At 39.2% G+C, this 143688-nt stretch overlaps 8 protein-coding genes and 4 pseudogenes across 13 annotated transcripts; 3 read left to right on the top strand and 9 right to left on the bottom strand.

The window, feature by feature from the left end:
• Positions 1-658: 658 nt before the first annotated feature.
• Positions 659-22964, bottom strand: LOC145493358 (uncharacterized). Its single transcript, XM_081472820.1, has 5 exons — positions 22918-22964; positions 9108-9417; positions 7997-8298; positions 7482-7596; positions 659-1706 (listed from the first exon to the last, which is right to left on the bottom strand). The coding sequence occupies exons 2-5, from the start codon at positions 9403-9405 to the stop codon at positions 1519-1521; spliced, it is 903 nt and encodes a 300-aa protein (XP_081328946.1). The 5' UTR covers positions 9406-9417; positions 22918-22964; the 3' UTR covers positions 659-1518.
• On the bottom strand, positions 16043-22954 carry LOC145493352 (uncharacterized). Its single transcript, XM_081472814.1, has 4 exons — positions 22559-22954; positions 21480-21751; positions 20620-20731; positions 16043-18799 (listed from the first exon to the last, which is right to left on the bottom strand). Exons 1-4 carry the CDS (start codon positions 22854-22856, stop codon positions 18474-18476), a joined length of 1008 nt encoding a protein of 335 aa, XP_081328940.1. The 5' UTR covers positions 22857-22954; the 3' UTR covers positions 16043-18473.
• Positions 22965-24097: 1133 nt separating the features above from the next.
• Positions 24098-28422, bottom strand: LOC145493344 (uncharacterized). Of its 2 annotated transcripts, none has more exons than XM_081472800.1 (4): positions 26847-28422; positions 25990-26288; positions 25443-25539; positions 24098-24911 (listed from the first exon to the last, which is right to left on the bottom strand). In XM_081472800.1, exons 1-4 carry the CDS (start codon positions 27139-27141, stop codon positions 24517-24519), a joined length of 1086 nt encoding a protein of 361 aa, XP_081328926.1. In that variant the 5' UTR covers positions 27142-28422; the 3' UTR covers positions 24098-24516. The 2 variants fall into 2 exon arrangements, with proteins under 2 accessions (XP_081328926.1, XP_081328925.1); XM_081472799.1 differs by having other exon boundaries at positions 24099-24932.
• A 3106-nt stretch (positions 28423-31528) lies between these two features.
• LOC145493343 (uncharacterized) lies at positions 31529-40561 on the bottom strand. 3 transcript variants are annotated; one of them, XM_081472798.1, is made up of 5 exons: positions 40455-40561; positions 39718-39871; positions 38419-38711; positions 35607-35727; positions 31529-34660 (listed from the first exon to the last, which is right to left on the bottom strand). In XM_081472798.1, the coding sequence occupies exons 1-5, from the start codon at positions 40467-40469 to the stop codon at positions 34239-34241; spliced, it is 1005 nt and encodes a 334-aa protein (XP_081328924.1). In that variant the 5' UTR covers positions 40470-40561; the 3' UTR covers positions 31529-34238. The 3 variants fall into 3 exon arrangements, with proteins under 3 accessions (XP_081328924.1, XP_081328922.1, XP_081328923.1); XM_081472796.1 differs by lacking the exon at positions 40455-40561 and having other exon boundaries at positions 39718-40436; XM_081472797.1 differs by lacking the exon at positions 40455-40561 and having other exon boundaries at positions 35646-35727; positions 39718-40436.
• On the bottom strand, positions 38718-39517 carry LOC145492608 (uncharacterized; annotated as a pseudogene).
• Positions 40562-47551: 6990 nt separating the features above from the next.
• On the bottom strand, positions 47552-50906 carry LOC145493372 (uncharacterized; annotated as a pseudogene).
• A 4478-nt stretch (positions 50907-55384) lies between these two features.
• LOC145493346 (uncharacterized) lies at positions 55385-65046 on the bottom strand. 3 transcript variants are annotated; one of them, XM_081472802.1, is made up of 4 exons: positions 64645-65046; positions 62493-62785; positions 59190-59250; positions 55385-58012 (listed from the first exon to the last, which is right to left on the bottom strand). In XM_081472802.1, exons 1-4 carry the CDS (start codon positions 64943-64945, stop codon positions 57591-57593), a joined length of 1077 nt encoding a protein of 358 aa, XP_081328928.1. In that variant the 5' UTR covers positions 64946-65046; the 3' UTR covers positions 55385-57590. The 3 variants fall into 3 exon arrangements, with proteins under 3 accessions (XP_081328928.1, XP_081328929.1, XP_081328930.1); XM_081472803.1 differs by having other exon boundaries at positions 55385-57976; XM_081472804.1 differs by having other exon boundaries at positions 55385-57973.
• A 1689-nt stretch (positions 65047-66735) lies between these two features.
• Positions 66736-76231, bottom strand: LOC145493356 (uncharacterized). The gene is made up of 3 exons (XM_081472817.1): positions 75775-76231; positions 69995-70231; positions 66736-69264 (listed from the first exon to the last, which is right to left on the bottom strand). Exons 1-3 carry the CDS (start codon positions 76109-76111, stop codon positions 68882-68884), a joined length of 957 nt encoding a protein of 318 aa, XP_081328943.1. The 5' UTR covers positions 76112-76231; the 3' UTR covers positions 66736-68881.
• Positions 76232-76513: 282 nt separating this feature from the next.
• On the top strand, positions 76514-93796 carry LOC145493558 (uncharacterized). Its single transcript, XM_081473056.1, has 5 exons — positions 76514-76880; positions 82018-82292; positions 82515-82704; positions 83575-83895; positions 93210-93796. The coding sequence occupies exons 1-5, from the start codon at positions 76529-76531 to the stop codon at positions 93794-93796; spliced, it is 1725 nt and encodes a 574-aa protein (XP_081329182.1). The 5' UTR covers positions 76514-76528.
• Positions 93797-99828: 6032 nt separating this feature from the next.
• LOC145493328 (uncharacterized) lies at positions 99829-105212 on the top strand (annotated as a pseudogene).
• Positions 105213-106509: 1297 nt separating this feature from the next.
• LOC145493369 (uncharacterized) lies at positions 106510-108990 on the top strand (annotated as a pseudogene).
• Positions 108991-122903: 13913 nt separating this feature from the next.
• Positions 122904-139870, bottom strand: LOC145493313 (uncharacterized). The gene is made up of 6 exons (XM_081472752.1): positions 139453-139870; positions 131238-132000; positions 130286-130752; positions 129774-130197; positions 126832-127068; positions 122904-126152 (listed from the first exon to the last, which is right to left on the bottom strand). Exons 2-6 carry the CDS (start codon positions 131953-131955, stop codon positions 125770-125772), a joined length of 2229 nt encoding a protein of 742 aa, XP_081328878.1. The 5' UTR covers positions 131956-132000; positions 139453-139870; the 3' UTR covers positions 122904-125769.
• Positions 139871-143688: the final 3818 nt, after the last annotated feature.

Raw genomic sequence — 143688 nt, 5'->3', positions numbered from 1 at the left:
TCTACATGTACCACTCTTAGCCTTGTACTAAGAGGCATTTTGAATTTCAGAGCTAATTTGTGGCCTTAAAAACGGAGTATCCGGATATTTTTGAATCCGCAACTTTATCTTTCCGGATACGCTTCCGTCCACACGCATCCGACGAATTCGGCAGCGAATCCGGATATTTTTTAATCCGCTCTCCAGAGTGGAAAAAAAATAAATCCGCAACGAATCCGATAACGTGTGGACGGTGAATCCGGATATTTTTTAATCCTATGACGTAGCAAAACCGTGTCCAGTCTCTTACCGAACAATAAACCAATATGGCGGCAAAACGTGTAGGCCTAGTTCCTCTAGAGTGAATCCGGATACCATCGGATGCGTGTGGACGGGCGAATGCGATTTGAATACGCTACGTGTGGACGGGGAAATTTTTGAATCCGGAAAGAAAAAGTTGCGGATTCAAAAATATCCGGATATGTGTTGACGGGGTCTTAGAGACGCTTGGAGCGAATCAATCAAAATCTCTCTCGCGCTAAACACTGTCCGCACGAATCTAAGATGGCGGCGATGGCGGAAAGATGTCCATGTAGCAGCAACATTAATGGCAGCAGTGACGAAACGCAGAGGAATTTTCTTTGTGTTCACAATCTCTCGGCATTATCTCCATCTTGCCCAAAAAAACATGGTACACGGACGTCACGCAGATGTACCGCTCACAAGAGACCAGAATGTAGTATCTAAATATCAAATGAATATCTAAAATTGTATTTATTCAGCCTGCAAACGTAACATATCAAGAATCGAAATCTAGTTTGATCCTGCTTCACAAATTGCCTGCTAGGAAGTTTCCAGCTCTTTATTAACTTCTCTTGAGAAATAACCGTTCAAAAAATTATCCATCGTGGCATATATTGTGAACTTTTTCTCGCCTATATCGCACAGCTTACGGTGACCGCTGACCGAAGACTTGCAGGCCCTGGCAAAGAGGTTGCTTTTTCAGATAAACGTTATTACATTATAAAGCAAACGGACGTCGATAGTGAGCTGATTAAAGTTTTCGATGTTGTTATGCCAACTTCGAACTATTTAAAAGGCTTTCCTTTACACCTAAAATTTGGACCATTTGGTTTGGAATAGATAAAAAAGTCGGGTTAGAACATTAACTTAAACTGCAAAGAAAGAAACCCCTTCAAGGTGGGTTTCTTGCCTTCTTTCTCCTCAGTGAGATGATAAAAGTCATGTAACTGGGTGTGTACAGTTTGATCGGAAAATGTCATACATACATTAATTTCCCACTCTATTACTCTAAATGAAAGGCGCTTTTCATGATTCCCTTGTGCACAACATCTTTGAAGATGTTATGACTCGAAACTGTCTCAGTTTTAGAAGACTACTTTGGCAGACTCTCAAAGAAATAAAGTTTCATAACGTAACATACATTAAAAAATACAATATTTAGAGAGGAAGCCACGTTACCCTTAGCTGGTTTTCATGCAGTTCGTTTAATTATCCTGGTTGCTCGCACTCACTAGTTTAGGCATGAAAAGCAACAATAACAACAATGACAACAACAACAACAACAACAGCAACAAAAATAGGCAACCAATGTCTTCGCCAACCAGGAGTGACGTCAGGAAATGCAACTTGGTGTGGTACTGCACCATCATAATTGTAGCTTTTGGTCATTGTATTTGCCTGGTAGTCAGCAACTGGATTTGTGGCTAAAAGTCAAAGCAGAAAACATGACAATGTAATTCACAATTCACTGAGAGAACCTCATTAGGATATGAAATTAAACGAGACACTTAGTACGGAAACCTGTAGAATAACTATGTTTTCGGTCAGGGTATTTTGCGATTGTTTGAATACATCAATAAGCTATTTTCGATATATTAGCATTCGAACTTGGCTACGAAGCTTGGGGAACAAACAAATCAATTATTCATCCCTCAACCTCCATACGATTTCTTTTGTTTTACTTCCCCAAGCCTCGGAGCCAAGTTAGAATTGCAAGATGTCGAGAATGGCCCATCAGTCCATAGCACTTTACACTGAAAACTGTTTAAATTTGCAAAAGGATACAGCTGAATTTTGAAGCGAGGCAATCTCGAGTTCTTTCATAACCTCATTTTAAACTGTATTTTTTTGTACAACCAGATTTACGCCACCATGTCCAGCTGCATTGTAATTGGAGGGGGGGGGGGGGGGAGAGGGGCTCTTCATGTCACTATCAGGGGTGCTCGCCGTACTTTTAAGGGTAAAAGATCGTAGCTTGTTACCGCTTAGGGGAGCATCTTAGTAGTTAGTTCACTGGTACTGGTATTATGTTACCACTGCAGGCTGTATTTCACTAATGCATAAGCCTAAGCACAAGCATAGCTATAAGCAAGCGAGGAAAGCACAGCATAAGCATAACAACCGCATACACAAGCGAAGGATCAACAGCATTCTCGATACCAGCTCATTCGCATCAAGTAAACGTGTGGCTCTAGGGACGAGAATGGACAACAGCCCTCCTCAATTGTCAAACAATATGGCAGAGTCCGCCATGTTGTTTACGATGCATTCGCAGAGGTCTGGGCAAAACTAAGTTATGATTGGCTGACTGTCTTGTACTTATGCTTTGTGCTTACGTCATCGCACAGCCGTTCGCACTGCGACATAATTACCGGCATAGACATAAGGAGAACGAAAAATGTTTGTTTTCCTTTTGCTTATACGTATGTTATATCTAGTTATTGACGAAAAACAATTAAGAGTACCTGCCCGTAAAAATCAGACAAATTCTTAACTTCGCGGCAAGGGTCGAAAATTCGATTTCGCTCATATTCTTATGGTAGATAGGCTAGGCCATGACAAAAACTACTGGATAGTTTTCTCGGCAAAATATCCTTTTATTTCAAAGAAATATGCAAATTACCAAACTCCGTTAAAATCGTCATTTGACGCACCATTTTATTAAGCAAGTTTGAGAGCCTCGCATGCAAACCCGCATCATTCTTCCGTCTTTAAAACACTCAAATACTTTTATGCAGTGTTTAAATGTGTACTGGGTTGGTTTTCGGGAATGTTGCGTTGTCTTTTTGGGTGCAAAATAATTAAATTTCGAAGACATGTATTTCATTCACTTAAAAGTACTACGTGTATATAATTAATTTTCACCATGTGTGAAACCTTCAAATGGATTAAGCTTCTGGTGGTTGAATCGCAGAAGGATGATCTACAGATTCCTGTAAAAATTTCTTTGGGCAAATGATTGTGAGCGACGCGAGAGCTTTTCGAAGTACGTCAAAAATGCACATATTTGACCATTCGTCGTCAAATTTCAATTTACGGGTTAGACGTATATTTTAGCATGCGCCACATGACTTGACCTATAATAAGTTGAAATAGACACAGAGCTGATAATTTCGAAATGTTCTAACCTTATTTGTTGCAAAAGGCAGGTCCAAAGCCGATTTGACGTGTTTCTAGTCGATCTCTCACCATTCGTCGCACACAAAGCAGAAGTTTGCTTTTGTTTACACAAGGTTAACGTCCGATGTACATCGCCAACTGTCAACCTATTATTGGTCGAATATCATGAATCTGTGACCATCTTTCTGCGCATATGAACATCACTGCATCTAAGTCAAAAATGGTTGAGTCATTTGTAGATAGTTGCTTGCTTTACACTGCGCCAAAATAATACGTTTGATCGATTGCTGACCATTGCTGATAGCGTGTCGGCGCAGCCGCAATCTTACAGCCGTTATTTATTCGTCACGCAATGCTGTCACGGCATATGCTACACATTTTGATCTATTTTGTATAGAGCACTCTCAGGATAAATGAAACAATTTAATCATTGTTCATCTGTTTATTCATATGTATAATAACATGTGTATATTTATATAATCGTATTCTATAGTGTACTTGGCCTAGGTCCAAATCACGTTTGTTGTACGTTTTGATGTTTCAGACAACAGCTGATAAAGCTAGTGCCTGTACTCACTAGAATTTTAAAAAAATCGCTATGAAACAAATTTTATATAATAATCCAAGTAATTCTCGCATTTTGATTGGTTCTCGCCCATGATCTATTAGAGGACAGACGCACGATTGACGTCATCATTTCAAAGTTTTTCCCTCTGTGTTTTGAAATGGCGGAAAGTTTTGAGAATTTAGATCATGTTTTACATGACTGGGCAAAAGATAAAGTACAAAAAAGTCTTGTCGAGGCATTGAAAAGGAACGAGAAGCAAAGTCTAGCAGGAAGGAGAAAGATAAAGCCGTTTCTTTTTTAGAAAATGACTCAGAAAAAATACTCGAGCAGTCTGAGTCGGCAGTCGAGCGAGACTAAACCAAACACAAAGTTAGTCTTGGTAAGCCGAGAACCATTGCTTTATCTCGAATTTAACAAACCCAATAAACAAAATGTTTATGAGATTAATTTATTTAAAACACTGAACTTTTCTCAGTCTCAAAATAATTGTTGACACAGTGATTGTCTGGAATAAAACATCAAAACCACTTCTTAAAATCAGTTAAAATAAAGACATAACCTTGCTTTCCGATGCGAACGTTCCAGTCCGTTTCAGGGCGCAACAGCGAGCAAAGTATAGCTCACTACAGCTCACGGCCAACTGTATCGCAGCTAAAAGCTGTCTCCGACACTATTTCAAACTGATTTGAGAATCACCAACCACAGAGGACACGAATTTCCACCATTACCAACGCTCCTTTCATTCAAAACTAGCATCGAATGGCCTCCAGGTTGACCGCAACCGCAAGTTTTCCGAGCGCAGTTTTTCAACTCCTGCAATATTCGAGGCAACATCCAAGCTTTTCGGATCACAGGGCTGCTCTGATGACAAAACCTGACTTGACTTATCCAGCATTTTCTTTAAGATTTGTGGATTTCGCGGATCAACTCTGCTTTTGCTGTAAGTTTTCATTCCACGAGAAGCGACGCTCGAGATCAAGTTTGACAGTGGCGTGATTTTCCTGGACCAATTACAATTCTTTCCTACGCATAGCAACCAATGTGATTGCTTCAATTTGTATAGACAACAGATTACGTCAAATGGCTTTTTTCGTGTTCGCCAAAGTGGGCAAAGGGCGGTTTTCGAGTTATGTTGAAAGATTTTGAAATAAGAAATAAGCTCTATCTGTAGTAGTTTGTTTCGTTACTATATAAAACAAATAGATTCCATGTTGCGGTGCGTCTGTTCAGTAATAGATCACAGAAGACGTCATCTGTGATCTATTACTGAACAGACGCACGGCAACATGGAATCTATTTGTTAAATAGATCAATGAAGCAAGAACTAGCTGAAATAAAAATAGAAAATCGCAACGTGTCTAATTCGTGAGAAAAACAGACTAAATTTAATTAGTAATTACCTGAGTAAATAGCCCTGGCCATGCCATTTTATTTGGCGTATTTTGTTTGCCTTGTGGCGAGGCACTGGTATGTTTGTAACAGGAACTAGAGGACTGTTGTTAATACAGTCCAAAATTATTGTCAGTAAAATATTGTAAATAAAACACCTCTTGACCGGTTACCTCCGCGGCCACCATTTACCCCTATTAAGCGGCCACCCAAAATTTAAAAACTTTGTTTTGGAAAAGGCGATGGCAGATAAGAGTCTGAAATTGAAGGTGCATGACGAGTGATAATTCAAATACACGTCGATCACGATTGTCTTGAATTGACTCCATGTTCACCAAGAAATTTATAACCCGATAGTGAAAAATTAAATGTTCAAGGTACACCAACCTCTATTTAAGCGGCTAGCCCCATTAAGCGGTCACCACCCATTTCCCCGGGGGTAGCCCACTGTATTACATGTAAACCAAAAATAATTGCACAGCGCGAAAAGACCTAGGTATGAGTTTAGCGTTACAGTATTACGCAGGGCATGTAGGTACCGGTGGTCGAGTGAAAGATAACAACAGGGGTAATGGTAAACTATTCATTCTTCTCATTTCTTGATTTAATCTCTTCGTACTCAACACGATTGTGTGCTCCCAGTGGTTCCCAGCCTTACGGAGCCTTATGTATTAGGATAGAAATAGTCCTACCCCTATCCCCTCAAATGGGATGACAGCATTGCGTGACGAACAAGGAACCGCTGCAAGCAAGTATTCAAGCCATCAAACCATGACGATCAAAACGTAATATTTTGGTGTAGTGAAAAGCAAGCAACTATCTACAAATGACTTAGCCGTTTTCGACTTAGATGCAGTGGTGATCATATGTGTCGAAAGAGGGTCACAGATTCATGGTATTCGACCATTAAATAAGTTGACAGTTGGCGATGTACATCGGACGTTGTGTAAACAAAAGCAAACTTCTGCTTTATGTGCGACGAATGGTGAGAGAAACACGTCAAATCGGCTTTGGACCTGCCTTTTACAGCACATGAGGTAAGAGCATTTCGAAATTATCAGCTCTGTGTCTATTTCAACTTAACATTGGTCAAGTCATGTGGCCCATGCTAAAATATTCGTCTAACCCGTAAATTGAAATTTGATGAGGGACTGGTCAAATATTTGCATTTTTTACGTACTTCGAAAAGCTCTCGCGTCGCTCACAATCATTTGCCCAAAGAAATTTCTACAAGAATCTGTAGATCATCCTTCTGCAATTCAACCACCAGAAGTTTAATCCATTTGAAGGTTTCGCACATGGTGAAAATTAATTATATACACGAAGTACTTTTAAGTGAATGAAATACATGTCTTCGAAATTTAATTATTTTGCACCCAAAAAGACAACGCAACATTCCCGAAAACCAACCCAATATACATTTAAACATTGCACAAAAATATTTGAGTGTTTTAAAGACGGAAGAGTGATGCGGTTTTCCATGCGGGGCTCTCAAACTTGTTTAATAAAATGGTTCGTCAAATGACGATTTTAACGGAATTTGGTAATTTGCATATTTCTTTGAAATGAAAGAATGTTTTGCCAAAAAAACTATCCAGTAGTTTTTGTCATGCCCTAGCCTATCTACCATGAAAATATGAGCGAAATCGAATTTTCGACCCTTGCCGAGTTATTTTCCATTTTTATGGACAGGGACTCTTAAGGTCTTTTTTTTCTCTGTCAAGGAAAGTACGGAAAGTCCCATTTGCAGAAATGTCTGAACACTTTTGTTCCTGATTGAGGCTGTCAAGAAAACATTTTTTAATTCACGGACAGTTTCGTTGCGATAAAAGAGACTACATTGGTGTAACTTTGGAGTGAAAATGAACTCGAAACTGGCACCACAAAAGATTTGTTTTTTAGAGGCGCTTATCAAAATTTCTGATCAGCTCTTGCATGTCGGTGTTCCCACGGAATTGCTTATGTGATATCTAGCAGCTGCTCTCTCTCCTTCCCTACAATTTAAAACGCAGTCGTGGTACTTAGCTACTTTCCGCGTCTATCCTTACAGTTCCGACTACATTCTTTAAAAAAATAATAACAAATAAATGACGCTTATTTGATTAAAGACAAAATCTGTTACCTCCATAACTAGGGTTCGTGTGACCCTCTTTCGGCTGCTCTCTGGCGAATCTTGACCGAGAGTCACTGTTATATTTCGGCCGTGAGTTTCCCGTGGCATCGACGTTCTTCACTGTCTACAAAGTAGATTAACCTTTGTTAGGATTCGCCTAATTCCTTCCGACCTACTCACTCCTTCCTCTCTTCTGTTCCCTCTAAATGTAAGTTCGATCATTGATGGTTTTTTTTTGTTGTAATAAAGGCAATTGGCAAAAGACAAAAAAACTTGCATATGCAATACCAGTTCAAAACCATGAAAAAGCCTGATTTTTCAGCAGACAAATCAAAAAACACTTTTTAGGCTAACTTGGAAAAATTTAGGTTCTTATTTGTAGGTGGTTGTGTACTGTAACCAAACATGATCTGTAAAAACAATTCAGTAATCAATTAAATAAAATAACATAAAAAATCGATTTAAAACAGACGCTCCGGCTAGAAAGTGAAGTAACTATTAGAAAATAGTCTGGTAGTGCTTACCTCTCGTGATGTGATGATAGGTTCTTCGGTTTTAGCCTGTGAGGGTACTGGTTTTGGTTTTGGCTGATATTCGAACTGCTGCCCTTTCCTGTTTGGATCAAAGTAATGCAGCAGCGCTTCTTCGTGGATCTTTCGGTGTTGTTTGTTCCAAGAAAAGATAAAACTTTTTCTTCCATCAAGGTATTCCTCACTGAACTGTGAAGCCACTTTCCTTCGAGCCCAACGCGAGATCACAGTACGTTCCTCTTCCTCTTTATCTCTGTAGTGATCGTCTCCACCAATCACTATTAACACCCTGCCATCTGGATAAGAAAAATAAGATGTAGATTCTGTAATTCATAACGAATGACGGTTTAAAAATGGTTTTTAAACATTCAAAGAAAAACTTCGCACGGCGAGGGAGGGAAAAAAAATACTGTATCTAATGCTACAAAAAGCGATATTATTTCTCAGAAAAGTAAATATTCATCAATCCCTCGACCTTGATATGATGTATCCTTTATGTTGTTGTCAGTTCTTAATTCTTGGTAACCCCTTGATCCTCGTACCCAAGAGATAGCTTAGGTATTGAAATCGTTTGTCAAATGCCATTCAAAGAATAAAAACCCCTTCTTGATCTGACAACGGTTCTTTGAAGCAGAATAGAAGAAGTGTTTTTCAAGCAAAGGAGTTCGTGTTGAATAACGATTTATGTACGTTTACATGCGCCATTATCTACTGCCAGCGCCCTTTCCCGTACATCACTTTGCAATGTAAATCAACAACGAGAAATTGTCTCACCACGTTCTGCATTTCACGATAAAGAAAGAACCAGCACACAGACCCTCACCAAAAAACACGAAAATAACTCAAACATTACCCCCGAAACAGCTTCCGCTTCGGACGAATAACAATCGATCCGCATTGTGATAAATTTCGAAAGCGAAAGTCTTCGACTCGGTCTTACAGTTCCGTTTTAATTCGTCTCTTTCGGTCTTTTCTTGAAGGAATACCAAAAAAAATCTCTAACTTGAAACGCTTTGCCACATTTTGTCAATTCCCGAGTGCTGAGTAGTTCTCGTTTGGGGAAGATTTCGACTTCTTATACTTCCCAAACTTCCGCTCCGCTCACCTGTAGCCTGCAACAATGCTCTGTAGATCTTTGTGTAACCAATACCAGCGTTGTCTTCGTTGATTGAGAGACGGGATTCCTCCGCATGGACGACAAAAATTGCAAAATCCATCCCTACCTGAGGAAGAATGGTTTCGCAAAACTTTGGCATTTCATTCACACCAAAATAGCGCTTGTCTGTTGAGAACGCAAAGCCATGTTTCTCTTGCACTCCTATTAAAAATCTTTCCACCGCATCCAGCTTATAAGTGCCATCACAATTAAAAAGGCCAACTCTCTGACTCAACTGATTCGCCATGTTATGCGATTGCTGTGAAATTTTTCTTAAACGGCTCAAAAATGCCCTATTGCTTCGAAGCGCTTTCCGAGAAACCTCGATTCGTGACGTTGTTTACAACAAAATTAGTCACGCAACGTTAACCCATATACCATGGATCTTTTAACGGTGATAAAATTCTGCATCAAGATTAGCCATCTTAATGGGAAGACAAAGAGTGTCAGAAGCTAAGCTATTTTTATGGGAGTCCGATGGTAAGTAAGTTTCTTAAAAATTGAATTCTGAAGAATTTATGAATCGGCGTCGACAAAATCGGGATCGGACCGGACTGGATCACGGATCGGATCACGGATTGGATCACAGAAACAAACAAACAAACAAACAAACAAACAAACAAACAAACAAACAAACAAACAAACAAACAAAAAACAAAAAACAAAAAACAAAAAACAAAAAACAAAAAACAAAAAAACATAAAAACAAAACAACAACAACAAAAAAAGCAAAGTTTTAAAGAAAAAACAATCCAAAACAAAAATCAAATCGTTTTCAAGATAATAATAAATAAAAAATAAAATTGGAAAACTAAAATATGTTAAATGAAAACAAGAAATGTTGCGTTACAAGCCAGTCTGCGAGACATAATGGATGGCGAGGGCCTCGAGCTGCCGATGGATCAAGGTCGTTTTCTGTCGCCAGTCAATCTGGAAAAAGGCCAAATTATGTCCTGATGGATGATGGTGGGAAAGTCGAATGCGAGTGTCCTCATTGGAAAGCAACTAAGACTGCTTTCATGCCCTGAACGTTGCCGAAAAGGAAGACGAGCTCGCTATCTACCTTACCTGGTATGGTAAGCTAAAGTTTGCCAAAAAGCGGAATTTGACCAGCGCTGCCAACTTAATTGTGAAGAAATCAACCCTCGGGAACAAAGGGAAGCGCCCAAAAAGGCAACGATCAGGTAAACCACTATCCACTACTCTCTCAGAAAACACCAACCCGCAAGTATAAACTTAAATGGCTAAAGGACACCAAGGCCTTTAAGTGCTACGGCTGCAACTCTGCCATTCGAGTCCTAGGCGGAATTCCCGATCTGCCAAATGATTTAATTGCGTCCTCTCATGAGTATAAGTCGTTCATTTCGGGCCCACGCATTACGCATTAAACTGTAATGAACAGGCAGATGTAGTTATATTTGAACGTTAGCTGGCTCGAAGCTTGCGTGAACCTCCCATGCTCGCTTTTGAAATTGTTGTTAATATCAGTAGCTAATTCTTGGCTACATTTACGTGTCATATGTGAGCGTTACAGTTGGCGTTACAATTAATGAGAAAACTTACGTACGAAAGTTCAAGGACATGACTTGCTTTAAAGGAGCTACGTCACGGTTCGCGCATCTTGAAAAAAATTAGCCTAGTTTTTTCAAGTTCGTCATTTGCACTCCTTGTTAATCTTTGCCATCCTTAACGATCGTCATTCCGTTTTGATTTGTTCTTTCCTGTTTAAGTGTTTTCTACACTAGAACACGGTCATTTCAAGGTTTTATTCTATTTAAAGCACGGGGTGGGGGGGGGGGTGGGGAGGGGGCACTGTCATTTATGGGCTATACAGGTATGTGCCGCTGTGAAGGGTATGGTTTTCAAGCAGTTTACTCTAGGATAGGATATATAAATCAGAGCGTTTGGGTCTAGAATAGGGTATAATATTTCACAAAACTGACTGGTTGGTTGAAGATTTTATCTAAACTAAGGAAACCAAGAATTGCCAGTCAAAATATAAAAAAAATCAAATCGGCAAGTTTAAATTTACGCAAATCAGCCTCAACAGTGACGATAGATGGGGGGATTTGGGAAGTTTACTCTAGTATAGGATAGCAAAATTCAACTGAACTAGCTCTGGTATAGGCTAAGGGTTCCAGGGTCCCAGCGGCACATCCCCACCCAGATTTTCCCAAAGTACCCCCCCCCCCGTGCAGGCTACTGCTTCTGGTGTTGCTGTTACTGCTGCTGCTGCTACTACTTCTACTACTACTACCACTGCCACCACTGCCACCGCTGCCACCGCTGCCACCGCTGCCACCGCTGCCACCGCTGCCACCGCTGCCACCGCTGCCACCGCTGCCACCGCTGCCACCACTGTTACTACTACTACTACTACTACTACTAGTACTACTACTAATACTACTGCTACTACTGCTACTACTACTGCTACTACTGCTACTACTACTGCTGCTACTGCTACTACTGCTGCTACTGCTGCTATTACATAGGCACGCAAGACGTGCAAGAGTTAGTTTTTGGTGTGAATTAAAAGCCCTACAACATAGGCACACAAAGCGTGCAAGAGTTATTTTTTGTGTGTGAATTAAAAGACCCTGGATGTAGTTCGATTTAAGTTCGATCGACCAACAAAATTGACTTTGTTCACGGAAAGCTTCAGTGCCCGTGCATTCCCATTTGCGCTAGAGTCACCAGCCTTTGAGGTCGTGTTGTAGAGTCTTGTGCAATATATGCAAATACTTCATGTGCCTTGCACACTTTTCAACTAGGATACGGTGGGGCACGATCGGTTAATGTAGCAGTGCTTCATTTAATTTGACAATGCCTATTGTCTGCATTGGAAATTTGCTTAATAGTAGACAGCGAAAGTCCTTATCTCATAATTATGCCATAGTTTTAACATCCGTATTGTACATAATTTTTAGAGGGCCACTGGTTTGTTAGTATTTTTATACTATTTCAGTGCTACCCTCTTTAAATAACGTCTTTACTTACTTACTTACTTACTTACTTATGTAGTGAAAGAAGAACGGAGTCTGACGATAAAAGTCTAGTCTGTTATTATTCGATCAAGGCTTTTCGGGATTATTTTGGATTCGGCCAGCGTAAACATTTTTGGATCTGTTTTGTGATTGAATTTAAACTACTGGACTTCTCCCGGCCTAAATTCTATAAGATGGTCTGGTTAATTTACAACTAGGACTTTCAGGAAACATCGTAAGTCAATTTTTCCTCAGAAGGATTTTATTATCTACATATTGCCATTCGCAATTTTCCATCCGCATTTTGTCATCCGCATTTTATCATCCGCATTTCATCATCCGCACAGACCGCATTTTATCATCCGCAATTTTCCATCCGCCATCCGCCACCATCCGGTCCTCGTTTTACAGAGACCCCAATGATTCGTCAGTTTTAATTGAAACTACTCGTGCGTGAAAAACAAAGGTGTCAAGTTACCATTTGAAACTAACAATTAAGAATATCTCGTTACATTATTTTACCAGCGACAAAAACAAATTTAAAAACTCCAGCAGAGAAAACTACTTCAAATGAGTATCTCAGTATTGATTCCAAGAAACGTTTTAACGAGAAGACAGTACTACTTCGTGAACAGCGCTACTTAGGGACCGTTCATTTTTTATGAGGGACGGGGGGCTGGTGGGATTTGGGAAGCACCATTTAAAAATCGCATGACCCCCCCTCAGCTTACCAATTTTTTCACATGGCCCCCCCTTATAGCGGTCATTTTTTGGGATGACCCCCCCCCCACAAAAAAAATTTGAACAAACAACATTTAGATTTCAACTTTTTTAACATTTCTTTATCATCCCCCTACTTCACGTTATTGTGCTCACTATGAAGACAACATTTACAATCCCTCTACTACAGGGAGCTGTTGTTTAAAAAACAAATCAAAAGAAAGAGAAGTCAATTTCGGATCTCCTAGTTATGGCTCGCCCTGAGCGTGTGGCATTTGGCCTCTCATTGGCATCTTTCTCATCTGAATTGATGAATGCAAGAATGACGTCACTTGAGTCATCTTCTCCCCCAGAGTCAATGGCATCACTGTCATACTCATCATTGTCACTTTCAGCCGTTTCACTGCTGTCAGCACTTGCCCTGTTGTTATTTTGTGTCAATGTCCTTGCATTTCTCAGTGTTGGTTGGCCAGCTCTGATAAGACTCTTCTGCTGCAAGCATGAATATCTTACAATTGCCTTTACTTTTTCACTCTTGCTGCTTTTCAAATGCTGCTTCAGCCCGTGGTGGTTCAAGTACTTGTTTAGTTCTGGAATACGTAGCTTTTTAAGCTTGGTTAGATCTTCGCACAACTCAGTCCAAGGATAATCCTCATATGATTTATCTTTTGCGTCCTTACTTAACTTTGCCTTTTCTTCTGCTCTCTTTTTCCGTTTAAATTCCAGCACTTCAAGATGCTGAAGATAATCCACCACAAACTTTGATTTGACAATAAACTTACCTGCAAATAGAGCAACGCTCTCTGGGTCAGATAAAAACCAGCCTGCCACTTCCATGCTCTTTCCTCGCTTGGACCGTTGGCTGCCAGTCATCTGGATCACGCCCTTCTTTTGGGGTCTTCTGGTAGGAGAGGTAGCGGTATTCCGGTAGGCAGGAATGGTCAGGAACTGGTTTAGGGTATCTTTCTACGGGTGGTCAGTCCATTCACAACAAAAAGAACAAATTTTTCCTACCTTTTCTTGACAGGACAACTTTAGAAACTCCCTGTAGTTCTCCCCCTCCTCATAGTGCTCATTCATAAACTTCTCAATCTTACGGAAGTAACAGTGGCCTGGAACAAAGTCTTTCCTTGCGCCTGCATTGTGATACTAAACCAAATACGAAGTGTTGTGAAAAAACTGGAAATCTGTTGATGTGTTGTGTGAAACACATTCTTACATTTAATTTACAGATGTCTTTATTTGGAAGGTTTTTACCTCTACTCTAGTGATAGGCATGTATAAATGTTGCCCTGTGCAGGTAAAACAGAAAGCTGTTGAAGTACAAGAAGATGAGCCGGTAAGTGTTAATTTCTTGTCAATGTTCCTATTTTTATCTGGACATTAAAAACGCATGTATGCTTCACTTTTATAATGAGAAACTTCTGTATTTTCCTATTGTAAAGATAGCACCTAAAACTGTTTGAACATTTTTAAAATAGTATGCGTCTTTTAATATATCGTTTGACTCAGGTCTACATTTCACTACACGAATACAACATTAAATGGTTACACGAACCATGATCATTCAATAATATCAGTTCAATATAATAAATTAAAAAAATCGTCTTTCCTTTTCTGGTAGGTCACTAGTTCCTCCTCTACTGATGATACAACCATACCTCAGGGTCTCCGGAAAACAAGCCTTGGCTATATTGTTGATCCAATCGGGAAAAGAGCGCATTACTACATGAGCATCATGAACGAGGCTCATTCCAAAATGCGCAATAATGACGAAAGCGACGAGTCGTTTAAGAAAAGGTTTGCAGCATAACGATCCAGGCAGTTTGACATCTTACAAGCGAAAGAAGCAATCTTTCTAAGTGTGGTTAGCTGTTCAGAAAGGGCGAGTGAGTTTTCCATGCCAGGGTACCAGTTGAAGCCCAGTGATGGAAGAAAACTGAACTTCTCCATCAAAGAGCACAGAGCAATGGTGGAAAAGTTGAATGTCATATTGAAAGATGTAAAGGAACACGATTCCACACTCTTTCAGTCCAATGGGCTTGCTTTAAAGCAGGGCGAAGAATTTGCCCACAGTTTTAATGTAAAACAGATCAAATGTATAGAAGCTAAGTTGACAAAGGTCACGCAGGACATGGAAGCACTAGAAAATAAGAAGAGCAATTATAACAGCATATTCAAGGGCATACTCAAACAGCAAATCAACAAAAGGAGAAGGAAAAAAGAAAACCGCAGAAAGTCAAATGAAAGAAAGAGGAAGCTGACTGAAAACAACGTCCAACGAGTTTATGGAATCTGTGTTGGAAATCCGCTAGGAAATGATCTTCCACAATGCCTTGTGTACCCTCCTAGAACGGCCGTCCCGGAAGAGTGTATTAAAGTTGAGGATGTTGCCACGTCGTTATTTAGAGGAGATGGGCCATACATCGCACAGCTCTTGGAAGGGAATTATTTCACCAATGCTGCAAGAAGCAGAATCACCACCAACCTTGAGCAGGAAGTCAGAGATTATGTTTACACCTTCATGTACCCTGAAGAGTACACTCTGACGGAAAGCATTGCTGCTTCTTGCAGCATTGGTGAAAGAGACTCCCATAGCAGCACAAGCGGCGACGAAGAACTCGACGACAGCGAAGATGAAGATGAGTGCCAGTGAAAGTTGCATTCGAAAATAACAGTGTTAAATACTTCTTTTCAATAGCTACAAATGCTTTTTGTCGCCAAACGTTTTTTTTAAAGCAGAAGGAAAGTTTGTAATAAATTTGTATCCTGCCTTCTATGTTTATTCTATAGCAATTTTTTTGATATTCAAACATTATCCCATTTTAAAGTTTTACTAAAATATTTCACGTGAACCCCCCTTTTTCCCTTATTTTTTTGGGATGGCCCCCCCTCGAAAGCCATTTTTTTTCGCATGGCCCCCTCCCCCCCAAATCCCACCAGTCCCCCCTACCTTATAAAAAATGAACGGTCCCTTAATTGAGACGCATTCACAAACTGAAACATTTTGCGCAAACATAAATGGTCTGGACTTAATTCTTTTTTCTTGAACTGCACGTAATGCAAATGATATCGATGGGAACTGACCTGGCGAATACCATCACTGACGAAAACCCCCTCAATTCTGTACTAAAAACAATTGTTCCTGTACTAGAAATCACTATGTTGTCGAGCGGCTAAAATTTCAAGTAATCTGAAAAGCAAAGCCTTGATGACATGTTAGTGTATACCAACGTCTATGATTCCTCGGCTGATTATAGAATTTTGAACTCTTTTGAAACCCATCTGCAAAGTCCAAAGCATCCAAATATCAAATGAATATTTTAAAAATCTTTATTCAGTCTTCAAACGTAACATGTCAAGAAAACTAGTTTGATCCTACTTCACAAATTGCCTGCTAGGAAGTTTCCAGCTCTTTCTTAACTTATCTTGAGAAATAACCTTCCAAAAATTATCCATCGTGGCATATATTGTGAACTTTTTCTCGCTTAGATCGCAGAGCTTTCGGTAACCGCTGACCAAAGAATTGAATGCAGGCCCCTGCAAAGAGGTTGTTTTTTCAGATAAACGTTATTAAATTATAAAGCAACCGGACAGTAGTGAGCTGATTAAAGGTTCCCATGTTGGTATGCCAACTTCGAACTAGATACTTAGGGACCTGTCCATTAGATCTCACATTTGAACCATTTGGTTTGGAATAGATGAAAAAGTCGGTTCAGACCACTAAATTAAACTACAAAGAAAGAAGCCCGGTTAGTTGCTCTCTTTCTCTTCAGAAAACTGATAAAAGTCGTGTTAAGTGGCCTTCTCACGGTAAAGCAAAGTTGGCAAACTCGTGTTGGCAAACTCAAGTTGGTGTGTGTAAACGGCACAAATACAGTCCGCAAACACGTAGGCAAACTCTTAGCGACAAATAGAACTTGCCTCTATTCTCGCCAACTTTTTCACCAACTTTTTCGTGCTGGTAAACTCGCATCTGACGTGTGAACGACTGGCAAACATGGCTCTATTCACGTGATTTATTTGCGTGACACTTCACAAAATGCCGGACGCAATTCAAGATGAACATGACGCCATTTTTAAATTTATCGAAGAGGCTCACAGTTGTCCGGCTGTGTGAAACGTTTCATCTGTAGTCTACAAAGATACTAAAAACAAACGAAAGAGAATGGAGGAGCTTGTGGACAAACTGAGTTTCGTCCAAACCTTTCTTTTTTTTCCACCGCTTTCTGTTTCTTCTCTTCTCTTCTGTTCACTATTCTACGTGAGTGCAACTGCACTAAGCCCGTGTTTTCACGAGAGATGTTTACTTTGATTTTGTTTTAACTTTATTGAAGTGAAATTTTTAATCGAGTAAACACAGTAGCAAACCTCGGTAAATGGCGGCAAAATCAAAAGTAAGGCAACCTAGGTTTGTCGACAGTTGAACGCCTCATCAGGCATGGTTTAGCTCAGTAACCGACGGTAACCGAGGAAAAGCAGACGTTGTCGTGTTATCTTGGCAGCAAGTGTTCGCGCGTGCAGCGTGTAAAAAGAGAAAAATAGATAAAGATTCCTCCTAATGTAGGTAGGTTTCAAGTCAACGGGCAAAAGCTAAATAAACTCAAGTTAGGCAAAGAAATCCCGGACTGCTGTTTCATCGTCCAGTGCCGTAAGCGTTTCCTTTCTGTGAGAAGCTCAGTAGCTTAGTAGCAGTGTACAGGCAGGCGCAACTAGAAGAAGACCTACCCGAAATAGAGAGAAAAAAAAATCATAATTGCGGTCTATGGAGAAGAAAAGCAAATGTTACAATTTAAAGCCACCCCTTAATAGGAAGAAGTAGCGGTAAACATTTACATAGCCCGGGCTCCGTGGCAGATGCCGTTTCAGGGCTTTTTCCGGGAAGAGGTTCAGCGAGATACCAAAATTTTCTTTCCACTATTCATCTATAAAGCTTTACATTTAAGGAGAGTTAGGCTCGACATCACCTCAAGCAAACTTACAACGATCTGCGTTCGGCATAGGGGTAAAGTCAAATTTTATAATTTTCCCATAGTTTCTGAGCAACATTGCAGCACTTGCGCATGCTTTCCGAGAAAACCTCAAACCGTCCGTTATATGCGGTCTACCGTTAGTTTATTAGTTTCGTGTAAACAGCTTCTCTAAAAACTGCGGTTTAGTTACGAAATCTCAGTGAGCAGTAACCGTAGTAAACCTCTCATGAAAACACGGCATAAGTCGGCCATGTTGCAAATTACCGTGTGTTGTGATTTGACGCGAGTTTGACGTGTGAAACGAGTTTGCCAACTTTTTGAAGTTTGCCAACACGAGTTGCCAACTTAATTTTGCCGTGTGAAGGCCGCTTTACTCGATTTGAACAATTTGCTCGGAAAATGTCGCGCTATTTTTAATTTCCCACTCCATTGTTCTTAATGAAAGGGACCCTCTATCTTGTGCGTAACATCTTTGAAGGTGTTATGATTCTGTTTTCTGATTCTGTTTTACAATACTATTTTGGCAGTCTCTCCAACGAATAAAGGTTCATGACGCTACATAAATAAAAAAATTACAGTATTTCGCCTGAATTGGTTTTCACGCGGGTCCTTTATCTTTATTGCTCTCACTCTGTAGTTTATTCAGACAGAACAACAGCAACAACAACAATGACAACGACCACGACAACAACAGCTACAACAATAGGCAACCGATTTGTACGCCAACAAGGAGTGACGTCAACGACATGCATTGTAATTTCGCCGTTTCCTTGACTGACAAAATGTACTTTAGCATCATATGCTGACCCATGGCGCTTCCTCAGATCTGATTTGTGTTTTTCAGAAGGCTGCCAGTGGTCCTCCCGCCACAAAACGTCCTTTGGTTCGTAAGAGATCTCGCCATAACGCATGCGCGTATCCAGCAGCATTGTATTTGCAGGGTAGTCGGCAACCGGATAGGTGGCTAAAAGTCAAAGCAGAAAACCTGATAATGTAATTCACAACTCCCTGGTAGAACCACATAAGAATATAAACTGAAACCTTAAGAATAACTTTGTTTTTAGTCAGAGTATTTTGCGATTGTTTGAATACATCAATAACCATTTTCGATATGTTAACATTCTAACTTGGCTACAAAGCTTGGGGAATAAAACAAAGGAAATTAAATCAATTATTCACCCCTCAACCTCGATACGATTTCTTTTGTTTTATTCCCCCAAGCCTCGAAGCTAAGTTACAATTGCAGTATATCAAAAATGGCCCATTCAATAGCACTTTCCACAGACAACTGTTCAAATTTGCCAAACGATACAGCTGAATTTTAAAGGAAGGGATTATCGGGTTCTTTCATAATTTCAATTTAACCTGTTTTAATGTATATCCAGATTTAAACGCGATTTAATAAACATTAGGAAAACAGCATGTTCACGCAGGCTAGGGACTGTCTTGCTTCCTGCATGTTCAGCTGCATTGTAATTGGGAGGGGAGAGGGCTCTTCATGGCACTATCAGAAGTGCTTGCCGTACTTTCAAGGGTAGAAGATCGTAACTTCGTTACTGCATATTATGGTACCTTAGCTTTGGAGGCTGGTGTGTTTTCATGCTCATGGTTATGCTTAGGTATGCTTAGGTATGCTTTAGTAAGAAAAAGGCCTCCTGGGAACGTTCTAGACTCAGCTGCCAATAAACAGAAACTAAAATCATGCACGAAAGTAGCTGAGACACTGCCGGAGAACAAACTTCCTCCCTTCAATTACAATACAGTACAATAAAAATTTTATTACCACTCCACATGGGGGCTTTTCAGTACTAATACATAGAGGATATTACACGGTGGCGAGAAGATATGAATTTTATGTTCGAGTGGCAAGAACATAAAATTCATATCTTCGAGCCAACGTGTACTGTTCTTTTTATTATATGGAGACTAAATATTGAAACCAATTCAACAAAAGCAAAAGGCGGGAATCGTGACGCCATTGAACGATACGACACTCACAAAGGTGACATACGGAAAATACGCCACTCCCGGATGAAGTGGCGTATGGAATCTACGAGTGGTTTAGTTCCCAGTAAAACACTCTTCTCCATATAATAATATTAAATAAGTTACATTAAAATTAAAATGAAATAAATCAACGTACCAAGGAATTATAAAAATGATATGAAATTAGGTAGAATTATGTGACAATATTGTATTATGAAGATAAAAATTCACGTAAGAGTTTACTTCGTAATCTTCGTTTAAAAATAGTCAGTAATTGTAATTTGTCCTATCTACACTCCTCATATTTTGCCCCGCTCTCTTCTTTCTAATGTTGTCATCACATGACAGACTGACAGAGTCGACGAAGCCTGTTTCAACATTGATTGGAGTTGGGGAGTGAGGGTTTGGGTGGCTATTTACGAAAAAGTTTCTTTCTAGCACGGAAAGTACGGAACGTCTCTTTTGCTGAAATGTCTCGACACTTTTGTCCCTGATTGAAGCGGTCAAGAAAACATTTTTCTTAATGGCCGGGCAGTGTTACTTATCACTCAGCGATTATATTGGTGTCACTTTCGAGTGAAAATGAACTCGAACCATGCCCCACAAAAATAGTTCTTATAGAGCTGCTTTTCAAAATTCCTGATCAGCATCTCCGCCACTTTCATATATACCGGAGTTTTAACCGGAATTGCTTTTGTGATTTAAAATTTAAAACGCGATCGCCTCACTTCGCTTCTTTCCGCTTATCACATTTCGACAACATTCTTCAAAACATTCATTAAAGACAAACTTTGTTACCTCCATAACCAAGTTTCCGTTCCTCTTTCGGCTGATCTCTGACGAATCTTGGCCGAGGGTCATTGTCAACTTTCGGCAGTAACTTCCCCGTGGCATTGACGTTCTTCACTGTCTACAAAGTGGATTAACCTTTGTTACGATACCTCTAATTCCTTCCGACCTACTCACTTCTCCCTCTCTTCCCTTCTCTGTAAATAATGTAAGCTCGATCACTGATGATTTTTTTTTTTGCTCTAATGAATGCAATTCTAACATGGCAATAGGCAAAAAGCTGTAGCTTTTGTTCTCTTTTCCAGCGCCTGTGTTTTTCTTTTGCAAAAGAGTAGTAAAGTTAGCACCCACCTTTAAGAACCTAGTAATTAAGAGACTGTAGGCTAACATTTTTGACATTTAAACTCGCATTTAAACCAGAACCCGTTGAGCCTAAAAATTGAAGTAGGTTGATATTTAGGAAATATGTTGAGGTCTATTGATGATAAAGAACCTGAATTAAATCACACGATCTAGAGCATAATGTATACAGTATTTCCTTAAAATGTACATACAGGTAGTCTCATATTCTAGGTGTAACTATAAGTTTCCTATCAATAAGGACGGGACCAAACCATTTGCATATGAAATACCAATTCAAGACCATAAAAAGCCTAATTACTCAGTAGATACATTAAAGGAGACTTTTTAGGTGTACTTGGAAAAATTTAGGTTCTTATTTGTAGGTGGGTGTCTACTGTAATCAAACATGATCTGTAGGTGGCATTAGGCAAAAAAAAAAATATAAGAAATTGACATAAAAACAGACACTCAAAAGGCTGGAATTTAAGTGAGTTAACTAGTAGAAAAATAGTTGTATATAGTTCTACCTCTCGCTGGATGTCTTTGACTGCTGGCTTTGGCTGATATTCGAACTTCTGCCCTTTTTTTCTTGGATCAAAGTAATGCAGCAGCGCTTCTTCGTGGATCTCTCGGTGTTGTTTGTTCCAGGAAAAAATGAAACTTTTTCTTCCATCAAGGTATTCCTCATCGAACTGTGAAGCCACTTTCCTTCGAGCCCAACGTGAGATCACAGTACGATCTCTTTCGTCTTCATCTGTGTAGTGCTCGTCTCCACCAATCACTATTAACACCCTGCCATCTGGGTAAGAAGAATAAGATGTAAATTTAGTAATTCATTACAAATGACGGTCTAAAAATGGCTTTTAAACATTCAAAGAAAAACTTCGCACGGCGACAGAGGGGAAAAAAATGCTGTATATATTGCCACAAAAAAGCGATATTATTTCTCAGAAAAGTAAATATTCATCAATCCCTCGACCTCGATATGATGTATCCTTTACGTTGTTGTCAGTTCTTAATTCTCGATAACTCCTTGATCGTCGTAGCCAAGATATAGCTAAGGTACTGAAATCGTTTGTCAACTGTTATTTAAAGAATAAAACCCCTTCTTTTTGATCTCATAACTATTCTTTCAAGCAGAAGGGAAGGACTGCTTTTCAAGCAAAGGAGTTCGTGTCGAATAACGATTTATGTAAGTTACATGCTCCATGTCAGCGCCCTTTCCTGTACATCACTTTGCAATGAAAACAACAACGAGAAATAGTCTCACCACGTTCTGCATTTCATGATAGAGAAAGAACCAGCACACAGATCCTTACCAAAACACACGACAATAACTCAAACATTACCCCCGAAACAGCTTCCGCTTCGGTCGAACAACAATCGATCCGCATTGTAATCAGTAAATTTCGAAAGCGAAAGTCTTCGACTCGGTCTTCAAGTTCCGTTTTAATTCGTCACTTTCAGTCTTTTCGCCAAGGAATACCAAATAATATTTCTATACTTGGAACGTTTTGCCACATTTTGTCAATTCTCGAGTGCTGTGTTGTTCTCGTCCGGGGAAGATTTCGACTTCTTACACTGCCCAAACTTCCGCTCCACTCACCTGTGGCCTGCAGCAATGCTCTATAGATCTTTGTGTAACCAATACCAGCGTTGTCTTCGTTGATTGAGAGACGGGATTCCTCTGCATGGACGACAAAAATGGCAAAATCCATCTCTAGTTGAGGAAGAGTGGTTTCGCAAAACTTTGGCATTTCATTCACATTAAAATAGCGTTTGTCAGTTGAGAACTTGAAGCCATGTTTCTTCTGCACTCCTAATAAAAGGCTCTCTACCGCATCCAGCTTATAAGTGCCATCACAATTAAAAAGACCAACTCTCTGAGTCAACTGATTCGCCATATTATGCGAATGCCGTGAAATTTTCTTAACCAAATCCTCTATTCTTCTTTTTCTTATAAACCGCTCGAAAATGCGCTTATGTTTCGACGCGCTTTCCGAGAAACCTCGATCACGTGACGTTGTTTACAGCGAGGTTAGTCACGCAACGTACCCATATACCAAGTACGACACAATAGACCTTTGAACGGTGATAAAATCCTGTATCAAGATTAGCCATCTTGATGGGAAGACAACAGTGTCAGAAGCTAAACTGTTTCAGTGTATGGGAGTCCAATGGTAAGTAAGTTTCTTAACAATTAAATTCTGAATAATTTATGAATAGCCAAGTTACGGTGCTGGACAAAGGAATTGCGTTAGACAAATCAATGCAAAGCTTTCCAAGGCCTTTTTTCCCAAGAAAGAACGGTGTGATGTCTTCTACACTCTTTTTTTTTTCTATCAGAATATATTTTTTAGAATATCGAGGCTGAAATTTTTTACGAAATTTTAAGAATATTTTAAGAATAAACCCGAGGATGAGATTTTGAAAAGAATGTAATTTTGCGATAAGTAAACAAAGATGGTAAATTGTAAGCTCCGTCGGTAATGAAATGTGAAAGGTGAATTGATCAACATGGCACGAGCGTGGAACAAAGAAAAGACTCTGACTCCCCGACAAGAATCCAACCCATGACCTCCCGACAGGGAGAGCAACGTCATTCAACTGAGAACCAAAAAGGAATGGGGTAGGGGTCTATGAATAGGTTGGCCTAATGATGTAGTCGTTATTATAGGTCTTTGAACACGACTGGGAGGCTATTGATGATTTCCAATACAAGCCGACTGTAGAAGGTTTAAACTCGATATCTATCAATATATGTATGCTATATGCTAATGTTGTTTGAGCTTGAGAAGTGTTTAGTGTTGTCTAGCTCTGTAAGTAGTAGAATATAACAATTGCCATCGTTAAATTACCCAAGTACTAGTACTGGCCATATGGAGTAGTGATGCTGTAAGTGTCACGAAGTTGCTGCAACAAAATCGTGCTCAAAAATATTACTAGCAGTTGCTGCATAAATCCTGCACCCCACACCAGAAACTAACAGAGCCACAGCTTGTAATTTAAAACTGCATCAGTCTGATAGACCGATACATACCATAAATATGAGAATGTTGGATAACCCAGTCTTCACTTATGAGCCTACGATATACATAAAAGTCTATCAAAATGGCGAGCAGTGAACATGAAAACAGTAATACTTTTAATTTATAACTGTCAGCTTTACATGACATTTTAACCACCCTACTGGCAGCTTTGAGCTAAATCATAAACGTAGCTGGAACTTACACTTCGCATAGCCATAAATAGTTATCGAAAACAAAACTGAGATGACACTTGACCGAAAGGGTCGAAAGTAATATAATTTCCCCAAGCTAATCTCGGGGATGACGTGGATTCTAGTTTAGCTTGGGGGAACTACTTGCCCTGTCTCTCTTCACATAGAGTAGTACTAAAGCTTCGCTCGCTTCGTCATTTACGTTATTTCTCTACTTTATGGTTGATTTGACTATTTGCAATTTCTAAATATTGTTTCTACTGTCCCTGGGGCGTGTCGTTGCTGGTGAAGACATCGTTAAAATTCCTCTTTCTTAACGCTTTGCCCCTGTTTTAAATCCAGTCTTAAACTCTACTCGGACCTGGCAACTTGACATCTGGTGCGCCCCCAGGCTGCTCCCAGGTCGACATCCGCCAGATACCAAAAATTATCATCCCCAGTATACAAGCCGTAGTGCAGATAGTTGTGCGTTTACAATTGACTATCATACTCTTCACCCACGAGAAAATCCCCTTATCAGGAGATTGCACCTCAAACACTTTACAGTAAACTCCACCAACAGCATTGGCCATAAACTGTACATTAGCAACAGGGACTGATTGCCACTTTCGTTCCAGATCCAGCACGGCTCTTTCAGATGGCTTCCATCCTCGCTCCCAGATCTTCACGTCCTCTACTTTGTAGGATATTTTTCCATAAAGGACGCGCGTGTCTAAGAGCACAGTGCCATCTGGGTAGTCTGAGGGTAAATATCCAGAGGCTAGGGTTTAAATATAAAATGTCACTCTAAAAGTATGAGCTTACAGGTTCCAAGTGATATGGAAACAGTACGAGGTTGGGAGGGGGCGGGGGCGTTCTACTATATATAGCATCTGCTGTACAATCAGCGTCTAAATTAATCTCTTGACTTTGAATAACCAGATGATTACTTTAGAACGGAGAACTAGTTCGACTGCAGTATCGAAACGATCATGAGACGGAATGTGTGGCGAAAGAAGAGGAACGTGGAATGTGTGATGTGGTAAGGGGGACGTCGGAGCACAGAACAATGGCGATATACCGCCAGAGCACGGTTGCCTTCCCTCCTTTCTCAAGTTGCCCCTTTTTCACTTACACTGGCTAGGTTCATCTTTCCAACTTTTTATCAGGCTTGTTTTTTTCCTATTCTGCATTCTCTCATTCAAGATTTAATAATATTACTGATGGTGACAATTGTGACGCAACATCACAGCTGAATGTAACTTATTGTCGTTTTCTGTTAGTATCTTACCTTCAAAACTGGGGGGTTCCACATCAATCGTTGTCTGCCCATCCAGGTCGTTTAGTCTTCGCTGACGGGTTCCGTTTTCATCCATCAAACCCGTTGGCTATGTAATGAATAAATAAACGAATAAAAATATGAGAGAATGGGTGAATCTGTAACGTAACAAACTGGCGAACGAAAAAAAAAAAAAAAAAAAACGATAAAAGAAACGAACAACTGTATAAGTACGTATGAATGCACGAATTAATGAAGGACGGAACGAGGGAAGGAAATTAAAAAAAGGATGGAAGGAAGGGAGAAAGAAGGAAGGAAGGAAGGAAGGAACGAACGAATTGCATAAATCAAAAGTAATTCAAAGCCAAAAATTTGATTAAAGTCATCCACGTAATATATTTTTAATGACCAGAAAGAGCAATTCAGGTGTTAAAATTATAATTTTAATGCTGACGTTTGAGTAGTTTGTTTTCTGGGGGGAAGGGGTGAGGGTATGTCTAAGGTTCTAAGAACCATACTTTTCTAACAAAATTACAAACAAATAACAACATACTAATACCTCTTTTGGAGTGTTTTTAGGTTCTTCAGGTTTTGACAAGGGTACTGGTTTTGGTTTTGGCTGATATTGAAACTTCTGTCCTTTCTTGCTTGGATCAAAGTAATGCAGCAGCGCTTCTTGGTGGATCTCTCGGTGTTGTTTGTTCCAAGAAAAGATGAAACTTTCACTTCCATCGAGGCACTCCTCATTGAACTGTGAAGCCACTTTCCTTCGAGCCCAACGCGAGATCACATTACGTTCTTCTTCGTCTTCATCTTTGTATTGATCGTCTCCACCAATAACTAGTAACACTTTACCCTCTGGAACAACAAGAATAAAATTAATCGAGAAATGTCAGCAACAGGAAAAATTCCCGAATCTTTCTCTGTGTTCGTTTATTTATTAATTTTGCTTCATAATAGGTTATATAAGTAACAAACGTGAGAAACCGAGGAAGAGTTTATAGTGGCAGAACGTGATAGGTCATGGCTGTTTAACAGATCTCGTTTACCAGAAGAAAATACCGTTTTTTATTGCAAGCCAGAAAAGGTAAGTTCCTTACTCAAGAGAAAACAAGTGTTACAAATGAGATTAAGGGAAGATTTGGGTCACGAAATTGATTACTAGTAAGTGGCTTTATATCGTGATGAAACGAAAGCGGAAGTAACTTCCGCTTTTCCTCAGTCCCTTTCTGACACGTGTTGCAATCGAAAGCGAAAGCTGTGTTTACTCTTTACAATTAGTCGACCAGTCCATCGCAAAACACCCTACTTAAACTTAAAATTTAAGTATTTCAGTTCAGCGTCTTCTGAATCAATGACCTCAGAAATGAAATTCAAAATTTATTGGCGCTATTTTATTAATCCTGATGAACTTACCCGCCGCTTGGAGTAATACTCTGTAGAGCCTCCCGTAACCAATTCCAGCGTTTTCTTCGTTGATAGAGAGACGAGATTCGTGAGCATGAACGGCAAAAATGGCAACATCCATCTGCAGTTTAGGAATGGTAGTTTCACACATCTCCGTCATCTGATGCAGGCGAAAATAATGCTTTTCAACTGCAATCTTTAACTTGAGTTTATCCTCCATTTCGAGCAGTAAAGCTTCAACTGAATTCAAGTTGTACGTATTATCACAGTTAAAAAGATGAAACCTCGTTAACTTCCTTTCCATCTTTATCCAGCTTTTACTTCCAAGGATTTTACAGATAAAACGTAAGAAGTTACTTCCTTGACGCAAAGCTCAGCTGCAGCCCGAAGGACACGTCGAACAGCAAACTTCTCAGAATTCAATTTCTTAGTAACGAAAAACTGTCACGCAACACACTTGTTGCGTGAAACACTATCCCGACCCAGATCCCCGGCGGTACCGATAAGAGAGTACCGTGATCACAATGAGAAGTTTATTTTCCTATTTTCTTTTTCCCCTAGCTTGCGGCGCGAATTGTCCACACACACTTTTTTTTTTTAATAAGAATACATTTTATAACAATATCGATGCTGAAACTTGCGAAATTTTAAGAATTTTTTCAGAATAAACCCGAGGCTGAGATTTTGAAAAGAATATCATTTTGCACGTTTGTTCGATGCTAATAACATTTCTAAGTCATGTGTACCATACCACGCTTTATTGCACGCCATCAAAGTCATGATAGGACCGGACAGACAATGTGACGTTGTGTAGACACAGCCCAAATGGTGATGTTTTTTTTTTCTTTTTTGACTCGCTGTTGGAATAAACAGTAATAGCCTAAAATCGTGAAAAAATACGAATATTCAGCCTGGGCTGAGTGTATGTTGCACAAATTTTAATTTTCCCATGGAGAACTTCAGAAACAAAAACCGACGCTAGTAGTCTATTTTCCCATTCCCCTCTATTACTAAACAAATAAACGAACAAACAAACAGAGGTGCAACAAGCAAAGAGGCAAAGAAGAAAAGAAAGACTCAAACAGTGAAACAAACATAAAAAGAAGCAAGCATGGAAACAAGCAAACAAGCTAACAAATGCAATAAAAAATATTTAATTTGGAGTTTGGGAGTCAAAATAAAACTTTTCCAGTCATAACTTTTATACGAGACCTTGTCAAATATTAGCAGAACTGGGAACTGGGAGTTTGAAGAGGTTCATGCGTGGTGAAACACTTAACACACAAGAAATAAGCGAGGGATAAAAGAGTAGGCGATCAGGGAGACGTGCCCTATGGGGCGATGGGAAGCGAAACACATTACACTGACGTGGGTAAGGTCAGTTGGGCTGAAATGGACTTATCTGCGATCACTTTTCCATGAATTTCAATCAGCTCTTCCCTGCTTTTCTTTCCCAGTGGAAGAACTCTCGGCATTAAGGCCACGGTAAGGGGTTTCCTCAATGGAAGCATTGCTAGGTTACGATGTGGTCCAATCTCGAACTCTCATAACCGTGACAAACTTGCGTCCTCCAGACTGAAACCCGACATGAGATCAAATCCGTCTTTTCATATTTTATTGCACCATTAGGTATCATTACCAACATTACATATATTTGTCTCTGTTATAGCCTAACTAGAACAACTAATGAAAATAGCCAAACTAGAGCAAATGGTAAATTCTCTGAAACACCAATTAAATTATGAGTATAGGCTGGTGTATAACAATATGAGAGAATTACAATATAGAATGGCTGCAGCCAGGATATATCATGATAAAATCTAAAAACGTTCTCAGGCTAAAAGTATAAACAGTATTCTCCGGCCAAAGTGTAATGAACAATACAAGCTTGATAGTTAATATATATATATATTAAGCTGAAGATATTAAGCCAAAAAAATTTCTTATATTTGTTATAGGAAAAGTAAACTTATTATATACTTAAATCAACTATTTTAATTTTGGTAAAATGGTTTGCGCGGAAAGGAAGTTTATTTCTCGAAACACAAAATTGTCAATGAAACATTCCGCGGGGGACATCTCTTGTGAAAAGGTGGAGGTGTAATTGCTAATTTTGCTATCAGTCATCATGTTATTCAGGATAGGATGCAGTGTCTCCACCAATCACGCTATCTGTTAGGCTTGCATTCAAAACCTGCGTAAAAGCGCCCGTCTTCAGTACTTAGATGATGGTTTCTATAGATCTGCACGGAATTTCCATCACTTCTTTTAAGATGAGAGCATTCAATGACAATGTCTTTATCATCGTAAGGGTCACTATGAGTACTTATTTGCGTCTTGATTTTGGAATGGCATCTTTTAAGGTTCAAACAACGCTTAGGCCACGCCCAAACTGATCGCCTCGAGAGGTTTTATTCAGTTTTTTTCGAAGAGCGTCTCCGTCCCTTTCATATGAGAGTTCGCCCGGGAAGAAATACATTTGAATGAGTTTATAAACGTACCTATGATGATTCTGTGGAGGTAAATTTGGCTTTTCTCCCTGTTTTTAACATTGTACAGATGGCAGGCATAAAATGGCTTTAAACTAATTCTTACTAAGGTATTTCTAACCTCGGATTTGACTGTTATTTGGCCATTCTTAACATACGGCTGGAAATAGACTTTTTGATTTTGTTCAGAACATCATCTAACTTTCTGCTTATCGCTTGTGCTGACACTTTTCTCGGAGCCACTCATAAATTTCCCAAATACAATGAAAAGTCGCGATTATACGTACCTTGACTTTATCATAGCGTAAATCCAATACAAAGGGACGAGAAAGTATGCTTTATCCAAAACCCACCTTTCACATCCCTGGTAAATACGGTAAAGAAACTCCTCCTTATGAGGTTTCACTTCAAATACCTTACAATAAACTTCATCAGTACCATCGGTGATAAACTGCGCTTTGGCAACAGGTATTGACTTCCAGTCTCGCCCCAGGTCCCGCATTACTTTTTCAGATGGCTGCCATCTTTGGTTCCCGTTCTCAACGTCCCACTCATCATAGCAGATCTGTCCATAACGCATGCACGTTTCTAGGAGCACCGTGCCCTCCGGGTAGTCTGCTGGTGCACTGCCAGCGCCTGACTTTACTTGAGGAACTGGAGATTAAAATTTTAAAGCACAAGTGTGTTTTAAATTTAACCATGAACGTCTTAGTAAAGAGACACAGTAGAACCGTAGTAACTTGAGGTGGCTCAAAACAGTTTCCTGTTTTTTTTTTTGAGACTTTTAGAACCAGGTGCGATTTTTCAGGCTTTGAACTGCGTTGTTTTGAATGGCTGTGCATTTTTTTTAAAGGTAACTCTCCATTGTACCTTGCGTTGTGTTTAAGTCATAAATTAAGGTTGCACTGTTCTGTTGCATAGTAACAAACTTGACCCACTTTTTCCCATCAATTGCATCTATCTTAAAAACTAAGCCAGTGACCCCATATCTGTTTTTTTATAAAAATATTTCTATTACACAAAGAAGAAGAAACAGGGAAAATTAGAAAAAATTCTGCGGAGTAGATTTTGCTTAAATTTTAAAAAATGGAATTTCAAGATTAGAAAAATTCCACTCCACAGTTTTTTTTTTAATTTCGCACATGCATTCCGCTTATGCTGTTGAATAATAAAATCTCGACTTTGCAAGATCGCACTTTGCGCACGCGTGAAGGCAGTCCACTGCTCAGTAAGGCCCGCAATTCCACGCGAATAAACGCGAATAGTGTTTTCTTTTTGCTGTTGTCGTTAACAGCATAAGCGGTAGACAAGAGTACCATAAATACCCGAAGGTGAATCTGGCCTAGCAAAAAGAACGAAGAAAACTTGAACAGTAGTTTTTTCCTGCTGTTTTTAGATTGATAGCCGGCGCGATCGATCGCAACATCAATCACAATTTTAGTTTACGCTCCAGTACAGCGGTTTAAAAGGATGTTTTTTTCTTTTGAAATTACCTGAAGGATGGACGTTTTCGAAGATAAAATAAGCGATATCGCAAACAGCTCACTAAAATAGGTGGGACAAAGTTTTACGAAGTAGGCCTAGCTCGCGCCGCCATGTTTGTTGTGAGTTTTGCAAACTTGAAATCTCGCGCCCTTTCTCGCGACCCCTCGGGTGATTGCATGATGCTTAGCGCTGAAGTTCCCGTTAGAGTCCAGGCTTCTCACGGAATTAGTACTTTTTTGAGCCATTTTAAATCTGGAATGATTTGTTTACTAAAAAAATAGTGAAATCCAAGATGGCGGATCCAAGATGGCGGGTTAGGGTACCCCCGGGATGAAAATCCTACTTGACTACTCTCCATTCTTTCTGTTGGCTTGCCGCCATCATTAGAGGCACTCACATGCAATATATTGCCACCAAAGCAAGCGAAACCATGTTGGTCATTTAAATGACATGGCAAGAAACATCAGTAACACTCTCGCCAAACGGCTCGTAAGTCACGTTTTTGTTCTTACCTCAATCATTATGTCATCTCTTATCTTTTAAACAATTAGATAATGAGCTCGAGAGCGAATAATCTAATTGTTTTAGTTTAAATCTACTAGTCGTTCAAAACTTTATTCAAAATTCTCTTCACAGACACCTCAAAAACGAAAAGACGCGGTCGTCATTTTGTTAACAAGCGCATACTGTTGCACTACTCACTATCTACAACAGAATAACTAGTGAGTAGCGTTGCCAATCAGAGAACGGCATTCATGATAGAACGCTAATAGATTTACACTAATACTGAACAGACGCAGGGCAACATGGAATCTTTTTGTTGAATAGATACACGGCTTGAAATAATAGAGCACGTATGTCCCGGATGTTACATTGTCTGCGCAATCAGCGCCCCTCTCATATGTAAACATTTTCGATTTTTCATGCTACAGGAGTTGGTGTTCCTTTGTTGTCTACGGAAAAAAAAATGTACTTTTGGGTATAATAAAACTGCTGAACGTACTCGCGTTCTATATTATTGTTTTAGAGTAACCAGAACACCATCACCTGCAGTAAATGAAGCAGGCTCTTGGCCTCTTGGCCATTTCCTTTGAAAATGTTATAAAATAATTGATTCATGCTTTAGCCTGCATCATCTGGTTGTGATGCTCGCTGGACGTTTTCAGAGGACTTAAGAAGCCAGAGCTGCTCTGGCCGATGCGGCTCGAGTGACTCTTCCCCTGTAATCATTATGTACCTCTTAATTTTCTGCAGTGTAGTAGCTCTGGTAAGCTTGCCATTCTATTTGTCGTCATTGCAGCAGCTGTTATTGTTTTGGGGCTAGGGGACATTGTTTCTGTTGTTTGTTCTATTTTCCTCTCATGCTCAAAGGGTCTCAAGCCATTCATGTGAGACCTTACGAGAGCTGTTACATGACCCTAATTTATGTTTTTTTTTTAAAATTTGTTTTTTACCTTTTTAGTTGTGCAAATAGTCAGTATTTCTACCACTGTAATTACAGTATATTATTTTTTTGTATAGAAATTTAGGCCTGAGAAGGAGTGTGAGAGAGACAATATAAGTCTATAATTTTAGAATTTCTTTCTTGTTATTATATTTTGAGGTGTCCTTGCTAAGTGGGGAAATGCTATTTTCCAAGCAAATATACTACTAAAGAAAATTAAAGATAATTCAGTGACTAGGAATCAGCCATGTTTTCATACGAATAACTTGTCAGCTTTTACGGGACCGGTGTTTGGAGAGACTCACGTGGGTGATTTTCTGCCATTTAAAAAATGCCAGAGGAAACATAAAAACATAATCAACTTGAAAAAAAAAAAAAATCAGAAGAGGTGATCGGTCTGCTTGTCACGCACACGTGTCTAACTGCGTTAATGGGGCGACGCGAAGCAAAACATATCAGGCTGGCAGGTGTAGGATGTAATATATCAAACACGAAAGACCGTGTTTGGCCACATTTCCAAACACCGAGAATAGAGTTGAAAATACGACGCACCGCGGAGTATTTTTGACGAACTTCGAGGTGTTTGGAAATGTGGTCAAACACTGTCTTGAGTGTTTGATATATCTTCTCAATCGAAACTAATACTAAGGAGAAAACGGAGAAATAAAATCGTAAAAATCTATGCTAATTAAAATCAGATATCCAAACATCGTCACTGTCATGATTTCCTTTGTTTAAACTTGATGAATTGTTAATGAGTTTGAGAAGAGCTGGGGCTAAAACGATCACATGTATTTCAATGAGCCTTTCCCTGCTTTTCACTCCCAATGGAAGAACCATCGACATTGACGCACCTGCAAGTTATTTCTTCAATGAAAGCGAAGCACGCTGCTCGCCTAGGAAATCAGAATTAAATTTGAAAATCTCTAAACAAACATGTGTTCCACAGACTAAAGCCACACATGAGAATATATGTATTGAACATCACAAACTACACATGCGGTCGTTTCACATTTTATTCCATACATCAGGTATCATTACAAAGTTACATATGTTTTTCTCCCTTCTAGTCAAACTCATGCAATTAAATAATGAAACTTGAACAGCCAAACTAGAAAATATGATAAATATCTGAAAAGGTACCTATTTCATACTTATTCCAGTCCGAGGCTTAAAACGCATCAGCTATTTTAGTTTTGTTAATAAAAAATTGTCGCTGTCTCACTTGGATAATGGAATATTCAACACTTGTTCACAGATGAAAGCATTCAATGGTAATGTGTTTTCATCATTAGGGTCACTGTTACTTCTTATTTGTGTTTTGATTTTAGAATGGCGTCATTTAGGGTTCAAACAAAACTTGAGCCACGTCCATATTGATCGCCTTGTTGGATTTAATTCATTTTTTCGATGAGCGCCCGCTTCCCTCTTATAAAGAATTCCCTCGGCAAAACACATCAGAAAAAGTTCATGAACTTTGCTATAGTGATATTGCAAAGAAAAGTTGGGCTTTGCCCCTGTTGTTGTTTCTTACATTATACATTATTGGTATCAAACGATTTTGAAACCAACAGATTAACAAAACAATACATATTTTCTATTTCGGGTTACACGGCTAATTAATTAGTCACTCTTACTATGCAACTGGAGCGAGGCTTTTTTACTTTGTTTAAAATTTTAGCTCAATATCGACGTTTGGCTTCCGTTGCTTATCGCCTGTTCTACCACATTTCGCGAAGCCACTCATAAAACCATATTAGCAACGCCCAAATAAGGTACAAACAGGTGATTACACATGCCTTAATTTTTATAGGTCATAGTTATTAAACGGTTTTTAAACCAAAAGACAAACAAAACCTTACGTATTTTCTATTTCGGGTTAGACGGCTAATCAATAAGCCACTCTTACCATGCAACTGGAGCTAGGCTTTTTTTGTTGTTGTTGAACATTTTAGTTAAACTTCATTATTTAGCTTCCGTTGCTTATCGCCTGTTCTGCCACTTTTCGCGAAGCCACTCATAAAACAATATTAGCATCGCCCAAATAAAGCACAAACATGCTATTACACATGCCTTAATTTTTTCAAAACACCACCCTAAGCATGAAATGAAAAGAGCACATAACCATGGACACCAACCCTCCTTACGAAGTTTCACCTCAACCACCTTAGCATAAACGCCGCCCACACCATTAGTGATAAACAACACTTTGGCAACAGGTACTGTCTTCCAGTCTTGTCCCAGGTCCCGCACAGTTTTTTCAGATGGGCGCCATCCTTGGTCCCAGCTTTGAAGGTCTTCCTCATCATAAGAGATTTCTCCATGATGCAGGTGGGTGTCTAGCAGCACCGTGCCCTCTGGGTAGTCTGCTGGTACAGTGCCAACGTCTGGTATTATTCGAGGAGCTGGAGATGGAGTTAAACAACATGTATGCTTATAAGTGAAGCCATGTACGGCTTAGTATAAACGGGGCGCAGTTAGTAGGACGTAGAGCGCGGAAAATGGAGCGAGGGACGTGGGAGGTGCACAACAAGGGAGGTGGTCTGTGGGGCGTAGGACGTCGAAATTGAAACAGAAGACCCACGTTTAACCAAAAAACCAACAACAACTAAAATTAGAAAAGGTAAATGAATAAGATCCAAGGTCTCATGTTCAATAAAATTTCAATGGTTTCATGTCAGGTATTGCCAAAACAGAGGAGCCTAGGTTGAAGTGTTCCCCTCTGAACTAGGCTTTCCCAGATATGCGCGCTGCAAGTTTGACGGAAACGTGGTAAAAACAGTATTCGGTATTTTAAGGTTTGGTTGATCCCAATGATTGGAAGAGCCTACTGTCGTCCGCGTACATGGCGGGATTTGGCGCATGAGTGATTTACTTTGGCCGAGCCGCGCTGGCAAGCAGGGCACCCGTGAGATGCAGATACTACTTAACTACTCTCTATTCTCCGGGCCGCCGTACGTGTGATGTCGCGCCATGAGCCAAGACGCTCATCTTGCTGGTTAATTAACCCTGGTTTGTAATTACGGTTGAATCCCATTGTCTGTAACTTTCAAGGAAACTAAAAAATAGCTCGCGGGGGCTTGAGATAGCTGATAGTAAGTTACTGAAAAAGCATACCCAGGGGAAAATGATTTGAGTTCAGATAGCGGGAAGTTTGAGATTTCGGACAACTGTAATTATAACCCCCACACCTCCCAATCTGGCCACAATCCGTCCGGGAGCTATTCTATTCCTGGGAAATATAGACTTTAAATCCTTACTCCAGTAGTAGAAACTGCAGCTATCCATCAAATATGTTTTGATAGCATAGCCAGACAGGAATTACCAAAAATTCCCCGAACGTAATTTTACCTCCATAACTGGGCTCGTCCAGGTCAACTGGGAACTCACTTTTTTTATCGTTTGGTCTTCGTGGACGGCTGCCAGTTTCAGAATGTGGTAGAAGAGGTTCTCTATCATCTGTGTGCAGAGGCTATGTCATAAACATGTAAAGAAATAAAGGTCAATAAACGTAATGAGTGAGGGGAGGGAGGAGGGAAGAGGGAAAACAGGAAGACAGGGAAGCTAAAGAGGAAGGGAGGGGGAGGAATGATGGACAAAATTACTAGAAAGACTTTATGAATGAATGGACGAAACAATCTACATTCATCTACATCTACATTTATTAAGTTGATAAAATCTTGGAAGACATCACATCAACTATACATAAGAACTAAAATAGAATATATATATATGCATAAGTAAGATAAAAGTAAATGTGTCAAAATAACACGATAAATAAATAGTAATTCCTAGTTACAATTTACTTTACTTATTTCACATACTTCCCTATATTTAACTTAAAATCAGATAATGACTTGCAATTTACTAAGTCGGCGGGCAGTGAGTTCCACTCTGTTATTGATCTAGAAAAAAAGGAAAACTTAAAAACGTTCTTAGATACTTTTGGCATCCTATATTTAAAAGCATGGCTGTTGCGTGTTCTTTTTTCACTGTTTGGTATTAAGTGTTCTTCTGTAGTTATGTCTACCAGGTTATGACTAAGTTTGTACACTAGAGCAAACAAATTAGGAACTAACGACTAAATGACTAACAGAGTAATCGACTGATTGACTAACTGACTGACTGACTGACTGACTGACTGACTGACTGACTGAATGAATGAATGAATGAACGAATAAATGAATGACTGACAGTTCGAAAGATCGACAGATCGACTGATCAACTGATTGACTGACTGACTGATCGACTGATCGACTCACTGACTGACGGAGTGCCTGAGTGAGAGGGTCCACAATAAGGTTCTCAGATCCCGCTTTCCCGCCCGTTTTTTCTTGTTAATCCCGCCATCCCGCCCTTTTTTGCTTGAAAATCCCGATCTCGCTCACTTTTCAAAGACGTGTCTGTGTTAATATTAAGTTGTTAAATTAATAATTAACAGAGAAACTTTTTATAAATTAATTGCGCATAAAAGGCTTACCTTTATTCAATGGGTAGCAGATAAGTTAGCACAAATGATTGTTAAGTTTCTTTTTTGCAAACGATGAACTGCTTTGTTACTTTTCTTTTGTCCACATATCGGTGAAACAATCCCATATTGAAGTCTTGGTCTTGAAAACTCAAATGTAGGCAAGGCGTTTTAAAAGAAGTAAACACACCTGACAGTTTCTTTCAAATCTTTCAGCGTCTTCATATTCCTTGAAATCTGGGCTCAGAACTTTTCTTTCCGAAGGAAGGCATTCCCGCTCACACACTTTCGTCATATATTGCGACGCAATTTATAATTCCGCATACTTCGTTCGGTAGAACGTTATCACCAACATCTGGTGCATGTTGCCATACTTGGCAAAAAAAGCCAAGCGCTCTGGAAAAGGTCGAAAGAATAACAAACTAGAAGGAATCGGGAGAACAGGATTACCGTGAGATGCAAGCATCGACTATGTCGAAAATAAACAGATTGGTCTCTTGACAGATGTCTTTGTTATCAGAGGCCAACACAAAAGATTACAATAGGACTCAAAGACCTCATACAGTCTGATATAGTCAAGTGATAATGAATATGCTTGACAGAACCTGACGGGGTACAAGGCCGTTGCTGTTCATTACTTGAAACCTGAAACAGAATTGAAATCCCGTATCCCGCTCTTTTCCCCTTGCAAATCTCGCATCCCAACCCCATAAAAACACAAAATCCTGCACCCGCTTGTAATTGAAATTCCCGCTTCCCGCCCCTGATTTCAGCTCAAAACCCAGATATCACCGAGAAAAAAAGCCAAATATTAATCCTGCATCTCACCAAACCTATTGTGGACCCTCGACTGACTGACTGACTATCTGACTGACTGAAGGACTGACTGATCGACTGAGTGACTGACTTACTGACTGACTGACTGACTGACTGACTGACTATCTGACTGACTGAAGGACTGACTGATCGACTGATCGACTAAGTGACTGACGTACCTACTGACTGACTGACTGACTATCTGACTGACTGAAGGACTGACTGATCGACTGATCGACTGATCGACTGATCGACTGATCGACTGAGTGACTGACTTACTGACTGACTGACTGACTGACTGAAGGAATGACTGATCGACTGACTGACTTACTGACTGACTGAAGTACTGATTGGCAAAGAAACTGAGTGATTGACCAACTGACTGACTGACTGACTAAAGGAGTGACTGACTGAAGGACTAACTGATCGATTGACTGACTGTTCGACTGACTGACTGAAGGACTGATTGGCAAAAAAACTGAGGGATTGACCAACAGACTGACTGACTGATCAATCTGACTGACTGACTGATCGACTAAGTGACTGACTTACTGACTGACTGACTGACTGACTGACTATCTGACTGACTGAAGGACTGACTGATCGACTGATCGACTGAGTGACTGACTTACTGACTGACTGACTGACTGACTGACTGAAGGACTGACTGATCGACTGATTGACTGACTGAAGTACTGATTGGCAAAGAAACTGAGTGATTGACCAACTGACTGACTGACTGACTGATTCTGAATATTTCTCTTTCTGCCAGCACATTTTTAGGCCCATCCCTTTAACGATTTTCCAGTTACTACCATTCTTTCATCAAAACAAAATTACCAATGATAGCGACAACAAGTTTAACTTAGGCTGTCATACCTCGTCATCGTTTTCCACGGCTGGTTCTGGCAAGGGCACTGGTTTTAGTTTTGGTTGATGTTCAAACTTCTGTCCTTTCTTGCTTGGATCAAAGTAATGCAGCAGCGCTTCTTCGTGGATCTCACGATGTTGTTTGTTCCATGAAAAGATGAAACTTCTTCTTCCATCAATGCACTCCTCATTGAACTGTGAAGCCACCTTCCTTCGAGCCCAACGCGAGATCACAGTACGTTCTTCCTCGTCTTCTCCTCTGTAATTATCGTCTCCACCAATCACTATCAAAACTCTGCCACCTTGAAAGAAATAATAATATTCTAATAAGTTCTATATTTAAGTTTAGCCAAGTGATCTACTTGCTTGCAATATTGCATTTTGCATCGTTCTTTGTAAACACAGGAATGACATATCAATGCATTTTTTTTAGCTTTAAATCATGCAATAATACGAGAATAAGCTTACGTAGTTCTTTACGTGTACGTCATTATTGACATATCTTGATGTAAACACACACATAAGTTTGAGAGAATGCGCAAACGGCTTCAGTGTAGACTCCCGAGTTTACATTTATCTCTCTAATTTTAAGCCTCGTAAACGTACTCTTGCTTTTCTAGCTCCTTAAACGCGTACAGTCGTACACCGCAACATTCTGAAAACACGAAGATCACGAAGGACAATTCTTCATTTTGACCTGACAGGTGGCGTAAGCGAAAGCGATGATGTTTACACTCCAAATTGGCCAAATTGGACTCTGATCGATCTCGGTCTGATCTTAAGCCTGATCGAGTTTCTATCATTGTTCTATGAACTTTATCCTTGCATGATGTTTGTCTTAACCGTTTAGAACCGCTAAAATTAAGAATGATGTCTTGTTTTGTTACAGTCGTTTTACTCCTGCTTCCGTTGTTTCAACCTGTTCCTTTATGGCCACTGTGTCGTTGTTGGGGCTCCCTGTCATTTGCCGTAGTGCGATACATACTGATAGAGCGCAAAAATTGCATGGGGGTTGTCTGTTGTGAATCGAAAGCAATGGCAGCCGTTTCTTCGTCTTCCTGTCGCCATACAGAACCAGAATATACAATTGAATGAAGAGGATGAATAGCTTTCAATTTTCATGTTTTAATATATTCCCTTCGAGATGTGGAATTTACACCATTCCATATTTAAGAAACTCCTGCCGAAAAACGTCAATGAACGCAACGTTTTCTATTTTCCCACGTAAACGATTTTACGAAGAAAACATTGATCAAAACAGTTATTTCAGTTTTTCTTATTCTTATTCATTATCTTACGAAGACTTACCTGTGGCCTGCAGCAATGCTCTGAAGAATCTCGCGTAACCAATTCCAGCGTTGTCCTCGTTGATGGACAGCCGAGACTCGTGTGCGTGAACGACAAAAATGGCGAAATCCATTTGCAGCTTGGGTATGGTGGCTTCACACATCTCTGAAATTTGCTGGAGGCGAAAATAACGCTTTTCAACCAAAATCTTGAAGTCATATTTGCTTTCCATATGACGTAGCAAATTTTCGACTGAATCTAACTTGTACGTATTATCACAGTTGAACAGATGAAATTTCATCAGCCTCGTAGAACTCTCCATTTCTCTAGGATTCGAACTCTGGGGCTTTACAGTAATAGAGCGAAGTTTTCGTAGTCTACGACGAATTACGACTGCACAAACATGTCCTTCCCGCCTGGTATAGAGTCTGCTCAAGATTCTCGGAAATCCAATCGGTCACGCAATGAGGAGACAGAGACTTCCGGCCTTTCTTCCCCTATTCTTTGGTTCTGAGCTCGTGACCAATTCTAAGAATTAATACCGTTACAAAAGCTAGCTTTAATACACGAAATTCAGAGAAAAACTATTGTTCCGGAAAAATTCATTATATTAACTAGAAAAGAAATGGAGATGCAGTCAGTGGGGTTTTATCTCTTCATCTGTGACAACACTTGTAAATTTAAAGCCGGTGGTGGCATTGCTGTTCGAAATGAAATATCTGTGAGACAACCATGCTCAAACTACAGATAGAGCTCACCGTTTTGTGGTCCATTGCGATAAATCCCGACTCTCAATCAACTAAGACAACGCTGGTATTGACTGATCTGCAGCGGAGCGTTACTGCAGGCTAATGACGAGTGGTTGAAAGCCGGAAGTGAAGATAGGCACATGACATGATATAGAACTCGTTTTAATTAATTATTTTAATTAATTAATATATATTTTTTAATTCGTTTGGATCAACATTACGTAAAGATACCAACACAGTCCCTTTCACAAGTGAACGATGTCACTCTTTCGTCGTGGGACCTAACGTACATAACAAAGGAATTGTTCACACTTTTGTTTTACTTCAGTATGGTACAGAGATTACTGGACGGTTCACCTCAAAGATTTTTTCGTGTTATTTTTGCAATTGCTGGGCCATATGTGTTTATCAACACACCCCCTGTTGACGAGAGCTTCCGAGCTTCGTCAATTAGTAATGTTTTTAATATTTGTGAGGAAAAGAGACTTTTCCTTTTAGAGAGGTAAAAAACAATCACTCCATTACAAATGACTTCATTGTAATTGGTCGTGAGCTGGCCAATTTATCTTTAATTTCTAATCTACAGAAAGGATTTACACTACCCGTGATATTTGAAAATTCCCTCAAATTGCACTCGCCTGAGACAATTTTCAAATATCACGAGTACTGCAAGTTCTCAATTAATATTGCACTTGCTTTCGTATACGATTACCTATAATTGCCATAATAAGGGTAAGTTTAAGTCTACATGCAAATTACATTTTTACAATGACTGTCTAATTTCCCGCACGCTGATTGGTCATTTAAAAGAAAACATTTGAGTGATAATAAACACAATAGCCTCCATTTGGCGCAAAGATATGCACAGATATTTGTCCTTGGACATCATCTCTTCCTCAAAGCTCACAGTTTTCCTCGAGCTACGCTCTCGGAAAACTGTTCGCTTCCAGGAACAAATTCTGTCCGCGGACAAATTTCCGTGCCTATTTCAGCGCAAAATGGAGGCTGTTGTTTACATATTCTTCGCTCCACTAATGGTAAAGGGGAACCTCGATATAACGAGGTTTCGCAGTATCGAGGCTCTTAAACATACATGTTATTGTTACTGGGGCGAAGAATATCGTTCGTTATATCGAGGACTTCGTCATATAGAGGTTTGTTTAATCGAAGTTCCACTGTACAATAATTGGAAAAGAACCTCGATACAACCATTTTATTACAACGAAACCTCGTTATAGCTAACAGACTTAGTCATTCCCCTGGGCCTTCGTAATATCGAGGTTCCACTGTAATCAGCAAATTACACCTGTCGCTTCTCGAAGCCAAGAAAAAACATGAAAAAATGTCTTTTCTATAACTCAGTAATTATCACTGACGTACCTCTTGGTGAATATGTCTGACTGGTGGTAGGGTGACGTCAGGTTCTTCACGCACTGCCTTTGGTTTCGGTTAATATGCAAATTTCTGCAGCAGCGCTTCTTCGTGGATCCCTCTGCGTTGTTTGTTCCAAGAGAAGATGAAACTTTTCCTTCCATCAAGATATTCCTCATTGAACTATAAATCCACTTTTCGTCGAGCCCAACGCGAGATGACAGTACGTTCTTTTTCATCTTTATCTCTGTAAAGATAGTCTCTCCGCCAATTATTCTTAACACTTTACCTTCTTGAATGAGACAAATACAGTTCACCAAGAAATGTCAATAGCAACAGTCGCAAATCCTACTTAATGCTCGTTTACTTATTATTTTTTTTACTAATGAAATGAAGCTAAATTATGTACTAATCTTTTACAATGAGCAGTGCAGAGAACGAACACACTCGGGCTGAACCACCTTCAAGAAGAATCCAATGTAAGCTAAATAACGAGCATTTCTGTAAGACTCTATAACGGTTCGCAGTAACGCATGCAATACAAATGTAAATACATGAACATTAGATAATTTAAATACTGAATTATGGTCGCTTTTTTAAAAGTTTTATTCAGTTCACAACTCGTACTATAACGGCTAACTTACTGCCACAAAACCACAGCTCCCTCTGGCACCATCCTTGTAGTGGACGGTGGATGAAGGAAGGCGTCAAAGACGGTAAAAGTCACTCAAAGGTTATGTTGGAAGATGCTCAATAAGGAGATTGATTAATCATCTGGCCCCAGTTGTTCGAAGGTTGGATAAAGCTACGGCCACCGGATAAATCTCTGCCTAATGAATAAGCGTTGACAAACAAACCATGCTATCGACTGGATAGTGATTATTTTATCCTGTGGATAGCGTTTCCACCTTTCGAACAACCCGGGCTTGAAGGTTTTATGAGTTACAAAATAAAGATACCTAGCAGAATCGTATCTTTAATTTTCCGGTTTTACAGACAAATGCATGAAACTTTAGTATCTCTCAAATTTAAAAATAAATATTAAATATAAATAATGAAGATTTTGGTCATGAAATGCACTGTTTCTGGATGACAGCTGATATGTGATGAAACAAACAGTGAAAGTAACTTTCGCTTTTCGAAAAAACAAAGTGCTTTTACTTTACAGTAACTCGACTGGTACAACATAAAACAACCTACCTTAAGTTAAAATAATTCAAGCGTTTTCAACGTCTTTTGAATCATGATCAGTTACCATAGAATTGAAATTAAAAAATTATTTGCCCAATTTTATAAACCTAGTTGACCTTACCTGTCGCTTGGAGTAACGCTCTGTAGAGCCTCGCGTAACCAGCTCCAGCGTTGTCTTCGTTGATCGATCGAGAGCCGAGATTCGTGAGCATGGCTACAAAAATGGCAACATCCATCTGTAGTTCAGGAATGGTGGTTTCACATACCTGTGACATCTGCTGCAGGCGAAAATAACGCTTTTGAACCAAAATCTTGAAGTCGTATTTTCTTTTCATTTTGTGTAGCAAATTTTCCACTGAATCTAAGCTGTACGTGTTATCACAGTTGAACAGAATCGCTGATGAAGCTTCATGAATCTCGTAGAAGTTTCCATTTTCTAGAGTTCGAACTTTTGGGGGGCTTCAGTGTGATAATGGGTGCTTGCGACAAACTTCGATTACAAAAATATGCACTTACTGCAACTAAGTGCAAAGTCTGTTCAAGATTCTCGGAAATCGAATCTGTAACTTGACACAATAAATTTAATGGAATTTAAGAATGAGGTTTTCACATGTGCGCATTAAACGCTTATCTGCAGCAAGGCTTCAACTGTGTTCACAGTATACGTATTATCACAGTTAAAAAATGAAACCTCTATAACCTCCTTGACCCTCCTTTCCATTTCTTTGGAGTTTTTTAACTTTCAAGGATTTTAAAAATAAAACTTAAGAAGTTATTTCCTTAGCACAATATTCAGTGTCGACGAACACGTCGACAACAAACCTCTCGAAATCCAATTTTCTGTGTAACGTAATGCTGTCACAAAACACACTTGTTACCACCAATACAAAATGTTTCTTTTCCTATTGCTCTCTCTGGCTCCCTTGTAGTAGTTGTCAAGTAAACAAGCAAGCAAACAGACAGTCACAGATGCACTTATGCTCGTTTGTAAGCAAAAAGCATAAAAAGAAGCAAAGACACAAAGGAACAACTCAAAGAAACATACAAAGAAGCAAGGAAACAAACCAAGATCGGTAATATATATATATAACTGAATAGTCATCGAGTCTTCGCCATTCAGTTTCACTAGAAGCCTTTAACAGGAACCTCAGAAAATGAGATACCTGGAACAACTGGCCAGAGCAAGGCTCAAAACTGTGTTTTATGTACTTATTAATTTGCTGTAGTGTAGCAGCTCTCGTAAGCTTGTCATTCTATTTGTCGTCATTGCAGCAGCTGTTATTGTTTTGGAGCTAGGGGGCATTGTTTCTGTTGTTTGTTCTATTGTCCTCTTAAAAGGGTTTCAAGCCATTCATGTGAGACCTTACGAGAGCTGCCTAATTTTAGGTATCTCAGTTTTACTTTTTACCTTTTTAATTCTGTAAATAGTCAGAAGGAGTGTAGGAGAGACAAATTTACGTTTATAATTTTGGCTTTTCTTTCTTGTTATTATATTTTGAGATGTCCTTGGTAAGTGGGGAAATGCCATTTTATCTGACACATATCTTTTATTAGTGTCAATATAACTTGGAACCACGCAAATATACTACTAAAATAAATTAACAAACCTAATTAGGTGACTAGGAATCAACCATAAATTTCATACGGATAGCTAGTCAGATTTTACTGGATCGGTGTTTGGAGGGATTTACGTAGGTGATTTTCTGACATTCAAAAATGCCAGAGGAAACAGAAAAACATAACCAACTCGAAAAAAAAAAAATCTGAAGAGGGGATAGGTCTGCTTGCCACGCATACGTGTCCAACTGTGTTAATGAGGCGACGCGAAGCAAAACATATCAGGCTGGCAGGTGTAGGATGAGCTGGGGCGAAAACGATCGCATGTATTTTAATGAGTCTTTCCCTGCTTTTCATTCCCAATGGAAGAACCATCGAATTTGACACACCAGCTAGGTATTTCTTCAATGGAAACACGCTGCTCGCCTAGGAAATCATAATTAAATTTGAAAATCTCTTAATTAAAACCAGACATGAGAATATATATGATATTGAACAGCACAAACGACACACGTGGTCTTTTCACATTTTATTCTACCATCAGGTATCATTACAAAGTTACACACATATTTTTTCCCCTTTTAGTCAAACTACAGTTAAATAATGAAACTTAAACAGGCAAACTACAAGATATGATAACTTTTCTGAACTGATTATCCGAAAATGCACTTATTTTATACTTATTCCAGTCAGAGGCTTAAATCACATTAGCTATATTTTAGTTTTGACAAAAAAAATTGCTGCTGTCTTACTCGGACAACGGAATTTTCAATACTTGTTCACAAATGAAAGCATGTCCTTTTCATCATTAGGGTCACTGTTACTTCTTATTTGTGTTTTGGTCTGGAATGGCATCCTTTAGGGCTCAAACAAGACTTGAGCCACGTCCATATTGATCTCCTTGAAGGGTTTAATTCACTTTTTTTCGACGAGCGCCCTCCCTCCCTCTTATAAAGAATTCTATAGGCAAAACACATCGGAATAAGTTTCTAAACTTAGCTATAGCGATTCTGTAAAGAAACGTTGGGCTTTGCCCCCCCGTTTTTGAAATATCATTATATATCATAGTTATTAAACGGTTTTTAAACCAAGAGGCAAACAAAACCTTACGAAAAAAAAACATCGCAGAAAACACCGCAGTCAGCAGAAAATGAAAAGAGCAGATAACCATGCACGCCAACCTTCCCTGCGAGGTTTTACCTCATTCACCTTACAACAAACATCGCCAACACCATTAGTGATAAACAACAGTTTGGCAACAGGTATTGACTTCCAGTCTCGTCCCAAGTCCCGCACAGTTTTTTCGGATGGGCGCCATTTTTGGTCCCAGCTTTGAACGTCTTTCTCATCATAAGACATTTTTCCATGATGCATGCGAGTGTCTAGCAGCACCATGCCCTCTTGGTAGTCTGCTGTTACAGTGCCAACGTCTATTATTACTCGAGGAGCTGGAGATGGAGTGGAACAACATATAAGTTTATAACTGAAGCGACTTTCGGCTTAGTATAAAACGGGCGCAGTTAGTAGGACGTAGAGCGCGGAAAATGGAGCGAGGGACGTGGGAGTTGAGGTGCAGAGCAAAGGAGGTGGTATGTGGGGCGTAGGACGTCCAAATTGAAACAAACGACCCACGTTTAACCAAACAACTAACAACAACTAAAATTAGAAAAGGTAAATGGATAAGATGCAAGGTCTAATGCTCAATAAAATTCAATGATTTCATGTCAGGTATTGCCTAAACAGAGCAGCCTAGGTTGAAGTGTTCCCCTCTGAACTAGGCTTTCCCAGATGTGCGCGCTGCAAGTTTGATTCGGTATTTAAAGCTTAGGTTGATCCCAAGGATTGGAGGAGCCTAGTGTCGTGGGCGTACATGGCGGAATTTGGCACATGAATGATTTACTTTGGCCGAGCGAGGGCACCCGCGAGATGAAGATAATACTTGACTTGACAACTCTCTACTCTACTCGCCGCCGTGCGCGTGTTATCGCGGCATGAGCCAATACGCTCATGTTGCTGTTAATTAACCCTGGTTTGTAATTACGGTTGAATCCCCCTGTCTGTAACTTTCAAGGGAAACAAAAAATAGTTCGCGGGGGCTTGAGATAGCTGATAGTAAATGACCTGAAAAAGTATATTCAAGGGAAAATGATTTGAGTTCAGATAGCGGGAAGTTTAAGATTTCGGACAACTGTAATTATAACCCTTAACCCGCTCCCTCTTCTCAATCTGGCCACAATCCTTCTAGAAGCTATTCCTGGGAAATAAAGACTTTAAATCCCTACTCCAGTAGTAGAAACTGCAGCCATGCATCAAATATGTTTTGGTAGCATAGCCAGAGAGGAATAACCCAAAATTTCTCGATCATAATTTTACCTTCATTACTGGGTTCGTCCAGGTCAACTGGGAACTCACTTTTCTTATCGTTTGGTCCTCGTGGACGGCTGCCATTTTCAGAATTTGGTACAAGAGGTACTCTGCCATCTGTGTCCAGACGCTGTCATAAACATGTAAAGAAATAAAGTTCAATAGGGAGGGGGAGGAATGAAGGACAAAATGACTAAAAAGACCTTATGAATGAATGAATGAATGGACGAAACAATAAGCAAACAAATTAGGAACTAACGACTACATGACTAAAAGAGTAATCGACTGACTGACTGACTAACTGACTGACCGACCGACTGACTGATAGAATGACTGACAGATCGACTCAAAAACTGATTGACTGACTGACTGATTGAATGAATATATGATTGACTGATGATCCGAAAGATCGACAGATCAACTGACCGACTGATCGACTGACGGACTGAAGGACTGACTGATCGACTGATTGACTGATCGACTTATCGACTGATCGACTGATCGACTGATAGACTGATCGACTGATCGACTGATCGACTGATCGACTGATCGACTGATCGACTGATCGACTGATCGACTGATCGACTGATCGACTGATCGACTGATCGACTGATTGACCGACTGACTGACTGAAGGACTAACTGATCGACCGATCGACTGATCAACTGACTGAGTGACTGAGTGACTGACTAACTCATCGACTGAGTGACTGACTTACTGGCCACTGACTGACTGACTGACTGAAGAACTGACTGACCGACTGACTGACTGACTGACTGACTGACTGATTGGCAAACAAACTGAATGATTGACAAACAGAGTGACTGATTCTCAATATTTCTCTTTCTACCAGCACATTTTTGCGCCCATCCCTTTTACGATTTTCCAGTTACTACCATTCTCTCGTCAAAACAAAATTACCAATGATAGCGACAACAAGTTTATCTTAGGCTGTCATACCTCTTCATCGTTTTCAACGGCTGGTGCCGGAATTATTTTAGGTACTGGCAAGTGTAATGGTTTTGGTTTTGGTTGATGTTCAAACTTCTGACCTTTCTTGCTTGGATCAAAGTAATGCAACAGCGCTTCTTCATGGATCTCTCGGTGTTGTTTGTTCCACGAAAAGATGAAACTTCTTCTTCCATCGAGGCACTCCTCATTGAACTGTAAAGCCACTTTCCTTCGAGCCCAACGCGAGATCACAGTACCTTCTTCTTCGTCCTCTCCTCAGTAATTATCGTCTCCATCAATCACTATCAAAACTCTGACACCTTGAAAGAAATAATAATAGTCTAAGATATAAGTCCTATATTTAAGCTTAGCCAACTGATCTTTATGCTTGCAATATTACATTTTGCATCGTTCTTTGTAAACACAGGAATGACATTTCATTGCATTGTTTGGGCTTTACATAATCAATAATACGAGAATCAGCTGTACGTGTACGTCATTGTTGACATATCTTAATGTAAACACACACAAAAGTTTGAGAGAATGCGAGAACGGCTTCAGTGCAGACTTCCGCTTTCGGCTCGGGTTTACATTTACCTCTCTAAATTTAACCCCCCCAAATAAACGTACTCTTGCTTTTCTAGCTGCTTAAACGCGTACAGCCGTGCACCGTGACATTCTGAAAACACGAAGATCATGAAGTATAACTCTTCATTTTGACCTGACATGTGGCGTAGGCGAAAGCGAAAGTGTTTACACTCCAAATCGATCTCGTTCTGTCATTGTTCTATGAACTTTATCCTTGCATGATGTTTGTCTTAACAGTTTATAACCGCTAAAATTAAGAATGATGTCAATTTTTGTTACAGTCGTTTTACTCTTGCTTCCGTTGTTTCAGACTCTTCCATAATGGCCGCTGTCTCGTTGTATAGGGGCTCCCTGTCATTTGTCTGTTGTGCGATACATACTGATAGGGCGCAGGAATTGCATGGGGGTTGTCTGCTGTGAATCGAACGCAATGGCAGTCGTTTTCACGTCTTTCCGCCGCCATACAGAACAAAAACATACAATTGAATGAAGAGGATGAATAGATTTTAATTTTCATGTTTTAATATATTCCTTTCGATATGTGGAATTTAGGGTAACCCTAAAATGCGGAAACCGGAAACCGGGATTCGGAATCCGGAGCCGGAAACCGGAAATTAGAAACCGGAAGTCGGAAACCAGAAACCGGAATCCGGAATCTACAAGTCAAAGAAAGCAACTTCTTCAAATACGCGAAAATTACTTTGCATAGCTTTTGCCTGTAAAAAATAAGAGGCCAAGTAAAAAAAGTCTTCAAACTTATCCCTGTCTGTTGAAATTCGTGCAACCGTTGTTTCTAGTGAGGGCTATGATTAAAAGTGCGTCGTAATATGATTCTAATCAACCTGAGAGCGGCTAAAATAAGCTTGCTGGTAATTGCTATTTTGTTTCATAAGTGATCTGCAATTTACCGGAGATGTAAATTTAGTCTTTATATCTAGTAGATACTGAACAAGGTAGAAAATGTCAGCACAGGGTCTCCGTCAGTGGCAGCCCCACGTACATTGACGATCACGTCCCCCACTTTCGATGACCAAAGGCTAACCTGGTTCGTCTCAGTAAATTTGTTTTTTTCCCAACAGATATGAGACTAATTCCAGATCAACACTATTTCCACACTGATACTCATACAAATCACCACTAGATATTCTCGCCGGCCATCGTATCAAAACAATTTATAGAAATGTTGCACACTTATTTCCGTGTGCTTCTCGCTTGCGAACGGATTGGACCACATGTTGGTAAAAGATGCTAAAAGACTGTCAGAAACTCTTCGCAATAGCTTGCTGCTAGTGTGCTACTCACCAGTCTTCTCAGAGCAATTTTGATCTATACAAGAACCGCGCTCTTACCAGGGCCAGGTTAAACAAAAGATGGGTAATTTGGCCTGCGTGCCAGCGAGCGGGCTCTCATGTTTGGGCCGCGGGCGGGAGTTGCGAAGCCGCGAGGAGGCACTCGCTCACATGCCAACGCAAATAGGACACTAGACGCTAGAGCATGCTCGGACACTAGAGACAGACAATCCAGACTGCTCGCAAGTTATGGGTAACTCTATCCACCCGAAAAATCACAAACCTTAACAGTGATAGTGATAGGATAGTGATTTACCCAATGGATAGCTTTATCCAGTTTACAATTTTAGGTTGAAGTACAGCAAAGAAAATAAGTAACAACAAAATAATTTTGCCCTATATTTATTTATTAGGCATTCATAATATCTATATTTCGGACTCCGGACTCCGGATTTCGGATTCCGGATTCCATGTTTTAAGGTTGCCCTGGAATTTGCATTATTCCATATTTAAGAAACTAAAGCCGAAAAACGTCAATAACGCAACGTTTTCCATTTTTCCACGAAGTGATTTTACGAAGAAAACATTGATCTAAACATTTATTTCAGTTTTTCCTTATTCTTATTCATTATCTTAAAAAGACTTACCTGTGGCCTGCAGCAATGATCTGTAGAATCTCGCGTAACCAATTCCAGCGTTATCGTCGTTGATGAACAGCCGAGATTCGTGAGCATGAACGACAAAAATGGCAACATCCATCAGTAGTTTAGGGATGGCAGTTTCACATATCTCCGTCATCTGATGCAGGTGAAAATAATGCTTTTCAACTGCAATCTTTAAATTGAGTTTATCCTCCATTTCGAGCAGTAAAGCTTCAACTGAATTCAAGTTGTACGTATTATCACAGTTAAAAAGATGAAACCTCGTTAACCTCCTTTCCATCTTTATCCCGCTTTTACTTTCAAGAAGTTTACATATAAAACGTAAGAAGTTACTTCCTTGATACAAAGCTCAGCTGCAGCCCGAAGGACACGTCGAACAGCAAACTTCTCGGAATTCAATTTCTTAGTAACGAAAAACTGTTACGCAACACACTTGTTGCGTGAAACACTCTCCCGATCCCAGATCCCCTGCGGTACTGAAAAGAGAGTACCGTGATCACAATGAGAAGTTTATTTTCCTATTTCCTTTTTTCCCTAGCTTGCGACGCGAATTGTCCACACACCCTTTTTTTTTTAAATAAAAATACATTTTAAAACAATATCGATGCTGAAACTGAATTTTTTCAGAATAAACCCGAGGCTGAAATTTTGAAAAGAATATCATTTTGCACGTTGAAAAATAAAATTAATTTGTAAATACAATGCAACTATATGTGTTTAACTAAACCGTGTAAAATTCTCCCTTTCTTTAAGCGGAAAAACTAACCAGAAAACAGCAATAACAGCACTAGCCGCATGTTCGATGCTAATAACATTTCTAAGTCATGTGTGCCATACCACGCTTTATTGCACGCCATCAAAGTCATGATAGGACCGGAGAGACAGTGTGACGTTGTGTCGACACAGCCCAAATGGTGATGTTTTTTTTTTCTTTTTTTGACTCTCTGTTGGAATAAACAGTAATAGCCTAAAATCGTGGGAAAAAAAATACGAATATTCAGCCTGGGCTGAGTGTATGTTGCCCAAATTTTAATTTTCCCATCACATGAGGAACTTCAGAAACAAAAACCGACGCTAGAAGTCTATTTTCCCATTCCCCTCTATTACTAAACAAACAAACGAACAAACAAACAGAGGTGCAACAAGCAAAGAGGCAAAGAAGAAAAGAAGGACTCGAACAATGAAACAAACACAAAAAGAAGCAAACATGGAAACAAACAAACAAGCTAACAAATGCAATAAAAAATATTTAATTTGGAGTTTGGGAGTCAAAATAAAACTTTTCCAGTCATAACTTTTATACGAGCCCTTGTCAGATATTAGCAGGACTAGGAACTAGGTGTTTGGAGAGGTTCATGCGTGGTGAAACACTTAACACACAAGAAATAAGCGAGGGATAAAAGAGTAGGCGATCAGGGAGACGTGCCCTATGGGGTGATGGGAAGCGAAATACATTACACTGACGTGGGTGAGGTCAGTTGAAATGGACTTATCTGAGATCACTTTTCCATGGTTTTCAATCAGCTCTTCCCTGCTTTTCTTTCCCAGTGAAAGAACTCTCGGCATTAAGGCCACGGTAAAGGGTTTCTTCAATGGAAGCATTGCTAGGTTACGATGTGGTCCAATCTTGAACTCTCATAACCGTGACAAACTTACGTCCTCCAGACCGAAACCTGACATGAGAATCGATATAACACAAACCGTAAATCCGTATTTTCATATTTTATTGCACCATTAGGTATCATTACAAACTTTACATATATTTGTCTCTGTTATAGCCGAACTAGAACAGCTAATGAAAATAGCCATACAAGAGCAAATGGTAAATTCTCTGAAACACTAATTAAATTATGAGTATAGGCTGGTGTATATAACAACATGAGAGAATTACAATATAGAAAGGCCGCAGCCAGGATATATTATGATAAAATCTAAAAACGTTCTCAGGCTAAAAGTATAAACAGTATTCTCCAGCCAAAGTGTAATAAACAATACAAGCTTGATAGATAATATATATATTAAGTTCGAAGATATTAAGCTAAAACAATTTCTTATATTTGTCATAGGAAAAGTAAACTTATTATATACTTAAATCAACTATTTTAATTTTGGTAAAATGGTGTGCGCGGAAAGGAAATTTATTTCTCGTAACACAAAATTGTCAATGAAACAACCCGTGGAGGACATCTCTTGTGAAAAGGTGGAGGTGTAACTGCTAATTTTGCTATCACTCATGTTGTTCAGGATAGGGTGCCAGTGTCTCCACCAATCACGCTATCAGTTAGGCTTGCATTCAAAACCTGCGTGAAAAACGTCCGTCTTCAGTACTTGGATGATGGATTCTATAGATCTGCATTTCCATTACTTCTTTTAAGGTGAGAGCATTCAATGACAATGTCTTTATCATCGTAAGGGTCACTATGAGTACTTATTTGCGTCTTGATTTTGGAATGGCATCTAACGCTTAGGCCACGCCCAAACTGATCGGCTCGAGGGGTTTTATTTAGTTTTTTCGAAGAGCGTCTCCGTCCCTTTCATATGAGAGTTCGCCCGGGCAGAAATATATTTGAATGAGTTTATAAACGTACCTATGATGATTCTGGGGAAGTAAAGTTGGCTTTCCCCCGTGTTTTTAACATTGTACAGTTGGCAGGTATAAAATGGCTTTAAACTAATCCTTACTAAGGTATTTCTAACCTCGGATTTCACTGTTATTTGGCCATTCTTAACATACGGCTGGAAATAGACTTTTTGATGCTGTTCAGAACATCATCTAACTATCTGCTTATCGCTTGTGCTGACACTTTTCTCGGAGCCACTCATAAATTTCCCAAATACAATGAAAACTCGCGATTATACATACCTTGATTTTATCGTAACGTAAATCCAATACAAAGGGACGAAAAAGTATGCTTTATCCAAAACCCAACTTTCACATCCCTGGTAAATACGGTAAAGAAACTCCTCCTTATGAGGTTTCACTTCAAATACCTTACAATAAACTTCATCAGTACCACTGGTGATAAACTGCGCTTTGGCAACAGGTATTGACTTCCAGTCTCGCCCCAGGTCCCGCATTACTTTTTCAGGTGACTGCCATCTTTGGTTACAGTTCTCAACGTCCCACTCATCATAGCAGATCTGTCCATAACGCATGCACGTTTCTAGAAGCACCGTGCCCTCCGGGTAGTCTTTTGGTGCACTGCCAGCGCCTGACTTTACTCGAGGAACTGGAGATTAAAATTTTAAAACACAAGTGTGTTTTAAATTTAACCATGAACGTCTTAGTAAAGAGACACAGTAGAACCGTACTAACTTAATGTGGCTCAAAACGGTTTCCTGTTCTGTTGCACAGTAACAAACTTGACCCACTTTTTGCCATCAATTGCATCTACCTTAAAAACTAGGCTGGTAAACCCATATTTTTTTTATAAAAATCTTTTTATTACACACAGAAGAAGAAACAGGAAAAATTAGATAAAAATTCTTCGGAGTAGATTTTGCTTAAATTTTTAAAAATGGAAATTTCAAGATTAGAAAAATTCCAGTCCACAGTTTTTTTTTTTTAATTTCGCACACGCATTCCGCTTTTGCTGTTGAATAATAAAATCTCGACTTTGCAAGATCGCACTTTGGGCAGACGTGAAGGCAGTCCGCTACTCGGTAAAGCCCGCAATTCCACGCGAATAAACGCGAATACCCGCGAATAGCGTATTCTTTTTGCTGTTGTCGTTAACAGCATAAGCCGTAGACCAAGAGTACCATAAATACCCGAAGGTGAATCTGGCCTAGTAAAAAGAACGAAGAAAATTTGAAGAGTAGTTTTTTCCTGCTGTTTTTAGATAGATAGCCGGCGCGATCGATCGCAACATCAATCACAATTTTAGTTTACGCTCCAGTACAGCGGTTTAAAATAATGTTTTTTCTTTTGAAATTGCCTGAAGGATGGACATTTTCGAAGATAAAAATAAGCGATATCGCGAACAGTTCACTAAAATAGGTTGAAACAAAGTTTTACGAAGTAGGCCTCGTGCCGCCATGTTTGTTGTGAGTTTGCAAACTTGAAATCTCGCGCGCTTTCTCGCGAACCCTCGGGTGATCGCATGATGCCTAGCGCTGAAGTGCCCGTTAGAGGCCAGGCTTCTCACGGAAATATTACTTTTTAGAGCCATTTTAAATCTGGAATGAGGGACTTCGAAGTTGAGGGTCTTGAGGTGCGGAACTAAGGATGTAGGCTGTGGGGCGTAGGAGGTAGGCATTGGAACAGAAGACCCAATTTCAACCTAACAACTACATTTCTGAGCCTAAATGAAATGAAGAAAATGTTAGAAGTAACTAAGAAGCACCTCAGTTAGATGCATAGGTTTTGAGTGAGATATTGCCTAAATCCAATATAAGCGTTGGCAGCCTGGCTTATCCCTTGGGTACCCCCGGGAAGAAAATCCTACTTGACTACTCTCCATTCTTTCTGTTGGATTGCCGCCATCATCAGAGGCACTCACATGCAATATATTTCCACCAAAGCAAGCGAAACCATGTTGGTCATTTAAATGACATGGCAAGAAACATCAGTAACACTCTCGCCAAACGGCTCGTAATTCACGTTTTTGTTCTTACCTCAATCATTATGTCATCTGTAATCTTTTCAACAATTAGATAATGAGCTCGAGAGCGAATAATCTAATTTTTTTAGTTTAAATCTACTAGTCGTTCAAAACTTTATTCAAAATTCTCTTCACAGACACCTCAAAAACGAAAAGACGCCGTCGTCATTTTATTAACAAGCGCATACTGTTGCACTACTCACTAAACAGAATAACTAGTGAGTAGCGTAGCCAATCAGAGAACGGCATTCATGATAGAACGCTAATAGATTTACACTAATACTGAACAGACGCAGGGCAACATGGAATCTTTTTGTTGAATAGATACACGGCTTAAAATAATAGAGCACGTATGTCCGGATGTTGCATTGTCAGCGCCCCTCTCATATGTAAACATTTTCGATTTTTCATGCTACAGAAGTTGGTGTTCCTTTGTTGTCTACGAAAAAAATGTACTTTTGGGTTTAATAAAACTGCTGAACGTACTCGCGTTCTATATTATTGTTTTAGAGTAACTAGAACATCATCCCCTGCGGTAAATGAAGCAGGCTCTTAGCCTCTTGGCCATTTCCTTTGAAAATGTTATAAAATAATTGATTCATGCTTTAGCCTGCATTATCTGGTTACGATGTACGCGGAACGTTTTTAGAGGACTCAAGAAGCTAGAGCTGCTCTGGCCGATGCGCCTCGAGTGACTCTTCCCCTGTAATCATTATGTACCTCTTAGTTTTCTGTAGTGTAGTAGCTCTCGTAAGCTTGCCATTCTATTTGTCGTCATTGCAGCAGCTGTTATTGTTTTGGGGCTAGGGGGCATTGTTTCTGTTGTTTGTTCTATTGTCCTCTCATGCTCAAAGGGTTTCAAGCCATTCATGTGAGACCTTACGAGAGCTGTTACATGACCCTAATTTATGTTTTTTTTTTTTTAAACTTGTTTTTTACCTTTTTAGTTGTGCAAATAGTCAGTATTTCTACCACTGTAATTACAGTATATTATTTTTTTGTATAGAAATTTAGGCCTGAGAAGGAGTGTGAGAGAGACAATATAAGTCTATAACTTTAGAATTTCTTTCTTGTTATTATATTTTGAGGTGTCCTTGCTAAGTGGGGAAATGCTATTTTCCAAGCAAATATACTACTAAAGAAAATTAAAGATAATTCAGTGACTAGGAATCAGCCATGTTTTCATACGAATAACTTGTCAGCTTTTACGGGACCGGTGTTTGGAGAGACTCACGTGGGTGATTTTCTGCCATTTAAAACATGCCAGAGGAAACATAAAAACATAATCAACTTGAAAAAAAAAAAAATCAGAAGAGGTGATCGGTCTGCTTGTCACGCACACGTGTCTAACTGCGTTAATGGGGCGACGCGAAGCAAAACATATCAGGCTGGCAGGTGTAGGATGTAATATATCAAACACGAAAGACCGTGTTTGGCCACATTTCCAAACACCGAGAATAGAGTTGAAAATAGGACGCGCCACGGAGTATTTTTGACGAACTTCGAGGTGTTTGGAAATGTGGTCAAACACTGTCTTGAGCGTTTGATATATCTTCTCAATCGAAACTAATACTAAGGAGAAAACGGAGAAATAAAATCGTAAAAATCTATGCTAATTAAAATTAGATATCCAAACACCGTCACTGTCATGATTTCCTTTGTTTAAACTTGATGAATTGTTAATGAGTTTGAGAAGAGCTGGGGCTAAAACGATGACATGTATTTCAATGAGCCTTTCCCTGCTTTTCACTCCCAATGGAAGAACTATAGACATTGACGCACCTGCAAGTTATTTCTTCAATGAAAGCGAAGCACGCTGCTCGCCTAGGAAATCACAATTAAATTTGAAAATTTCTAAAACAAACTTATGTCCCACAGACTAAAACCAGACATGAGAATATATGTATTGAACATCACAAACTACACATGCGGTCGTTTCACATTTTATTCCATACATCAGGTATCATTACAAAGTTACACACGTATTTTTCTCCCTTCTAGTCAAACTCATGCAATTAAATAATGAAACTTAAACAGCCAAACTAGAAAATATGATAAATATCTGAAAGGGTACCTATTTCATACTTAGTCCACTTGGATAATGGAATATTCAACAGATGAAAGCATTCAATGGTAATGTGTTTTCATCATTAGGGTCACTGTTACTTCTTATTTGTGTTTCGATTTTAGAATGGCATCATTTAGGGTTCAAACAAAACTTGAGCCACGTCCATATTGATCGCCTTGCTGGGTTTAATTCATTTTTTCGACGAGCGCCCGCTTCCCTCTTATAAAGAATTCCCTCGGCAAAACACATCAGAAAAAGTTCATGAACTTTGCTATAGTGATATTGCAAAGAAAAGTTGGACTTTGCCCCTGTTGTTGTTTCTTACATTATACATTATTGGTATCAAACGATTTTGAAACCAACAGATTAACAAAACAATACATATTTTCTATTTCGGGTTACACGGCTAATTAATTAGTCACTCTTACTATGCAACTGGAGCTAGGCTTTCTTATTTTGTTGAAAATTTTAGCTCAATATCAACGTTTGGCTTCCGTTGCTTATCGCCTGTTCTGCCACATTTCGCGAAGCCACCCATAAAACCATATTAGCATCGCCCAAATAAGGTACAAAGAGACGATTACAAATGCCGTAATTTTTTCAAAACACCACCAGAAGCATGAAATGAAACGATCACATAACCATGGACACCAACCCTCCTTACGAGGTTTCACCTCATTCACCTTACAATAAACACCGCCAACACCATTAGTGATCCACAACACTTTGGCAACAGGTACTGACTTCCAGTCTCGTCCCAGGTGCCCCACAGTTTTTTCAGATGGGCGCCATCTTTGGTCCCAGCTTTGAACGTCTTTCTCATCATAAGAGATTTCTCCATGATGCAGATGGGTGTCTAGCAGCACCGTGCCCTCTGGGTAGTCTGCTGGTACAGTGCCAACGTCTGGTGTTACTCGAGGAGCTAGAGAAGGAGTTAAACAACAAGTATGTTTATAAATGAAGCAATGTGCGGCTTACTATAAAAGGGGCGCAGCTAGTGACACTATTTATTCAATTTCACTGTGATTATATAACAAAAAAAAATCGTAAACGATATTACAAAATGATAATATTAATAATAATTGTAATAACGCATCAATAAAAAATAAATCTTAGTTCATAACAAGGCAGTGAGGAAGACTAGAAGGGAACTGACGAACCACACTTGCTAGTCAACCCATTACGAAAATAAAATGTAAAATGTAGTAGGACGTAGAGCGCGTGGAGCTAGGCACGTAGGAATTGAGGTGCACAACAAGGAAGGTGGTCTGTGGGCCGTGAGACGACGAAATTGAAACAGACGACCCACGTTTACCCAAACAACTAACAACAGCTAAAATTAGAAAAGGTGAATGGATAAGATGCAGGGTCTAAAGCTCAATAAAATTTCAACGGGTTTCATGTCAGGTATTGCCTAAACAGAGCAGCCTAGGTTGAAGTATTCCCCTCTGAACTGGGCTTTCCTAGATATGCGCGCTGCAAGTTTGATGGAAACGTTGCAAAATCAGTATTCGTTATTTAAAGGTTAGGTTGATCCCACTGATTGGAGGAGTCTAGTGTCGTCCGCGTACATGGCGGGATTTGGCGCATGAGTAATTTACTTTGGCTTAGCTGCGCTGTCAAGCAGGGCACCCGTGAGATGCAGATACTACTTGACTACTCTCTATTCTCCTCTCCGCCGCGCGCGTGATATCGCTCCGTGAGCCAAGACCTTCATCTTGCTGGTAATTAACGGTTGAATCCCACTGTCTGTAACTTGCAAGGGAAACAAAAAAATAGTTCGCGGGGGCTTGAGATAGCTGATAGTAAATGACTGAAAAATCATATCCAAGCGAAAATGATTTGAGTTCAGATAGCGGGAAGTTTGAGATTTCGGACAACTGTAATTATAACCTCCCTCCTCCGAATCTGAGCACAATCCGTCCGAAAGCTATTATATTCCTGGGAAATATAGACTTTAATTCCCTACTACAGTAGCAGAAACTGCAGCCATGCATCAAAAATGGTTTGATAGCATAGCCAGACAGGAATAACCCAAAATTTCCCGAGCCTAATTTCACCTCCATAACTGGGTTCGTCCAGGTCAACTGGGAACTCACTTTTTTTATCGTTTGGTCTTCGTTGACGGCTGCCGTTTTCTCTGTCATCTGAGTGCAGAGGCTATGTCATAAAAGTGTAAAGAAATAAAGGTCAGTAAACGTAATGAGTGAGGGGAGGGAGGAGGGGGGGAGGGAAAACAGGAAGACAGGGAAGCTGAAGAGGAAGGGAGGGGGAGGAATGAAGGACAAACTGACTAAAAAGACTTTATGAATGAATGAATGAATGAATGAATGAATGAATAAATGAATGGACGAAACAATAAGTAAACAAATTAGGAACTAACGACTGAATGACTAATAGAGGAATCGATTGACTGACTGACTAACTGACTGACTGACCGACTGACTGACTGAATGACTGACAGATCGACTGACAAACTGACTGAAAGAATAAATGAATGACTGACGATCCGAAAGATCGACTGACTGAATAAATGAATGACTGACTGACGGATCGACTGATCGACTGATCGACTGATCGACTGATCGACTGACTGGCTGAAGGACATAATAAATAAATAAAACACTTTAATAGCTAACACAATAACTGGTAACCCAGTAGTTTACATTGAGGGCTATATATATATATATATATATATATATATATATATATATATATATATATATATATATATGTATGTCTGGATTTATGAAAACGGTGTTAAAGACTGAATCAAGTGTTTTTTGATTTATTTGTTTTGTTTTGTTTTTTTTTTCTGCTTTCGCTATGACAGCAACTTGTAAATCTTACCTAGCATGAAATGTAGAAACTCCCTGCCGCATGTTTCATTTATTTAGGTATTTTTTTTTCATCATTTATCGACCACCACCCCCCCCCCTCCCACCCCCTTTTCAATTTGCGTGAATTTTAGCCCAGGCTACACTCGTCTGAATTCAGTCCGCGCGGTGACTCTAACAAGGAGCGACCGATTAGCGTTCTGTATTTGCTGTCTAAAGGAAGTCTGCCCGAGGACATCATTAAGTCCAATGAAGGCCCAAGTCTAACGATTTGCTAGTAAGCGTCGTCCATTATCGTACGTGAGGCGGGCCTGAGGAGATGTGTAAACTGTACGGGTCACATTTAGTCCCTTAACAGAAGGCCGTTTGCCCTGTGGCGATAATGTTGTGCTTGCTTTAGACAGCAAAACTCTTTAGCCACATCAATTTAGGGCTTAGACGTGCAATGGACTAGACATTTCTAGCTGCTGTTGGCGTCATTTGCTTTGAACTTTGATGTAGCTAAAGACTTAGAAAAAAAATCTGTTGAAATCTGGATGTGCCATTCCGCGCTCGACAAAATTGAAGTACATCCGGGACATTGCTATTTGCGAGCAAAACATGGCCACGAGGAGAGAGAAGAACATGAGTTCAAGCGCTGATCGTGAGTAGAATTTCCTTGTTTTATCAATTTTAGGCGTTCTCGGCTTAGCTAAGTATCAGAACTGTCTGTGATTCGCTAGCGCGGAAGAAATTTATTTGCGTGGCTTCCGGGCGATAATTGACGTAACGACAACACGTTGAGTGTTCGCTTACTGCTAACTATGGCCTAGTTTGTTTGAATTTCAATCGATTCTCGATGTAGGAAGCTCTTGTTCAGTCCATTTAGGACGATGCAGGCTTTTAGAAAGCAATAGATTGGCTCTCCGCCGCGGTTTTAATATCTGTACGTTCGTGTTGATTTAGACTCCAATTTCATGTTAAAAGCACTCTTAATTAAATTGTACAATTCATGATTCAACGAAAAGACGGTGAATTTAGTCTTCCTGGCCTCAAAAGGCATACAGGAGAGTTATTTGCTGCTATTTGAGCTACGATAAGCCTCGTGGAAAGCTAGCTCTGGGAGAGAATTGTAGCAAGATTATCAGTGACAAGTCAAATTCTATGGCTATGTTTTTGCGAATCCGGTCAGATATTGAGATGAAATGTCACGTAACGGCTACTTTTTGGCTGAAATATAGAGGTAAATAACCGATTCCACTGCTTACCATGCTCTTGTTAGCGTGACTGGCTAATTTAACCCACAGTAAAGACATAGTGAGGTCATTTAGGTGAAATCGCAGAGGTTAAGCCTGTCTAAATTAGTGCCGCGGCGAACCAAATGATCAATGTAAGCTCTAATTTAGCTTTGTTTGGCTCGTTCGATTCATTTGCAGCGACTTCAAAGGCTTGTATAGGCATGGTATGGACTCTGTTAAGAGTACACGAGGTAGATAGCACTCTCGGTATGACATGGCCATATTTATGTACATTTTCTAACCGATTTTCCAAAAACATGCCCGCTATTTTGGTGCAAAGTCTTTAACACGGTTTTCATAAATTCAGACATATACATGTATATATATATATATATATATATATATATATATATATATATATATATATATATATATAAGAATATTCAGTTAAAAAATGTTAAAATATTGAAGAAGTTAAAATATAATACAGCATGCACATAAAATGTATTCGAATATACTACAAGACATTTTCAAAACGTTCTAGAGACGGTAAAATGTTCACGGTCTGAATTACTTTGTAAACAGTTGTTCGCTAAAAGTTTCTTAAAGTTTCTTTCATGTGCGTTCGTTTTAAATTTGTCGTCTAGACAGTTCCACAGGTAAGTGGCACTTGCATGAAATGTTCGTAGGCCTGCGTTGGAGCGACATTTCGGCACCGCCAGATGATCATGAAAAGAAGCTCGAGTATTATAAGAATGGGTGTTTTTAACATAAGTTCTATAACGTGTAAAATAATGCGGACACTCCCCATTCACAAATTTAAACATCATGCACAATTTCTTCATGCGTATTACATCATCAATTGGCATCCACTGTAGTTTCTTGACTGACTGACTGATGGACTGTTTGACTGACTGACTGATCGACTGATCGACTGATCGACTGACTGACTGACTGACTGACTGAGTGACTGACTGACTGAGTGACTGACTGACTGAAGAACTGACTGATCGACTGATCGACTGATTGACTGCAAGACTGACTTATCGACTAATCGACTGAGTGGCTGACTTACTGACTGACTGACCGACTGAAGGACTGAAGGACTGATTGATCGACTGACTGACTGACTGACTGACTGACTGTTCGACTGACTGACTGATTGGCAAACAAACTGAATGATTGACAAACAGACTGACTGACTGACTGATTCTGAATATTTCTCTTTCTGCCAGCACATTTATTCCGCCCATCCCTTTTACAATTTTCCAGTTACTACCATTCTCTCTCTCTCAAAAAATTACCAATGATAGCGACAACAAGTTTAACTTATGGTGTCATTTCATACCTTGTCATCGTTTTCCACGGCTGGTTCTGGCAAGGGCACTGGTTTTGGTTTTGGTTGATGTTCAAACTTCTGTCCATTCTTGCTTGGATCAAAGTAATGCAGCAGCGCTTCTTCGTGGATCTCACGGTGTTGTTTGTTCCATGAAAAGATGAAACTTCTTCTTCCATCGAGGCACTCCTCATTGAACTGTGAAGCCACTTTCCCTCGAGCCCAACGCGAGATCACAGTACGTTCTTCTTCGTCTTCATCTTTGTATTGATCGTCTCCACCAATCACTATCAAAACTCTGCCACCTTGAAAGAAATAATAATAGTCTAATAAATCCTATATTAAAGTGTAGCCAACTGATCTACTTACTTGCAATGTTACATTTTGCATCGTTCTTTGTAAACACACGAATGACATATCATTGCATTTTTTGGGCTTTAAATCATGCAATAATACGAGAATCAGTTGTACGTGTACTTCATTGTTTACATATCTTGATGTAAACAAACACAAAAGTTTGAGATGCGCAAGCGGCTTCAGTGTAGACCCCCACTTTCGGCTCGGGTCTACATTTATCGATCTCTCTAATTTTAATCCTCCTAAACGTTCTCTTGCTTTGCTAGCTACCTAAACGTCTACAGCCGTGCACCGTAACATTCTGAAAACACGAGGATCATGAAGCATAACTCTTCATTTTGACTTGACACGTGGCGGAGGCGAAAGCGAAAGTGTTTACACTCCAAATTGGACTCTGATCGATCTCGGTCTGATCTTAAGCCTGATCGGGTTTCTATCATTGTTCGATGAACTTTATCCTTGCACGATGTTTGTCTTAACCGTTTAGAACCGCTAAAATTAAGAATGATGTCTTGTTTTGTTAGTCGTTTTACTCCTGCTTCCGTTGTTTCAACCTCTTCCATCATGGCCACTGTGTCGTTGTTGGGGCTCTCTGTCATTTGTCCGTAGTGCAATACATACTGATAAGGCACAAAAATTGCATGGGGGTTTTCTGTTGTGAATCGAAAGCAATGGCGGCCGTTTTTTCGTCTTTTCGCCGCCATACAGAACCAAAATATACAATTGAATGAAGAGGATGAATAGATTTTAATTTTCATGTTTTAATATATTCCCTTGGAGATGTGGAATTTACACCATTCCATATTTAAGAAACTCCAGCCGAAAAATCTCAATGAACGCAACGTTTTCTATTTTTCCACGAAAACGATTTTACGAAGAAAACATTGATCAAAACGGTTAATATTTCAAGCGAAAGTGTTTACACTCCAAACTGGACTCTGATCGATCTCTGTCTGATCTAAAACCGGATCGGGTTTCTATCATTGTTCGATGAACTTTATCCTTGCATGATGTTTGTCTTAACCGTTTAGAACCGCTAAAATTAAGAATGATGTCTTGTTTTCTTTCCAGTCGTTTCACTCCTGCTTCCGTTGCTTCAAACTCTTCCATCATGTCTCGTTGTAGGGTCGCTCCCTGTCATTTGTCCGTAGTGCGATACATACTGATAGGGCACAAAAATAGCATGGGGCTGTCTGCTGTGAATCGAAAGCAAAGACAGCCGTTTCCTCTTCATTCCGCCGCCATACAGAACCAAAATATACAATTGAATGAAGAGGAAGAATAGATTTTAATTTTCATGTTTTAGTATATTCCTTTCGATATGTGGAGTCTGCATTATTCCATATTTACAGATAAACCTAGTAAAGGGTACCCCTTAACATTACATTAATGAATTGATTATTTGGACATTGAAGCTGCTAATCGTTTCAAGAATGCAATAATGAATTGATTATTAGAATGTCGAGCCCATCAGTCGTTTCGGGAATCCATTAATGAATTGATTTTTCGAATACAGAACCCGTTAGCCGTATTCTTGGAACGGGCGAGAGAGTTCAATATTCGATTAATCAATTCATTATTGCATTCTTGAAACGACTCGCGGGTTCAAATTCAAATAATCAATTCATTAATGTAATCTTGAGGAGTACGCTTCACTCGGTTTGACTGGAAGAAACTCCAGCCGGAAAACGTCAATGAACGCAACGTTTTCCATTTTTCCAATGAAACGTTATTACAAAGAAAACATTGATCAAAACACTTATTTCATTTTTCTTTTATTCTTACTCATTATCTTACGAAGACTTACCTGTGGCCTGCAGCAATGCTCTGTAGAATCTCGCGTAACCAATTCCAGCGTTGTCCTCGTTGATGGACAGCCGAGATTCGTGTGCGTGAACGACAAAAATGGCGACATCCATTTGCAGCTTGGGTATGGTGGTTTCACACATCTCTGAAATTTGCTGGAGGCGAAAATAACGCTTTTCAACCAGAATCTTGAAGTCATATTCGCTTTCCATATTACGTAGCAAATTTTCGACTGAATCTAACTTGTACGTATTATCACAGTTGAACAGATGAAATTTCATTAGCCTCGTAGAACTGTCCATTTCTCTAGAATTCGAACTCTGGGGCTTTACAATGATAGAGCGAAGTTTTCGTAGTCTACGACGAATTACGACTGCACAAACATGTCCTTCCAACCTGGTATAAAGTCCGCTCAAGATTCTCGGAAATCCTATCGGTCACGCAATGACGAGAGAAAGACTTCCGGCCTTTCTTCCTCCATTCTCTGGTTCTGAGCTCGTGACCAGTTCCAAGAATTATTACCGTTACAAAAGCTAGCTTTATTACACAAAATTCAGAGAAAAACTATTGTTCCGGAAAAATAACTCATTATATTAATTAGTATAGAAATGGAGATGCAGTCAGTGAGGTTTTAGATTTGCAACTGTGACCGTAACACTTGTAAATAAGACAGTGGAGGCATTGCGGCTCGAAATGGAAGATCTGTGAGACAGCCATACCCAGACTACAGATAGAGTTCGCCATTTTGTGGTCCATGCAGATGAATCCCGACTCTCAATCACCTAAGACAACGCTGGCATTGACTGATCTGCCACGGAGCGTTACTGCAGGCTACTGACGAGTGTATAAAAGCCGGAAGTGTGAGACACCCGTCTATTTCGTGTACTTGTGTTACACAACAAGATAGGCACATGACATGATATAGGACTCGTTTTAATTTATTATTTTAATTAATTAATTATATATATACATACATATATATTTTAGATTAACGTGACTTATAGATACCAAACAGTCACGATGTCACTCTTTCGCCGTAGGACCTAACATGACAAAGCAATTGTTTACAGTTATGTCTTACTTTTTTATGGTACAGCCGGACTATTGGAGGGCTCGGCTCAAAGCTTTTTTCGAGTTATTTTTGCAACTGCTGGGCCATATTAGTTTATATTAACACATCCCTGTTGACGAGAGCTTCCGAGCTTCGTCAATCAGGTAGTGTCTTGAATATTTGTGAGGAAAGTAGACTTTTCACTTGAGAGGGATAAAAATATCACTCGAAGACAAATTACTTCATTGTGATTAGTCGAGAGCAGGCCAATTTATCTTTAATTTCTAATCCACAGTAAGGATTTACACTACTCGTGATATTTGAAATTCCTTCAAATTGCACCCACCTGAGACAATTTTCAAATATCACGATTACTGTAAGTTCTTAATTGCACTTGCATTCATACGATGATGACCTAAACTTACCATAATAAGGGTGAGGTAAAGTCTACATGCGAGCCAAGTAGCCCATAAGGCTGGCGCTTTTCTCAGGTTACTGTGAAGCATGCAGCGACTCAATTCAATTCAATTTAATTGTTTATTAAATCTATTTTGAAATCACTGGTTATCCTCGCAATCTGATTGGCTCTCAGCAATGCGATTTATTCACGAATCGCACTATTTTTTCTCTAAATCGCATCTTTTCCTAAGCCAATAAGAATGGGGCACTAAAACAAGATAACCAATCAGATTTTAAGGTTAGTTTAAAGTAACTAATAAAATTTTAGGAATATGAAAGACAAAAAGCCATTGTGTGGCGTATTTTGCAAGTATTATTGGCAAAACTTTGTTGTTGTTGGTGTTTTTTTTTTTTTTTTTTTTTTCAAAACAATTGACGAATTTAATTAATTACAGTTTCCGAATAACGATTATGAGCTCCTTCAGGCGGAAGACCTACTTTAAGGGAAGTTTCCAACTTTCAGTGTCCACTTTGACGAATATTTTGGCGATTTTACAGAGGTGTCAGAAAAAAAGTAGAATGCATATAAATATACACAAATTACATATAGAAGAGGATAAATAGCATTAGAAGTATTTCTACTCCCCCCCCCCCCCTGGAAGGGGTGCTAATCCATCGAAAGGTTACCCCTCAGCATTAAAATCTCCGATACCCATTTACTCACCTGGGTGTTGAGAGGAGGAGAGAGGCACTGTGAATGTAAAGTGTCTTTAATGCCTAATAACACAACACAGTGTACGGCAAGCGATCTAACATCCCGCGCCTCCAACACTTCTCATGATAAGGTAAACTTTAAATAACAAGGGTAAATATTGTTTCATACATCAACAGGAAACGGGTATCACAAGTTACGAAATTCCTGCTGCTTTCTTGGCCAGCTCACTCCGTTCCAGAATATAGCAGTTGTAATTCGGTTCACTGATTTAACCAGGGATTGCAGAGAGGGTCCTTTTGGTTATCAGTTTGATACAACAAAAAGGTAGAGTCGAAGTTTAGTTAGTTAATCTAATTTTGAGTTATGCTGACTACTTTTATTTTGACATTCTTGCGTTGCTCTCTATTGTTTCGTTTCGTATTCAGATCACGATATCCCAACGGGACAAATAATTTACATCTTTCGCGCGCGTTTTTTTACGAATTTAAGAGCTACGGATTCGTTATTTTAAACTAGCTTGCAAATCCGTTCTATCAAATTGTGCATCGCGTACGTATCCAGGATCTGTTCAGTTTCTACCTTATCACTCTGGTGGATTTTCTGTAAGTCGTGTTTGTTGTGGATTTCTTTATTATTTGCCTAGTTTCTTTCATTTATAATTGTTGTATTCATTTTCTATTTACTCGTCATTTTTTTCAAGTCAATATCGTATCCGTGTAAACAAAATAAAATCGTACGATGTTTGAAGTTCACACCCAGTTTGGTTTCCACTCGATTAATACTATGGCGAAACAGCGAGAACATTTATTATTTCACCTTACAAGTAACTTATTGTTGATACGAAATTATGTTAATTAGAAAGTGGTCTTACTACTAAAACAAACTTAAAAAACAGGCGCAAAGTTGGTTATTATCACATCTTACTTCCGAATTCTTAATTTTTTCCCGTGATTAATTTTCCCTCCTGAGGCTCAAAAATCGTTTTAATGCAACTCTACGTTACAGTTATTCTCAGATGTAATGAAACGAGCAATAAAGCTTTATTGAATGGATTAACATCTCTATCGTTAAAGGACACTTACATCAGCCAAACTCATTGAGTAACCCCGGATAACAACCTCGCACTCTGATTTGGCTACAAGCACACCCACTATTGTAGGTTACTATCTATCGATAGAAGGTCCTTTAATTTGACTCATAGCTTCGTCTCTCGGCAACTACATTATTTTTCACTGTTACCCTATTCGGTCAACAGAACGAGCAAAATATGAACCCGTATTGTACTGAAGGGCCGTATTTTGTTTTCGTCAGTTGGCACGCGCCTACGATTTTCGGATAATGCAGGATGTGTTTCAAAAACTAGAAGCCGAAATACTAGAAAATTACATAATGGTGGAATAATAAATCCCTTATTCGATGGCTCCAATCTAATAAACGCATGCGCACACATTTTGCTCATCGCTGGTATTTTTTCTCACCCCAGCCCTGAGCTTGGAAAATACTACGCAAAATATCGGCGCGTATTATATGCTAAACCATCGAATAGGGTGTATACCTCGAGTTTGCACTGTGAGTAATAAAGAATACACAGTATAGTACGCAGCTATCAGTATTTGTAGTTTCTAAAAAACATCAACAGGCATAGTTCAATGCTACAATTACAAGGGCCCAGATTAAAAAACAACCGTGAGTGCAAAACAAAGAGCAAAGATGTAAGTATTCAGCTAAAGATCGATAAGGATTGTAGCAAAGTTATGGCCGTCTCAGCTTAACTCTCGTCGTAAAGATAATATGATGTAACATCTGCTCCTTTCTCTTGAAATGAAAATGAAAACTTGTCAACGAGGATTGTCAAACGCTAAGGGAAAACTCGAGAGAGAAACAGAATTTTTCGCGAGAAGACTAGAGGCTCTATTCTCCTCACTATTCAGTTTTTTTGCCGAAACATCTTCTCCCTCGCGTTTTCCAATTCTCGCTAGCCTTCATTAGCGTTACGAAGGAAATGTACCTTCCGTGTTTATTCATTAGAATTAAATTTCCGTCTGTAACACAGGCTAGTTTTCAAGACTTCATTCAGTGAGGGAAGTCTGGTGGCAGTGCCCACCATTTTTTACCAGGATAGTCTGGTTCCTCGGTGTTTTCTACAGGGCACTTGACACCAGCATCAGAATCGGAATGCCGTGTCTGCTTCTTGGGGCTTTCTCTTGTAGTTTGTCGCATCCTTATGGATCGCTCTCCGCACTTAGCTGCTTGTTCCAGCATCTCCAGCACGCGTTTCTTGTAAACTGAATCATATTCTTGTCCGCGCACTGAGTTGGCGATCATAAACACGCCGTTTTTCTTGTCGCTTCCAGTGACTTCAATAGCTGCTTCCTTCAGCCTCTCTCTTTCTTCATCGGCATTCGGCTTTTTCGCGATTTCGTCATCAAATGTGATGACGGTGATGATCTTGATTGCTGTCATAACCAGAAAACAGAGCAACAGTTAAGTGTCTGCGGCTTCACTCACTGGGCCAGCACCCATGCAAATTTATCTGAACTAAAAAGTTTAGATAAGTTAAGAGTTCAACTCCTACAGGATTGGTTTAGGACACCAACATGGCCACCGTTTCATTGATTTGGAACACCAATATGGTTACCGTGACGGCATGTGAAAACGCTCTATAGCTGTGATGATTTTGATTGCTTCCAAAAACTGGGCGTACATGATGGTAGAGGAAAACAATATTCAGGACTATGATGCATCTGAAGTCTAATAGTACACATCTGTTAAGCTTTCCTGTAAAGTATAAATGAAATGAACTGTTTTGTCAGCACTTTTGGACTGTAGACAACCATTGCTATGGGCGTTGCTATGTGCGTTGCTATGTGCAAATTTCTTTATTTAAGTGTTAATCAAGGAGTGATTGGAGCAAAATCTTTTAAAAATACGTTTTGCAAATGCTCAGAGACGTTGAAAAATCACTCTTATCTCGGTGAAAATTAAATGAGGAACATCGTTAAAGCTATCCGTCTAGTGTGCAAGTGCAACGTAATGTAATGCAATGTGATGGGACGTGACATGATGTGGCGTGGCGTGGCGTGGCGTGCATGACATGATGTGAAGTAATGTCAAGCAGTATAGTGAAATGCAAGCTTACACTTCTAGGCTAAGCACAACCATCCGTTGGTTTAACTCACTACTCACTTGCTTTTCTCAGCTGGTATTGAACAAACTTGATGATTTCTCGGTATTTTCCCGTTTGAAATCTGATATCATTAGCTTTTATAACCCACAATATCACGTGCATCTGGTCAGCTATTGGCGGCTTCTCGAGTCTGTAAGCAGCAGCTCCAGCGGCTTCTGCCTTATTAGTGCTCGTGTAATCTCGGGTCAAATTGTCTCCTGGTCGCTCAATTCCATATAAAATGCGAAACAGCTCTCCTGTTTTAGGAAAGAGAACTTTGAATGAATGAATGAAAACTTTTTTTAACGTGCCAGTGTACTTAGCTATAGATTGGCTGATTGGGGACACCTAACTAAAGTCAATAGCTAATAACTAGTTTACAAAAAAAAAAACAAAAACAAAAACAAAACAAAACAAAACAACAAAACACAACGAAAAAACAACGGCAAAAAATAATAATAAATAAATGTTGAGGTTGATAAATATTTATTTACAGCATATCATAAACACTATTTAACAAATAGATCACAGATGACGTCAAAATGTGGTAAGAACAAAAAAAAGGCACACGAGGCATTAGCCGAGTGCGTCACTGATATTTTTAACACATTTTGACATCTTCTGTGATCTATTACTGAACAGACGCACGGCAATATGGAATCTATTTGTTTTATATAATAACGAAACAAGCTACTACAGATAAAGCTTGTTTATTTCAAAATCTTTCAACATAACTCGAAAGCAGGCCTTTGCCCACTTTGGCGAACACGACAAAAGCCATTTGACGTAATCTATTGCCTATACAAAATGAAGCAATCTCATTGGTTGCTATGCGTAGCAAAGAATTGTGATTGGTCCAGGAAAATCACACCACTGTCAAACTTGACTCGCGCGTCGCTTCTCGTGGAATGAAAACTTACAGCGAAAGCAGCATTGAGCTACGAAATCTACAAATCTTAAAGAAAATGCTGGAAAAGTCAAGTCGGTTTTTGTTATCAGAGCAGCCCTGTGAGCCGAAACGTTTGGACGTTGCCTTGAATATTGCAGGAGTTGAAAAATACGCTCGGAAAACTTGCGGTTGGGGTCAGTCTGGAGGCCATTCGATTCGAGTTTTGAATGGAAGGAGCGTTAGTGACGGTGGAAATTTCAGTCCTCTGTGGTTGGTGATTCTCAAATCAGTTTGAAATAGTGTCGGAGATATCTTTTTAGCTGCGATGCAGTTGGCCGTGAGCTGTAGTGAGCTATACTTTGCTCGCTGCTGTGCCCTGAAACGTACTAGAATATTCGCATCGGAAAGTAAGGTTATGTGTTTATTTCAACTGATTTTAAGAAGTGATGTTTTGATGTGTCATTCCTGACATTAATCAGTGTTTCAACAATTACTTTGAGACTGATAAAAGTTGAATTTTTTTTAATAAATTAATCTCATAAACATTTGGTTTCTTGGGTTTGTTAAATTCGAGATAAACGACAATGGTTCTCGGCTTACCAAGACCAATTTTGTGCTTGGGTTAGAGTCATTTTCTAAAATAAAAAACGGCTTTTTCTTTCTTCTTCCTGCTGCTCGTACCTGTTGAATGCCTCGACAAGACTTTTATGTACCTTATCATTTGCCCAGTCACGTAAAATATTATCTAAATTCTCAAAACTTTCCGCCATTTTAAAACACAGAAGGAAAAACTTGCGTCTGTCCTCTAATAGATCATAGGCGAGTACCAATCAAAATGGGAAAATAACTTGGGTTATTATATAAATAATAATATCGAATGATTCTGTTCATGATTTACATAGTTTGCAGCAACTGCTATTTTTTTCAATGAGGTCTGAAAGGTCAGTTTTTCTTATTCTTGTCATAAGTGTCGCGAGAGTTGGTGAAGTCCTTAATTCCTTGCTAAGTTTTGACCAGATATATTGACCCTGTTATCTTATTGTGTGTTTAACCTATAACCTATAATGTAAAAACGAGGTACCTTTCTCAGGGTATTCATTTTTAATATGTAATGTAATTTGTAATAGAACCGGATAATTCACGAAACCTTCTCAAGGAACCTCTGGGTAGCCTTAACTGTGCTCCCAAATTCTTGAGCGTTTATCAAGAAAACGAGCTTTCATAGTATAGTTATGTATGGGCAGTAAATCAAATGAAGACCAGGGTGTTGTAAATGAGAGAAGACGTTTGTCCGCAGAATATTAGGCTTTAAGAGCAGCTTCGCCTAAATATCAACTAGACTTGGAAATAGCGAAAAAATCGAATTTCTTCCAACTCGCCCAGAATGAAGCCCTACAGGCACTAGTCACAAAAATATCGTTTTAAGTTCGATAAATCAAAAATTATTTTTTTCCGCAATTTTTTCGTTTCGATGCCCCAAATCGGCCAAAATCCATCGAAAATGAGCGGCATATTCGGAGGCTCGTAAACTCAAAAGCAAGAATCTTCATTACAAACTGATTGCACGTCGTATTTGTACTTCCTTTCTTGTCTATTTAGAGCGAAATAGATCGTGATTTGATAAGCACTTAAATATTTGACGAATTTTTTAAGTTAACGACCCAAGACAGCTTTACAAGAGGTCTACATTTAGCCTATTTTCAAATGCTAAAAAGGCGTTCTGGTACACGGCTTTTCCCAAAACGACTAGTTTGGTCTGAAAGAGCATTGTTTCTTCTTCAAATTAGTGAAATAAAATTTTTGGGTAAATAAAATCGCGAGCGCTGAGATAGCGAACTAAATGCAGCACTTCGTCCTGAAAACGTGACCTTTGACCCGAGGGTAACGAAACCGATTACTGCAAGAAAACCCGGAAGAAAAGCAAACGCTTCGTTATTTTGAAACAATTTCTAGTGATATCTCTCCGAAACCATGATTGCAAGAAACTATTTCCAGATATGAAATCTTGCAGGGTCAAAGACGGAGCTAAAGGGCGCATTTTGACACAATAACTTTGTTTGCTGAGAATTGAAGTCAATGACCGTTAACGAATTCCAGTGAAATTTGCAAACTTGAAGTATGTTAGCCGATACTTACCTGAATATTTATATTTATAGAAGAGTCGTCTTCTAGGATTAACCTTCAAAAGAAGCTGGGCCCCGATTGGGAAACCTCTAAAAGAAGAAATGTGTAATATTCCGTGACTTACCCGATGCTATAGATTTCATGCACATGCCAACCGCATGTTTGTCGTAAAATCAACTGAACTCCACTGATAGTTTCCATGGGCAACCCCAAATAAACAATCCCCAAAAATGTAAAGTGAAATTGGCTGTCTTGATGAACAGTTAGAAGCTAGAGTCAAGTTCCATTACCTTTAAAAAGTGCTTGATTTTATTTGTTTGCCTCGACTTTGTTCACTACTCTCACGTTCGAATGCCGCGAATCGGTCACGCCAAAACGGTGCAGACCGTGCAGACTGCAGACACTTGTTTGGGCTTTTCATTGTGACTCCTTTTCTTAGGTCTAGTTACAAAATAGTGTTAAATATATCTGAAAGTTTGTCATTTATCCACAGGCTGCACAAGCGCAGTATTTGACTTTTGATTCAATAGACAAACGCGTACAAGACTTTGTATGGGAAACTTACTCAGTCTGTACGGTCTGCAGTGTTTTGGCATGACCGATACTACGAGGTATTCGAACGTGACAGTAACTACTGAGTGAACAAAGTAGAATCAAGCACTTTTAAAGGGTAATGGAACTTGACTCTAGCTTTTAACTGTTCATGAAGACAGCCAATTTCACTTTACATTTTTGGGGATTGTTTATTTTGGGGTTACCCATGGAAACTGTCAGTGGAGTTAAGTGAGTTTTACGACAAACATGCGGTCGGCGTGTGCATGGAATTTAAGCTAATTTATAGCAGCGGGCAGGTCACGGAACATTAAACATTTCTTCTTTTAGAGGTTTCCAAATCTGGATCCAGCTTCTTTTGAAGGTTAATCCAAGAAGACGACTCTTCTATTTATATAAATATTCAGATAAGTATCGGCTAACATGCGTCAAGTTTGTAAATTTCACTGGAATTGACTGCAATTCAATTTTCAGCAAACAAAGTTATTGTGTCAAAATGCGCCCTTTAGCTCCGTCTTTGACCCTGCAAGATTTCATATCTGGAAATAGTTTCTTGCAATCATGGTTTCGGAGAGATATCACTAGAAATTGTTTCAAAATAACGAAGCGTTTGCTTTTCTTCCGGGTTTTCTTGCAGTAATCGGTTTCGTTACCCTCGGGTCAAAGGTCACGTTTTCAGGACGAAGTGCTGCATTTAGTTCGCTATCTCAGCGCTCGCGATTTTATTTACCCAAAAATTTTATTTCACTAATTTGAAGAAGAAACAATGCTCTTTCAGACCAAACTAGTCGTTTTGGGAAAAGCCGTGTACCAGAACGCCTTTTTAGCATTTGAAAATAGGCTAAATGTAGACCTATTGTAAAGCTGTCTTGGGTCGTTAACTTAAAAAATTCGTCAAATATTTAAGTGCTACTCAAATCACGATCTATTTAGCTCTAAATAGACAAGAAAGGAAGTACAAATACGACGTGCAATCAGTTTGTAATGAGGATTTTTGCTTTTGAGTTTACGAGCCTCTGAATATGCCGCTCATTTTCGATGGATTTTGGCCGATTTGGGGCATCGAAACGAAAAAATTGCGGAAAAAAATAATTTTTGATTTATCGAACTTAAAACGATATTTTTGTAACTAGTGCCCGTAGGGCTTCATTCTGGGCGAGTTTGAAGAAATTCGATTTTTTCGCTATTTCCAAGTCTAGTTGATATTTAGGCGAAGCTCCTCTTAATTACCAAATCTCTTACTAACACAAAACATGGCGGCCAACTGCAACCACGAGGCAACCACAAGGATTGCAGGCTCATATAATAAAGTTAAACCACACTACATGTACGACACAGTGAATTATAATGTAACGCAACACTCGCAGTGTTCAAGTGTCTAGAGGGCCTTTAAGAGGGCCTTTTGCAATGTCATTTACACCACACAGGGTTCGATGGCAGCCCTCATTTCAAGGTGATCCAACGTGAATACGGGGCAGTCATGGGCTGAACAAGTAAAAATTGCCTGAAATTACCTCACATACATGCTAGATTAAATTGGAAAGCAAATGTTGAAAGTTAACCGTCAAATTAAAAGGGCTATTATAGCGATTATGTTTACCTTATATGCAGTTCTACATATACTGCTGACAGGAATCAAACAGATGGTTAACAGTGATAACATAGATCTCCAGTTGCTAGTTTGGACGGAAGGTTCAAACACAGACAATACCCGATCTTATTTCCATCCAGAAAAGAATTTATAGCACTAAAAACAAAACAAACCAAACCAAACCAAACCAAACCAAACCAAACCAAACCAAACCAAACCAAACCAAACAAAACCAAACAAAACAAAACAAAACAAAGCAAAAAAAAAACCAAACAATTCAAATCATATGTTGCCTTGCAGATACTGATCCCCGTTTGTTTCAGTAACCATAGCAACAGATTTCGTAACTCCCGCCCCAATCCCCACTCGATTTCCTCACTTCCGGCTTCGTTCACTTTTTGGCTCAGATTCTCATTGCAGTCTTTTTTGTGACAAAACTTAATTACGTGAATTTTCAATTTTCATTTTGTGTAATTTCATGGTCTGACCTTAGCTTGATCCTGATCTGTTGATCCGAGTATAAAGCTCTCTGAGCGACAAGGACAAACATGCCGAATACTTCATATATCTCTGTTTATGGCACTCGATTTCCTTTATATCATAAGGAGGCTCTTATTAGAAATTCTCAGAAGTAAAGAAGTTACCTTCTTCCGCCTTGTCTAACTCGAAGAATCCACGCGTGTCGTAAAGCGTGAATTGGGTTCCCGGAACAACATAACTGTCCAAAATCGTCGTACCTTCCTTTCCAGTGCTCTGAATTACAGCCGGCTCCAATTCAATGCCCAGTGAACTGAATATAGTGTTAATCAGAGCTGATTTTCCTGAGCCAGTCATGCCAAACAGTGCGGCATTCAGGCGACAACCTTCCATCTCGCCAACCAATGCATCATGGAACTCCTCGTAAGCCCCGATCTTGTATTCAAGTATTCGACCACAAAGCTGGGCGATTTCCTCATCTTCTATTTGTTTGTTGTAAGCCATGTTCGCTTTGTAAGAAATTATCACATACTAGTGGTATAAACTACTGTTTTGCTACGTTTCACAACGAAAAATCGGACGCGAAGTTCTATCTGCTTTCGGTTTAGCTCACTTTTGGGCTGAAGAGAGCGTTGTGACGTCACGAAAAGTTTTCCGAGAAAACCAACTTTTATAACTCCAATTTTCGGGCAGCTATTTTTTAAAATACGCTGAATGAATATTCCAAAAAACATTTATAAATCTTTTTTATGAAATTTAAGTAATTATTAATGGCAGTATTTGGCTCTTATATTCACAAAAAGATGCTAAACAAAGTTAGTGGTTTGCGTGACGCTGAATTGGGAGTCGATATATGCAAATTTGACGTGAAGCCGCTGAATTCGTGGAATCGGTTTGAAACAAAACAGTGTTAATATCAAGATGGAGGAAAACACTGACTCGAATATGGATGAGGAACAGCCGCTGCCAGAAAGAAAGGAAGGGAACAAGAAATGTTTCCATCTTTTTAACTGCGATAAAACCTACAAGCTAGATGTAGTGGAGAAGTTGTTAAACGCCATCAAAGACAAACTAAGCTTCGACATTTCGATCCCCACAAAGAAGTACTTTGCTCTCTCAGAAATGACGGAATTGTGCAAGACCAACCAATCTGAACCACCCATGGATTTCGCCGTTTTCGTCGTCCATGCTCACGAATCTCGGCTGTCAATTAACGAAGACAACGCTGGCATTGGTTACGCGAGATTCTACAGAGCGTTACTGGAGAAAACGGGTGAGTGATTTAGAGGGGAACTGTTCTACTTACAAATTCGTTTATGACAACATCGTAACCTTCATATTTTATCTTACACAAAGACCAATAGGAAAGCATTGATCCGGAAAACATCATATCAGAACCTTTTATGGAGTCTTCGCGAGAAAACCCAGCAATGAAATTCTTGTTGGCTCAGAAAAATTGTACAGTGCTGAAGGATCGAGTGATTCGGGTTTGTCACAATGATTGCATGACACTGAACACTACACTCATTTGAAACTGAAATTTGAAAGAAAATTGAAAGGCTTTACATTCTAATTTTAAAGCCACGAAAAGCAATTTTTATCTTTATTATCACCTTTCAAAGCAGTGAAAAGTGTCATTTTCAGAATTCAGAATTATTAAACTGAAATTTTCAGACAAATTTCAAGTTTCGACCATGCAGAATAGAGCGTTATTTTCACGTGACTTCCTCAAATTCTTAAATCCATAACTAAAGAGCCACCAAAGTTTTTATCCTCATCAGAAAAAGAGGTACTAAATTTATCTCTTTACAACTTCCCAGCTCAATAGCGTCCTTCGTTTGGAAACCAGCGCATTTTGAATTTCAGAGTTATGGTGGTGCGTGACATTAAGCTACAATCGCGTTTGTCGAAAAATATGTATTTATCTAGTGATTTTTAGCCATTTAAGACGTTTAAGTATTTGGAAAAGTGTTTATTTAAATGTTTGTTTGTTCAGTGCAGTTAATCAGTCGCCTAGATAGCCAAAGTAAGTTTCAGACGTTTACACTAATTTCCGGCCGCCATATTGGTGTACCACAGAGGGACACCAACATGGCGGCTCCATACTAGCTCTGTAAATTTGCGCGGAACATTTCGACGAATATCTCATCTTCGTGACAACGCACACACCTTAAGAGTGCCTGCCTGTAAAAATCAGACAAATTCTTAATTTCGCGGCAAGGGTCGAAAATTCGATTTCGCTCATATTCTTATGGTAGATAGGCTAGGGCATGACAAAAACTACTGGATAGTTTTTTTGGCAAAATGTCCTTTTATTTCAAAGAAATATGCAAATTACCAAATTCCGTTAAAATCGTCAATTGACGCACCATTTTATTACACAAGTTTGAGAGCCTCGCATGCAAAACCACATCATTCTTCCGTCTTTAAAACACTCAAATATTTTTGTGCAATGTTTAAATGTGTACTGGGTTGATTTTAGGGAATGTTGCGTTGTCTTTTTGGGTGCAAAATAATTAAATTTCGAAGACATGTATTTCATTCACTTAAAAGTACTTCGTGAATATAATTAATTTTCACCATGTGCGAAACCTTCAAATGGATCAAGCTTCAGGTGGTTGAATCGCAGAAGGATGGTCTACAGATTCCTGTAAAAATTTCTTTGGGCAAATGATTGTGAACGACGCGAGAGCTTTTCAAAGTACGTCAAAAATGCAAATATTTGACCATCCATCGTCAAATTTCAATTTACGGGTTAGACGTATATTTTAGCATGCGCCACACGACTTGACCTATAATAAGTTGAAATAGACACAGAGCTGATAATTTCGAAATGTTCTAACCTTATTTGTTGGTAAAGGCAGGTCCAAAGCCGATTTAACGTGTTTCTAGTCGATCTTTCACCATTCGTCGCACATAAAGCAGAAGTTTGCCATTGTTTACACAAGGTTAACGTCCGATGTACATCGCCTACTGTCAACCTATTATTGGTCGAACACTATGAATCTGTGACCATCTTTCTGCGCTTATGAACATCACTGCATCTAAGTCTAAAACGGCTAAGTCATTTGGAGATAGTTGCTTGCTTTACGCTTCGCCAAAATATTGCGTTTAATCGATTGCTGACCATTGCTGATAAGCGTGTGGGCGCAGCACAATCTTACAGCCGTTATTTGTTCTTCACGCAATGCTGTCACGGCATATGCTGCCCATTTTGATCTGTTTTGTATAGAGTACTCTCAGGATAAGTGAAACAACTTAATCATTGTTCATCTGTTTGTTCATATATATGTAATAGTATGTGTACATTTATATAATCGCGTTCTATAGTGTACGTGGCGTCGGTTCAAATCACGTTTGTTGTACGTTCTGACGTTTCAGACAACAGCTGATAAAGCTAGTGCCTGTACTCACTAGAATTTTAAGAAAATTGCCATAAACAAATTATAGATCAATGAAGCAAGAAGTAGCTGAAATAAAAATAGGAAATCACAACGTGTCTAATTCGTGAGAAAACAGACTAAATTTATTTAGTAATTACGTGAGTAAATAGCCCTGGCCATGCCGTTTTATTTGGCGTATTTTGTTTGCTTAGTGGCGAGGCATTGGTATGTAACAGAAAATGGTGGACTGTTGTAAATACAGTCCAAAATTATCGTCAATAAAATATTGTAAATAAAACACCTATTGACCGGTTACCTCCGCGGCCACCATTTGCTCATTCCGATAAGGGTTTCATTATTGTCTTTACCCCTATTAAGCGGCCACCCAAAATTTAAGAACTTTGTTTTGGAAAGGGCGATGGCAGATAAGAGTCTGAAATTGAAGGTGCATGACGAGTGATAATTCAAACACACGTCTATCATGATTGTCTTGAATTGACTCCATGTTCACCAAGAAATTTATAGCCCGACAGTGAAAAATTAAATATTCAAGGTACACCAACCTCTATTTAAGCGGCTAGCCCCATTAAGCGGTCACCACCCATTTCCCCGAGGGTAACCCACTGTATTACATGTAAACCAAAAATAATTGCATAGTGCGAAAAGACCTAGGTATGAGTTTAGCGGTACAGTATTACGCAGGGCATGTAGGTAGCGGTGGTCGAGGAAAAGATAACAACAGGGGCAATGGTAAACTATTCATTCTTTTCATTTCTTAATTCAATCTCTTCCTACTGAACACGATTGTGTGCTTCCAGTGATTCCAAGCCTTACGGAGCCTTACTTATTAGGATAGAAATTGTCCTACCCCTACCCGCTAAAATGGGATGACAGCATTGCGTGACGAACAAGGAACCGCTGCAAGCAAGGATTCAAGCCATCAAACCATGATGATCAAACGTAATAGTTTGGTGTAGTGCAAAGCAAGCAACTATCTACAAATGACTTAGCCGTTTTTGACTTAGATGCAGTGGTGATCATATGTGTCGAAAGAGGGTCACAGATTCATGGTATTCGACCGTTAAATAAGTTGACAGATGGCGATGTACATCGGACGTTATGTAAACAAAAGCAAACTTCTGCTTTATGAGCGACGAATGGTGAGAGATCGACTAGAAAAACGTCAAATCGACTTTGGACCTGCCTATTACAGCAAATAAGGTTAGAACATTTCGAATTATCAGCTCTGTGTCTATTTCAACTTAACATAGGTCAAGTCATGTGGCGCATGCTAAAATATACGTCTAATCCGTAAATTGAAATTTGACGACTGATGGTCAAATATTTGCATTTTTTGACGTACTTGGAAAAGCTCTCGCGTCGCTCACAATCATTTGCCCAAAGAAATTTTTACAGGAATCTGTAGACCATCCTTCTGCGATTCAACCACCAGAAGCTTGATCCATTTGAAGGTTTCGCACATGGTGAAAATTAATTATATTCACGAAGTACTTTTAAGTGAATGAAATACATGTCTTCGAAATTTAATTATTTTGCACCCAAAAAGACAACGCAACATTCCCTAAAATCAACCCAGTACACATTTAAACATTGCACAAAAATATTTGAGTGTTTTAAAGGCGGAAGAATGATGTGGTTTTGCATGCGAGGCTCTCAAACTTGTGTAATAAAATGGTGCGTTAAATGACGATTTTAACGAAATTTGGTAATTTGCATATTTCTTTGAAATAAAGGGATATTTTGCCAAAAAACTATCCAGTAGTTTTTGTCATGCCCTAGCCTATCTACCATGAAAATATGAGCGAAATCGAATTTTCGACCCTTGCCGAGTTATTTTCCATTTTTATGGACAGGGACTCTTAAACTTGGAGAACTATCTTCTTTATTTATCTTCTATAATATCATAATTTCTTGACTTTACCCACTGAATGGTTTTTGATTTTATTTTTTATTGCGTGACAGTGAAAACAAATTTAATTCTTTTTTTGTTTTTTCCGAGAATGGGCACAAAAGCAGCTAAAAAAATGAAATAATCGATGTCCGCATTTTTCAAACATAAAATCTTGTATATCTAAAAACTGCCTCTTCCGGGGATAAACATCTATTTAAACTCCAATCTAAGAATAAGAACACTGTCAAAAACTTACAATTTACAGTCTTCGGCTTAAGTTTTATCAAACGAATGAGAAACACTCAGTTTCCATTTTCCTTTTTCACTATGCTAGCAAAAATGTATGGCGCTATGAACACGCGTTGGATTATTACCGCATTTCCTGGATTATTATTAGGTGGTAGTGCAGCAGACGTAGCTAGGTTAAAAATGGGTTACTCCACCTTCAAGTACAGAGATGAAGGTAATCCTATTCTTTCACTAAGGACATTCCACAAGAGGGAGGTATCGATTTTAGACGGAAAATTACACGCAGATGATTTACGTTTATTTTGTGTCGCACAGTCCCGCTTTTCCGAAGAAACACGTTGCTTCGGTTTAAAGAAACGTAAGCTGCAAAATCTGTAGCACGCAGTAGCAGTAGCAGTAGCAAAAGTAGCAGCAGCAGTGGCAGGAGTAGCAGCAGTAGCAACAGTAGCTGTAGCAGTAGCAGTTGCAACAGTAGCAGTAGCAGTAGCAGTAGCAGTAGCAGTAGCAGTAGCAGTAGCAGTAGCAGTAGCAGTAGCAAGGATTACTTTGTCATCATGTATTGCATAAATATATTAGTTATACAGGATGACAATTTTCACGTTTCCATATGATGAGTAACATCTAATGGTGGCATTACGTTGACGTTACAATATTTTGCAACTGTTACAACTGCCACCTTTCAAATAACTAAGATAGCGGACATTTCTTAGTAAACGGCATCTGCAGAAAATAGCCATTTTTGGTAGATTATTTTACCGTGAAGTTGGAGCTTTTTTTTACGAGAAAACCAGTGTCCCTGAACGATAAATATTTATTCTCTACAACTGTTCTTGGCTTCGACTTGATTTGTGTTTTTGAACTGACAGGCAACAAAGTAATTGTAGTTATTGGTGGAGATGACAACTACAAAAATGCTGCTGAGGAAGAAAAAGCTGTCTTGTCACGGTGGGCTAAGAGACAGATTTCCTCTCAGTTCAAAGAGGAATTCATGGATGGACGCATAAGCTTTATCTTTTCTTGGGACAAAGAACACAGACCGATTCACAAGGAGGCAATGTTGCATTTCCTTGATCCTGGAAAGAAGGGGGAAAAGTTTGAGCCAAAACTTCAGCCTTCCAAACCTGCAGTTGACACGATTCAGGTAAGATGGTACAACAGGAACCAGGATAAAGAGTAAAATCGATTCTTTTTCACCTTGAGTGACACAGTTTAATTTGCCTTAACGTGAAACAACCAAAATACATTACCAGTTTACTGCCAACAGCCCAGCTAAGCTTCACAGTTGCAAAAAAAGGAACAAACAACAATAAATAAAAAAAAACAACAACAACATAAAAACATTAACTTCATTTTTGTGTCGCAGGAAGGTACTTCCAACGGAAGCCTAGCAGCCGATGTAAATACAAATGTAGAGCCAGTAAAGGACGAAAGCGTCGAAAGGCAGGAAGCTGAAACCGAACGTAGTCAGGAAAGTGTTCTCGTTAATCAATTACTTACCAGCGAGAAATCCAACATTGTTGAACCTGGACAAGTCACCTCTGCGAGCACAAGTGGTAAGTAAGTCCGTCGGTCAGTCGACAATGATTACTCTAATTTACACGTTAACTCGTAACCAAAATATTGCGCGCATATCAAACATTGTAACTATATTTATCTTGCTTACTGTTCCGCTTTGGACGTGAAAGGTAATATTTTAACGTAAGGTTCAAAGACAACCTTCTCCCCCGGATAGGGTGAGGTTTTATCAGAGTCGCACCACTCCACCACAGACACCGTAAAAGGGGCTGAAAGAAGTGTCTATTAACAAGTGTCCATTTTAATTGGCGAGTTGATTTAAGTTGATCACTTTCTTATTATTTCAAGTTCTATTAATAAATGTGATATAAATATTTTCATGTCACTGCCGCTGCCACTGCCACTGCCACTGCCACTGCCACTGCCACTGCCATAGAGTCCTGAAGTGATGACGTCACAAAAATAAAATTTCTGAAATTATGGGATATGATGTCATATTCTTATAGAGGATCCCAAACGATACCCTCATCCCAAAAATTAGCTCTGAATTGCAATTTCCGTTAGAGATATAAGGGATCAAAGTTTGATAGCATCCCATACAAACCCTTCAAAATTTGTTTCAGTTCCTTCAGTTTAGAACTGACTCAAAATTAGAGAGATTTATATGGGGCAATACCAAATTTTCATCCTTTATATTTCGGCTGGGAATTACAATTAAGAAGTAATTTTTGGCAAAGACCCTTTTTTAAGGACGCTCTATTCGAAAATGGCGCCAAATCCCATAATTTCTCAAATTTATTTTTTTGTGACGTCACACTTTAGGACTCTATTGTCACTGTTGCTGTGAACGGTCACTGTCACTGTCACTGTCACTGCTGATGTCACTGTCGTTATCATTATTGTTTTAGGTCATTGCGCCGGAGTTACACCCGAAAGTACTTGTATCAAACATTTGGAAGCCTTGGCCAAGGATACTCCATCACAGGGGAAAAAGACTGCGATCCTTTGTCGGGACCAGTCTGACATGACTATTATCAGTGACTTGTTTGGTGAAGAGGTGCTTAGCATTTTTCACATGTTCAGTGGTCCACCAGATGCTATACTCTCCATCGATTCAATGTGGTCTTGTTTTATTGTTGTCGACGCCAGACCCATGAGAGACGAGTTGTGTAACATATCAGCTGGAACCCTCTATAAAGACGTACTGAATACAGCCAGGGAAAAAGTGGGTAAGAATGTCTGTACTAAACCGAGACTTTTGAATGTTTGGGTAGTGGGGAATGAGTCACTAACTTAAGCAAAACTGTTATATTTCTTTCCATTCTATCAAAAATTCCGAAATTTTCGAGACAGGGACAAATCGTACGGAAATTTTTCCCGTGGAATTTTCTAGAAAATCCGCAAAGCGAACGATTGATTTGCAAAATTCGGAAATTTCCGGAAGAAAATCAAATGGAACAGAACCTCCCAATTAGAAATTTCCGAAAATCTGGGTATACCACGCGAAGGAATGCTTGTACCTTAGTGCAAACCGTTTTCCTACAATATGGGAAAACGAAATTCGAACTTCCAGTTTCGTTTTTCATTTACCCACGCCATCGGAAAAGGGAATTCGAACTTTTCTTTTTGCTTTTCGTTTTCCTACTACATTGAAAACGAAATTGGAATTTTTATTTTCCTTTCTCGTTTTCCCATGACTTCGTAAAACAGAATAGCAATTGTCATTTCCGTTTTTAATCTTCTATTTTCGTAAGACATTGAAAAACGGAATTTGAACTTCGATTTTCGTTTTTCGTTTTCGTGTTCTGTTATATTATCTCAAGACAGTAGCCTATTATATAAACACTGGAAAAGTTGAAAATTTACAGAGTATGTAAATAACATGTAATTAACATGTAAATAACCAAAAAAAGACTGTAAAGAAAAATTTACATGATTTTTCCCCTTTTACATGTTTTGGAGGTTTCATGTAAATAACATGTAAATATTTTAAGTGAAACATGTAAATGATGAAGAAAACACTGTAAATGTTTCAAAGCAAAGGGCTAAGATCATGTAAATAACATGTAAACTGTTCCTGCAAATACTGTAAATAGCCTGTGAATTTCTTGTGATTCAACCTGGAAACCCGTAAATAACATGTAAATTTAATACAGGGAGGGTGCCATAATACTGTAAAAAACATGAAAATGAAAAAGGGGAGGCTGTAAGCAACATGTAAATAAAAAAAGGGAGGCTGTAAATAACATGGAAAATGAAAACAGGAGCCTGTAAATAACATGTAAATCGAAGAAGGGAGCCTGTAAATAACATGTAATTCGAAAAAGGGAGCCTGTAAATAACGTGTAAATCGAAAAAGGGAGTCTGTAAATAACATGGAAATCAAAAAAGGAACCCATAAAGAACATGTAAATCGAAAAAGGGAGCCTGCAAATAACATGTAAATCAAAAAAGGGAGCCTGTAAATAACATGTAAATGGAAAAAGGGAGCCTGTAAATAACATGTAAATCGAAGATCGGAGCCTGTAAATAACATGTAAATCGAAAAAGGGAGCCTGTAAATAACATGTAAATGGAAAAGGGGAGCCTGTAAATAACATGTAAATGGAAAAAGGGAGCCTGTAAATAACATGTAAATGGAAAAAGGGAGCCTGTAAATAACATGGAAATCGAAAAAGGGAGCCTGTAAATAGCATGGAAATCGAAAAAGGGAACCTGTAAATAACATGTAAATTGAAAAATGGAGCCTGCAAATAACCTGTAAATTGAAAAAGGGAGCCTGTAAATAACCTGTAAATTGAAAAAAGGGAGCCTGTAAATAACATGGAAATCGAAAAAGGGAGGCAGAAACCCTGTACGATAAATGACTTGTAAATAATAACTTGAAGAAAAATGCATGGAATGTACTGTTTTATTGTAATCAAATCTGTTGACCTTAATTATAATAGTAGAAAATATGCAAATTTATACAGAATCAGAAATTTATTGCAATCAGAACAAACTCAGTAAAATTCAAATAGTTTTTATATGCCATGAATAAGGTTTACAATGTATACATTGCAACAAATAAAACATGTTTTCTTTTCTATCTATCCATAACAAGACGACTTAAATGTAATTTTGTGCATGGCCAAAATATTTTAAAATACCATGACTGAGCTCCTTTAACCAAATTCAAGCACTTTTCGAGAAGACTACTAAAATTCAAGACCTTTTCAAGATTGTGCGAAACCATGTCATATTGAGCCCTATTTAATTCATAAATAATAAAATGATTAAGAACTATACTGTTGTCAGCTACAACTAGTGAAAATTTTACAATTTAGGTGTATTACTAAATTAAAATTGTTTGCGAATGGATACCTGTCTCAAATATATACTAAATCCACAAAGTCAAATGCAACATAATGATAATACCTTTTTCTTAATGAGTAATTAATGTAGGATTTTAATCCTACATTTTAATCCAATTTAAAAATTGGCCTTAATAATGAGAAATGGGGAGGCATGATGGCCTTGTAGTTACATGTAGTGTGCTCAACTCCTGATCGAGCGATCCGGGTTCAAGCTCTAGGCAGGTATGTTCTGTTGTGTTGTTGAGCAACACACTTTACTCTCAGTGCCTCTCCACCCAGGTGTATAAGTGGGTACCAGCGAATTTAATGGTGGGGTAACCCTGCAATGGACTGGCATCTCATCCAGGGGGAGCAGAAATAGTCCTAGTCGCTTCCTGCTACAGAAAGCAGGATAAGCTCCAGCCTGTTGGGCCACGTGGCTCGTATGCAGACTTTACCTTTACCTTATTATGAAAATTACTGCAATGTAAGTGTGAAGTATTGATCAACTTTTTTCATAGAGTGAATTGTTCCTTTGAAATAACAGAAAATAGGGAGAAAAAACATTTACCACAAGATAGAGGTTGACATTTTAAATTCATCATAAAAACATTCATGCCAAAGGAATACTACATTGCATAACATAAAACAAGGCTTCTGACATCTTTTAGGCTATGTTTACAAAGTCACAGTTTCCTTCTTTTTCCAAAACTGTACTGAATCCAAACAGTACAAACATTTTGGACCCCTGACAAAACATTCACTGTAAACAATATTCAAAATTTTACTTTTTCTTTTTGTGATAAAAAAACTGTACTGTAAAAAAAAATTCATAGGGGCCTGTTGAAATTGAAAGGCCTATCTAGTACCATAGTTCCCATAACACATCATAAGTTAATAAATTATTGTTCTGGTACTACATGTATGTAAACATAGCCTTTTCTTTTTATGATGAAATCTTATAGCTGCTGTATTGAACAATAAGTTTCAACCTAGCAATCTGAGATATTTAAATTTGATGCTAATTCACTAACACAGGTACAGTGTAGGTGATACTTCAAAGCATTAAAAAATGTTTAAAGTGGTTGAATTTAAACCAGAAAGCTGCCAGAGCATATCAAAGTGTTGAAGGTCACCATGTTACACTGTAATGCACCTGGGGCCCATTTCTCAAAGGTTCCAAAACGTTTTCGCACCCAGAAAGCCATACCAAAATCTGAAATCTTATGCTTACAGAGCTGTTTTAATCGCTTATTCTCAATATGAACAGAGGTTTCCTTCACACAAGAAGTTTCAGGCATATACAGCTCTTAGTTTTTAGACACAGCTCAATTAAAGATGGCTTTGTGGGCCTGAAAAGTTTCCAGGGCCTTCAAGAAATGGGCCTTGGACCCCTTATAGAGTCATAAGTACTGTAGACTTCTCAGTGGCTGATTTTTTCCTGATCAAGCATCAATGCCAAGGAGTATGCATGTATTGACCACTCTCAATTTTACTTCATCCTGCAAGTAACATAAAACATTTTGTTAAATAAGATAAGTTATGTCTGAGTATGAATCAGCAAATTCTGTGTATGATATCAATCAGTGAATTTTACATTAGAGTTATTATTTTGTTTGTTATCATAATGATTCCAATTTATACTGTGACCTTTGAAATCGGACTGTAGCCGGTCATGTTGACTGGCCAAAGTAATTTTAGCTCTGTCACGTCTCGTTTCTGACCGGTCAGGATATTTATGCAAAAATCAAGTACATGTAATGTGAGCCAAATTAAACCCACAAATAGAGTTTGTTTGTTCCAGTCACTGCTAGACCATTTAAAAATTGGCTTAATATTTTTCTGAACGGATTTAACCCCAGTCACTCGAATGCTATTCCTATTGATCTTGAACGTATGACAAACAGCAAGCGAATGGTCTTTAGCCGTTCGAACAGATACATGTATGCATTGGTGTATGTTTTCATTAGAGGTCATAATAAAAAAGAGATTTAAAACTCTCAGATTTACAGTTGGGGATTTGATTGTTTATTCAAGAATGAACAACGTGACCGTCTCAACATGACATGACTGGTCAACATGACCGGCAAGTGAAGTTTTTGGCCAGTTAAGTCACCATTCTGGCCAGACATTGCCCGTTGACCGGCCATTATTTTGAGCCCTGAATATTCGTCAATCAAACAGATCTTACATCTACATCTGTAGCTACTGTGTGACAAAAACTTTGCATCTCTGATTGGAAGGCACTGAATGTCAGAGGATGTAGAAGAACTAAACTCAAAATGTGTGGCAGTAAATATTCAATGTTCACTATCTTCTACATCGTAATATTCATGCACAATAAATCAAACTCCTATCAAACAATGTTTAAATAATAAGTCAAGTTATTTGCAGGCACAATTTGATTGTTTCTTACACGCACTTATGCTCTATTGGTGGACAAAGGTACAGCTGATGTCATAAATGTTTGTTTTTGTTTCTTTGTTATGTATTACGAAGCAGATAGATTCTACGTTGTCGTGCATCTGTTCAGTAATAGATCACAGAAGACATCAAAATGTGGTAAGAACATCAGTAACACATGCCTGAAAAATTCACAGATTCTGTGACACACTCTGGTAATGGGTTATGTGAATATTTTTTGTTTTTACCACATTTTGGTGTTATCTGTGATCTACTCAGGGCAGGAAAAAACCAGGTCTGATTTCCTCAGCCAAGTAAATTTTGCTCTTGGGCAAGTGAAAATAGAAGTTCAGTGGCCCGGTGGGCAAGTGAAATTACCATGTAGCCTCAGTAGTCTTGTGAGTCTGACTAAAAATGCCAGCTTGATAAATGATAATTTCCAGTCATTCCATTTCAAAACTTAAGACCTAAAGATTAGTTAATTATTAGGTGGAAAGCAAGAATTAGTTAGGAATCCGAGCGTACTTCATTCGCATTTGTCCTCTGATTTCCTTACTGGCCATCACACTGGCAACCAATATTTAAATGGGGGCAAGTGAAAACTGAAATTGACTGGCCCAGTGGGCAAGTGACTTACAATTTTTTTTCCTGCCCTGCTACAGATGAATGAACAGATGCATGACACATGAAACCTGCATGTATTTGGTAAGAGCCCAATTTTGTACAAGTAAAATGTACAGCTGTAACAGGTCTCTAAAATGCTGTCTGGTCATCCCAGGGTAAGGCAATCGATTGAAATTGATCCATAAATTGATATAAATCAATAAATTGAAATTAATGTAAGTGTTATCAGTGCTATCAATCAATTGAAAGAAATTCGTACTCACATGCTAGAGAAGTTTCAAGTTATCAATTTGATTTTACCAAATTTATCAGTCATTAGAGAATCAATTGAAAGTTGGCCTCTCTTTGTTAGTTCACATAAACTGTAGAAAAATTGTGTCCCTCAACACAATGTTTGATTGTAACTTTTTTATGTAGATTTCAAAGGCACTACCAAAGACCCCCAAAACATAGTCCCCGATACATGTATGCCAGCAAAATATTCTGTTTACAAGATACAATGTTATGGTTTTATGCAATTGTATTCATGATTTCGTATTTCACTTTATATCTTTTGTTCATTTCTTCCTTATTAAATGTTGCTTAAAAGATAAGCTAGTATCAGCAAAATTGATAATGCTTATTGAAAATTTGATCACAATCGATTACTCCTGACGAATTCTTTTATTGATTTCTGATATCATTGACTAATTCCTATTGATTGTTATGAAATAATCGATTGACTATACTGTGTCGTCCAAGACAAGTAGATTTTCCTGCCTGGGCAAGTTACTCTTCCTTTTTTTTTTCAAGTCCTGTGTAGTTTTCATGACAGTTTGAGGTACATGTATACCTCTTTATAAAGTATCGTGGTGTTTTTTTTGTGAAAGAAAATTTCACAACATTTAGCTTACTATCAGCACCAGTGGGTGCAATGTCCATGTACAGTTGTGTAGCATATTGTAACTTGCATGTAGGTACAACTGTAGATACTTGAGTAACTTCAGAATACTTACACTAGCATAAGAGAAATTTCTCTGCTGAAGATGGCACATTACATTTTAGCTTAATAGCATTCACATCAGAGGGCAACATAACCTTACAAGAGAATGCATCAGCCAATAAGCCAATAACAAATGTCGCATGCTCATACTCGGTTATCGAGAACAGATAATAACAGATAATAAAGCCCTTTATGCACAGCAGGTAAACATCAACAAAGTCGATTCCACAAGCAATGTAACTTCTCCTTGATAATGACACATTCACAACCAAAGGCAAAACGAAATGTATACGTATCTTGACGTTACTTTACTCTACTCGTTCAAATTATGCAAAACTTGCTTACCTGTTGTTGTTGCCTGTGATCGCTATCTTCAGCTTCTGGGTAAGGGAAAACTTTGCCTTGAAACCGTGCACGATGACGAAGCGAAGGTAGAGTGGATTTTGGCCCGCTAAAACAGAGCTCGAGTTCGCTGCAGGTTCCAACGAACTGCCAAACGTGGCGGGAGAACCGAGAGGACGTGGTACCTAACATGAAGACCGCTGATTCCTGTTTGTTGGAGATCGGGCACTCACAAGACTGGTATGCTCTTCTAGGATAACAGTGACGGCAATGAAAGCACAGAACGGTAGAAATCACCAAAAAAACAAAACAAAACAAAACAAAAAAACAAAATGTCATTTTGGGTACCGAAAAAAGGTCAGCTATCATTTTCGGAAAGGCGATAAGTCCTAACGTTTTCGGGAAATGGACAAAAAAGCCCTAATAAGTACGAGATACACAAGCTCCTCTAGAATAACCGAACAGATAAATTTTTTTTTGCGCAACCTAAAATTAGCCTACAGAGCTTTGAAAGTACACCAGATAGCCTAAAACAGCGTTTCAAAGCATTCGAGAGAAAACGGTCGTTGGGCCGGCTGTGTCCCTTATGGTTCCCTGCCTAACCTAACTCGGGTCAGTTCAAACTCGGTCACCGGGGCTCTTTCCGTCTTGAGCTCACACAACACGTGACGCTTTCATGGTCCTTCATGAATAAATACGTACGTGTCCGAGAATTAATTTTTCTCTTTTCTAGAGACGAAAGCTTGGGACGCCTGCATGTGCAGTAACAATTCTAGTTTTATTTTGTCGCTGTGGATGCGCGGAAAGTTCACAAGAAGACAGCTTAGTGCGGTGTCGATCAATGCAGCGATTTAGTTTGGTGCATACCTTCTAACCCAACTTCAATTTAAAGCAAACTATAGCACACACTTGGATTTTAGAGAAGTTCAAATGCTTCAACGTAAAAGGCACCTTAATGGAGGCTTCACGGTAGGTTTACGGAGCTTTAGGGCGGTGTTACATTTTAACTTTACGCGCCTTTAAAAGGTCCCATTTATATGTTCTCGGTTACCCGAGACAACTCTTCCTCTCCCCCCGCCCCCTCCGTCCCCCCCCAAGTTTAACCTGGCCGGGGTAACTTTTCATTTATTTCTTTGCAAAATCCAACCAACCGTTTACAAGAGGATAGCGAACCTGTCGGTAACTTGGAATTTACATCATTTCAACAGTCTCCGTTGGTTGAACCGTTACACCAGAGTTATATTAAATAAGCCCACTTTTCCGTTACATGGTTTTTGCAGGGTTTAAGCAGGCCTTCTCTTAAATTTAGATCTTTTTGTTTTAAGAGTCTCCATTTTACACTAACGTGGTCTTAACAGTTTTTCGAAAAGCCCCCATTATCTCATTTAGATTGTTTTCACAGCCTTTGTAATGTCCCCCTTTTTAATTTACATGTTTTTAACAGGCTATTTACAGCCCCCCACTGCACCCGTGCAACTTCTAGGTTTTCCATTTACATGGTTTTTACATCTTTCTTACAGGCCCCCTTTTTTTCATTGACATGGTTTTTATATGTTTCTTACAGGCCCCCTTTTTTTTATTGACATGGTTTTTACATGTTTCTTACAGGCCCCCTTTTTTCATTTACATGGTTTTTAAATGTTTCTTACAGGCCCCCTTTTTTCATTTACATGGCTTTTACATGTTTCTTACAGGCCCCTTTTTTTCATTTACATGGTTTTTACATGTTTCTTACAGGCCCCCTTTTTTCATTTACATGGTTTTTACAGGGTTACAAACATAACATTTCCAGACTTTTTCCAGCATTCGCTTGAATTATTTACACGTTTCTTACATGGTTTAGCAAAGCAATTTACATGTTTTTTACAAAGGCAGATACTGTAAAAGTGCGTAAAATATTTTACAGGTTTTTACATGTTCTTCAAATGATCATTGTCGACAAAAACAATGTAAATCACTATTTACAGAACATTTACATGCTGTACTAAAAGCTGTAAATTTCCTGTAAATTTATTTTACAAAACCCTAACATGTAAATTGTAATTTACAAAGAATGTAAATCAATATTTACGTGCTGTAAATTAAAATTGACATGTCCATGTAAATTTTCAACTTTTCCAGTGAAATATATAAAGCAGACGCTAGCGCTTTTTTGGGCTTAGATGTATTGTTTCCTACCTTACGATCCTCAAAATAGACGTCATAGCTAACTGTACATGATGTCACTGACTGTACATACGGAGTTTTGATTCACAAATAGCATAAAAAAAACTGTGCAGCTGTATTTATAGAAGAATGATATTTAAGAATTTTTCAGCCCGCTACAAATCGCATCGAACGAGCTGACTGTTAATAAAAACTTCTGTTCAATAGGACTACCACGATATCGATATCAGCAAGGAAATGAAATTATGCGTATACTATCACAAATCACGGAATTAAGTGGTTATTTAGGTTCCGTTATAAGGTCAAAAAGTTTCAGTACAAAGGCTTGTCATGATCGATTTGGAACATATAGTCGAACATCCGATATGGCATCTTCTACTTCACTCATTTATGGAATTTTAGCAATGATATTCGATTTATTTGGATTATACTGTCTCGTGATCATAGATACCAGCAGGAATAAGGTTCATTTACAGTATAGATACTGGTTTCGCATCGGAGTCAATTAAGTTGGCTGTGTTTTCTTCATAACTAAAATCGCTGTGTGGGAATGAGGTCCTTATTGCACACCTCACTGTCTTGATCTCGACAAATACGATCATTTCGTCGAAAATAATTTCATTCTTATTTCATGGTGCATATTCTTGGAACAGAGTGATATGGATTTTGGGTCTTTTTGTTGGATTTTCAGAGAGAAAAGTTGCCATTATCATCTGCAGTGACAAGGGCAGGTTGTCACAGTCTGAAGAAGATGCCTTAACTAACGAAATAAGACTGCTTCTCGGTGCCAAGGGCGTTATTCTTTGGTGGAAGGGAAATAAAAATGTACCCCGTCAAACTCAAAACCCCAAGCCGCCTAAGCGGTCCCCTTTTCGATCACAATCTGTTCCTGATGATGGTGCAGGGAAAAGGTCTATGGCATGCAAGGCACCCCTGATCGCGATTGACCCTCGGGAATTCACTTTACTTTTGAAGACCCGGCTGCATCGTGGTAAGATATCATACCAAAAGAAGGATGTTGAACAGCAACTTGAAGGATGGACTACGCCAGAATACATAGCGAATGACTTGATGGAGAAAAAGCAATCTACGGTCGACGCCGATTTGCAGATTTATAAACAAAATAGCACAAATAAATATCACGTTGTTGTGAATGACCGTAAAGATTCCAATTCAGGTAATAAGATTGCTAACAGCGTCAGAGGTGCTATTGACACTCTTGGTGAGTGGTATTCTGCCCAGGCTGAGTTAGATAACGTTCTTTATTACCCATTTTAAGATAGACATGTCGTTCAGGTCAGTACAAATTCGAGGACATAGTTACGAAAACATAAATAACCATTTATCTTGTAAACACAAACACCTACAACGCCTGGTTTTGTAGTGTTGAATCCCTAACGGGGGTGACTTATGTGTATCGTGAGGATATCCTCACGAAAAAGCCGAATGACTATTGAGTTAAGACGATTCGTTATTATTAAGCCTTTTAAAATATTTAATTCAGCCGCTTTTAGTGTTACGTGCATAGGCGAGATCTTTCGACCATCTTTCGACTTGCCATGTAAACGGCTGAAACACCGTTTAACTGGCAATTTTTTTCCGATTACTAGCCCAAGAAATGACAAATAAATTATAATTACTGACCTCAAATGGCTGAAGAAGACTGTAGACTATGCTTGTTTCCCGATTTACGAGATAATTCAAACGATTTAAGTATAGTCGATAGTGACTTCTTGTAGAAATGGAGCGCAACGCTGTCGAGTGGTATACCATGGAATGTCCCTGACACTCCTTGTATTTTGGTATACACAGGAGCCTTTAGGTGTTCTACAGTATCTATCCCTTTTGTACTTTTAGGTAGGTTTTTTTATAGGAGAATCTTTGTTTACAATCTTTGCCTCATTACCATAAGCGATACAGTTTCTGATGGAGTTACAAAGAGATTAATACTAAATATTGAAAGGGTACAGCACGATTAACTGTTCCAAGGAATTTGAGCACGATGTATTGAATACTTTTTGTGCGACGAGGGTGTAAAAGCTCAAAAAAGAATGTATGAGCTCATTAGCGCTTTTGCCACATAGAAATTTTGATATTTTTGAAAGCCAATTTCTCCGCGAATATTACACCCAAAGAGCCAAAAATTTCACCACTTACTAAGTTTCACAAGCTCTTTGAGTTTTTCTAGTAAAATCGTGTCTAGCATGATCCCTTTTCTATGTGCAAAGTGGTATGTTAATGAGGAAAAATGTAAACAATGACGTCAGCAAAGATTCGCCTATACCATGGCAGTCGCCGACAAAATCTATGTGATGTGCGCTCGGCGCACGATGGGAAGGTTAGGTGTAATACCGTCGAGTGTGCAATGACTTTCCAATATTCTGATTGGTTCTATTTTCTATGGCATGGTAGAAAGGTCGATATAGTTTGTCCTCTTGCGCTCACTTCATCTCCGATGCGAGGGAGGTGTGAGTTTCCACCTGAGAATTGAACACTGATGACATAGCTCTAATGAAATCTGTGTATTGTTGGCAGTTTGGTCCACCGAATTCCAAACGTAGCAAAAACAAGCTGGCCGACCCTACATGGATCTCAGTAGTGGCCAAGCCACGTCAATAACATGTGATAGTGTATATATTTATGTTGAACTCGGAATTCGAAGTCTCTGAAGATAGAGAGAGAGAGGTTCTTTCCGTAAACTGGTCACTTATAACGATTTATTATTTACTAGGTTGACTACATTGTACGTCAAAAAGGAAGCTATAATATGCAAGCGAAGCTGTGAGAGTGTGCATGATACAGATGCCAAAAAATAGGAAACTTAATTAAGCTGTTTGCTGTATTGGATTGCTGTTTCATAGTAAATTCAAGCCTTATCATAAATCAAATAAAGCTTTTTCTAAAATCTAATTAGCAATTGTTTGTTTAAACTAAATAAACTTTACCAAAGGCCAGAGCAGCTATTGTTGATAAAAAGTGCCATTTTTTGTCACTGACTTGTATATTTTGGCAAGACGTTTCGGCTAATTCTGAAGCCTTCATCAATTGAAAAATGTTCGATGTTACGCGCGATATGAAAACTTCTTTTAAAAATGAAACGCTGCACGTGCTGTATGCGTGTGACTCGAGAGAATTTCAAGTGCCTGCCAGGCACTTGCAGACTTCTGGGATGCCCATGTGGCCATTCCCAGCGTTCGGGTCTTTTACAGACATCCAAGCTTATAGGAAAAGCCGCTGATGGTAATGTGCCTCATGTCCGACGACTTCAACGGTTTTAAAATCCATGTGATGATGATATTCGTGGACATGGCACGCAAGTTTGGAGTTAGGCTTAGTTTGGTTTGTTGCCAGCGCTCTTTCACATTTACTGATAAAGCAAGAGGGGTAGTTGTTCTCTCAAATCACTGCTTTTACTCGTCGCGTTCGTAAACACCCACATTCCATCCACAAGTAAAGGAAAACGAGAGGAAACGCGACGAGTAAAAGCAATGCTTCGAGAGAACAACTACCCCTCTTGCTTTATCAATGAATTTGAAAGAGCGTTGGCAACAAAACAAACTAAGCCTACCACAAATGGTTTTGTAGTTCTTCCTTACGTTCAGGGTGTCTTCGAAAGAATTGCTGGCTTACTAAAGCAACAAAGTTTACAAGTCTCTTACAAGCCACAGGGAACCATCAACAGTCTTTTTCCTCGACCAAAACAGCAGGATGAAACCGACCGTCCATCATCTGGAGTAGTCTACAGAATCAATTGCAGTCAGTGCGATTTTGTATACTATGGCCAGACCGAAAGATCACTGAAGACGCGCGTGTCCGAGCACAAAAAAGCTGTTTTGACGTTCGATCATAACTATATCATAGTTATGATCGAGTTAGCTCTTAGTTCCAGAAAATCCTGTGTCTGAGATTTTAACTTTAACTCACTTTATGTATCTTAAACACTGTTTACTCTAAACACTTTGCAGTGTTTGTATCTTGTGTACAAGTGAGAGTTAAAGTTAACATTTATATTCACTTTACTGAAGCATTCACTCATTCAGTAGTCAAAATTCGACAAATGCAATTCGCGTGACAGAGATTCCTGTGTTGAAGCAACCATTACGACTTTAATCCTTTAGATTTTAATAATCAAGTGGATATGCAGATCGAATGCATTCCTTCAAACCTTTACAGGAAAGCATTCTTATATTATTCTAAGCAAAACATCAAAATCCGCAAAGGTGCTTCCCAAGACAACTCTGAAACAACAGATTTTCGATCGTAACGTGCCGTACTCATAAAAAAAAACAGCCCACAATCCGGCAGTCGTTTGAAACTTTCATTTTTTTACTTGATCGAAAAATAATCGACGCCACTGGAAAGAGCTCCTGAAAATTAATGATTTGGCCAACTTTCAGAATGAAATCTTGGATAGATGTGAGCAACAACAGTGGATTGAAGAACATTCGATCTTCCTATATATCCCTTATCGACGTCGCTTTTTGCCAACCAAAAATTCCACACGACTCTGACATCTTCGCTAATACATGGTTTAGCCAAGCCTAAAAGCAGAGCTCCTGATTGCAATAATTAACCATGAAGGAAAAAGAAGATATGTTTTTCTTGGCTGATCAGAAATTCAGAAAATGATCAATTGTGAGCATGTTGATGTTCGTGGGCGTGTGGTTTCATTTTTTTTTCCAGTTACATTTTAACAAACTATACCCAATAAGCGTACCCAATTTTTCCAAGATTGTAGAAATTACGTACATAGTATATCAGGGACTTTCCAAGAGACGATTGTGCAGGGAATATGTCGGAAGAAAAGTCAACAACTCGCCAGGGGTTAATTTGCGCCCAAACTTTGCCTTTGCACGTATTTCCTCCTGCCCTCCAAGAGTAATACACCTGGCTTGAGCCTGCGATCCAATGGAAAATCGATACCTAGTCAGCGGTCAACTTTAAAGTCTGAATCTAAAAATCTGAATCTGAGCCCATGATATGGCCACGTGATACTGGTCAGCGGATACCTTGTTTTGACAGCTGTCAATTACCATACATGGATGTCCAATATCAAAGATGTGCCTATGGTAATGGTAATGTGCTCTCTTATTTTTCAAGATATGGAACTTGGCGTACGGACGGACGGACGGAGGTACGTACGGGCAGTCAAGTGGCAACCCAATTTTTTTAGATCGATGTGTCACCAAATTTTCTAAGGTATAGGGCTCTGCTTGCACGCCTTCGGCGAGCGGGAACTCCGCTATAACCACATGGACATCGTTGATTTGTAAATATAGGCGTAAACATAAAAAATCTCTTAAAAATCTCTTGCTCCTCAGAATTACTTTGGTTTATTGCAGAATGTATCCATTGTCCATCGCTTGTACGTGTGGTGGTTACTTCTCTTTGTGGGCAAGATTCGAGACTCCGAAGATGACTTCCGCTCAGGTTGTCGAACGTTAGTCACCAACAACAGTTCTTTTCAGAACTAATTCCTCTACCCAGATCATCACACGAAACGAATTAAAACATCCATTCTTAAAATTTATATAGGAAAAAATAAACGATCAATCCATCGTTTAAGCCCGTAGGAAAACGCAAATGACTATATGTAGGCGACGCGAAGGCCCACAATCACACCCCAGTCATTCCCTAATCCCACTCCCTCCCTTTGATCGTAAATTTCGTCTAAAATACCTTTCTTTGCTTTTTCAATTAAACTTTCAGTCAAGTCTACTTTGAGAAATGGGTGACATTGTCCTCAAAATTGACTGTTTTCGGTTTAACTCTTCAGTTCTTCCCAGCGAGACTCATAGCAACATTTACAATGGTAGGATTCTGCTTTGCTTGCTGCTTCCAAAATTGAATTCTAGTTGACAAACTTTCCCTGAAGCAGAGGGAAGGGGTTGGGTGAGCTATCCTTCGAGGGGCCAGTTGATCTTATTGGACTTCCGGCGGGTATCTTTGGAATTGTAATGGTAGGTACCAAGAGATATGCAGTGGATGAAAGGTGGGGTGCTTCAGACACTCTAAAATGCTCTATTGGCTAATTCTTTACAAGACCTTGGGTGGTCGAGTTAGTTGTCCCATAAACTCAGACACGATGTAAGTAAACAAAATGATGCAAGAATTATTTTACTTGTAGAAATTATTACAGTTAAAATAATAACTCGAGACTGTTGCGTAAACCTATGTTGAAAGAAAGAAAAAAGAAAGCATAAATAGAAAACACTTCATATTCTTAAATGTTGAATGATTTAAAGTTGATTTCCAGTCCGTACTGCGCATTCTCGTGAGTTTAAAGGAGTGAATTTTCCAATTTAAGCAATTGGAAAGAAGAAGCCCGAAAAAAATCAGGGCTTCAACGGTATTCGAACCCTGACCTCCGCGATACCGGTGCGATGCTCTACCAACTGAGCTATGAAGCCACACGTTGGGAGCGAGGTCAATTAATTGTGTTCATGTCTTCCCGTGAGGAGTGAAATGATGTGAAGTATATATGAAATAATTCATATTTGAACTGCGGTTGTAGATGAAAGTGAAGAATGACCATCGCAGTGAATTTTCCAATTTAAGCAATTGGAAAGAAGAAGCCCGAAAAAATCAGGGCTTCAACGGGATTCGAACCCGTGACCTCCGCGATACCGTTGATTTTTTTATTTTTTTATTTTTTTTATTATTATTATTATTATTATTATTATTATTATTATTATTTCGGGCTTCTTCTTTCCAATTGCTTAAATTGGAAAATTCATTGCGATGATCATTCTTCACTTTCATCTACAACCGCAGTTCATATATGAATTATTTCATATCTACTTCACATTCTCGTGAGTTTTTTTTACGTTTTTTGTTTTGTTTCGCATCTGCTTACATGATGTAAATTCAAAGGTTCATGTTAACCGCCATTATGGATGTGAAGCGGTCAAAGCTTTATGCTTCGTTCTTTTTCGCATCAATTGATGAAACAACTCCGCAGCTGTAAAAATCAATGAAGATGTTGGAATAAGAATTTGAAAGGCCTCAAAGATAAGGTGAGTGGTTCGTAACGGATAACATCGATTCGCATTCCATCGAGTGGGATTTACAATGTTTATAGACATTAGGGTGCTTAGACTGCGCAGCACGGACTGGAAATCATCTTTAATTTATTCATAACCTGTGATCGTGATAATTGCGTGACAATAGTGTCACTCACAATGCTGCTTTGCATTCCAGGAAAACTCGAAAGACTCTGTAACACAATTTCCGAGAAATTGTATTTTCGTCGACTCACAAAGAAAGCGATATCGGTTCAGGACTGTCGCTATTATTTCTTCACAGCAGTAATGGATAAGAAACGCGTGCATCTCTTCAACTGTGACAAAACTTACGATCTACTCGTGGTAGAAGCTCTGCTTCGTTCTGTCGGAGAAAAGCTCCCCTTCACCATTACGATATCCAAACATTATTTCAGTCTCAAAAACATGTCTGAAATATGCGAGAACACCCATCTTTAGACTTACAATAGATTTCGCGTTTTTTGTCGTCCATGCAAACGAGTCTCGGCTCTCAATCAACGAAAGCAACGTGGACATCGGATACACGAAGGTCTACAGAGCGTTACTAGAGGCCACTGGTAAGTTTAATATTTATTACGTTCGTACCTTGAGCCTTCTCAGAACGGAAGTGGAAAAGTACACTCTAGAATCCGTATCAAAAATATTCGGGTTGCAAGCTTTAATGTAGAGATATGAAACGATGTATTTCAATCACAAAATCTTTAAAATGGAGTTATGTAGCAGTACAGTACTAGATATGGCACAGAGAATTAATTCTTCCAATCAGTTTCGCTTTCGGGTAAACTTCACGTGACAAATTAAATAAGTTTCTCAGAAATTTGTTTCCATACATGGTTTAGAGGAAAAGCACTGTTTGAAATGTTCACCCAAGTATCCACTCAGCTCTGGAGAAAGTATACGAAGGTCTACAATGATCGGCGTAAATATTGTTTACGTCAGGTGAACAAGAGGCCAAAACGCATCAAAATAATTATTAAATATTCGTTCACTCACGAACGTATACGAGAGTGTATTCGTCAGTATAGACTTAGGAGCCAGACCAGCCATGTCATCGACTATATTAGTTATTGCCCTATGTTTCGTTTCCAAACCAGATCGAAAAAACAGAGGTAGGGGACTAAATGTGGATCACTTGAAGAGGGAAAAAGGAAACGCAAAATGGAGCGCAATCTCACCAAACCTAGATGTTACTGAGACAACAGGAGTGTCAAAAAGCTAACAATAAATGACGGAAACTGAAAGCATTCACTCGTGGCTTCGTTGTGCAAATGTTCAAGTCAATCAACCAGTTAAAAAAGCAACATTACGAGCAAAATAATTTAACACGTTGAGGCTTTTTTTTTTTTTTTCAAGAATTATGGATCAGTTACTCCACCATCCCCCTTTTCCCCGGGCTGGCTTCGTTTCCGGTGATTCATCGGCACTAGCAAAGCCATGTGACTATGTAGCTATGTAGCTTTCATCAGTTAGAATGGTTCTGTACCTTTGGTTTGTCACAAAACTTATACAGTTTTACTTAGTCCAGGGGAGAAAAGTTCGCATCTTTTTAACAGTCTTATTGTCAACTTCCTTGATAACCATTTGGCCATTTTTTTCTGTCTTGAAGGTGGGGACGCTGCTCAGTAGAATTCACTGAGTTCACTATTGCCCTGGACGTTTTATGAGCTCTCACTCTCTTTTTTGGGAATACAAATTAAGCGATAGTAAATATATATAGTTATTATATTATTAAGCTTGGTAAAATGACGAGAAAACCATTCGTGACAGTTAACTTTCCATTGTTGATGTTATTTAAGGTGGCAAAGTTGTCGTGGTTATTGGTGGAGACAGCAACTACAAGGACGACGCCGAAGAAAGGCAAAATGTCTTGTCACGCTGGGCACTGAGGGTAGTAAACCCACAGCTCAAAGAAGAGTTTCGTGACGGAAGAAAAAGCTTTGTGTTTTCTTGGAATGAAAAGCACAGATCAATCCACGAGGAAGCACTGCTGCATTTCTTTAATCTGAGCAAAGCAGGATCCAAATTTGTTCCTCAGTTGGGGATAGCAGCGAGACCAAAATCAGATACAGCTTCGGCGTCTGTTGACGAAGTATGTTTGTTTTGTAAGAATTAAATTACTAGCCGGGTAACGTGTCGAATATATTCAGTATTTAGGAGACAAAAATTGGAGCAATTTGTCGACCGAAACACCGTGTTACTGTATTTGTTGTTGTCTCTGGAATAATGTTGAGAGACCTGAACCGAGAATTTCTGGCGAAACTGAAACAACATGAATTACCTCAGTGCAGGTATGTTTACTGCCAAATCGCTCGGATCCATTAATGAAAATAATTCATTATTATTGAGAAAAGAGAGGAAAGCCATTCCAGTCCTGACGAGTACCATTGGATGATTGTATGATTGCTAATTTGATGTTATGAATAGAGACAAAAGATGCCTAACATTTAATAATTGTATCCAGTTTTTTGTTCAAGACATTTTTTTTTTTTCCTGATTCTAGGTTTATAAGTCAGGTTTCCTTACACGACTTGTGTTTATTCATCGCTATATTTAACCATGCATGTGTCAGGCTGCTTGTTCAGTGGGTCTCTCCGCGTTTTTTGGTGGGCTCTTTCCTCAATTGGTGAAACCACGATTTCGTGTGTTTTGTGTGTTTCTTGACTTGTTCTCATATAGTCTAACGGCGTCATAGTCGAATAATGAATACAAATATTGTAGGAGCACTCCTTAACCTGAGCCGGTCGATTCTTTTGTTAACACATGTTGTCATCGTTCTTTCTTTGCAGTCGTTTGCCGAACTAGAAATCGATGGACGTCGGAGACAAGAAGAAATCGCGAGCACAACGGCTGCGAAACCACGCGGTAAAGCAGTGTCTTTTATAAAATATTTAAGATAGTACGCGCGCTCTCATTAGTTGATTGGTGTGTTTGGATGAGAGCATGCAAAAACTGTTGTGACAAGAAATCTTTTATGAAAGCAACAGGAGCCTTTTTTCCGTGTTCACACAGCCTCATCTAACCCATAGTTAATAGTCTAAACACTCAGGTTTGCATAACTCTCTCGAATTCTCCCAGTCCCCCTCATGTTTACATGAGGCTGTGAAAACGCAGAAAAATCCTGTATTGCTTAAATGTGAAAGATAAATATGCTACAAAACTAAAAATATGGATTTAAAACAGCATATCATATTTATCAGTGAACAATTGATTTCTTCCCAGAGGAAAGTCATTTTATGGCTGTTTTTAGCTACTTGCATTTCTGCTCAGTGTATGCTTGAAAGCAACCTGAGTTACCATCTCTCACTCTCTCTGGGTTTTAAGTGACACTGATGGCGAAACTATTCAGATAAATAAGTAGTGTCTCGGATTGGACCTTACTTGTGCTCGAAAAACAGTCAATCATTAGCCGTAAACACTACATACTATATAATCCGACGTGAGAGTATGGAATCCATTGTCAAATCAAGAACTATTTGAACCGCAACTGTTTTAAAACTTTTAATTAAAAAAAAAACCTGTCTTAACCAGGGAGAAGAGTCGGCACACCAGCAGACAGGATAGGTTTACTTACACCACAGGCTAACATGATCACCGTTTCAGCTTGCATTTGTTTCCTTGTTTCTCAGGAACTGCAGATTTAATGATCCTCTGTAGTGACGAGGCTACCGCCACAGTTGTCAGCCACATGTACTCTCTACCGAGCATGCGTCCCCCTCCGGATGTGTGTATTGGAAGCCTAACAGAGCTGAAGCTGCATCTGCAAGTACAATCGGTAACAATGTGTGCTATTGGACTGTTGGCGAGTGATCTGAAAGAGGCTACCCTGAGAAACAACTGGGAGAGGTCAGCTATCGCAGATCTGTTGATGGAGGCTCAAAAAGTAGCAGGTAAGAAGCGCACTAAGGGCGTTAACTAAGGCTACCAAAACATGGATGGCTCTTTGAGGATATAAGTAAGTAATTAATTAAGTAAGAGACCTTATTTTATGAGGGTGACACGTAAAAGTAGCTAACACTACTGATGAACTCAGTGTGGCCCTCTAAAAAAATACAAAAATTCAAATAATAAAAACTACGCTCTCGAAGATTCTGGAAAGAATGTTAAAGGGGCTACAAAATAGGTTTGAGAGAAAGGCATGTTTGTCCTTTAACACGTTAAGGTGTTAAATCAAGTTGCCATTAGTGGTCTCCTCGTTTTCTAGCCTGGTCCAGGTTCTCGGTCGGTAAGGACGATCGGAAAAGCGGGCGGGCGACGAGCGGGATCTTGTAGGGAAAAGGAGGGGTCTCCCTTTCCTTTTCTCAACCAGACCCCGCTAATCGCCCGCGGGCTTATACGATTGTCCTCACGGACCGAGAGTCTTGAACAGGCTTCTCGTTATCAGAGTTTTGGAAACGAGGACATTTAAAGGTGAAATTCATTTCAGGTGGTAATTTCAAATGTCAAATAATTGATTCCTTGCATGTTCGTGTGTCATTCTTCGGGATCCAGGCCAAAAGTGGTGGCATTAAGTGCTAGCTCCCTGAGTGGTTCCCCCACCCCCAATCCATCCCCCACCCCACACACCCTGTGTTTAATATTTGCATTTTGTACCTAAATTAGGGGGTGAAATGAAAGGCGTGTACCACATTAACCCTAATCTCTCGTAACCAATGTTTATGTCTAAACCTAGACTTGAATCTAATACAACTTTCATTTAAATTGATTTTTTTTTCATGCTTTTTTTGCGTCTAGAAAAAAGAGCTATCGTCATTATTTGCTCAGACAGAAATTTGAAAGAATTGGCATTATCACAGAGTGAAGAAATCGATATCACCAACAAAGTAGAGTCGATTCTTAAGGAAAAAGGCGTCATTCTTTGGTGGAGAGGAAAAATTCGGGAGAATGAATCCAGTGCCAGTGATGCTGCTACGCCTGAATGGCAGTACGTTTCATTTCCAGCAATGGATCCGAACGAAGATCAACAAAGCGACACCCCCAAGAAGGCACTGATGCTGAAGACAGTCATCCGTTATGGCGCCATCTCATGTAAAGAAAGTGATGTGGTGGAGAGGAAAGAGGGCTGGGAACCACCATCTCAATTAGCGTCAGATTTGCTTCAGAAATGGAAGGATGTGCCCAGAGCTAAATTGGAGATCCATTCTGAGAAAGACCCTGGCCATTTGCACGTGGTCGTCAGAGATTCCTTAGCCTCCGGGTTGATGGGTTACGTGAAATCGTTCAGCGCATGAAAGCCTTCTTGTGATAAAGACGGTGAAATAACGTACCGTTAACTACCTTGCTTGGACAGGCGCACAGAACTTCGCAAGTTGAAGAAGTACTGAAGTTTGACGTTTTAAAGTGAACATATATATACAATTATATTGCTGTCGCAGTATATAGCTTATAATCACCTTTAAGTTAAGTAGACAGGTGTAAAATCACAGGTAAAAACTAAAACAGAGAACCGGTCAAGCTGTATAGACTGCATGCTTAATATTGAAAAAGAAATCAGTTTCGAAAGTAAATGAACTCGACTGTCGACAAACTCCTGAACAGAATAAACTCAGAGGGCAGTAGTTAACTCCAGCTATTGGACCAACAAGTAAATGTAGCCTCGTGCTCTCGTTTGCCGACAAAATTATTGAAAAGTATACAGGAGGAGATTTTAATATAACGGGGAGTAGGGGGGCGGAGGGGGCTTATTATTAGTTAAGACGCTGGATTTGTAGTACAAAGGTCCGGGTTTCAAATCCTCCTCCCTGCCACTAGATGGATTTGTGTTTGGTAGTCCCCCAATTCAACTCGTCCACGTCTCGTAAATAGCCAGCTGGTCGGCCTCCAACCAGTTCTGATTTTAACAAGTTTTCATTTCTATTTACAGTGCCTGTTTCTCGTTTTAAAGTGTCCCCTTTTAGCACAGCAGTGCTAAATACCATGACTTAAATAAAGTGATTTCTTTACGGCAGATTTGCACGTTGTCCTAATTTGACTAGAACTACCAGAATTCCTTTCGTTTCCTCTTTATTATTTGGATTTTGAATCCCCAGTGGGGTTTAACCAACAATTGCCCTAATTAGCATAAGAAACAGAAAAGTGAAGGAATCTGGTAGTTGTAGTCTAATGACGCCATCACCCAAATCACCTCTTAGTATGTGAAATACATTATTATGCTGCGCCTTTCGATAATCACGCCAACGTGTCTTCAATTACGAATACGGCTGTGCACTTGTGCTTTTCCGCCGTTCAATCTCAGCGGATACACCAGAAAACTCGGAAAACAGACCTTCACTTTTTCCAAAGTTCGTTCATCGTCGTTGCAATTGTAAAAGCAAGTAGCGCCAATCGTTTGTTCAGTCTTTAAAATCAGCGTGTAAGAACCTACATTTAAGTCTAGAAAAATAGGTTCTGGTTTTTGGAGGTAGTTATTGGATATTTAGTTCTGTGAAGGACATAAACTTGGGCTTGATCCATACAGTATTTATTCACAACTGTATTATGATAAGCCTAACACATCTCGTGGTCCCGAACAACTTGGTCGTAGTGTTTGCCTCTACAGACAGGAATTCATAATATAACTGTAACCCACATATATGAACCTGCTTGATCTTGCTTTTTCTTGCTTGGCTTAACAGGCTCATATATGTTTGGGTTTTTAAAAGGCAAATTTCTGTCAGCAGGCAAAAAACAACACGCGGGTTTTTTTACACATTTTAATTGTTCATCATGATTAACTTTGGGATTTGAAAATCGGAAAAACAGTTTTCAGAATGAAATATTTCACATTGTAATCCCAACAAATTAAAAATGGTGACAAGGTCACACCTTTCGTTCAAACGTGACTGTCTATCTCGCGGAAAAAGTAAATAAAAGTCATTCCCAGAATTGATGTCATGTAAAAGCGAAATAGCGTCACCGGTAAACATAACGTCAGGGAATAAGCTTTCAATTCAGTGAAGAATAGGTTATTACATGGCGGAACGGTCGAGTCAGAAGGTTTACCTTTTTAACTGTGATAAGACTTACAACCTGGATGTCGTGGAAAAGTTTTTACTCGAAGTGGACGAGAAACATGGTCTCGATATTTCGATAGAAAAGTTCAATTTTCGCCTGAACAGATTTGTGAAAACATCATTCCTCAGCTACAGATGGACATTGCCACATTTGTCGTTCATGCTCACGAATCTCGGCTCTCAATTAACGAAGAAAACGCCGGTATTGGCTACGCAAAGATCTACAGAGCGTTACTGGAGGTCACAGGTTAGTTTACCTTATAGACCGGAAGTATAAAAACTTGATTTATTTTGCCAACGGGGGCAACAGAGCACACATAAATCAATACATCTGTGGTTAAAGATTCGATTTATAGAAATACACGTGTATATGTTTCATCCGTTTCAGCAGAGGTAGCAAGGGGTGAGTTTTAAAATAAGTGAAGAACACTTTCGTTTTCAAAGAATTAATATTCACACGAGGTGACATGGTAGACTTGTACTGACTTGAATCTTATATGAAGATGAAATTTGCATAAGAGGAAAGCGGAAAGAGAATAAACCTTTGTTTCACGTTTTCAACTTCGGAAGGTTCTTAACCACGTATTAACTTAAGTCTGCATTGAAGACATCATCGCAGGTATACATTAGAGGTCACTGTTGTTTGTTGAATTCCATTTTAGCTTTGTAATTAGCTAGACATAGGAAAAGAGATTCTTAATTTTATCGCCTTTATTCCACTAGAACCTTTTCTCCTTGGCAGCTGTCTTGTTTCCTAGTAAAGAAAATCACTGAGCCTGCTCAAGTTCACTTTTCAGCCTGGCCGGGCAGAAATTTCATTCCTTATTGCATGGGCTTTTTGAAGCTTTGTTAGTCCGTTTACCAGTGCTGGAAATGAAACAGCAAATTTGTGAAACCGGGCTGGAATTTTCAGCCGGGGGCTGAGACCTGGGCTAAATCCCTCTCCACTGATGTAATTGTCAATTTTAGTTTAAGAGGATTTGTTTCAGAAGTTGGACTAAAGCAATCCCCCACGCCTCCCCCCCCCCCCCCCCAAACCGGGCTAAAATCTCCATGTAATCACCCCTTTCTAGCTACCCTCGAACGTTTTTAAAATTAGTTTCTCGGAATAATGAACGAACTTCCCTCGGAAACAGAGGGAAACGGTGTTAACTCGTTCTCCTTCAAAATACCCTTACTTAAACGGCATTTTATGTTCATAAAGCAGACAAAGTGTTAATAGCGATTAGTGAAGATGATCATTACGAAGGTGAAGACGAAGAAGGACGTACTGTGATCAGCCGGGCCGGAGCTGAGACCTGGACTGAAACCGGCCCTCTCCTATGTTATTTTCCAATTTATTTTAAGGGGATTGTTTCAGAATCGCAGCTCCCACCAACCGGGCTAAAATCTCCAAGTAATCCCCCTCTTAATTAATGTCTTAATTAAATCTCCATGTAATCATTCGCTTAATTAACATGATTTCCCGTCTGTACTGCGCACTACTCTCGAGAATTTGTTTACGTTTTTTTGTTTCGTTTCATGTAAGACATCACAAAATGTAAACATTTCACAACTACTTACATGAGGTAAATTCCAAGTTCTTCCTCATGCCACTTGATGAAACAACTTCGAAGCTGTAAAAATCAATGAAGCTGTTGGAAAAAGAATTTGAAAGGTCTCAAAGATAAGGTATGTGGTTCGTAACGAATAACATCGATTCGGATTCCATCGAATGAGGCTTACAATGTTTATAAACATAAGGGTGTTGCGACTGCGCATTACGGACTGGAAATGATCTTTAATGCCTTGGTAATTGACGTCGAACGCGTCCAAAAAGCATCTCTAATTAAATAAATGGAAAGCTATAAAGCTCTAAAGATATTAAATAATGAACGAAACTTTCCTCGGAAGTAGAGGCAAACGGTTCGGAACTTGTTCTCGTTGCAAATACTTTTACTGAAACAGTATTTCATATCCATAAAGGGGACAGAGTCTTCATAGTGATTGGTGGAGACGATGAATACAGAGATGAAGACGAAGAAAAACGTACTGTGATCTCGCGTTGGGTTCGAAGGAAAGTGGGTTCACAGTTCAATGAGGAATACCTTGACGGACGAAAAAGTTTCATCTTTTCTTGGAACAAACAACACCGAGAGATCCACAAAAAAGCGCTGCTGCATTACTTTGATCCAAGCAAGAAAGGACAGAAATTTGATCAACCAAAACCAGAGCCAGTGCCCTTACAAATACGCGTACGTGAACAACCTGACGTCATTCCACATGTACCGGCAGCGGAAGGTACCCAACAAGAGGTACACCTGTAATGATAATTTAACGGCAGGGGAATCTATTTATTTTGCTTTCATTTATTTCTTGGTATGATTTAGTGTATTATTTCTATATAACCTCGACTAAACGCTGGATTCAGAAAGGTGCAGTACAGTGACCGAATGGTAGTACGTCGGACCCCGCCTGAAGTCTACGTTCGAGCCCGATGTTTGCGTTGCCTTCATCGGCAAGCTCTTGACCATATATAGTGCTTCTGTTTACCCGGACGTATAAATGGGTACGGTCAAATTGGTAAAGCAGTCTGCTAAAAATGGTTGTGGAGAGGGAGGAGAGGAATCTGTGGTAGACTGGCCGATCTTGAGGATTAGGAATAAACCTCCGTCCCCTAAAGTAGTTGCCTCATCTTCAAGAGCCACTTGACTTCTGTGTCATAGCGGAGCTTCAGCACGCGAAGCGCGCCAGCGAAGCACCATGGGTAAATAAAATTGATAACCCATCAAGCCGAGAAAATTTGGTTATGACGTCAGCGTACGAGCGAGCAAACGCCGTCCGTACAGACTCTGGGGGAGGGGGAGGGGCGTCTCAGTCGAGGTAGTCCACACGGGGAAGGTAAGGAATGCCATCTGTTCTGGGCGGGATTTTTCAGAAAAGTCAGGGAATAAAAAAACTTATTTCTATTTTTAATGTTAACAAACGATCGGAGAGGTTGATCTAACGTTTTCAAGATAGGGTTTAACTGAAGCAGAACGTGAAAGAGAACGGCAGAGAGCAAGGATTAACAGCCAAAGAAGTGGCGAAAAGGATCGCGAAAGAGCGGGCCAGGGCTAGAGAGGAGGCGAGATAGTACTGAACAATGCTCTGAATTAAATCGAGTTAGGGCTAGAGAAAGGATATGAAGTAATACCGAATAATGCCGTGAGGCAGAGCGAACGACGGCTATAGAAAAGAGCTGGAATACCCGAAAAATTTACTCAGAAGACTACAGAACTTCGAGCGTCGAGATTTGCAGCCGTGCAAGAAGTCACATGATCAGGTGATCAACAAGAGAAATCAAACGTGTTTCTTGTGTTTAGAGGAAAGAACACAGCGGGAAAAAAGTGGTTGATTCGTTGTTCTATCGAAAAGATTAGTTCAGTTCAGTCTTCATGACTTTTTCTGGAAGTTTCTGCCTATAGGATTCAAAGTGAAGTGAACTGCCAAATTGTGGTAAGCGACTTTGTTACATAGAAACTTTGGCGTTTTCCATAAAAATTATGTAGTTGCCTCGGCGAGACAAGCTTAGAAGTTAAGCTTATATCTTCAATAAGAGTTTTAAAGTCTCCTTGATTATCTGATTTGGAACCACACTGGGAGAAATTTGATAAATTTCAAACAATAAGACTAGAGTCGTTGTTAATATAAAGTTGTATATTGTAAACAGAGGGTCCCCTATACCTCTTCTGAAAACAGTTTCACGCAAAAGTAATTGGCCTTTTCACGCATTACGAAAAATTCGAAAAACAGCTTAACGTTCACAGAAAAAAGTAAACAGTCACGTTTCACGCGAAAATGCAAAGGCTAAATCATGTTTTACGTAAAAATGCAAATTCTATTCACGTTTCGCAAAACATACAAATACAATCATTACAAAAATGTATTTGGCAATACTGAAATGTACCACAGTAGATATAGCTGCACATGGCCATATTTTGATAATTTCAGACTCTCTCGTCGTCAGCATGTCTAGATCTTTTGTGGATTGGGTATTATGCATGTACAGTGGAACCCCGTTAATACGGACACCAAGGGGACATGCCAAAGTGTCCGTATTATCGGGGTGTCCGTATTGAGCCGTATTTAAGCGGGCTCTCAGATAAAAAGTGACGGACACATGTTTTATCGATACCAAGACTAAGGCAGACATTTTTTACGGCAACAAAACGTTGTTTTGATTGTAATGTAACTGTAAAATTAAACTATGGAAACCTTATGGTCATTTAACTATAAAGGTTGATAATGCAGACTGCAGCTAGGTCATGCACGAGGTCACCAAGCAATAAAGATGACAATATGAATAATATATACAAATGCTACCTTCGTGAAGACAGAAGAAAGAATCCAAAAGACATATTAACACTTTGTTGACATATTTCGGTTATGATATCGAAGCGATGGTTGAGCAGACAACAGTTAAGGCTGGATAGAGTGTGGATACTGACAGATTAACTCACCTTTTCCGCAGAACCCTCCATTTTCTGTCTTTTCTCGATCGAAATGGCGTGATACCCCGCGTGTGTGATACAGCGTGACAGACTAGATTCTAAGCCCTCCTGGTTCACTGTTGCTGTGGTTAGTTCTCAGTCCTCCATCCTCACGCGCGTCGAGAAATGTCGAGAAAGGCAGGCCGTCACGCTTTTTACATCCAGTTTGGTGTAGTTTACGAGCTTTTATGACGCTAAAATCTCCAAAAATGCGAAAAATTATTCCCATAAAAGTCGATGGTTCACAAATCACGCGAAAGTAAATCGAAAACCAGTTTCCCGAGGACGGAAAAATATAGATTCACGAAACACGGAAAAAAGAAATCCTCATTCACGCTTCACGCAAAGAAAAAACGCCCATTCACGCGTCACGAAAAAAGTATAGGGGACCCTCTTTGTAGCTCGGCGCTGTAATGGCGCGTAATCCTGCGCGTCTCTCTCTATACAATTTTAATTAAAAAATGACTCAATTTCAGTCGAGTTTACCTCTCTAATCGTTGCTGTATTTGAGATTATTTCTGAGGAATACACGAATTTCCTCGCTATCTTCTACTCAATTTACGGTAGAAAACTCTGATTTCGAGTGATTCGCAACGACTGACAGAAATTGTTTTTGTAGTACAACTTCAATCTTTGCGCGAAATTTCACTCCGGAAAAACACTTTAGGAGAACTTAATTGGTGAACTAAATGCCACTAAAATAAAGTAGCTCGAAATAAATCTGTTCTTTAATACATCTTACCTTGTCTAGTATCTGAGTTACTCGCTCGTTCGCTAGTTAGATTTTTTTAGGATTGGTTTATGCACGGCGCGTAAGCCAATTCAATGACAAAGTTGCGTAAACAAACCCACTTGTAAGCCAATTTACCGCAAGAAAAAAAGATAAACATATTATTGTCTGGCTTGGGGACGGTCCGGATAGTGAAAAACTGTGACCTCGGGCTTGAAAATGCTGCCCGAGGCCGTAGGCCGAGGGCAGCATTTTCAAGACCTCGGTCACAGTTTTTCCCTATACGGACCTCCCAGCCGGCCAATAACATATATTTCTCTCATTTTGCTATCGATAACTTACTTAACACAGTTGCTTTATTATGTATGGCATATATTGTTACCGTTAAATCTGTGAGCCCCGCTTATATTGAACATTTTCTGGTGCAGGATTTTAGTCATATCCTGCACGTATTGCTTGTGGGTGTTTTGTTGTTCACACCCTGTAGCAGGAGTGTACTTTGTACTAAAAAGACTTAGTATAAAATAACTTCCAGACGAAACCAGTCGATTCTGTTATGAGAAAATTCGCCGTTCCACAGACAATTCTTTATTATTTGGAAAATTATAGGAAAAAACCGACAGTAGCCTCTTTTCAGTTAACAGCTAGAGATCTTAAGTTTTGTTCTTCATTGTACTTTGCCGATTCTTTGTATACCTGAGCGTGTGCAACGCTGTTTCACTAACTTTCATTTAGAAGACAAGTAGTTCGTTATCGGGTCATTTGAGTTTCTTTTTATTATTGAAATCTACCTTCCGTTCCCTCGGAGACTAGCCAGCTGAACTACTTTTCACTAATGAAGTTTTATTGGTTTTCTCGGAGGTTAGCCAGCTGAACTACTTTTCACTAATGGAGTTTTAATGTTTTCTATTCATGGGATAATTTTTCCTTGCTGTCGGTAACACCAATTCAGAATTTCAAATTTAAGTATCTCACTTTTAATTTCCTAAGTTTGTTCTATCTTAACCTCAGCATGTGTAATTTTAATCCTAGCACTCTATTTTTAATTTTGGAAGCCTCGTGGTGTTGATTAGAATTCGCTATCTTAATTAAGTACTTTCCGCTCGTATTGTGTACTTGAAGTTGCATTAGCATATTGTAAACACTTGACGCGTAAAGGATGATATATAAGCAAGTACCTTTGTAAAGCTTTTTCGATTACATCGGTTACATCGTTACGATTTTACAGCGGCTACTCCGCCGAGTATGTCAATTTCACCCTCGACGTTAGAGTGCAGAATAAACTACTGTTGGACCAAGTTATGTCTCTTCCTTGACGTCCGTAGTGAAGACCATTGAAGTAGATCCTCGTGTACCAGGAAATCGTGACGAATTTCCGTTCCCGCAGCCGAGCAGTGCTCTCCAAGAGTTAGATTCCCCCAGTTGTCAGTTTGAGTGTCCGTTCAGTCCGAAATTTACAGTAGCTTACCGAGAAAACTTATCGTCACAATTCATAAATACAGTTGTACAAGATTTCCAGTTGTTGCTGCTTGCTACCCACGAGTATTCTCATTTTAAAAGGGGTTTTAAACTGCGCACTTTAAGGAGTGTTAAAGTGTGTAATTTAAGGAGTACAAAGTGCACAATTTAAGGGGTTCTAAACTGCGCACTTTAAGGACTGTTAAAGTTTTTATAAAGAGGTCTTGGCCTATATACTGATAATACCTCCGATATTTGGCATTTTGAGGCGAGCTCCACACAATGACCTTTGTGCTTCGTGGGTTTTTTTCCCTTTAAACTAGTAAATATAAAACATCTAAATTTACAGTCTATTCCTTAATGTGGCTGAACAAAGTTTTTGATACCTGTGTTTCATTCACCTTTTTCTCTAAAACCCTTGATCCCTTGGTCGCCAAAAATGGCAGCAAGCAAGTTAACAACACAAAGTTTGGTTTTGGTTAAGCTGACGTATGTGCCGTTGCCATGGCAACATGAATAAATATAAACAGACTTTTAAAATCGGTTTCGTTTATTTGTAGAAAATCTAGTCATTAGATTTTCTTTATAATTTGCATGCAACAAGCTTGTAACGATTCTCACAAATTAACACCATTTTGCTAATAATTTAACAGACAGATCTTTAATTATCCCTTGTTTAAGGTTCACTGGAATATCTAGAATTTCCTTTGTTTAAGTTCAATTATTTTCAATACTCCAGTTACTTATTTCCTTAAGTCTGTTTTCGTGCCAAATTATGTGAAATTCTAATGAGTGGTTCTCAAGAAATAGGTGCATTTCCGAGAGTGCAATTTTTCATTCAATTGCAATTTTTTGACTTACTACGCATGCGCTGCATTTAACTGGGTTCTTTCGGTAACGAAGAAAAAGCTGAGAATTGCTGGGTTCTTTGCATCGTTACCTTTTCTAACATATCTTTGTAATAAAAGACTAAAGCCATCAATACACTGCGTTCAGTTATAGAGAAAAATAGCACAGATAGTGCGGGTGTTGAGTAAATGAAATGATCACTCTGTTGACGGCATGTTTGTTTTTTGCAATCCTTGGCGCGCACTGAATTGCATCAGCAAAAGCGCGCGCGAAAACTGTGTTCGACCACCTTAAAACCGTGAATACCGGAGAAAATTTCTGGAATTAATGTTTATTGTTTTGCGATCCTTTCTGCTCGATTCAACATCGCTTTTCCGTAATATATCGTTCATATCTATTCTTTGCTTATACATAAACTGAAACAGAAAAAGAACGATTTCAGTATTTGACTGAACGTTAAAATTGAAGATTTGTCGTGGAAGAGAATGCCAGCTCGTTGTTCCGTGTCAAGTCGTGACTAATCCGTGTTGCGTTTTGGCCTTTACCTTTTGCGGTTTCATCCTACATCTGAATCGGGTCGCGAGATAATCATTCCAGAAATTTTCTCTGGTGGTCAAAGTTTAACGTGAAAGACTGTAATGGTTCTGCATTTTAGTCTCAGGTTTTCTTTTATCATGTCATTTTCGGCGTTCATACCGCTTATAAGCTCTTTCCCGGCCCTAAATATAAGCTCCTCACCTGTTTATAAGCGCGCCCAAAACTCTTATGAAGTTGTTAAAGTCCAGAGCTTATAACCAGAGTTTCATAGTATTTAAAATTAATGTAGCACGAATTGATGGAAAAATTACTTCTCAATAAATGCAACGAAATTAAGGCGAAATGAGGACAATATCTTAAACATTATAATGACGCAAAAGAAACTAACCGCGAAAAAGGAAAAATCTGAATAGTGAACAGTAGTATGATCCACTTGTGGTTTAGTCTATTGCGTTCACGTAGTGTACCGCAATCCTAATCCAGTTTGTATCGAGAATGTTTCTCACGTTTGCCTCCCCCCCCCCCCCCCCCCTCCTCGACACAGCGGGGCAAATTACATCATGAGCGCATGCCGGCAGTCACGTATTCGCCGTATAGATTCGAAGTGTGTATGATTTCTGCAAAGCTGTGTGTATTTTGGCCCGCTAACCTTCGACAATAAGTAACTGAAACCTGCGTCATCAGGAAAGAATGTTTTGTAGCTCGGTGACTGCAAATGGCCATGAGTTGGGGTAATTAAGAAAACAAATGTTCCGTGTAGCTCGGCAAATGGCCATGATGACCCTCAGATCTGGGGTCAGAAAAAGAAAATAGATTTTCCGATTTGTAGCTCAGCAAATTCATTGTGGCCATAATTGGTTGTCAGAAACAATCTTTCTGTGTTGTGTAACTCTCGATCGCCGAAAGGCCGTGTTTTGCGGTCAGAATGGTTAATTCACCTTTTTCATTTGTGAAAACAAGATGTAAATTCGAGCATTGTTAACAAGGACAAAAACAAAATATAATTTGGCGACGCGCTGTGTTGAAGAGTAGCTGGTCAAACTTTATTTTCTCAAGAAATATTTCTTACAAGTGTTGGCGAATTGAGTTCTATATATAAGTGTCGCCAACAGTTCAAATGCCTTTCCTGGAAAATATTTTGCGCAGTACAAGTAAATACTTATTAATTAAAGACAATTTTACCGCAAGATATAATCTATTCATCGCTAGGTTGTCCTAGGTTCGACGCTAGTTCAACTTCACACGTGCAGATCGTTTTCTGTCATTCGACTAAACTTAGTTTCGAACGCCACCAAGTCACCAAAGTAGACCAAACATGCAAAGTACGCGCGTGAACGCACTACTCTAATCTTTGATTACTAGCATGTTCAGAAATGTTGGGTGTTGTGAACAGTTCTACACTCGTTGCGTGATCTATGAACATGAACACGAACAGTCCGTGATTTACGAAGAATGCGTGACTTTAAACAATGCGTGGTTATCGAAATATGCGAGATTATTTTTCTCTGTTTCTCTATGAAAAATAGTTTAGCGATTGCGGTTTCCTGTATATGACAGCTCATGAATAGTTCGTTTTCCTCTATTTGACAGCTCATGAATAGTTCGTTTTAGGACTAGAATTTTAGGTTTCGAGTTCAGTTGCGATCAGCGTCTGTATTGCGAACATTCAATTGTATTCAAGCTTCATCGTATTAGTTCTTCCAAGCCACAAAGATCTACTCTTCAGAATCTACTAATCAACTACAATAAAGATTAAAGAAATCTCTGGTGGTTTGATACGTTTGTCGCCTTCTGCACCATTGGGTTATTAAAGTAAAAGTAGTTAATGGGAATTAAGGTTGCGAAAATTAGTGCTCCACTCATTTAACTAGACTTCATTACTTCGTAGGATAAATACTTAAAAGTCAGCATTTTACTCCACCCAAGCAACTGCAAGTGCCGCTCCAAACCCGTCCCCCTCCCACCCCCCTCCCCCTCCCCCATCATCTTGACTGTGTGGTTGGCCGCGCAGAGGCATGGGTTGAATCACGGACTTCTGAGCATTTCGCGAACATTTCGTGAACATATTGACCATTTCGTGACCAGCTTTGCGTAAATAAATTATGCGTGACATTTCTGAAGGAATGTGCTTTGCTGTGCTTTTTCGTTTGTCAGAGGAGAGCGATAGGAAACCAGACGGAACTGCTCTTAAATCTGAACAGGAACAAGAACGAAATCTATGTGGATCTTCAGTCTGCCTCTTGCCGAGCCCTCTAGTGTTCTATGTCTTTGATTGTATGAAAAGTTGATCCCTGTAAAATCTGTTTGTGATGGGATGCTGCTTCCGCTGTGAAAGTAAGACAATATTGGTAAGTTTTGTAGACGACAGTGTTGACCTGTCCCCACATTTTCTTGGACATACGGTTTTATTTCTTTTTCTTGTTTCGTATCAGAAGCATATGCTGTTCGTATTTAATAGTGTGGTTCGCTAGAGTCTGCTTTTATTCGATCGTGCGGCCTCGGGCAGCATTTTCAAGACCTCGGTCACAGTTTAAGCTTTATTAGCAGATGTTAAGCGATTTAAGTATACAGTAACAGTATCTATATTGATTGAATTATGTGAAGGTTCACACAACCAAACAAGAATAAAAATTCTGTAAAAGCAAAAACGAATAATGAACTGTCGCATTTCAGTGACAGCTCTTTGTCGGCAAACTAAAATGACCGGTCTATAAAAACATGAACAAAAAACGTGCGTAAATGTGGCGAAAAAATGGGACTTCTGCTGCTGTCTGCTAAATAGAAGGTGTCCCCTTAATATGGGGTCCGCTTAACACAGGTTTGACTTTATGGCCAGACTACTTTCCAGTTTGATTTTCCCTCCAGTATTTTTTTTTTTTTTTTTGGCATAAGGTTTCTTCAGCAAATGGGACTTGTGCTGCTGTCTGCTTAATAGAAGGTGTCCGCTTAATATGGGGCCCGCTTAATACAGGTTCGACTGTTTGCCAGACTACTTTCAAGTTTGATTTTCCTTCCAGTACAGTTTTGTTTTTTGGATTAAGGTTTCTTCAGCAACTTACACATTGGTATTTTTTTGCAATAACTAGTTAGTTAAGAGAAGTTTCTTTAGTTTAGAAAATTATTATTAAGGATTTTATCAAAGAAAATAGTTTATCATATTTTTGAGCGAGATCTTGGTAGCATTTAGTGTAGGTAAACGTCAACGTTTGTTTTCGTTTTGTTTTGAGAAAAAAAAAAAAAAAATTAACGGACAGGATCACAAATTGGCTATTTCAGTAACCAATTGCTTTAACGGTCACGTTGTGTAAGGTGTCTCCAAGCCGGAGGGATATAGGCAGGGATTTCAGGAAAATGATTTAAGATATCATGAAAGATTAACATATAGTTTAATAGCCCTGTTCACGGCAAACCTTTCTGCCATGCATTACAGTATAATCCAGCACGTATGTAAGGAAATTTCGGGCAAATGAGGAAAGCTGACCATGTAAGGACCATCAGTGTTGTCACCACAGAATTCTGTCAAGAAAACAAATTTTTAACAGGTTTTAACAGTTTTAAGCGATCGTGTGATTTCACGCTTATATAAAGCTGTGAATTACAATTTTTCAGTGACGTTTTTGATACATCGATATGTAACGTTCGTTTATCTATCGCATTTCCCTAACTAAAGTTTTCCAAACCTTATCAAGTTTACATTCTGATCCAGCTCCAATCCAGCAGAAGAGAAAGAAGATATTTCCAGGCATATCTAAATGCTAACTTAACAAATAGGAAATGGCTATGTATAGCTTGTATGAAGGCTTGATTAAGAATTCATTTTCATTTTGTAATAATAAGTAAGTAATAAGTATTACCAAGAGCCATAATCGGGGACGGAGACCGTAAGCGCGTGCCATTTCTAGTACTGGGGTTGTCCCTATGATGTGGGACAATTTTTCTATTTTTAGAACAAATTGCGGCATCCCGTGCGGCACACGTGCGTACATGCTGCGAGGATTTTTGCGGATGTAACGCGGAGAAATGGCGTCCGAAATTCCCGAAAAGTTTGATGCTTTTGGCCCACAACTCAATACTTTCATGTCTGTTGGAATTTTGCTTCAGTGTTTTCGTCGTAAGCTGCTCCAGTTTGAGTGAAGTAAGACAGTGTAAAATTTAGTTATGTGTTCCTTTATATCATTGACCAAGTCGTTTTTTTGTATTTAAGGCGATTGACAGGCGGTAGTGCAATGCCTGCCAGTCATACCGACTAGTCCAATACACACACTGGATCGCCTAAAAACGGGGGTGCAACCAACTCGTCAACTTCACCGGGGGATCGAACCCCGCCCCTACAAACAAGAAACATAAAAACAAACCAACCAGAGACGAACAGGCAAAAACATCAGACAACAGGACTAACATACACTGCTCCGGGGCAACGGCGAAAGGTGAACCCAAAAGAGGGGCACCTGTCAACAGACTAATCCTAAAAGAATAGGTTCGCCACTAATATGCAACCCAAAACAAACCAAGACCAAAAAAAAAACAACAAACTCGACGAGCAAAGTCCAAAATCAACGCAGAAACGGCAAAAACGAGAAGACGAGGCCAAACGGAGTAGGCAGCAACACGGGAAGCAGAATCAAGACAAAGCGAGCCACAGGAAAAACGGGACGGATAACAGGCTCGGAAAAAGGCGTACAAAATCCAGGAAACAGACGACGAGGTGCAGCAACAGGACCAAACGTAGCAGCAGCCGAAGCAGCAACAGAACTAATAGGGTTAACATGCGAAGTAGTAACAGGACTAGACGTAACAGCAGGCGAAACAGCAACGGAGGCAACAGAACAACTAGAACGTACGGGCGAAACAGCAACGGAAGCAGTAGGACAACTGGACTGGACAACCGGAGCAGCAGCAGAACTAGCAGGGCTGACGGCCGGACCAGAACCAGAGCCAGGCAAAAAACAAGGCGAAGACAGGTCAGCAAAGTCAACACGCGGACGAGACAAGTACGGGCGGCGCGGAAAACAATCAGGCTCACACACATACTTGGGGGCGTCAATATCAGCTAAACCACACGTAGAAGCAGCAACTGACGAAGACGGGCGAGTAGACAAGACGGACGAAACAGCACATGGCGCAGACTCAATGGTGGGACGGGACAACAACGAAACAGCATAACGAGGTGAAAACGGTGAACGAGACGACACTGTAGCGGACTTGGCACGAACCATTTGCTTGACATCATACAATTGACATTGCATACAAAGACACGCAGGCACAGAGTCGTAGCAGGCAGGCTTAACAGGAACATCCATCACAAAACAAACAACTCAAACACAAAAAACTTCCAGATTCCCACCTAAGCAGAGACTTCCTAGCACAAAGTGCGTAGAGGCGTGTCCCGCGTCAGGTAAGTATCCACTGACCAAGTCGTATTCCGCAGCTTCTTTTACAAGAGCTCCACATTACTCCACTCTCAGTTTCACATATGTTAAAGATTAGCAGCTTTTCCAAAACACAGCAAAAAACTAGTTGGATATATTTAGATATAGCAGCCTTTCAGGACTTAAAAGTTTTCCTCCTCTTGCCACACGCTTGCGAGGATTTCACCAGAGTCTATCTCGACCGAACAGTAAAAAAAAAAATAATTGCAAGTTTGAGTTTCGCCTGAATTGTAAGCAACGCTGGATGTTTTAACAAGGTCCAATAAGTGACAATAAAGTTTATGTCTGTAGGTGCTGCTCAGTTTTGTTTGTGTAAAAATCCAATAAATTGACTGTTGTCGATGAATATGAGCGCCCGCCGATGCGTGTTTTGTACAGCCAGTAAAACATGATAAATTGGACTTCCCCACTTTCGTGTGAAAACGTACATCGAACTCATGTATCTCTAGTTTTTAAATATGTTTAAGGTTGATAAATGTTTGAGAACATATTAAAAACTTAGCTGAAAATATGTGAATACAGCAGAAATAATCAGCTTTCTTTAATCAACTCGAATAAAGATTTCGATTTTGTTGGTTGAGTTATCAAAACTCCTTGTCTATTTTATTTTCGCAGAGTAAAATTTCAGTATGTTAAAAAAACACTCATCATGTTAGTAGCGTTTTGGCGTTGGTGAAAATTGTTGCAGCATCTCGGCACAAAAGACAGCGAAAGAAATCTTTGTCAAGATTTGTTGACAGTTGAAAACACCAACTCGGACTTGAAAGTGCACGCGTTGCACTATGCAAATGAGCTACTTGCAGGCGTCAGACTTTCCTTTCAAAAACTTTTGCAAACTCGCTAAACAAACAGAAACAATAAGAAACTATCAAAACAGGGTTTGGTTATGATTAAGCACTGTTTGGGAAACTCACAAAATAACTCGATGCCAGAGTAAAGAGTTTTCTTACACAACTTTTCTTTACAGAACAAGCGCAAAAGCTTACGCGCACAGCTAGCGCGAGCATTCATTCACAGCGCGAAATCGAAGTCATGTTTTCGACCCTAAAAAACTCACCTTTTCCATTAGCTCATAGCATAAAACTACATATAAGAACCCTGGTTCTTATTCCCTGCCTTATTCCCTGCCATCGCTGTGAAAAATCTGCAAGAGAATCTCGCAACTCTCACCATTTGATCACGCAACTTGACAACATCCGAGCCAGAGCTCCCGACATGTACCTGGATCCGCGCGGATATATGACGTCAAGATGGCGCAATTTGTTCTAAAAATAGAAAAATTGTCCCATATCATAGGTGCGCGCGGATCCCAAGACTTACGGTCTCCGTCCCTGATTATGGCTCCTGGTCTTACGTACTTGTAATCATACTATGTTGTGACTATAGGCAATTGGATTGAATCCTTTCATGAACTCCTGTAGGGTTTCATTCTTTCCACTATAAAAGACCATAATTTTCCTTTTCTGTTAATCTTGTACGGTGGACGAAGATAAGAAAGAAAGAAAACGCATCTAGAATAATAATTAGGATTTTTGTTCGTATGAAAGACCAAAAAAATAATCCTTTAATTCTACCAAAAAAGTAGGTACTTGTAAGATCTGAAGTTGTGAAGGTAGAAGTCTACAAACAGAATATTGTAACGCACTAAATAGTAGTAAAAAAAAGTTACCTTACATAAATTTCAATTTTACACAACAGCTTTTACAAAGTAGATAAATGTTCTGAAAAGAGTAAGGAATTGCTTATTATTTAGGATTCGTATCTTGTTACTCCTAGTCCTACTATACTCCTAGTCGCTTCATGCTACTGAAACCGGGATAAGCTCCAGCCTGATGAGCCACTTGGCTCGCATGCAGACTTTACCTTTTTTATTGTATCTTTTTAGGATTGAGAGACAATTTACTAAAATTAATTAGAAAACAGTCCTAGGAAAATACGCGCGCTGATTGGTAAAAAAATCGTGTTTCTATAACTCGATAGAAACACAGACCTAGCACGAGCTGTTGACGTAATGATGGCGCGAGCAAAGAGAATTTACATTTTGATAATCAAGGTTAACAAGTTGTTTTCCATTTTTCGTCGCGTCGTTTTCTAAAAGAAAGAGAAAACATGTTCGTGAAAGTTTGGGAGAAATCGAAAGAGGTGTGGAAACACTCGCCTGCGGCTCGTATTCCCACAGTATTTCTCGTTCTCCCAAACTTCCACTCGTGTTTCTATTTAACAATTAGATTATCACCTCATGGAAATCGAGAGCGAATAATCTAATTGTTCTAGTAGAATTCTAACTGAAATTTACGTCAAATAACGGTTTCCAATTATTTTATTGACGTATCATTAAACTTTACGCCGTCGCTCGGATTGACTTGTTATTTAAAATTGAAGTTGTGTGCTCGCGCGCATCAGTTTTTTCAATAATTTCAACTTGTTTTAAAAAGTCAAGAAACCGTAAATTTCCTTCGTTTAGACTTCTCGAAAATTCAATTATCCATTTGCATCGAAATTTTCCTCCAAAACTGCGGAAGAACGAAAAAACGTCGCCATTTCCTAGACGACCCCCAGCCACTGCACACTAATGGCTGATAGTGTTCAATGGCTCAGCCAATCAGATTACAGCATTTGCATCAGTATACTAGTAGAATTCTACTAATAAACAATTACATTATGAGCTCGAGATTTCTATCACGCATAGAAATCGAGACCATCTTGTTTAGCCGAATGCCTTGTTGTTCTAGGCAGCGGCGGAGAGACTCCGAAACTCCTTGGACATAAGGTAAAACGGCGGTGGATTTAAATTCCGCGACAGGCTGTCGCGGAATTTAAATCCACCGCCGTTTTACCAAGGAGTTTCGGAGTCTCTCCGCCGCTGCCTAGAACAACAAGGCATTCGCACCGTCTTTAAGTCCGACACGACACTTCGGTCACACTTAGTGCGACCAAAGGACACCGTCAACCCGGCTAAACAAGATGGTGTTGTCTACAGGATTCCCTGTGAGTGCGGCAAAGTCTACATCGGGGAAACAGGGAGATCTATGCAAGAGAGGATCAAAGAACACGACAGGGATATACGACTCGCCCGTACCCAGACCTCCGCCGTTTCTGAACATACCCACGAGACCGGCCACTATCCTATCTGGAATGAGGTCAAGTTTATTGATCGAGATCCTCACTGGTACGCACGTAGGGTCAAGGAAGCTATTCACATAAGACTTCACCCTAACAACATCAACAGGGACAGTGGAATTGAAATTCCTGAAGCATGGATACCCACGATCAAGAAACACAACAACAGGAGAACGGTACAACAGCGGACCACTGAGGGAACAGCTACTCGCCGGAACAATGGAACAATAGGAGGATCGAAATGCACCAATCACAGCCGACCTTTGTGATATAAATGATACCGTGCAATCAGTCGACCTTATTGCCTGAAGAAGACTAGCAGTAAGCAGTCGAAACGTCACGATCTACATCTCAAGTGACCACATCGTGAGACAAACAATAATACACTTTATTAATGTTTCATATAATTATATTTTTCAATAGGTTTTTTTTTTTTTTTCATGTAGAATGTTAGGATGTCGACTTTTTTATGTTTTACAATTTTTGCCAGCGTTGTCCGCGTGTATTGCGAAAACAGCCCCTCCAAGAAGCATTTTGATATGATCTGTTGATTGCTCAGTAAGCTCAAAGTTGTTCCATGCAAGGGCGGATCAAGGATTTTTTTAAGGTGGGAAGGGGAAGCTGGTACCCTGGGGTTGCAGAATCAATGGAGCATGTTCTCAAACTTTTCCCAGACGTTTTGCAATTTGACAATTGGAACCTAATTGAAAACCGTTTCATTAGAAATTACAATGAGGTACCTAACTAGAGAGTTTGCCTTTACTTCTGCCATAATATTCACAACCTTTGTTCAACTTTTTAACGTTTTCCTTATCTAAAAGGGGGGTTGCTAGCCACCCAATTCCCCCCCCCCCCAAAAAAAGAAATCGCTCCTGCTTTGCAAGAATAGTGTTTGTACACCAGTGTGTTTGTTTTTTTAATTTAGAAAGATTTTTAGCACAGGGTTCTTGCGGGTCCTGGAAAGCCTGGAAAGCCTGGAAAGTCCTGGAAATTTGTGGCATTTTCCAGGACTGGAAAGTCCTGGAAAAAGGTAACTGGTCCTAGAAAGTTCTGGAAATCTGTTTAAAGGTCAAATCAACCAAAATTTAGACATTTTTTTCATTTGAGTTCAATGTGTTAATTAAGTGTGAAATAAACATTTTCTGAAGTTTCAAACGAATTAGAAGGAGCTTTGCGGAGATTTTGGAATGTTAAAATCACTGTCTTTTATCCTTCGTAATCGTAGAGCGGTCGGGAAAATTGTAGGATAATTGTCGGAAATAAAACTTGTGACGTCACTGTTGGTGAGCTCAAGAAATCCGGGAAATTTGAAACTGTTTGATTTCAAGTTCACAGTGAACTTCAGAGGAAAACCACTCAAAATCAAAAGTTAGCACTTTCAAGTTCCCCCAGGACCCAAAACTTAAAAGGGAATGGCTTTTAAAAATGAAATGAGAATGTTTCATGCCCTCGAAGCATTCGCGCGTTAGTGTATAACACTTTACCGAAGACAGCTTCGAACAAAATCTAACTTGTAGTAAGGAGTTTGTTGGGACCCTCTTTCAAGCTTCGTCAACTTGTAGTCAAGAAAGACGTGGTACCGACGATTTTTAACTTCACTATGGAACGTCGCAAGCCGGCAATTGGACAAAAAACAACGAAAAACAAGCGAATAATGCCTGCCAAACATCGGGCAAGCTCCTCGGCGATTCCCAAGTAAAATGAGGTTTGTATTTAGATCCAAAACTTTCCCACGAAAGACTCACTGAAGCAGAAACGCAGCAATGTATAAGACAACAATGACGTCACAAAGCAGAGTCTCAGTTCCATTCCTTCCATTAAAGTGCGCGGTTATTTTGGAAACGTTTTCGTGAAGCCATGGGCTGTCTTCAGACTTTTAACTTTTTTACTCCTTTCCGTGGTTCAGAAAGAAAACTTTCCGCATAAGTTTCCTTTTTACATTTTTTTTTTTAACATTTCGTCGCTATAAAATGGCTGAAGAAAAGATGTCTAAATTTTGGTTCATTTTACCTTTAACTCAAGTAAAAAATATGAATTAAATGTATGGCGGACAGTAAACAATGAGATCTTGGGGGTTTTAGGGTTAATGTGAATTTTATAGGGTCCTGGAAAAAATACATCTCAGTCCTGGAAAAGTCATGGAAAAGTCTTGTCCAATTTCAAGGGCCTAGATTAAAAAACAATCGTGAGTGCAAAGCTATAGTTGTAAACAAGGAGCAAAAATGTAAGTATTCAGCTAAAGACCGGTAAGGATTGTAGCAAAGTTATGGCCGTCTCAGCTAAACTCTTGTTGTAAAGATAATATGATGTAACATCTGCTCCTTTCTCTTGAAATGAAAATGAAAACTTTTCAACAAGGATTGTCAAACGCTAAGGGAAAACTCGAGAGAGAAACAGAATGTTTCGCGAGAAGACTAGAGGCTCTATCCTCCTCACTATTCAGTTTATCGGCTGAAACATCTTCTCTCTCGCGTTTTCCAATTCTCGCTAGCCTTCATTAGCGTTACGAAGGAAATGTACCTTCCGTGTTTACTCATTAGAATTAAATTTCCGTCTGTAACACAGGCTAGTTTTCAAGACTTCATTCAATGAGGGAAGTCTGGTGGCAGTGACCACCATTTTTTAGCAGGATAGTCTGGTTCCTCGGTGTTTTCTACAGGGCACTTGACACCAGCATCAGAATCGGAATGCCGTGTCTGCTTCTTGGGGCTTTCTCTTGTAGTTTGTCGCATCCTTATGGATCGCTCTCCGCACTTAGCTACTTGTTCCAGCATCTTCAGCACGCGTTTCTTGTAAACTGAATCATATTCTTGTCCACGCACTGAGTTGGCGATCATAAACACGCCGTTTTTCTTGTCGCTTCCAGTGACTTCAATAGCTGCTTCCTTCAGCCTCTCTCTCTCTTCATCGGCATTCGGCTTTTTCGCGATTTCGTCATCAAATGTGATGACGGTGATGATCTTGATTGCTGTCATAAACAGAAAACAGAGCAACAGTTAACTAAAAAGTTTAGATAAGTTAAGAGTTCAACTCCTACAGGATTGGTTTAGGACATCAACATGGCCACCGTTTCATTGATTTGGAACACCAATATGGTTGCCGTGACGACATCTGAAAACGCTTTATAGCTGTGATGATTTTGATTGCTTCCAAAAACGGGGCGTACATTATGGTAGAGGAAAACAATATTCAGGACTATGATGCATCTGAAATCTAATAGTACACATCTGTTAAGCTTTCCTGTAAAATATAATTGAAATGAACTGAATTTAACCTATTTTGTAAGCACTTTTGGACTGTTGACAGCCGTTGCTACGGGCGTTGCTATGTGCGTTGCTATGTGCAAATTTCTTTATTTAAGCGTTAATCAAGGAGTGATTGGAGCAAAATCGTTTCAAAATACGTTTGCAAATGCAAAAAATCACTCTTATCTCGGTAAAAATTAAATGAAGAACATCATTAAAGCTATCCGTCTCGTGTATAAGTGCAACGTAATGTGATGCAATGTGATGGGACGTGACGTGATGTGGCGTGGCGTGGCGTGGCGTGCATGACATGACGTGAAGTAATGTCAATCAATATAGTGAAATGCAAGCTTACACTTCTAGGCTGAGCACAACCATCCGTTGGTTTAACTCACTACTCACTTGCTTTTCTCAGCTGGTATTGAACAAACTTGATGATTTCTCTGTATTTTCCTGTTTGAAATCTGATATCATTAGCTTTTATAACCCACAATATCACGTGCATCTGGTCAGCAATTGGCGGCTTCTCGAGTCTGCAAGCAGCAGCTCCAGCGGCTTCTGCCTTATTAGTGCTCGTGTAATCTCGGGTCAAATTATCTCCTGGTCGCTCAATTCCATATAAAATGCGAAACAGCTCTCCTGTTTTAGGAAAAGAGAACTTTGAATGAACGAATGAAAACTTTTTTTAACGTGCCAGTGTACTTAGCTATAGATTAGCTAATTGGGGACACCCAACTAAAGTCAATAGCTAATAACTAGTTTACAAAAAAACAAAAAACAAAAAACAACAAAACAACAAAACAACAACAACAAATAATAATAAATAAATGTTGAAGTTGATAAATATTTATTTACAGCATATCATAAATACTATGTAACAAATAAATTCCACGTTGCCGTGCGTCCGTTCAGTAATAGATCACAGATGACGTCAAAATGTGGTAAGAACAAAAAAGTGGCACACGAGGCGTTAGCCGAGTGTGTCACTGATGTTCTTACCTCATTTTGCCTTTTTTCTTCTGTGATCTATTACTGAACAGACGCACGGCAACATGGAATCTATTTGTTTTATATAATAACGAAACAAACTACTACAGATAAAGCTTTTTCATTTCAAAATCTTTCAACATAACTCGAAAGCAGGCCTTTGCCCACTTTGGCGAACACGACAAAAGCCATTTGACGTAATCTATTGTCTATACAAAATGAAGCGATCTCATTGGTTGCTATGTGTAGCAAAGAATTGTGATTGGTCTAGGAAAATCACACCAATGTCAAACTTGACTCGCGCGTCGCTTCTCGTGGAATGAAAACTTACAGCGAAAGCAGCATTGAACTGCGAAATCTACAAATCTTAAAGAAAATGCTGGAAAAGTCAAGCCGGTTTTTGTTATCAGAGCAGCCCTGTGAGCCGAAAAGCTTGGACGTTGCCTTGAATATTGCAGGAGTTGAAAAATACCCTCGGAAAACTTGCGGTTGCGGTCAGTCTGGAGGCCATTCGATTCGAGTTTTGAATGAAAGGAGCGTTAGTGACGGTGGAAATTTGTGTCCTCTGTGGTTGATGATTCTCAAATCAGTTTGAAATAGTGTCGGAGATATCTTTTAGCTGCGATGCAGTTGGCCGTGAGCTGTAGTGAGCTATACTTTGCTCGCTGCTGTGCCCTGAAACGTACTGGAATATTCGCATCGGAAAGTAAGGTTATGTGTTTATTTTAACTGATTTTAAGAAGTGAGGTGTCATTCCTGACATCAATCAGTGTTTCAACAATTACTTTGAGACTGATAAAAGTTGAATTTTTTAAAATAAATTAATCTCATAAACATTTGGTTTCTTCGGCTTGTTAAATACGAGATAAGCGGCAATGGTTCTCGGCTTACCGAGACCAATTTTGTGCTTGGGTTAGCCTCGCTCCGTTGCCGACTGAGACTACTCGAGTATTTTTTCTGAGTCATTTTCTACAAAAAAAAACGGCTTTTTCTTTCTTCTTCCTGCTGCTCGTACCTGTTGAATGCCTCGACAAGACTTTTTTGTACCTTATCTTTTGCCCAGTCATGTAAAATACTATCCAAATTCTCAAAACTTTCCGCCATTTTAAAACACAGAAGGAAAAACGTTGTAATGATGACGTCAATCGTGCGTCTGTCCTCTAATAGATCATAGGCGAGAACCAATCAAAATGGGAAAATAACTTGGGTTATTATATAAATAATAATATCGAATGATTCTGTTCTGTTCTTTACATAGTTTGCAGCAACTGCTATTTTTTTTCAATGAGGTCTGAAAGGTCAGTTTTTCTTATTCTTGTCTTAAATGTCGGGAGAGTCGGTGAAGTCCTTAATTTCTTGCTAAGTTTTGACCAGATATATGGACCCTGGTATCTTATTGTGTGTTTTCCATAACCTACAGTGTAAAAACGAGGTACCTTTCTCAGGGTATTCATTTTTAATGTGTAATGTAATTTGTAATAGAGCCGGAAAATTCACGAAACCTTTAAGGAGCCTCGGGGTAGCCTTAACTGTGCTCCCAAATTCTTGAGTGTTTATCAAGAAAACGAGCTTTCCTAATATAGTTATGTATGGGCAGTAAATTAAATGAAGACCAGGGTTCGATGGCAGCCCTCATTTCAAGGTAATCCAACGTGAATACGGGGCAATCATGGGATGAACAAGTAAAAATTGCCTGAAATTACCTCACATACATGCTAGATTAAATTGTAAAGCAAATGTTGAAAGTTAACCGTCAAAAGGGCTATTATAGCGATTATGTTTACCTTATATGGAGTTCTACATATACTGCTGACAGGAATCAAACAGATGGTGAACAGTAATAACATAGATCTCCAGTTGCTAGTATGGACAGAAGGTTCAAACACAGACGATACCCGATCTTATTTCCGTCCAGAAAAGAATTTATAGCACAAAAGAAAAAAAAAAGAAAAAAAAAGAAAAAAAAGTTCAAATCATATGTTGCCTTGCAGATACTGTTCTCCATTTGTTTCAGTAACCATAGCAACAGATTTCGTAAGTCCTGCCCCAATCCCCACTCGATTTCCTCACTTCCGGCTTCGTTTACTTTTTGGCTCAGATTCTCATTGCAGTCTTTTTTGTGACAAAACTTAATTACGTGAATTTTCAACTTTCATTTTGTGTAATTTCATGGTCTGACCTTAGCTTGATCCTGATCTGCTGATCCGAGTATAAAGCTCTCTGAGCGACGCGGACAAACATGCCGAATACTTTATATATCTCTGTTTATGGCACTCGATTAGAAAATAAAGGAAGTAAGATTTCCTTTATATCATAAGGAGGTTCTTATCAGAAATTCTCAGAAAAAAAGAAGTTACCTTCTTCCGCCTTGTCTAACTCGAAGAATCCACGCATGTCGTAAAGCGTGAATTGGGTTCCCGGAACAACATAACTGTCCAAAATCGTCGTATCCTCCTTTCCAGTGCTCTGAGTTACAGCCGGCTCCAATTCAATGCCCAGTGACCTGAATATAGTGTTAATCAGAGCTGATTTTCCTGAGCCAGTCATGCCAAACAGTGCGGCATTCAGGCGACAACCTTCCATCTCGCTAGCCAATGCATCATGGAACTCCTCGTAATCCCCGATCTTGTATTCAAGTATTCGACCACAAAGCTGGGTGATTTCCTCGTCTTCTATTTGTTTGTTGTAAGCCATGTTCGGTTTGTAAGAACTTATCAGTGCAGCGTTCAGGCGACAAGCTTTCATCTCGCCAGCCAATGCATCATGAACAGCAGGACTGTACTGTAAGGGAGGGATCAACTCTGAAAGTTTGGTAAATATCAACACAAAATCAAATTCAACAGACAACCTTGATAATTTTTAGTCTTACCTGTTCTCTATCCAGAAAGAACATTTTGCATTTTCTGTACTCATACTCTGTAATTGTAGTTTTCAGTTTCACTTCATCAAGGCCGAGCTTCTGTAAGACTTGAGCTGTCACAAGTCTTTGTTCCGCTACTTCATTGAGATGGCCGCTGCTGTAATCTTTCCACAGACCTTCAAGGATTTGCAGTGAGCTGCATGTCACAGTTATCAACAAACTTCCTAAGTTGTAGTTTGCAACACCGACTTCCAGCTTAACTCTCAAGTATTCTAGAAACAAGTTGAAGGATTCCTTAAATGACAGAACGACTTGCCAAAAGCTAATCTCTGTTAAAGGATCCCGACGGTTTCTTTGATGAGGATAACTGGATTGTGGTTGCTCGTGGCTACTGGGAAATGTGATCACCGTTCTCGGGTTAATGGTATTTCCACCTTGCGAGAAGCTGTCCACCGTGATTTGAATAAGAAGAGAGTCTGTAAGTAAAAAAGAAAATGATACCAAGTGAAATTTATCAATTTTAACCGATCCTTGATGACCTTGTGAAGGACAAATGCTGTATTAAACTGCAATCGTGTGATTCAATAAGCACGGTGGCCTAGTAAAGTTTCCATTCGAATTACGCCTAGACTGACAGCACTCCGACTCTTTTGCTCCAAAAGAAGAAGAACGCAAACGCACGATTTTCGTGTGGCAAACTCGTAAGTCGAAAGTAGCTCATGTTTCGCCCCTCGCTCCTCGAAAATTGCGCTCGTTCTCTCAGCGTTTGCGTTCTTCCCAACGGATTTTAAACCAAAAGAGAGACTGACTGTGCACAGCCTAAGCTACTTGAAACAGTATTGACTCTTAACTTTCAATTGTGATCAAATTATTATCCGGATATACTAAGCCAAGCTTAAGGAATTCAGTCAATCTCGATTTTTAAAATATTTTTAGTTTGTTAAATATTTTGGAAGGTTACCTAGTTTTTGGTCGAGCTTCTGGATAATTTTGTTCTGATCTCTGACTTCCAGGCTAACTTGCTGCAGGTCATTTCGTACTTGTTCCACTGAATCTTTGATGTCCATGTCGTTCTTGTACCATAAGTTAAGTTCGTCTAGGTATCTCTGAGCTTCTGGCGTTAGAGGATCACTAAGCAGTTTAACAATGGACTTATTCCACTCATCTCTCTTTGCCTGACTAATAGATCCAGCAATTCGAGAAAGAGCCTCACTGATTTCCTTCCAAAGATTACAGAATTCAGATTCCATAATTTCCATTTTGCTGTTGTGCCCGTAAACGGAATTGCGGTAGTATTTTATCCGCGCTAAATCAGCTTCAAGACTGTGGTCTGTACTGTTTGGAAGATTATCCCATCCCGTGACAGGCTTTGTTAAGTTGCATATTGTTCTGAATAGTCTAAACATTAAAGTGATATCGAAATCGGTGGACTTGCCAAAGGTACCAGGGGAGGGGTAGAGGCATTTCCATTCTGGTGAAGAGAGCTTTGCTTGTCTCAGCTTGGTTTTCATAGCAGGATCACTAAGCTTTAATGGAAGATCAGTGGGCGAGTGTAAAGAATCAAACTTTTCTCTTAGAAGCCTGACGCCTCCAGACATCAAAAGTCTTGTAAGTCGATGGAAGTTTTGTTTCCCGTTCGTTGAATGCAAGGCTTCTTCTGCGTCTGTGACAGAAGCCATTGTCCCAATACTTGATCACTGACACGTCATACAACGATCTTAATCCTACAAAATAAAGGTTAGAAAACAAGTGATTCAAGAAACTTGTTGCGTGAGTGAACTTACCGTGGCTCAAAACAGTTTCCAGCTGGTAGATTTTGATGGGTCACTGTAACCACTCTTTATCACTTGATGCCATGGTATGAAAAAACTGCCCAATCATTGTTGAACTCGTTATTATCACGCCAGCACTCGAATGCGTGACCAAAAGCACTACCATTGTTTTTGTCGTTAAATCACTTCAATTCGAAATTAAACATCACAGGAATATCAGCACGACTGAAGCATAAACCAACATATATATGTTTACTTTAGCTGGGTTATCATGTCTTGACTGTCAAACAACATTCCTATGCTGCCATTTCAACGGTGTTCCATTAGGTTTTCATAACCCGTACGCATTCGTCTGGTGATTTTGAATTCCCCAAATCGCTCAATATTACCAAGCTCCTATGCAAATGTTCCTACGTCTCCCCTTTTGTTGCTCGGTATAATAATTCAACCTGCTATCAGGCAGAAATCCCCAGTAATTAGCAGTAACAAATAAGCCGCCATCTTCGATGGCTCCGCGTCTCTTATGTGCATATTGTCCAGCAAAAGTCTTTGCACACAGGGTAAGGGTAGAGTGGGATTTATTTCCGAAAGAAAAAGCGTTAGAATTTTCCAATATGTTAGTTCCAATTCAGGGCCTCCTTTCTTAGGTAAAGCGATGAAATGGTACACACGAAAAATTCAAACAAAGAAAAGTAACTCTGTTAAAAGCTCTGAAATCCCGACCCTCACCCCCATGTAAAATATGTTGTAACGCACGGGATTCGGATCTTCAGTCAAAATGGAGGACTTTCAAACGTCTTCAAGATGGAAACCCGAAAGTAGAATAACGCTTTAGCAGTTACTACTGGCTTAATCAAACGACACAAATAAAACAGATAGATGATACATACATGGAACTTGGCAGTTAACTGTTTTTCTTCAAAGTCGGATATGAGTACTCACTGAAAATTATATGCAGGGAAAGAATCAGTTTGCAAGATTCAAGATATTACAAACCGAGGTAGGTGAACATGCTATTATTGTGTATGCCATTTATACTGCTTGGTAATGCTGACGTTTCGAATTGAAGTAATATGCCGATACGATGATAATACTTTTAATTTGGTCACGCACTCGGAAGCTCCTGGCGTGATTTTGTGTCTTTCGTGAACGATTTTGAATAATATTTTTACGAGTGCCTAATGATTTGCTCCCACTGAACTTTATATATATTGAAAGACCTATTCTATTATAGTTAGAATCTAAAATCTTTTGGAATTCCGAGACATGGCACATGGTCAAAATGACAATTCTTTTCACCGACTAACTCGATTTTGGAGAATACTGTGGTTTTCTTTACCGCTAAATAATTAGATTAATCCAATATTCTTGAAATCGTCCTTGCAATAAGCTGGTTGCACTACAACTTTTCTGCGCTCAATAGTTGCGAAATGCGAATCGAATGAAAATGGTTGATTTTCAGTCCAGTTGGGACTCGCTAAATTCAATGAAATTGAGTCTGAAAGTTAAATCGTAATTGTCGCTTTTCTCGGAAAGCCAAAAGTATATGAAGGAAAAAACTACAGCCTATTTGCACTCTTGCTAGCCTCTCTGAAGAAATTTGATTATGTTTGATTTTTGTGGGTATTTGCGCTTAAAGCTTTAAATCCAGAGATATCCAAGTTATAATAGATCAACTGCAAAGTAAGGATTAAACCAATAACGTTAAAGGAGCTACGTCACGACCTGCGCATGTGCGAAATTTGGCTCCGTTCTCATTGAGATTCAAATGCATCCGCCATCTTGAATTTATCGGAGTTGTTAAATTTTGCGCGAATTTAGCCGTTCTTGGTTAAAATTATTACGTCTTTTTGTCGCGTGTGTGGATTTCTTCTCATCGATCTACTTATCTTATCGTAGAGGCAAAATTATGGACGCAGAAGAGGCAAGAAAGGCTACGGTGGTGAGTTTCCTTCGACTCCATTACGTGACAGATTTGAATGTGTGAACTGTTTCGTAGTTTCTGGGAATATGCTCCAACGCAACGTCCATTTTCTCTTTCTTCTGTTGTTATCCTCTTAAGAAAATCGCATCTCCTGTTCGTGGGAAAACGCTTGTTCCGCGAAACAGAAAGCAAATGCAAATCGTGGCTGCCCATGCAAGATGTGGAAGTGAGTGCACGTGTGGTTCGACAGCAAATCCGTGCCGAAAACACGGTGAGAATCCTTATTTATGCACTTAGCTTTGTTGTAACATTGTTTGTAAGTAGGTATTGAAGGCTGCATGGAATGGAACAACTAGATTGCTGGCTATTTTTGTTTCTGTTTGTGTTCAAGTCTTTATATGTACATATATTCATGTGTACAGCATGTCTTTTTCATTTAGGCCAAACATTTCACCAAGCATAGAGCAGTCTCGAGTTTTCGCAGTTTAAATTGTCTTTCCCTTGAACTGAGAAGGTTTCTATATTTCTATATTTTTATTTGTTATTATTCCAAGAACAAAAATATGCCTAAATATGGAAAAGACCACAAAAATCAAAGCTTGAACACCAATTCAAATGCATAAAGTTTAGCACGGCAAGATTTGTTTTGTTCCTACACTTGATTTTTTTTTTATTTCTAGGTTCACTTGAATTGGTAAAAACTCTGTGCTTGCTACAGAGATTCCAGCCCTCCCGATTTGATGTGTTGCCTCCCGCTCTCCCGATTCATATCAAATTCTCCCGATTTGTCATAAAAATTGTGAAAACAAGGGGAAAAAATGCTAATCTTGAGAATTTTTTCCGATGTATTACACTTTCTTCTCATATTATCCCCCCAGTCTCTCACCCAGCGTTGTGCAGACTCATCAGGCCAGCAGTCTTACTCCATTTAGCAGCTCGAAAAAGATGGATTAACAACAGTAAAGAACAGCCCAAAGATGTCTGTGATAAGAATAAGACCTTATAGAATAATTCAGAAATGATGTCAAAATGCAGGAAAAGGCATTTGAGAAGACCTAATTATAAATTTGCAAAATTTCCCCTGGGGTCATGCCCCCGGACCCCCTAGAGGCTGGCGCCTTCGGCGCTAAAAGAGTCTCCCTATTTTCTTCAAAAAGGGTTGGAATCTCTGTTGCTAGCAAGCTGTCAAACTTGAATCTTTGACACAGTTGTTGGCTCTACCTAAAATAAATCAATTACAACACTTAATTTCGTCAGGCGAGCACAAAATACTTTACAGTACTGTACTTTATTGGTGATTACCTCCATAATGATCTTTTGGGAATTCACTCAAATGCTTGATGAAGCAATGTCTGCAAGCTGTGTGCGAGAAGCCTGCGTAGAAGAATTGACAATTTAGATGAGACCATCGGTGAAAGCGACATTTCTCAACCCACCCCTGGCACATCCACAGAAGGACAGATGACAAGTGTGAATAGAATGCCTAACCCTGCACCTCCTTCTAGCAACTCGGCAATACCATGATGCAAGTGTGGCATGTACCAAATTATGCCTCAAGAAATAGACTGCGATGGCAATACCACGCATGTCTTCATGAACGCAGCCTATTGGCAAAATGTTCTCCATAGATACGGTTATCTGGGGAAAGGAAACCAGGTGTGCCCTTCCTGTATAGTAACAGTTATCCATTGGCAGTATCCCTCACACTGGAGTTTATATGGGATTCAGGGCTGATTAAACCAAAACAAATGCAAGTAACAAGTTCTTTCCCCCTGAAGAAAACCCCACAAAGAAAGCATTTATAGTAATAGTGGAAGAGGCATTTGGTTTGTTAATTTAAATCACCTCCACACCTGGTTTTCATCTTTATCATTGCACATTCAGGATGGGTGTTGGTTCATTATGCCGAAATAAAATGCATACTCAATACATGGTTCTCAGTTGAAGATTCACCAACAGCTAGTTCATGAATTTGTTACTTTTATAACAAGGCCAATGTTTATTACTGGAAAAAAAAATCAATACAGAAAAAAGATCAATAACTTCACGGTATAGAGAGAAAAAAGATCAATAAAACAAGGTATAGACTAGAAGAGCACACTGGGATTTTTAATGAACCAGATTTTCAAGCTACATCTCTAGGCAGGCTTGTGCAATTTTAAAAATATTTCCCTACAACTGATGGCAGTGCCAAAACCCAAAACAAAACCACTGAAATGAAACTCCTCACAACTGTCAACAGCCAACTGTAACCTGAGTGTTATTCAGGCTAACCAGAGTTTTATAGGGCTAACCTGAGTACTATCTTGTTGTTTCATTTTGTTTGCAGGGCTGCAAATAACAGTCGGTCATCAGTCATTGGCCGACCAAAATTTGTTCATGGTCAACGAAATCTCAATTGTGGGTGGACATGATGTCTGGACAATTTTTTATCGTAAATTACTTTACAGTAAGGGTGAATAAACATCTACTGTGAGTAAATCTTACTTTTTTGGTGATGCCCAACCACAATTTGTTTTGTCTGACCAAGATGGTGTTTTAGTACGACATATGTCCTTTCAAGAGAAGAAAATTTGCAGCCCTGGTTTGGTTATTTTGTTTCTGGTATTAGTACCTGACCTATACAATTTTTCCATTTTTGCTAGCAATGTTTCATAATATCCAGTAGTTCCAAAAGACTTTCCTTTCATCAAACACCCTGGGACTTACTGTATTCAATAACTAGTCATGGTCAGCACAGTCACCAAATAGTAATCAATAAATTTTATTGACTATATACATGTACTTTAGTGGAAATGTAATTTATTTTAGAGTGGGGGAGAAGTAAAAATTGGTTTGATCATGTCATTGAAATGAAAGAATATTGGTACACATCATAAAAAATAAACACTTTGTATGTTTGAGGACGATTTGGATTTTAAGCATCTACACTGTATTAGAAAAATAATTTAATTGACAGTATTGAAAGACAACTGTTCCCATGGAGATGCTCTAAAAGAGGCCATATCTTGTAAACAGGACTTCCTTATATGTTCAATAAGATGCTGATATGCCTGTAATATCACCATTGGTAGAACTCGCTGTAACATCAATATCCTCTCTGCAACAAAGACATTGAACACAACACATATTAATCATACAATCAGTACATATATGCATAAGTGAAGCCTTGGAGCCGATGGCTCATAGCTGCCAGAGCTTATTCCGATTTCTGTAGCATGAAGTGGCTAGGAGTATTTCTACTCCCCCTGGATGGGATGCTAGTCCATCGCAGGTCACTCCCGCACAATTTGTTAGGTTTCCCCAACAATTCACCGGTACCCATTTATACTCCTGGGTGGAGAGAGGCACTGTGAGAGTTAAGTGTCTTGCCCAAGAACACAACACCGTGTCCCTGGCCAGGGCTCCAACCCGGACCCCTCGCTCCAGGGACGAGTGCACTAACCATACATGCATACATATACTTTATTGGCTCAGCCGCATAGTCAATGTTTGAATGTAACAAACAAAACAGTAACAAATATAGAAAAAACTATTTAAGTAAATGCAAAGTCACGCCAAATTAAATTTTGAGCATTACTGACAAGGATGCAGAACACAAAGGGAATTTTGCATATTTGGATAATAAATGTAACACGTTGAGGGCATGATGACGAAAAAAAACGTCAGTTACTTGACTGGGCCTTTATGATCATGGTTGATCATCCACCCTTACAACAACAGAGCCAAGAGTTTATAGTAATAATAGTCCTGATGATGCACTAGATAACACACTTGTAAACCATACAGAATAGCGAGGCATACTAAATGTAAGTGGCAAATTATTTTTTTTTTGAAAGGGGAAATTGCACTTGTAGAAAAATCTAGTTCATATGCCCAGTTAGACTACATTAAAATAAGTAAACAGGTTGTATTGACTACGAAGGAAACATATAAGAAGAAAATGAGTTTAATGAAACGGCTACACATAGTTATTCCTCCTCTAATTAAAGTCAAAGTTGCGTGTGGCAACTTGTTTACAGTTGTACTTATCAGCTCACCTTCAACATGGCGCCGTCATTTTACGGAAGGGCTATCTTTCAGTATCTTCTCTCGTCTCGTATTTTCCTCTACTGACTTAGTTTCCTTTATGTGAGAGGCAAAAGAATAGGAAACATGTAAAATCACCAGATAAACGGTACAAGCAAAGTGGCAAACTGCACGTGAAAGATAAACGACAGGTACTTGCCTTCGTCGTTCTAGGGAAAGAAGATGGCCAGCAAACGCTGAATCACTCCGATATTCGCCATAAATCATCGCAGATACTGACGAAGAATAAAAGCGGCAGTCTAGCAAAACCCTTCGATGGCCTGTTTACCAAAACGTTACTCCCTCAGAAACTGAAGTGTAAATCCTCTTCCGACCACTTGCAGATCGCCGACCGCCTTGAGAAGACATCACACTGCATCACAACATCCACGAAAATTGACTCACAAAACATCGAACACGAGCCAAAATCTACATGTAAATACTCTACAACAATCAACTGCTATCAAAAGAATAGACCACTTAAGGATGGCAAAGATATTTTCCGATAAAGTTACGAATACCTCCTCGCCGACGATTTTGAAAGTTTGACGCTAAAACTTTTAAACTGTTTCGTGACCACACGCGCATGCGCGACCGTGACCTAGCTCCTTTGAAAGGATTGAACTAGTAACGCAAAGTAAGGATTGAACTAATAACGTTAAAAAAATCCGTCGGTTCTAAGAATAGTCAATGACCGTTCAGTTTCCCGGAAATCAGAGCAAGCGAGCGACGCAGTCGTTTTGAGATCAGATTGACCTTCTGTTTAATTTCATTTTAGCTGTGTTTTCTGCTTCCCTATTTACTATATCAGGCAACAGGAGAGCTTCTTGAAAGCTTATAAACATCAGTAGTTATCAGTTTGACATTTCTGTTCATGTTTTGCGTGCCTGGTATGATATAATGTTCGCCTTGAATATACAGGCTGTTGATTTGCATGTAGACTGTTGGTTTAAATGCAACATTCAGTATCATTTCATATCAGCTACAGATAAAAAGAAGTAACCGCAGATGAACGAATGTACTAGACATGAAAGACTGTGTTAGCAGTCAAAAATGCAAATCGTGAAGTATGAAGTAAATTGAACTGAACTGACTGGGTTGCATCAGCGGGTTGATACCATGTAAAAAGTAAACAATGTCTTTGCTCCTCTCCTTTAGCATCTTGCCTAATTTTGTGCTACCAAATGTATGTTTTGCATACTTTTGAATTTACTTTCGAACATATACGGAAATCGACAGCCTCTACAAACAACAGCTTAAACTGGTACGAATAAAACTGATCATGATGAACTAGTGTTTATAAAATTACAACGTAGCGACTCACTTAAGACTTCACGCATTTGCAAAATCACCAAGACGGCCCAACAAGCACTTTGCAAATTAAGAATCGATTCACGAACGGAGATACTCACGATTTTGAAATCACAGGTTCCCATTTGAAAATAAGTCAGCCTTCCTTTGTTCAAGTTTTGCGTATAAAGAGTATAGAGTCTTAATCTGTCGACGCTGTTGATACGTCGGAGTCGTCGGAGGCTTCCGAGAATCCAAATGTCACGTGACCTCTAGGTTTATTCGCTTACTGCGTGAAATTGAAGGAACTATTGTGACAGCCTCGTAGCCAATCCTCTTAACTAGCGTGTAAATTCTGGCTATCCCTAACTACATAAATACTTTTTTTCGTTTACTGATAGCGCTAAAGGCGAGTTGAAATGCAGTTTTGATATGAGCTGTGAAATGGTAAGGAGCTCGAGATGCGAGAGAGTTTGGAATTGTAGTCTCAACAGGCCATCAATTTCTTCGCCTTCTGAATGAAGAGACAAAGCAGTCTGAGACAAATCATCGAGCACCTATCTTTTTAAATGTCATTATTTTAGCTTCAAATAAGGAATGATAGTGTCAATCCAAGTAACAATACTAAAGGGCAGCGAATGGTACCTTGAATATCGTTGTGAATCAAGGGCAATGGCAGCCTTATATACAGAACCAAAATATACAATTCAATGAAGAGGAAGAATTAAATAATATATTTTAATTTTCATATTTTAATTCCTTTCGATATGTGGAATTTGCATTATTCCATAATTAAGAAACTCCAGTCGAAAAACCTCAAGGAACGCAACGTTTTCCATTTTTTCCACGAAAACAGTTTTACGATCGCGAAGAAAACATTGATCAGAACACTTATTTCAGTTTTTCTTATTCTTATTCAGTGTCTTCCGAAGACTTACCTGTGGCCTGCAGCAATGTTCTGTAGAATCTCGCGTAACCAATTCCAGCGTTGTCCTCGTGGATGGACAGCCGTGATTCGTGTGCGTGAACGACAAAAATGCGAAATCCTTGGCCATTTGCAGCTTGGGTATGGTGGTTTCACACATCTCTGAAATTTGCTGAATGCAAAATAACGGTTTTCAACCAAAATCAAAGTCATATTTGTTTTTCATATTACGTAGCAAATTTTCGACTGAGTCTAACTTGTACGTATTATCACAGTTGAACAGATGAAATTTCATCGATCTCGTAGAACTGTCCATTTCTCTAGAATTCGAACCCAGGGGCTTTACAATGATAGAGCGAAGTTTTCGTAGTCTACGACAAACCACGACTGCACAAACATGTCGTTCCAACCAGGTGTAAAGTCCTATCGAGATTCTCAATGCAATGAATCAAAGAGACAGAGTCTTCCGGCCTTTCTTCCTCCATTCTCTGGTTCTGAGCTTGTGACCAATTCTAAGAATTATTACCGTAACAAAAGCTAGCTTTTATACACGAAATTCAGAGAAAAAAACTCATTATTGTAATTAGTAAAGAAATGGAGATGCAGTCATTGAGGTTTTATCTTTTCAACTGTGACAACACTTGTAAATAAGACAGTGGTGCCGGCATTGCTGCTCGGAATGGAATATCTGTGAGACAGCCATGCCCAAACTACAGATAGAGTTCGCCATTTTGTGGTCCATGCAGATGGATCCCGACTCTCAATCAACTAAGACAACGCTGGCGTTGGCTGATCTGCAGCGGAGCATGACTGTAGGCTACTGGCGAGTGTTTGAAAGCTGGAAGTGTCTATTTTGTATACTTGTGTTACACAACACGATAGGCACATGACATGATATAAAGCTCGTTTTAATTAGTTATGTTAATTAATTAATTAATTAATTATGTATATTTTTTAATTCGTTCGGATTAACATGACTTATAGATACCAACAGTCACTTTCACAAGTGAAAGCTAGTGAACGATGTCAATCTCTAACGTACATAACAAAGCAATTGTTTACAGTTTCGTTTGTTCACCTCAAAGCTTTTTCGTGCTATTTTTGCAACTGCTGGGCCATGTCAATTTATATCAACACACCCCTGTTGAAGAGAGCTTAGGAGCTTCGTCAATCAGTGGTGTTTTTAATATTTGTGAGGAAAGTAGACTTTTCTCTTGAGAGGGGTAAAAATAAACGGCGCGCAATGCATGCAGAAGCGATAACGTTTAAAAGTTGTTCCTAGAATATTGGAACATAAGCAGATAAACTGACTCTTAAACTAAACTGTAGAACTTTTGTGTTAGAAACTTTAGGGGTTTACATTTAGGGTAGCCATTGGTAGTTCATTCAAGTAGTTCATGTACCAAGTCCATCGTGTTGGTCGTGAATGATTAATAACTAAATTTTCCAATACATAATAAAGGAGTTTCTGTTACAGTGTATTATCCACCCCCAAATCTTAGTTTAAAAGCTGAAATAAAAAGCACTCCGCTGATCCTACAAACAGTAAAGGAAAGCAGCAATTTTTTTCTGAAATCAACACATTATTATCTTTAAAGATATTTGGCGGTAAGCTGGTAAACCAGGAATCCGGAATTCCGCCGGAATTGCGGCGGAATTCGGCCGGGATTTTTAAGAGTCAATTCAGTTAAAGCGACTGAAGAGTTCCCGAAGATTGTCCGAACTCCGAATATACTCCGAAGATGATCTGAGAGCTACCGAAGTCACCCGAACATCCCCGACAAACAATCGAACTGCCGAAGATGTTCCGAAGATTTTCCGATTAATTTGCATGTACTCCGAAGATTATCCGAGGATTGCCGAATAACCTGAAAATCCCCGAGAAACATCCAAACTGCTGAAGATCACCCGAAGATTAAACAGACAGCTTATGACTATATTCACGGTTTTCGACGATTTATCGCTATGTCGAGTCCCTGTCGTAAGGAAAAGCCGTGCTTTTATAATGCGTGCGTGCCGATCACGCTCAGTAAAGATGCGCATTGCAAACTATTGCAAATCTATAATGAGCATTAAATCATACGCCAGGATAAACGTTAACATGGACATCCTTTAATTGAATTGTGCTCTTCGTAGATATTCAAAAGGTACAATGATATATTCAACTTTGCCTTAGTCAGTCCTTCAGTCAGTCTATTACAATTTCGCAAATCACTCAATTGAAATCAATTGTTATATTCTCCTTCACGATCACAGCCATTTTTGGAATACCACGTGAGCGTTGCTCGAATTAGGAAATGGCTGAGGAGATTTACGCCATTGCCGTATTTTACTGTATGCCAAACTTCACAATCGAGCTGTTCTTCGGGGATTTCTGAGTAACTTTTATAATACTAATATGCTTTGGACTAAGATCTTTGGACCAAAAAGTAAATAAGGAAAAAAAAAATATGTGCGTTCGAATGATTTGCTTTGTGTTATCTTCGGGTGATCTTCGGCAGTTTGGATGTTTATCGGGGATTTTCTGTTTATTCGGCAATCCTCGGATAATCTTCGGAGTACATGCAAATTAATCGGAAAATCTTCGGAACATCTTCGGCAGCTGGATTGTTTGTCGGGGATGTTCTGGTGACTTCGGTAGCTCTCGGACAATCTTCGGGAAATCTTCAATCACTTTGAATAGACCAATTTCGATATATTAAAATATAGCCTAAAACAATAAACTCCAGTACGAGGCTCTGGGGAATAACTACAGAGTTTGTGGGGTTTATTCCCCAGAGCCTCGCGCTGAGGTCTATTGTGTTAGGCTGAATTTTAATATATCGAAATTGGTCTATTGACAAAAAACAGACTCTCGGGCTATTCCTGGTTTTCCAGCTTACCACTTTGCCGCTAATTACCTCACCGGAAATTAATTTGTTGTTTTAAGCATATACTTGTCATATCGCGTGTGCGACCCGTATGTCGATCTAAAATTGGATGTATCGAAGATATGTTATTATGACTTTGCCTGTGTGCGCAAATTTATCCGACACTGTATAAACCAAGATCCACCCCCAAATCTTCGTTTAAAAGCTGAAATTAAAAGCACACCGCTGATCCTACAAAGAGCAAAGGAAAGCCGCAAAGTACAAGTTTCTCTCGCTGAAATCGACACCTTGTTAACTTTAAAGATGTTTGGCAACCCTAATTATCTCACCGAAAATTAATTTGTTGTTTTAACCGTAAACTTGTCATCAATGAACATTCGTATTGTCTTTATCCTGACAAAACGATTATCGATTGTTTAATCACAACCACTCTTTCGTTGACAGAAAATATAAAACAGCACGTTTCCAAAACTTCATAAAAAACTGCAAACTGCAAATGAATCGTACCCTGACTTCATTATCACTACTGTAAACCGTTTCAGTGCTCATACAATGCTCATACA

This window comes from Orbicella franksi, chromosome 7, assembly GCF_964199315.1.
Source record: "Orbicella franksi chromosome 7, jaOrbFran1.1, whole genome shotgun sequence".
Taxonomy (NCBI): domain Eukaryota; kingdom Metazoa; phylum Cnidaria; class Anthozoa; order Scleractinia; family Merulinidae; genus Orbicella; species Orbicella franksi.
The sequence above is the reverse complement of the archived record's forward strand: the minus strand, read 5'-3'. Positions and strand labels throughout refer to the sequence as shown.

Coding starts and splice junctions, on each gene's coding strand:
- LOC145493352 (XM_081472814.1), bottom strand. CDS start 22,856: ATGGCGAATCAGTTGACTCAGAGAGTTGGTCTTTTTAATTGTGATGGC. Junction 21,752..22,558: donor AGCATTGCTGCAGGCCACAG/GTGAGTGGAGCG, acceptor CTTCTTACCCAG/ATGGCAGGGTGTTAATAGTG. Junction 20,732..21,479: donor TCAAAGACATCCAGCGAGAG/GTAGAACTATAT, acceptor TCCACTTTGTAG/ACAGTGAAGAACGTCAATGC.
- LOC145493358 (XM_081472820.1), bottom strand. CDS start 9,405: ATGGCGAATCAGTTGAGTCAGAGAGTTGGCCTTTTTAATTGTGATGGC. Junction 7,597..7,996: donor CTATCATCACATCACGAGAG/GTAAGCACTACC, acceptor TCTACTTTGTAG/ACAGTGAAGAACGTCGATGC. Junction 1,707..7,481: donor CACGAACCCTAGTTATGGAG/GTAACAGATTTT, acceptor TTTGACTTTTAG/CCACAAATCCAGTTGCTGAC.
- LOC145493558 (XM_081473056.1), top strand. CDS start 76,529: ATGGAGGAAAACACTGACTCGAATATGGATGAGGAACAGCCGCTGCCA. Junction 76,881..82,017: donor AGCGTTACTGGAGAAAACGG/GTGAGTGATTTA, acceptor TTGAACTGACAG/GCAACAAAGTAATTGTAGTT. Junction 83,896..93,209: donor TACAGCCAGGGAAAAAGTGG/GTAAGAATGTCT, acceptor TTGGATTTTCAG/AGAGAAAAGTTGCCATTATC.
- LOC145493343 (XM_081472796.1), bottom strand. CDS start 40,018: ATGGAGAGTTCTACGAGGCTGATGAAATTTCATCTGTTCAACTGTGAT. Junction 35,728..38,418: donor CCGTGGAAAACGATGACGAG/GTATGACAGCCT, acceptor TTTATGACATAG/CCTCTGCACACAGATGATAG. Junction 34,661..35,606: donor GGACGAGCCCAGTTATGGAG/GTAAAATTACGT, acceptor CTCCATCTCCAG/CTCCTCGAATAATACCAGAC.
- LOC145493344 (XM_081472799.1), bottom strand. CDS start 27,141: ATGGAAAGGAAGTTAACGAGGTTTCATCTTTTTAACTGTGATAATACG. Junction 26,289..26,846: donor AGTATTACTCCAAGCGGCGG/GTAAGTTCATCA, acceptor TTGTTGTTCCAG/AGGGTAAAGTGTTACTAGTT. Junction 25,540..25,989: donor CTAAAAACACTCCAAAAGAG/GTATTAGTATGT, acceptor TTCATTACATAG/CCAACGGGTTTGATGGATGA.
- LOC145493313 (XM_081472752.1), bottom strand. CDS start 131,955: ATGGCTTCTGTCACAGACGCAGAAGAAGCCTTGCATTCAACGAACGGG. Junction 130,753..131,237: donor GAAGCTCGACCAAAAACTAG/GTAACCTTCCAA, acceptor TTTTACTTACAG/ACTCTCTTCTTATTCAAATC. Junction 127,069..129,773: donor GTTAGACAAGGCGGAAGAAG/GTAACTTCTTTT, acceptor TTCCTAAAACAG/GAGAGCTGTTTCGCATTTTA.
- LOC145493346 (XM_081472802.1), bottom strand. CDS start 64,945: ATGGACAGTTCTACGAGGCTAATGAAATTTCATCTGTTCAACTGTGAT. Junction 59,251..62,492: donor CCGTGGAAAACGATGACAAG/GTATGAAATGAC, acceptor TTTATGACATAG/CCTCTGCACTCAGATGACAG. Junction 58,013..59,189: donor AAGACCAAACGATAAAAAAA/GTGAGTTCCCAG, acceptor CTCCTTCTCTAG/CTCCTCGAGTAACACCAGAC.
- LOC145493356 (XM_081472817.1), bottom strand. CDS start 76,111: ATGGCTTACAACAAACAAATAGAAGATGAGGAAATCGCCCAGCTTTGT. Junction 70,232..75,774: donor GTTAGACAAGGCGGAAGAAG/GTAACTTCTTTA, acceptor TTCCTAAAACAG/GAGAGCTGTTTCGCATTTTA. Junction 69,265..69,994: donor ATACCAGCTGAGAAAAGCAA/GTGAGTAGTGAG, acceptor TGGTTATGACAG/CAATCAAGATCATCACCGTC.